This window comes from Chrysemys picta, chromosome 1 (genome assembly GCF_011386835.1).
Source record: "Chrysemys picta bellii isolate R12L10 chromosome 1, ASM1138683v2, whole genome shotgun sequence".
NCBI lineage: Eukaryota > Metazoa > Chordata > Testudines > Emydidae > Chrysemys > Chrysemys picta.
Window position 1 is genome coordinate 88,600,361 of NC_088791.1, and position 122,582 is coordinate 88,722,942.

The following is a 122,582-nucleotide window of genomic DNA, read 5'->3' on the forward strand; positions in this document are numbered from 1 at the left end:
TGTAGTCTTGTCTGTTAAATGGGAGAATCTAAAGTAGAATCCCCTGAGCCAGATGGCCTAACTGGGTCCTCAAGACAAAGCATTAGTGAAGGTGGGAGTTTAACCCCTTCTCCCCCCCTTCCCTGCCAGTGTCTGGATTATTAGATTATGCTTTAAAAGGTTTTTAAATGTGTCCATTTCTGTCCTTGCATACCAGTCCTGTTCAAGCACATTGGTCAGTGCCAGTGCACAATTCTTCCAGGGAGATGGGTGTTTCATGTACCCACAGACTGGTTCCACTGTGAGAGCACCAGTCACTCACTGCATGAACTGAACACTCTTTACAGTGGGGAAAATGGCTCAAGTTTGGAATTTCTTCCATATCACTCCTGGTGTGCTCTCAAACGGGGAGCTGAGCAGAACCACCCCGGGAAGGAATCCTGCTTGCCCTAAATGGTCCATACTTGTGACGTGCACATTGTATTCTGACCAGAGGCTTGTCTGACGTCCCTGACAGGAACTGGAATATACTTAACTCCTCTTGGTGGAAAGATTTAAGTGCAGGACACCAGGGCTTAGTCTATCTCATTTTTTACCCTGTGGAAGTGAGAGATTCCTCTTCCTAGCATGGGACACAGCAGCCTTTACAGGGAGGGGAAGGAATTAGGCATTATCCTATAGGAAACACCCTGCCAATACACTTGATGTGGTGCTAGCTGGGGTTTGAGGTCCCTTCTCATCTCAACACCTGACAGAGAGAGGGATGCTAGTGGGTGAATGGAGGTGCACAGAGAGCTTTCTAGTGTGATTGGCTCCCTGTGCAGTGGGGGGCCCAAAAACTGGCAAAGGATCACTGGAGTGGGAGTGACTGTGGTGATGTGTTTCCCCATGGAAACCTTGAATGTAATTTGAATAATAAAGGTGCTGCCTGGTTAAAACTCATACACATGTCCTTGTTTTCTTCCCTGTGGGAAGCACACCAAATGAATGAATTGGGGAGAGGGGGGAACCAAAACCAACCAACAAACAAAACCAACACCTCCCCAAGATGGAAACAAAGGAAAAAGAAAAGTAAAACAGTGCTGTATTTAATGACTGACTGTGAGAAAACCTTCATCACTTGTGATTTGCAGAGATCAGCAAACCAAAGACAACCTGCTACTATGTAGTCCTTTAATTACCGTGTGTACCTGGGCAAATATACATAGATTGCATAATTTTCCATAGATTTGGGTATTTTTCCCTGTACGTTGGTATAAGTAAGTAAAACCCAAGCTCCTACTAAATCACACACATACACCCTTTGTGCCCACTTTATAAGTTAAAAGAAATGCTACCGATCTTTCCACACACTCCCGCAACTCCTTTTGTGAAACAGATTAATAGATTTCATAGACTCATAGGACAGGAAGGTACCTCGAGCGGTCATCTACTCCAGTCCCCTGCACTCAGGAGAGGAGTCGGGTTTTCTGAGTGCCCTTTCTGTAACCATTCATATAAGTAGTCACACCGTGGCAGCGACATCATTCACATTAGGTGAGGAAACAGAATAAAGAACGAACATACGTGCCCAGCCTCGTCACTTTTGATTAGATCTGAATGTAGCAGTTTTTAAACCCTCCTCTGTTCAAGCTTTGGAAAATGGCGACAGATGTCGGGGAGGCGGAGAGGGAGGCATCTGTCAGGGAACCCGATTGGTCATATTTTGCCGCAGATTCCTACTTGAAATGGGGGAGCGGGGGGGGGGGGGGGGGAGAGCGTTACAAAGCCACAAGATAGCAGCAACCCCCACGGGAAGCCGCGTTATCGAATGATTTTATCAGAAGGGAAAATATTCAAAAGAAAAGCAGAAAAGATATTGTAAAGAGGGTCCTAATTTAACCTGCAGCACGCTGAGAGGCCCAGCAGTGTCAGGAAACGTGGGCTTCTAGAGCAATTATAATGATTAGTGCTAACCCTTAGCTCTGAGTCTTCTAATCCTAAAGCTGTTTTTCATGCACTGGTCTCCTTTAGTAAACAGGCTAAAAAGAATGATGCTAGAATGCTTTGCCTGCCTAGTGCTGTCCCATCCCAACCGCCGCATGCATAGACAGCGAAGAGCGTGGGAGGAAGGAAGGTGCAAATAACCCGCCCTTTTTCCTCTGCAGTTCTCAATCAGGTCGTACACCAGGCAATATACGGAGGCGTTCACCCACTCTCGGTACACAGTTCTGTCTATAACTCTAGCCAATATGTCTGGTCGTGGTAAGGGCGGCAAGGGTCTCGGAAAAGGGGGCGCTAAGCGCCATAGGAAGGTGTTGAGGGACAACATCCAGGGCATTACAAAACCCGCTATTCGCCGTTTAGCTCGTCGTGGGGGCGTGAAGCGCATTTCGGGTCTCATTTACGAGGAGACTCGCGGGGTGTTGAAGGTCTTTTTGGAGAATGTGATCAGAGATGCCGTTACTTACACCGAGCATGCGAAGCGGAAGACTGTGACTGCCATGGACGTTGTTTATGCGTTGAAGCGCCAGGGCCGTACTCTCTACGGATTTGGAGGCTAACCTGTGCCAGTAATTGTCTCAGAAAACATCTATAACCCAAAGGCTCTTTTCAGAGCCACCCACACTTTCATGAAAAGAGCTGTTGTGCTTGCATGTTCCTTTTTCGGTAGAGAAACCTGCTAGAGCGATATTCGTGCAAGAAATATATAATCGTGTGGATTATATATTTAATCAAACCAATAAATCTGTTATTCTCGGTGAAAGTGAAGTTTTGTAGAACTGCACTACTTTTCTCTGTAAATAAAATGTAAGCTAGTCCTTTCACTTTCTACCTGCGAAAGTAATTAAATCACATACACCTAGACCAGATGTCCTGATTTTTATAGAGAGGAGCAAATTTATATATATATATATATAAGTAAATAAAAAAAATGGAACTATTATCTCCTCCCCCCCTCCCAAATAAATCTCCTGTCCCGATTTTTCATACTTGCTGTCTGGTCACCCACTAAACACCACACCAGCACCAAACCTCAGTGAAAGTAAGGGACTTTTCAATCTGGCCAGTAACGTAGGAAGCTATGTTAGCTTGTAGGAGCTCTAATGAGGAGGAACTAACCCCACCCACGAACTGCAGGGAAAGGGGGTTTCCTGATAAGAATATAAGACTATTCGTGCATTAAGCTTACCCCCGAATATCCTAGACCAACAGCAGGCTGTTTTATCTTCAACGATAACTAATAGTATGTACCTTTCCAAGCCAGTTAAAAGAGAGAGACAGCTCTTTTCCGTGTAAACGTGGTGGCTCTTAAAAGAGCCTTTGGGTTTTTAGGGGGTTGCAAGAGGGGTTTTAAGCTCTTTCCCCACGGATGCGCCGAGCCAACTGGATGTCTTTTGGCATAATAGTGACTCTCTTGGCATGAATAGCACACAGGTTGGTATCCTCGAAGAGACCAACCAGATATGCTTCGCTGGCCTCCTGTAGAGCCATAACGGCCGAGCTCTGGAAGCGCAAGTCAGTCTTGAAATCCTGGGCGATTTCACGGACCAGGCGCTGGAAGGGCAGCTTGCGGATGAGCAGCTCAGTAGATTTCTGGTAGCGGCGGATCTCTCGCAGGGCTACGGTGCCGGGACGATAACGATGAGGCTTTTTCACTCCCCCAGTGGCAGGCGCACTTTTCCGGGCAGCCTTAGTAGCCAATTGTTTGCGAGGGGCTTTGCCACCAGTAGATTTACGGGCAGTTTGCTTGGTCCTGGCCATTCTGTATAGCTACTTCTCCTAAGTCGAAAAACAAGAGCCAAATGAATGAGTCTGAGTGCACTGACTGCTCTTTATAGACAAACTCTGTATTATGATTGGATGAGGAGGAGACGACAACTCTCATTGGACTATTCAAAAAACATTTGAAAAGCCCGCGTTATTTACAGAAAGCTCCGATTCCAGCACGCTAGTAGTACTCCCGGAACTGTTGTGGATGGGGTGGTTGTAGGGAGGTATTTCTTAAGTGACTGATCGATTATAATTCTAATATAATTAATGGATCTCATAAACTCGTGGCCACTTTTTTCTGACCGCCTCCTCAATGAACATTTGGAAGGAGAGAGGAGTAAAACGTATTTTGAATAGTCCAATGAGAGTTGCCGTCTCCTTCTCATCCAATCATGATACAGAGTTTGTCTATAAAGAGCGGTCAGCGCACTCGCTTTTATTCATTTGTTTCTTATTTCTAGCCTTAGAACTAACCATACAGAATGGCCAGGACCAAGCAGACTGCCCGTAAATCTACTGGTGGCAAAGCCCCTCGCAAACAATTGGCTACTAAAGCTGCCAGGAAGAGCGCGCCTGCCACTGGGGGAGTGAAGAAGCCTCATCGTTATCGGCCCGGCACTGTTGCCTTGCGAGAGATCCGCCGCTACCAGAAATCTACTGAGCTGCTCATCCGCAAGCTGCCCTTCCAGCGCCTGGTCCGTGAAATCGCCCAGGATTTCAAGACTGACTTGCGCTTCCAGAGCTCGGCCGTTATGGCTCTACAGGAGGCCAGCGAAGCATATCTGGTTGGTCTCTTCGAGGATACCAACCTGTGTGCTATTCATGCCAAGAGAGTCACTATTATGCCAAAAGACATCCAGTTGGCTCGGCGCATCCGTGGGGAAAGAGCTTAAAACCCCTCTTGCAACCCCCTAAAAATCCAAAGGCTCTTTTAAGAGCCACCACGTTCACACGGAAAAGAGCTGTATCTATGCTTTAATGTTTTAAGAGGCTTACAAAGATGCTATCCCTGAGGAAGATAAAACAGCTCGTTGTTAATCTAGGATTTTCGTGGTTTTTTTTTAAAAGCTTAATGTGTGTGGGGGGTGGTTCCTTATCTTTAGAGCTCCCGTAAAATAACATACATCGCTTCCCGCGTTACTGGCCAGATAGTAAATCCCTTGCGTTCAAAAGGCTCATGTAGGTGCGCACTCATTTTAAGCCGTGTGTGTGGCTTTCACTGAGTCTTGGTGTTTGTGTATGCCCAGTTAGAAAGTAAGGAACTAACATGTTTTATCGAGAGAGAAGCGTTGTACAGAAAACCCAATAATTTAAGCAGTTTCTCTAAAATTTAATTTCGTACCCTAGAGCTAAGTAGCTCCATTAAATAAAAACAGAAGCACTGATATCGCTCTAGCAGGTTTCTCTACCGAAAAAGGAACATGCAAGCACAACAGCTCTTTTCATGAAAGTGTGGGTGGCTCTGAAAAGAGCCTTTGGGTTATAGATGTTTTCTGAGACAATTACTGGCACAGGTTAGCCTCCAAATCCGTAGAGAGTACGGCCCTGGCGCTTCAACGCATAAACAACGTCCATGGCAGTCACAGTCTTCCGCTTCGCATGCTCGGTGTAAGTAACGGCATCTCTGATCACATTCTCCAAAAAGACCTTCAACACCCCGCGAGTCTCCTCGTAAATGAGACCCGAAATGCGCTTCACGCCCCCACGACGAGCTAAACGGCGAATAGCGGGTTTTGTAATGCCCTGGATGTTGTCCCTCAACACCTTCCTATGGCGCTTAGCGCCCCCTTTTCCGAGACCCTTGCCGCCCTTACCACGACCAGACATATTGGCTAGAGTTATAGACAGAACTGTGTACCGAGAGTGGGTGAACGCCTCCGTATATTGCCTGGTGTACGACCTGATTGAGAACTGCAGAGGAAAAAGGGCGGGTTATTTGCACCTTCCTTCCTCCCACGCTCTTCGCTGTCTATGCATGCGGCGGTTGGGATGGGACAGCACTAGGCAGGCAAAGCATTCTAGCATCATTCTTTTTAGCCTGTTTACTAAAGGAGACCAGTGCATGAAAAACAGCTTTAGGATTAGAAGACTCAGAGCTAAGGGTTAGCACTAATCATTATAATTGCTCTAGAAGCCCACGTTTCCTGACACTGCTGGGCCTCTCAGCGTGCTGCAGGTTAAATTAGGACCCTCTTTACAATATCTTTTCTGCTTTTCTTTTGAATATTTTCCCTTCTGATAAAATCATTCGATAACGCGGCTTCCCGTGGGGGTTGCTGCTATCTTGTGGCTTTGTAACGCTCTCCCCCCCCCCCCCCCCGCTCCCCCATTTCAAGTAGGAATCTGCGGCAAAATATGACCAATCGGGTTCCCTGACAGATGCCTCCCTCTCCGCCTCCCCGACATCTGTCGCCATTTTCCAAAGCTTGAACAGAGGAGGGTTTAAAAACTGCTACATTCAGATCTAATCAAAAGTGACGAGGCTGGGCACGTATGTTCGTTCTTTATTCTGTTTCCTCACCTAATGTGAATGATGTCGCTGCCACGGTGTGACTACTTATATGAATGGTTACAGAAAGGGCACGCAAAAAATCAGTCTTTTCTCCTATTTCACAAAGGGAAAGCTGGGAGTCGGGTGGCTGGAAGAGACCCTTATCCTTGCTTTAATGTATAAAGTCGAAACAAAGGTTTCATGTTTGTGATTGTGAAAGGACTAGATTTTGAATTACTCGGTCGAATGTATGGGGGGAAACCACACATATACTGTGTGTATATATCTTATATTTGTTCAACTAATTGGAAAGCTAGCCCATATATATATATTGCCCAGGCCCCAAGACAAAACAGTGCAAGTTCTACACAATAATGGGTTACCTTAGCTTTGTTGATCTCTGCAAATCATAGTTGGTAATGATTAAATGTTTAATCAGTCATATAATATAGCACCTTTTCCTCCCAGTTACGCACACACTGCTGTGTAGTCTCTAATATTTTATATAAGCTATCCAACACTTCCAGCTTCCAGGTAAAATCAATAAATATAGGAGTGAACTTGAAGGCCTCTGGCTTTTCTCCCTTATTGACTCTGCTTGGAGTAAGTTTTGTTTCTGGTTGGTTCATATTTGGCAGGTGTTTTGTTGGGGGTTTTTTGGTGCTGTGAAAAACACCAAAAACTGTGACCCTACTTACCGATTGTTTGGTCTTGTAATTATACATGAAATACAGTAGCAGTTTTCCCATCCTCATCTTTTGTTTCTATTTTCATGGATGTTTCAATTTGTTCTTTCAGAGCTGCAGAGATTACAATATGAAATTAAACTGCACAGGAGAAATTGAGATGCATGTAGCTACACCTGATGGTTGTGTTGTTTGTGTATTGTTTCCTGTTTGCCTTTTAAAATATAATATAGAAGATTAACTTTTATTTTATTTTATTTTATATATTAAATTACTTATTTATAAAATATCAATATTAATATTACAACCTTATTCTGATAACAGAATAATGATTTTTAAGAACAAGGTCTTTTCTCACAACTATCAGGATTTGCTAAAATAAACAAATACAATTCAACCAGCCATAAAATGAAAATAAAATAGAAATTTAAACGACTAACTATAAATGCCTTTCCTTTCCATTTTCTCAAGTCATTCTCTTGGCCAGGCAAATTGAATGTATACATATATTTTTTCTCTCAAAACTGTACATTAATAATTATTAATTCATTAATGTAATGCCTAAAAACTTAAGTAATGTAGAGTTAAGGTTGCCAAGCATTACCTTCTGCTTTTCCAGAATTTGGAGTGTGGACAACCTGAAACCTCTGAAAATCAGAAAATGATAAATTAAAGTTTATATTGCTCCCCTAATGCATCCCTAAAGCTTGAATTAGCCACTGGAAATGGTTCAATAATGATGATGCCTTAAAAAGTAAACACGAAAAATGAATACGAGAATATGCTCGTGTTTATGTTTGGTCTTCTTATCCTGGGGATTGTTAGCAGTCTGGTGGCATACATAACTGTGATCTCCAGGACTTAGTGGGGGTTAGGTGAAGATAATGGTCATAGGAATTTTTAGGGCAAGAAAGAAGGGGAGGTAACATTTTACAGGGTTGGGATGGCCCGTTTGGAGTAGGCTTTGAGTATTGGTCACATGTAGGTAACTCCTGTTGGCTATGCCTGAACTAAATCAAAGTTTTACCTCAGGCCTTGGCTACACTTGCGAGTTACAGCGCTGTAAAGGCTCCCCCAGTGCTGTAACTCATTCCCTGTCCACACTGGCAAGGCATTTGCAGCGCTGTATTTCCGTGGTTGCAGCGTTGCATGTACTCCACCTCCTCGAGAGGAATAGCGAGTATTGCGCTGCCGCTGCAGTGCTGCAGCACCAGTGTGGCCGCCCAATGCGCTGTGAATGGCCTCCAGAATTATTCGGCAGTATCCCACAATGCCTGTTCTAGCCACTCTGGTCATCGGTTCAAACTCTACTGCCCTGGCCTCAGGTAACTAACCATGTGACCCACCCTTTACATTCCCCAGGAATTTTAAAAATCCCCTTCCTATTTGCTCAGCCCGGTGTGGCGTGGAGTGCTATCAGCGAATCTTTCCAGGTGACCATGCCTCCACGCGCCAAGCGAGCCCCAGCATGGAGCAATGGCGAGTTGCTGGACCTCATCACTGTTTGGGGGGAGGAAGCTGTACCGTCCCAGCTGCGCTCCAGCCGTAGGAATTACGATACCTTCGGGAAGGTATCAAAGGACATGATGGAAAGGGGCCATGACCGGGATGCCCTGCAGTGCAGGATTAAAGTGAAGGAGCTGCGGAGTGCCTACCGCAAAGCCCGTGACACAAACGGCCGCTCGGGTGCTCCCCCCACGACCTACCGATTCTACAAAGAGCTGGATGCGATACTTGGGGTTAACCCCACCTCCACTCCAAGCACCACCATGGACACTTCATATCCGGTGTGTGGGGGGGAGGAGGAAGTGGAGGAGGAGGAAAACGGGAGGGTGGTGGGCCGGATGGAGATACCCTGGAATCCCTGGAGCCATGCAGCCAGGAGCTCTTCTCGAGCCAGGAGGAATGTAGCCAGTCACAGCGGCCAGTACTTGGTGGAGGACAAACAGAAGAGCAGGTTCCCGGTAAGCGTTTTTTATTTTCGGGAAGGAATTTTTTCGGTGCGGGCTCTTTGGGAGAGGAGGGTTAGGCATGCATGCCTAGATGCGGAATAGTGCATTGATGTGGTTTATCACATCGCAGTAATTGGCCTCGGTAATCTCCTCGAATGTCTCATGCAGAACGTGTGCAATGCGCTTGCGCAGGTTTATTGGGAGAGCCACCGTGGTCCTTGTCCCAGCCAGGCTAACGTGTCCGCGTCACTGTGCCACGAGGGGTGGGGGACCGTTGCTGCACACAGGCAAGCTGCATATGGGCCAGTGCGGAAGCCGCATTGCAGTAGAAGACCCTCCCTTGCTTCCCAGGTCACCCTCAGCAGCAGAATATTGTCCAGGATGAACTCCTGTGGAAAATGTTGAGACAGTGTTCAGTGTAGATGCCCCCTGAAGCTGTTGGCTCTCCCTAAGGCACAGAAACCCAGAGGACAGTGCAGCCCTGAAACAATCAGTCCCCCTTACTCACCATTTTGAGGCTCCTGTGGGATATGTGTGCTCTGTTTCGGACGGGAAAATTATGCTATTGTGTAGACCCTGTATGTTTTCTACTCCTTAAGTGTGGGGGGAATCATTACTCTGTCTGGTATAAACAATGCTGCCTCTGTTAAATGTTGCATTTTGCCTATACAGCTGCATCAACCTTGAGACCTCAGCCGTCCCTCTTATCGTCTGCTCAGAGACTGCAAATCCTCAGGAAGAGACCGCGAAAAAGCAAAGAAGACATGCTGCAAGAAGTGATGCGGCAATCTATTAAAGAGAATGAGAAAGCACAGAACTGGAGGGAGAGAGAAAGCAGGATCCGCCAGGAAAACACAGCGCACCGGCGGCAAAGCACCGCGCACCGGCAGCAAAGCACTGATAGGCACATAAGCATCCTGGAGCGCCAAGCAGATGCTAACCAGGAGCTGGTAGCCATGCAGAAAGAGGAGCAGTACCGCAAACGCCACCCCCCCCCCAGCCCTTGTCCCAAAACTCTTTCCGTTGTGCCCCACTGTCACCTCCAACCCACTTTCCCCAACTTCCATGTTCTTCATGCCACCCGCTGCCTCCAACACCAGTATCTTCACCACCCAGTCCTGAAAACCACGACCCTTACCCTCTGCACTCAACCACCATTACCATGCAGTATAGCTATCCTGAAGTGCAGCACTCACTGCACAGCACACCAGACAGGACATATGCGAATCTGTGATTGTACTGTTCCCCACTCCAACCCCTTTTTTCTTTTCAATAAATGGATTCTTTGGCGTTGAAAACATTCTTTATTATTGCATAAAGTAAAAGACTCCTTAGCCCAGGAAATAAACAGGCACTGCAAGTCTGCTTGTCTGCTTAGCAGACACTGATTCCTAAAGATTGGAACTACTGCACTTCACTCCCGTGCAGGGCACCAGATATCACTGCTGGTTTTCAGCCTCAAATTGCTCCCTCAAGGCATCCCTAATCCTTGCAGCCCAGCACTGGGCCCTGTAATATCCCTGCTCTCTGGCTGTGCAAATTCAGCCTCCAGGTGTTGAACCTCGGAGGTCCATGCCTGAGTGAAGCTTTCACCCTTCCCTTCACAAATATTATGGAGGGCACAGCACGCGGATATAACCGCGGGAATGCTGTTTTCGGCCAAGTCCAGCTTCCCATACAGAGATCGCCAGCGGGCCTTTAAACGGCCAAAGGCACACTCCACAGTCGTTCAGCAACGGCTCAGCCTGTAGTTGAACCGTTCCTTGCTGCTGTCAAGGCTCCCTGTGTAGGGTTTCATGAGCCATGGCATTAACGGGTAAGCAGGATCTCCAAGGATCAAAATGGGCATTTCAACTTCCCCTACTGTGATCTTCCGCTCTGGGAAAAAAGTCCTGGCCTCCGTCTTCCTGAACAGCCAAGTGTTCCGAAAGATGCGTGCATCATGCACCTTTCCGGGCCAGCCTGTGTTAATGTCAATGAAACGCCCACGGTGATCCACAAGCACCTGGAGAACCATAGAGAAATACCCCTTCCGATTAACGTACTCAGATCCTAGGTGGGGTGGTGTCAGAATAGGAATGTGCGTCCCATCTATCGCCCCTCCACAGTTAGGGAACCCCATTTTTGCAAAGCCATCCACTATTTCCTGCACGTTACACAGAGTCACGGTTCTTCTGAGTAGGATGCGATTAATGGCCTTGCAAACTTGCATCGACACGATTCCGGCAGCCGACTTTCCCACTCCAAATTGGTTTGCGACCGACCGGTAGCTGTCTGGAGTTGCCAGCTTCCAGATTGTAATAGCCACCGGCTTCTCCACTGGCAGGGCAGCTCTCAATCTCGTGTCCTTGCGCCGCGCTCCTCACACAGTCCCATGAAAGTGGCTTTTCTCATCTGAAAGTTCTGCAGCCACTGCTTGTCATCCCAGACTTCCATGATGATGTGATCCCACCACTCGGTGCTTGTTTCCCGAGCCCAAAAGTGGCGTTCCATGGTGCTGAGCATGTCCGTGAATGCCACAAGCAATTTTGTGTCATACGCGTTACGTGGCTCGATAGCATCGTCGGACTCCTCGCCCTCACTCTCACTGTCACTTTGGAACTTAAGGAATAGTTCAACAGCCAAACGTGACGTGCTGGCGAGACTCGTCAGCATACGCCTCAGCAGTTTGGTGTCCATTTTCCGCAGACAGATCACGCTACACAGAAACCGTTGAAAGATGGCACCGAAGGTGGACGGAAAGAAAGGGATTTCTGGGATGCAAAGCGATGCATCACGGGGCATTGGGACAGGACCCAGAATCCCCCGCACCCACGCCCCCTTCCTACAACCCATGGCGCCAGAATGGGAAAAGGTGCTCTGTGGGATAGCTGCCCATAATGCACCGCTCCCAATAGCACTGCAATTGCCGCAAATGTGGTCACGACAGTGCGCTGGGCAGCTGTCAGTGTGGACAGACTGCAGCGCTTTCCCTACTCAGCTGCACTAAGTCAGGTTTAACTCACAGCACTGTACATCTGCAAGTGTAGCCAAGGCCTCAGTGAACAGAAGTTGTTAGACTTTGTCATATAGTGCTCATTTTGCTCTGTTCCCACCGTGTTCTGAAGCATATATGAGAGTAGAGTGCTAGTATGTTTGTTATTAGCATTTTGGGACATCAATCAAAGAGTACACAATAAAGATTGTGTTGTGTACCTTGACTTTTTAACTTCGGCTTTCAGAGGTTTAAGTTTACCAAACTTCCACAATGTGGAAGGGCACTAGGCAGTGCTGGGCAACCTGCATTAACAAAGTTTTTGGATAGTAAATTTCCTTGTTTTATTAAAACATAATTTCTCAGCATCCTCATACTTTACAGACTCTCCCTCCACTTCTTCCCGTTTCTTGGCAATAGTTACCCCAGCCAGAGACGGCACTGGTTGCACATTAATCCCTTCATTGTCTATGCATCATCTCAAGGACTTTTCACATGTCCAGCACAGCTCAGCCTTTCCTCCCCAGCATGCCTCCCTACATAGGAATAGGCTGAGCTGTTCAGAAGGAGATAGAGGAACAATGAAGGGGCTGACATGAAGTCAGTAGCAGCAATTTTTGAAGTGGGACAGAAATTGGGGGGGCATGTCTGTAGTATTTTGGAAAGGGCAGAGTTGAACCTCCCTGTGTCACCCACTTCACACCTCCGACTCTCTAGACTCTCTTTGTGCACACAATTGACTGTATTGCTCTGACTTCCCCTTCCCTCTAAGAGCAGCAGTATGGGGGGGCTGTAGGATTAACCCGGAGCCTCTTACTGCTGGAGACGGCATGGAGCAGGAGGGGAGTTTTGTGTTATTCCTGTGTTCGGAGACCAGTGGTGGGAGGGGGAGCCAGAAACCCCTCCCAGCTTGGTGAGGCAGCCACAGGCAGGACATCTAGATAGCCTTATAGGTAGTGCTGGGGATGAGCTGATGATCATGGTACATGTGGGTACCAATGATGTAAAGAAATGTAGGAGAAAAGTCCCAGAATTTTGTCTGCTAGGTAAGAGATTAAAGTCCAGGATGTACATGGTAGCATTCTCTGAAATGCTTCTAGTTCCACATGCAGGGCCAGTAAGACAGGCAGAACTGCAGGATGAGGCAGTGTGGATGAGGCAATGGTGTAGGGATGAGGGACGTAGGTTTATTAGAAACTGGGGAACCTTATGGGGAAGGAGTGGCCTATACAAGAGGAATGGCTTCCCCTTAACCAAAAGGCACCAGACAGCTGGCACAAACAGTTAAAAAGAAGTGCTGGAGAACACCAACAGGTGCAGAGGAGCACACGGTTTGAGTGGAGATGTGCCTTAGGGATGAATTTATTAAAGGGGAATACTGTATCCTAGTACAGAGGATAGGAAAGAAGTTGGTAAAGTACAGGTAGGCGGCAGTGAGGGACAGTCAAATGTAATAGAGGCCCGTTTAAATATAACACATGAAGGCAAGCAACTGAATACTGACAAAATGTACAAATGCTAGAAGTCTTAATACCATGGGTGAACTAGAGTACCTGGCATTGAATGAGAATATTAATATCATAGGCATCACTGAAACCTAGTGGATAAAGGATAATCAATGGGACATAGCAATACCAGGATATAAAATAGATAGGAATGACAACAGAGTAGGTTGCGCTGGTGGGGGAGTGGAATTATATGTTAAAGAAAGAGACGAGTCAAATAAGGTAAAAATCTTAAGTGATACAAACTGTACTATAGTATCTCTATGGATAGAAATTCCATGCTTGAATAAAAAGAGTAAAGCAGTAGGAATATACCACTGGCCAACTGTCCTGGATGGTCACAGTGATTGTAAAATGCAAAGGGAGGCTAGAGAGAGGTTACAAAAGCAGAACACACAATAATAATGAGTGAGTTCAACTATACTCATATTGACGGGGTAAATGTAACCTCAGACCATGATGCAGAGATAACATTTCTAGACACTATAAGTGACTGCATCTTGCAGCAGCTAGTTCTGGAACCCACTTGGGGAAAGGCAATTTTTGATGTAGTCCCAAGAGCAGAGGATGTGGTTCAAGAGGTAACGATAGCTGAACTGCTCAGTAACAGTGACCATAATGTAGTTACATTTAACATCCTTGTAGTGGGGATAATACCAAAAAACCTCAGCCACAGAAACATTTAACTTTAAAAAAGGAAACTACACAAAAATGAGGACACTTGTTAGACATAAATTAAATGGAGCAGTCACAAGTGTTAAATGCCTGAAAGCAGCATCGGGACTATTTAAATATACCATAACAGAGGCTCAGACTAAATGTGTACCCCAAGTCAGAAAAGACAAGAGGATCAAAAGAATGCCACGGTAGCTAAACAACAGAGCAATGGAGGCCATTAGAGGCAAAAAGGCATCCTTTAAAATTTGGAAGTCAAATCCGAGTGTGGATAATAGAAAAAAAGTTGCACAAACTCTGGTAGGTTAAGTGTGAAAGTATAATAAGATAGACCAGGAAAGAATTTGAGAAGCAACTTGCTAAAGATGCAAAAAATTAACAATGAGAACTTTTTTAAGTACATCAGAAGCAGGAAGCCTGCCAAACAGGCACTGGGGCCACTAGATGACAAAGGTGTAAAAGGAGCACAGAGGGTATGTCTACACAGAAATTAAACACCCACTGCTGGCCCATTCAGCTTATTCAGGCTCACGGGGGTCAGTCTATGTGGGGCTGTTTAATTGCAGTGTAGACATTTGGCTCAGGCTTGAACCTGGACTCTGGGATTCTCCCCTCTTGCTGGGTCTCTCTCGTCTCTCTAATATCCTAGGACTAACATGGCTACAACAACATTGCATGCAACAATGGAAGATATTGAATTTTGCCATTTGAAATGGAAATGCCATAACATGAAGCAAAAGGAAGAAAAACTTAACAGCAACATCTATTTCCCGAGTAAATTCAAGAAATAAAACATCATCCCCAGAGGTTTCATCATCTGTAACCCTCTGACCACTACGTAAAAGCTCCAAATATGCTGAACAGCTCGGCAGAAGGACTTCAGAAAAACAGAGGCCTTGTCTACACTGCCACTTTGCAGCGCTGCAACTTTCTTGCTCAGGGGTGTGAAAAAACACATCCCATTTACTGCACCTCACAGAATTAAACAAGAAATCATCACAGGCTCCCACGCACTGGAGAAAAAAACAATCTGGGAACCAACCTGGAAATCATGCAAAAATCCCAAAGCAACTATAAAAAGAAAAACAAAAATACCTGAAAACCAACACCAAAATGAAAAGTGGAACCAACTACAACAACTCCACAACCCACAGAACACCATCTCCTGGAGAAACCATGGCACCAGGACCCACCACATGGACATTATGTGACACTCCAACATCATCAATTTATCAAGACTATCCCTAACTGGAGCTGAATTATCTGTACTCTCCAAGGAACTGGACTTCTGCCCCACAACAGAAACTGTCACCATACTAATGTGGAGAACTAAAAGAATTCTTCTGCCAACTCCACCTCAAAGAATACTTTCACTACAATGATGACACCACCCACAATAATCACATTTCCACCAATAGTCATAAGAAAAAAGAATAATCTGACTGGACAGTGGACACCCCACGGTTGATAAATCCACACTATTGATCACTAATTGCTCAGAAAAAAAAAAAAGACTGTGAAATCACATACACCACAATCTCTACACCATTGACAGGACAGCTATACAGTCCCTGAAATCCAATCAGCAGATAGTGATTAAACCAGCAGACAAAGGGGGTGCCATCATAGTCTTCAACCATGATGACTATGTTAACCAGGTCAACTGACAACTCTCTGAACTACCACCTATTATAAAGAGCTCAAAGAAGACTACACCACACAGTTTACCCAGGAAATAAAAGATATCATCAAATACTTTCCCAAACAACTCCAAGAGACACTCTACAACCTCATCCCCCACAAACCCAACTCAGCAATCTTCTACATCAGTGGCTCTCAACCTTTTCAGACCACTATACCCCGTTCAGGAGTCCGACTTAACTTGTGTACCCCCAAGTTTCACTTCACTTAAAAACTATTTGCTTACAAAATTCAATCAATTGCATGCATACAAAATGGGAAATGATGTCCTAGGAAGGAGTACTGTGGAAAGGGATTTGGGGGTCATAGTGGAGCTTAAGCTAATATGAGTCATGGGTGTAACACTGTTGCAAAAAAAGCGAACATCATTCAGATGTATTAGCAGGAGTGTTGTAAGCAAGACATGAGAAATAATTCTTCCACTCTACTCCGCGCTGATTAGGCCTCAACTGGAGTATTGTGTCCAGTTCTGAGCGGTCCAGAAAAGATCAACAAAAATGATTAAAGGTTTAGAAAACATGACCTATGATGGAAGATTGAAAAAACTGAGTTTGTTTAATCTGGAAAAAAGAAGACTGAGAGGGGACATGATAACAGTTTTCAAGTACATAAAAGGTTGTTACAAGGAGGAGGGAGAAGAATTGTTCTTCTTAACCTCTGAGGCTAGGACAAGAAGCAATGAGCTTAAATTGCAGCAAGGAAGGTTTAGGTTAGACATTAGGAAAAACTTCTTAACTGTCAGGGTGGTTAAGCACTGGGATAAATTGCCTATGGAGGTTGTGGAATCTCTATTGTTGGAGATTTTTAAGAGCAGGTTAGACAAACACCTGTCAGGAATGGTCTAGATCAGGGGTTTCAAACACGCGGCCCGCGGAGCTATTTCCTTTGGCCTGCCAAGCAGGCCATGCGCCCCTCCAGCCTACCTCCAGGGTCATTTGAGTTTGAGACCCCAGGGGGACCACATGAGGACTAGTTCATTGGCCTGAGGGCTGCATCACTAACACCCCTCCCTTCGTTGCCCCCGGCCCTGCCACCACTCCACCCCTTCCATGAGGCCCCGGCCCTGCTCTGCCTCTTCCCACCCCTTCCCTGCCCCCATTCCAACCCCTTCCCTGAAGTCCCCATCCCAACTCCGCCCCCTCCCTGCTCCCAGGGTGAGGGGTGTGGCAGGGGGTCGGGGTGCAGCAGGGGGCTCAGGGCAGGGAGTTGGGGTGCAGGGTGCAGGGTGCAGCAGGGAGTGCGGGGTGTGGCAGAGGGTTGGGGTTCAGGCAGGGGGCTCAAGGCAGGCAGTTGGGGGGCGGGGTGCAGGAGGGCTTCGGGCTCCGGGGTGGCAGCAGTGCACACCAGGGCCATGGCAGGCTGCCTGCCTGCCCTTGCCCCGCGCTGCTCCACGAAGCAGCTGGAACTATGTCCCTGTGGCCCCTGGGGGAGGGGGGACGCAGGGCTCCGCACACTGCATGCCGCTCCTCCAGGTACCTCCCCCGAAGTTCCCATTGGCTGCGGTTCCCCATTCCCGGCCAATGGGAGCTGCGGGGGGGCGGTGCCTGGAAACCAGGGCAACACATGGAGTCCTCTGCTCTCCCACCCCTCCCCCCAGCCGCAGGGACGTGATGCCAGCCACTTCAGGGAGCGGTGCGGAGCTAGGGGGGGCAATCCCACGGGTGTAGTTTGCCCACCCCTGGCCTGTAGGTAGGCCGGGGGGATGCACGGGGCACGTGTTTGAGACCCCTGGTCTAGATAATACTTCGCCCTGCCATGAGTGCATGGGACTGTACCAGATGCCTCTCGAGGTCCCTTCCAGTCCTGTGATTCTATGATTCCAAAATCAGACATAAAAATACGAAAGTTTCACAGCACACTATTACTGAAAAATTGCTGATTTTCTCATTTTTACCATATAATTATAAAATAAATCAATTGGAATATAAATACTGTACTTAAATTTCAGTGTATAGTGTATAGAGCAGTATAAACAAGTCATTGTTTGTATGAAAATTGTATGAAACTAGGCAAATATCTAGATGAGTTGATGTACTTACTGGAAGACCTCTGCGTACCCCCAGGGGTACATGTATCCCTGGTTGAGAACCATTCTTCTACATGTTTCCCAAGATACACAAACAAAGGAACCCAGGCAGACCCATCATGTCTGGCCATGGCACTCATACTGAAGGCTCATTCACCTACACATCTACTAATGTTATATATGCCATCATGTGCCAGAAATGCCCCTCTGCCATGTACATTGGCCAAACCAGACAGTCCCTCCGCAAACGAATAAATGGACACAAATCGGACATCAGGAATGGTAACATACAAAAGCCAGTAAGTGAACATTTCAATCTCCCTGGTCATTCTATTACAGATTTAAAAGTCACTATCATTGAACAAAAAAACTTCAGAAACAGACTTCAAAGAGAAACAGCAGAACTAAAATTCATTTGCAAATTCAACACCATTAATCTGGGCTTGAATAGGGACTGGGAGTGGCTGGCTCATTACAGAAGCAGCTTTTCCTCTCCTGGAATTGACACCTCCTCATCTATTATTGGGAGTGGACTACATCCACTCTGATTGAATTGGCCCTGTCAACACTGGTTCTCCAATTGCGAAGTAACTCCCTTCTCTCCATGTGTCAGTATATAATGCCTGCATCTGTAACTTTCACTCTATGCATCTGAAGAAGTGAGGTTTTTACCCACGAAAGCTTATGCCCAAATAAATCTGTTAGTCTTTAAGGTGCCACCAGACTCCTTGTTGTTTTTGTAGATACAGACTAAGACGGCTACCCTCTGATACTTGAAGGAATATTGGGACTCATAGAAACCATCCTCAAAGCACTCACCCCACAAAAGGTTACCTTCATCCAGGACACAACCAACTTCTTCCAGAAACTCTGCAACATTAACAACCTACCTCAGAACACTATTCTTGCCACCATGGATGTCACCTCTATAAATTATAAATAAATTAATGGAGATATCCCATCTCCTAGAACTGGAAGGGACCTTGAAAGGTCATCGAGTCCAGCCCCCTGCCTTCACTAGCAGGACCAAGTACTGATTTTGCCCCAGATCCCCAAGTGGCCCCCTCAAGGATTGAACTCACAACCCTGGGTTTAGCAGGCCAATGCTCAAACCACTGAGCTATCCCTCCCCCCTCTGTTTACAGCAACATCCCTCACAAGGACCCCATGATTGACTGTCATAAATATCTACAACATAATGGATAACGCTCAGGTATCCACCCCAAACACATCTCCAAACTCACTCATTTCATCCTTACCCATAACAGTTTTACATTCAACACTTTGTCCAAATCATGGGAACAACCATGGGTTTTAGGATGGTTCCCCAATATGCAAACCTTCTCTAATGCACCACAAAACCAATGATATATTTGAGATATATCAATGTTATTTTCATCCTCCAGACAGATGCCTTAACTTTCTCATAAATTTCCACCACAACTTCAACAACTGTTCTCTCTCTATTTTAACTCTCTGTAGAACACTCCCACACTAGCATCAACTTCATGGACACCACAATTAGCTTCAACAATGGAATCCTACAAATAAACTATATACAAGAAACTCATGGATCACCACACTTACCATCACAGATTGATTAACCACACCAAACACACCAAGACATATGTTATCTACAGCCAGGCACTCAGATACCACAGAATATGCTCTGAGGAGAAAGTCCAGGATATATATCTTAACACCCATAAAACTGCCTTCACCAAACAAGGACCCTCTACTAGAGAAGTAGATTGCATCATGGAATGGGCCATCTGAATACCCCCAAGAGAAATTGCCTCAATATGGAAATAAAATCCCCTTCGACTGCACACCCCTGGTTGTCATTTACCACCCCACACTGGAACCCATATGGGGCATCATTAAACAGTTACAAACCATACTCAATGGGGACCACATCCTGAAAGAAATTTTTCCTGAACCCCCTCTTCTGGCCTTCAAACAACCCCTAACATCTCCATGGTCATCATCAGAAACAAGCTCTCCATAGACCAGGACATAGCAACGCAAAGTAGCACCAGACTCTGCCAGAACAACAGATGCAAAACCTGCAAACATATCTCCACTGTTACAATGATCAACACACCCCCCCCCCCCCCCCACACACATCTTTCCAGATCCTTGGGTCCTATGCATGCCTATCCACAACATGTAGTGTACCTTATCCTATGCACTAAATGCCCGAATAAGAACTGTGTGGGTGAAATCAAACTATCACTATGCTCTTGAATGAGCTCACACAGAAAAATGGTAAAAGACAAAAATACCATATTACCTGTGGGTGAACACTTTTCACAAAAACAACAAGGAATCTGGTGGCACCTTAAAGACTAACAGATTTATTTGGGCATAAGCTTTCGTGAGTTAAAACCTCACTTCTTCGGATGCATAGAGTGAAAGTTACAGATGCAGGCATTATATACTGACACATGGAGAGCAGGGAGTTACTTCACAAGTGGAGAACCAGTGTTGACAGGGCCAATTCAATCAGGGTGGATGTAGTCCACTCCCAATAATAGATGAGGAGGTGTCAATTCCAGGAGAGGAAAAGCTGCTTCTGTAGTGAGCCAGCCACTCCCAGTCCCTATTCAAGCCCAGATTAATGGTGTTGAATTTGCAAATGAATTTTAGTTCTGCTGTTTCTCTTTGAAGTCTGTTTCTGAAGTTTTTTTGTTCAATGATAGTGACTTTTAAATCTGTAATAGAATGACCAGGGAGATTGAAGTGTTCACTTACTGGCTTGTGTATGTTACCATTCCTGATGTCTGATTTGTGTCCATTTATTCTTTTGCGGAGGGACTGTCCGGTTTGGCCAATGTACATGGCAGAGGGGCATTGCTGGCACATGATGGCATATATGACATTAGTGGATGTGCAGGTGAATGAGCCCCTGATGGTGTGGCTGATGTGGTTGGGTCCTCTGATGCTGTTGCCAGAGTGGATATGGGGACAGAGTAGGCAGCGAGGTTTGCTACAGGGATAGGTTCCTGGGTTGGTATTTCTGTGGTGTGGTGTGTAGTTGCTGGTGAGTATTTGCTTCAGGTTGGGGGGTTGTCTGTAAGCGAGGACTGGCCTGCCTCCCAAGGTCTGTGAGAGTGAGGGATCATTTTCCAGGATAGGTTGTAGATCGTGGATAATGCGCTGGAGAGGTTTTAGCTGGGGGCTGTATGTGATGGCCAGTGGTGTTCTGGTGGTGTTTCCACTCCATACGGCTAAATTTAGTGCCTTGCATGGTGTCAAGTATCAGGGGGTAGCCGTGTTAGTCTGTATCTACAAAAACAACAAGGAGTCTGGTGGCACCTTAAAGACTAACAGATTTATTTGGGCATAAGCTTTTGTGAGTTAAAACCTCACTTCTTCGGATGCATAGAGTGATACAGTATCCCTGATGAGGCCACAGCAAGCCTGGTGGCTGAGCTTTGTGACTTTGTCCTCACCCACAACCACTTCAGATTTGGGACAACTTATACCTTCAAGTCAGTGGCACTGCTATGGGTACCCGCATGGCCCCACAGTATGCCAACATTTTTATGGCTGACTTAGAACAACGCTTCCTCAGCTCTCGTCCCCTAGTGCCCCTCCTCTACTTGCGCTACATTGATGACATCTTCATCATATGGACCCACGGAAAGGAGGCCCTTGAAGAATTCCACCTGGACTTCAACAATTTCCACCCCACCATCAACCTCAGCCTGGACCAGTCCACACAAGAGATCCACTTCCTGGACACTACGGTACAAATAAGTGATGGTCACATAAACACCACCCTATACCGGAAACCTACTGACCGCTATACGTACCTACATGCCTCCAGCTTCCATCCAAGACACATCACACGATCCATTGTCTACAGCCAAGCCCTAAGATACAACCGAATTTGCTCCAACCCCTCAGACAGAGACAAACACCTACAAGATCTTTATCAAGCATTCGTAAAACTACAATACCCACCTGGGGAAGTGAGGAAACAGATTGACAGAGCAAGACAGGTACCCAGAAATCACCTACTACAGGACAGGCCCAACAAGGACAATAACAGAACACCACTGGCCATCACATACAGCCCCCAGCTAAAACCTCTCCAGCGCATTATCCACGATCTACAACCTATCCTGGAAAATGATCCCTCACTCTCACAGACCTTGGGAGGCAGGCAGTCCTCGCTTACAGACAACCCCCCAACCTGAAGCAAATACTCACCAGCAACTACACACCACACCACAGAAACACCAACCCAGGAACCTATCCCTTGTAGCAAACCTCGCTGCCTACTCTGTCCCCATATCCACTCTGGCAACAGCATCAGAGGACCCAACCACATCAGCCACACCATCAGGGGCTCATTCACCTCGCACATCCACTAATGTCATATATGCCATCATGTGCCAGCAATGCCCCTCTGCCATGTACATTGGCCAAACCGGACAGTCCCTCCGCAAAAGAATAAATGGACACAAATCAGACATCAGGAATGGTAACATACACAAGCCAGTAAGTGAACACTTCAATCTCCCTGGTCATTCTATTACAGATTTAAAAGTCACTATCATTGAACAAAAAAACTTCAGAAACAGACTTCAAAGAGAAACAGCAGAACTAAAATTCATTTGCAAATTCAACACCATTAATCTGGGCTTGAATAGGGGACTGGGAGTGGCTGGCTCACTACAGAAGCAGCTTTTCCTCTCCTGGAATTGACACCTCCTCATCTATTATTGGGAGTGGACTACATCCACCCTGATTGAATTGGCCCTGTCAACACTGGTTCTCCACTTGTGAAGTAACTCCCTGCTCTCCATGTGTCAGTATATAATGCCTGCATCTGTAACTTTCACTCTATGCATCCGAAGAAGTGAGGTTTTAACTCACGAAAGCTTATGCCCAAATAAATCTGTTAGTCTTTAAGGTGCCACCAGACTCCTTGTTGTTTTTGTAGATACAGACTAACACGGCTACCCCCTGATACTTTTCACAAAGAGATCACTCTATATCTGACCTCTCAGTCCCCATCCTCAAAAGAAATCTGCACAACACTTTCAAAAGATGAGCCTGGGAGCCTACATTCATAATTTTTCTAGATACTTTTCAATTTTTCAATCATGGATTGAATAGAGACACTGGATTTATGGCTTATTATAATAATCTATAACCCACTACTCCTCTCTGCTCATCTTCCCCCCCCCCCCTCGTTCCCCCCCCCCCCCCATGACTGGAAAGGCGTTAACTGGCCACTTCACCTTGAATGGTCCCTTGAAATATCTGTTAACTGCTTATGCTAAACAATCTGTTCTATCTTGTATTTAGCTGTGACATTTCCCAGACCTGAAGAAGATCACTGTGGCTCGAAAGCTTGTCTCTCTCACCAGCAGTAGTTGATCCAATAAAATATATTATTAATAAGAGTTGTCATGTAAGGCGGTGCTGGCCCCTCAGAGCTCAGAAGCTGTGCCAGCCACACCACAGATCTAAAGGGCAAAGATTGGGAAAGGGGCAGTGCTCCTACCCTGAACTCTTGCAACCCCCTCACCTTCTGCAACACTCCTCTCCCACTTTTATCTACCTGGTCTCCGATCCATGTACTTCCCCACCACTGCTCCAATTTATTCCCTCTTTTATTCCCTTTGTTCCACATTTCTCTGACCTCCTCCACATGCTTGTTGCTCTGAGCCCCTACACTCCCGCCCTCAAACTCAGCCACCAATTCCACCCTCCTTGACACTCCATGCCCCTGGTAAACCTGGAGGGGCTATGGGAAGAGGAAGGGTGGTGGACCTCTGAGAAGTGCATGTAACAGCTGAAGGCAGGAGAGTGTAGACTCAGGCATGGTCTACACTTGAAATATAGGTCAATGTAGGTACAACTCCCAGGGCTGTGAAAAATCCAAACTGCTCAGTGTTCTAGCTATACTGACTTAACCCCTGGTCTAGATGTAGCTAGGTTGTAGAAGAATGCTTCCGTCATAAGTTCCTGAACTTAAGGTGGTGGCTTGGGGGGCGGCGGGGGCGAAAGAGGGAGAGGACAAGGGGAGGAAGGGTTAAAGATCTTCCTAGATAGGTGAGTCTGGGTTCATTATTATGAGGTGTTGCTATTACCTACTACACAAATGGAAATTGAAAGACAGACCAATATGTGAATGTGAAGAAGACATCCAAACCATGGAACTGCTAATGAACCACTGCCCTCTAAGATCCTTCTTCAGAGGAACAACCTTGATTCATTCCATCTCTGTAGAAGCCATAGAGTGGATGACAAACTTGGATGTTGAAAGTATCAGAGGGGTAGCCGTGTTAGTCTGAATCTGTAAAAAGCAACAGAGGATCCTGTGGCACCTTTGAGACTAACAGAAGTATTGGGAGCATAAGCTTTCGTGGGTAAGAACCTCACTTCTTCAGATGCAAGAGGTTCTTACCCACGAAAGCTTCTGCTCCCAATACTTCTGTTAGTCTCAAAGGTGCCACAGGACCCTCTGTTGCTTTTTGGATGTTGAACTTTCATGTTGCTTTTCAAATTGCCATATGAAAGAAGAAGATTCCTAGTGATTATTGCCAGCTTCAAGAAGATAAAGTCAAGGTTACAAGGTGGGGCTTGTGTGGCCCTTAACTCTGAATAGACTGGTTTTCAGATGTTTAATTTGTGTTACATTTATGTTACATTGTGTTAAATCTTTATTTACTGGTTTTCAGAGGTTTAAGTGTCAGTGCATTTGACATTCTAGAAGGGTATAAAACACTGCTGGTCAATCTTAGTTTGTATTAACAATGTTTTGGGGTAGTAAATTTCCTTGTGTCTTTTGGGGAATTGGTGATAGTGAGGGTGCATGACTGAGGGGCACCTGTGATGGAGGAGGGGAATGAGGTTGTGCTTGGGAATACTTCACTGCCATTCATCTATCAGTTTTGGCCTCCATTTGGTCCCTCATTCCCCTTACAGAGTTGGAGAGAGAAAGGAGAGGAGGGATGGTGGTAGCCAATAATAAGGAGAGGAGACCCAGACTTCTTTCTGCACTTTGGGGCACTTTTATAATGAGCTATTTTGGGGGGGGGAGGGGGGGAGATGGGCTGTATCTCAGAAAGCCCTGGGCCAAGTGATTTTGAATTTGTGACACAAACACTACCGGGATTTCCGTTGCACACCTGGGCACGACTTTCCATTCCTCAGCTACCAGGTTGCACCTTCTTCTGTTCCCTCAATGTCCCTAGTAAGCTTCAAGGGGCCATGAGTAGGAGGGAAGGTGGTGTTGGTGGTGGGGTGAGAAATGCATGTACTAACTGGAGGCAGGATGTGGGAGTAGGCTGGAGGTCCAAAATCCCTACCTTAAAATCTGGGTGTAATGCTTGGGGAAGGGGCTCTATAACCATTCTGCATCATAGAACATTCAGAGGTATGTGAAGAAGTCCATTTATCTCAATGGGATTTTTCTCTGAGGAATGGGAGCACCTCATGATTATGAATGAAGCCTGAAGCAGTAGCTTTGAGATATGTGAGCTGTTCTATCCATCTCAGTGGTTCCTCTCTGCACTGGAAGTTAAAACCACTAGAAAATGTTAGCAGCTCTTTTTTTTTTTTTAAATGAGGAAGAGCACCCTTCGAAGTAACCCCTAATTTACCCCATTATCTCTATCCCTGGTTGTCATGAGGCACAGTGATTTTCAAAACAACCTAAGCATGCAAGTGGAATTTAGAACACTTGGAATTTTGGTTCTTCTTCGAGTGCTTGCTCATATCCATTCCATTAGGTGTGTGCGCGCCGCGTGCACGATCGTCGGAAGATTTTCTACCCTAGCAACACCGGCGGGTCGGCTGTGGAGCCCCCTAGAGTGGCGCCTTCATGGCGCTGAATATATACCCCAGCCGACCCGGCGCCCCCTCAGTTCCTTCTTACCGCCCCTGACGGTCGTTGGAACTGTGGAGCGCTGCTTAGCTGTTCTCCACTCTCCCTAGCTTAGTTAGTCATTCGCAGTTATAGTTATAGTTGTAGTTCTAGTGTTTATAGTTAAATAGTTAAATAGTTTAAAGTTGTTTTGGTTGTTATTGTAGTTCAGGGGATTAGGGGGGTCGTCTCCCCCCTTTCTCCCCCGACCGCGGGGCCGGGCTCATGCCCAACGCTCCCGGCTTCAAGCAGTGCGCCTCCTGCGCTAAGCCTATGCCCACGAGCGACCCGCACGACTCCTGTCTGAAGTGCCTGGGAGAGTCCCATCAAACAGATAAGTGCAAGATCTGTAAGGCCTTCAGACCAAGGACCAAGAAGGAGCGGGACTTTCGGCTCCGGCAACTCCTGATGGAGGCGGCACTTAGTCCGGACGCTCCATCTACAAGTCAGGCCCCGGCACCTAGCGCCTCGGTGCGCAGTGCCCCGGCGGCACCGGCTATGACGACCACGCGAGTGGCGTCGGACAAGCCTCCCCGGCACCGAACCTCGTCGGCACCGCAAGTACAGCAAGTGCCTCGGCGCCGGTCATTATCCCTGGGGCATAAAAAAGCCCATAAGACGGGGACCTCCGTGCCGAAGACGCCGGCTCCCCCAGTAACCGGGGGTAGAGCCGCGTCCACCGGTGGAGCACCGGAAACAGGTGCCTCCAGCACCGTCGACTCCGGCGCCGAGGCCGTTGAGTCCGGTGCAGATAGCGTCTCCACCGAGGCCGGCGGTGATACAGTGCCTCCCGTCGACTCCAGAGACCTTCGCGGCGGCGAGAGACTTAATAGCTCTCACGGAGCCGGCACCGCCCCAACCACCGGCACCGACGGCACCGTTGACTCGCCCGGTCCAGTCGAGGGGGAAACCTGCCTTGATGCGCCCTCCATCGCAAGGGCTGGAACCTCGGCACCGATCCAGGTCCCGAAGCAGGTCCCCACGCCGCTCGCAGTCCCGGCACCGAATATCGCCTCGGCACCGGTTGTACTCGCGGCCAAGATCTTCTTCGCGGCACCGCTCTACGTCTCGGCACCGCTATGATCGTCGGCACCGATCAACGTCGAGACGTAGTTCTCGGCACCGCTACGGTCGACGCTTGACGTCGAGAGGCCGCTCCCGGCACCGGGCATACTCCAGGTCCTCGTCGAGGTCCAGATCCGACTCCCGGCACCGACGAGGTCATCGGCACCGGTCGCGGTCCCGGCACCGATCGCCGGCACCGCGTAGAGATAGATCATCTCCGGACCGGCACCGTGCGGCACCGCAGCCCACAGGAATCGCCTCGACGCTCTCGGCACCGCCGTGGCCATCGAGATCGGTGTCCCGCTCCTCGGAGGACCTCTCGAGATCGGCATACCCCCCTCAGGGGCAAGCCGAGGAACAGGACTTGGGACATTGGCAGGACACGACAGAGGACCATTCTCATGGCCCATCTCACTGGTCGTTTTGGACCCCGTGGGCGTACCATCAGGCGCAAGGGGCTCCAATTGCTTCGACCTCTCGCTCCGGTCACTCCGTCAGAAGGGCCCCGGAGTCCACCATTTCTCGGCCTCCGCCAGGGGGCATGGAGGCTTCTGTGTCCGCACCACCTGACGCCCTGGACCCAGGCGCAGGTGATGCTCCAGCCCAGGAACAGGGAGAACAGGACCAGCCCTTGGATCCTGTTCCACCGGAGGCATCTTCCTCTTCTTCTCCGGATGAGGCAGTGGCGGGCACATCGTGCACAGGCCCACCTCCAATAGATCTTCGGGCTCACCAGGATCTTCTGCGCAGGATGGCCCGTAACATGGACCTGCAGGCGGAGGAGATAGTGGAGGTGCACGACCCGATCGTGAATATCCTCGGAGCGGATGCCCCATCGAGGGTGGCGTTACCCCTGATCCGCACGATACAGGCCAATGCTTCTACGATATGGCAGACTCCTGCCTCTATCCCGCCCACAGCGAGAGGGGTGGAAAGGAAATACTTTGTCCCGTCTAAAGACTACGGGTACTTGTATACCCACCCCCAACCGTGTTCACTGGTGGTGGCATCAGTGAACGCAAGGGAGCGCCACGGTCAGCAGGCCGCAGCGCCCAAATCAAAGGAGGCTAAGCGCCTCGATTTATTCGGCCGTAAAGTTTACTCAGCCGGAGGGCTGCAACTCAGAGCGGCTAACCAGCAGGCGCTCTTGAGCCGCTATAGCTTTAACTCCTGGAACTCTATGGGGAAGTTTAAGGAGTTGGTTCCCCAAGAGTCCAGAGAGGAGTTTGGAGCCCTGGTAGAGGAGGGTAAGAAGGTGGCTCGGACCTCCTTACAGGCCTCCTTAGACATAGCGGACTCTGCTGCGAGAACCCTGGCCTCAGGTATCGCTATGCGGAGGATCTCCTGGCTCCAGGTTTCGGGTCTGCCTCAGGAACTGCAGCAAACCCTGCAGGATCTACCCTTCGAAGGTCAAGGGTTGTTTTCTGAAAAGACGGACTCTCGCCTGCAGAGCCTCAAGGACTCCAGGACGATCATGCGTTCCTTGGGGATGCATGTTGTGGGCCCTCAGCGCAGGCCATTTAGACCGCAGCCTCAGCGCTTCTACCCCCCCCCCCCCGCCTCGTCAGAGACAGGACTCAGCCCGGAGGCGAGGGCGAGGTGGTAGAAGAAGGTGGACCGGCCCTCAACCTGGTCAGAACCAGGGGCCACCTAGACCACCTTCAGGCCCCAGGCAGAACTTTTGAAGGTGCGGTCGAGGACGGCGCCCCAGTCATCCCCCAGGATCCAGCCCCCTCCTTTCGGGATCGCCTCTCCCACTTCCACCGTGTTTGGTGCCTTATAACTTCGGACCGTTGGGTCCTTCGCACGGTGGAGAGGGGATACGCTATCCAGTTTTCTTCAATCCCCCCCTCCCACCCCCCTTCCCCGTCCCTCTTCAGGGACCCTTCTCACGAGCAACTTCTTATACAGGAAGTTTCTACGCTCCTCGCTATGGGGGCCATAGAGGAGGTTCCAGTGGAGTTAAGGGGCAGGGGATTCTATTCCCGTTACTTCCTCATTCCCAAGTCCAAAGGAGGTCTGCGACCCATCTTGGACTTGCGCGGACTCAACAAATTCGTAGTAAAGTTGAAGTTCCGCATGGTCTCTCTGGGGGCCATTATCCCTTCCCTCGATCCTGGAGACTGGTTCGCCGCCCTCGACATGAAAGACGCATACTTTCACATTGCTATTTACCCGCCTCACAGACGCTTCCTGCGATTCGTGGTAAACAGGGTGCACTACCAATTTGCAGTCCTTCCCTTCGGCCTATCCTCGGCCCCACGGGTGTTCACGAAATGTATGGCTGTCGTGGCAGCGTACCTTCGTCGGCAAGGGATACAGGTGTTCCCGTACCTAGACGACTGGCTGGTGCGCGGTCGCACCAAAGAACAAGTTCGAGATCACGTCCACATAATAGTGCACACATTCAACAAGTTGGGTATCCTACTCAACAAGGACAAATCCACTCTAGAACCTACCCAGAGAATAGAATTCATCGGCGCGGTTCTAGACTCCAGACGCGCACAAGCCATCCTGCCAGACAATCGCTTTTGCACCATCACGAGCCTCATTCAAGGACTCAAGGCCTTCCCAACTACCACGGTGAGGTCGTGCCTTACCCTGCTGGGTCACATGGCTTTCTGCACGTACGTAACCAGGCATGCCAGACTTCGGCTTCGCCCACTCCAGACCTGGGTGTCATCAATATACCGCCCACATCGGGACAGCCTGAACATGGTGGTCACAGTCCCGAACTCGGTCCTGACCTCCCTCACATGGTGGCTAGATCACAATGTGGTTTGCGAAGGGATGCCGTTTCACGCCCCACAACCCTCTCTGCATCTGGTCACAGACGCTTCATCTCTGGGTTGGGGCGCCCATCTCAACGAGCACCATACCCAGGGCGTGTGGACTGCACCCCAGCTAGCCCTGCACATCAATGTTCGGGAACTGATGGCGGTGCGCCTGGCGTGCCAGGCATTTCTCAATCTCCTACGTGGCCGCTGTGTGTTAGTTCTCATCGACAACACCACGGCCATGTTTTACATCAACAAGCAAGGAGGAGCACGTTCGTCAATTCTATGCCAAGAGGCCATTCGCCTGTGGGACTTCTGCATCGCCCACTCAATCCTTCTCACGGCATCGTTCCTCCCTGGAGTCCAGAACACTTTAGCGGACCGACTCAGCAGGTCCTTTCAAACACACGAGTGGTCTATCCGTCCGGACATCATACATTCCGTTTTCCAGAAGTGGGGGTTTCCCCAGATAGACCTGTTTGCATCTCGAGACAACAGGAAGTGCCACGTGTTCTGCTCCCTGCAAGGTCGAGCTCCGGGCTCCCTCTCGGATGCGTTTCTCCTTCCCTGGAAAGACCACCTGTTTTATGCCTTCCCTCCGTTTCCTCTGGTCCACAAGGTACTGCTCAAATTGCGCAGAGACCAGGCACAGGTGATTCTGATCGCCCCAGCGTGGCCGAGACAACATTGGTACACCACACTGTTGGAACTCTCGGTTCAGACACCGATCCCGCTTCCATTATGTCCAGATCTCATCTCTCAGGACCACGGCCGGCTGCGTCACCCCGACCTGCAATCGCTCCACCTCACGGCGTGGTTGCTCCATGGTTCACCCAGGCAGAGCAACAATGCTCGCACTCGGTCCAACAGATTCTGCTGAGCAGTAGGAAGCCTTCAACACGGACCACATACTTGGCCAAGTGGAAGCGGTTCTCCTGTTGGTGCGAACAACGAGCCACGTCCCCGTTACAGGCACCTATTCCTCTCATATTGGAATATCTCCTCTCCCTAAAACAGCAAGGGTTGGCGATATCTTCAATTAGAGTTCACCTGGCCGCTATATCAGCCTTTCACCCAGGAGAACTCGCGTCCTCGGTATTCTCTAACCCGATGGTCGTTAGATTCCTCAAGGGCTTAGACCGGATGTACCCACAACAACGTCAGCCCGTTCCGACGTGGGACCTCAACCTGGTTCTCTCCAAGCTCACAGGTCCTCCATTCGAGCCACTGGCCACCTGTTCACTTTTGTACCTATCCTGGAAGACAGCCTTCCTCGTAGCCATCACCTCAGCAAGGCGCGTTTCTGAACTCAGGGCGCTTACATCCGAGCCCCCTTACACAGTTTTCCATAAGGATAAAGTGCAGCTTCGTCCACATCCTGCCTTTCTCCCTAAGGTGGTTTCCCCTTTTCATATCAACCAGGATATATTTCTCCCGGTCTTTCATCCTAAACCACATGCCACTCGCCAGGATCAACGTTTGCATTCTCTGGACGTACGCAGGGCCCTGGCCTTCTATATTGACCGCACAAGGCACTTTAGAAAGACGACGCAACTCTTCGTTGCAGTGGCCGACCGAATGAAAGGCTCACCGGTCTCCTCACAACGCCTATCCTCCTGGATTACGTCTTGCATCCGGACTTGCTATGACCTGGCAGGTGTCTCAGCACCGCACCTCACCGCTCACTCCACGAGGGCCCAAGCTTCCTCGACGGCTTTCCTGGCGCAAGTTCCGATCCAGGACATTTGTAGAGCTGCGGTTTGGTCATCAGTCCACACGTTTACAGAGCACTATGCACTAGTGCAGCAGTCCAGGGACGATGCTGCCTTCGGATCAGCGGTTTTGCACACAGCAATGTCTCACTCCGACCCCACCACCTAAGTTGGGCTTGGGAGTCACCTAATGGAATGGATATGAGCAAGCACTCGAAGAAGAAAAGACGGTTACTCACCGTTGTAACTGTTGTTCTTCGAGATGTGTTGCTCATATCCATTCCAAACCCGCCCCCCGTCCCCACTGTCGGAGTAGCCGGCAAGAAGGAACTGAGGGGGCGCCGGGTCGGCTGAGGTATATATTCAGCGCCATGAAGGCGCCACTCTAGGGGGCTCCACAGCCGACCCGCCGGTGTTGCTAGGGTAGAAAATCTTCCGACGATCGTGCACGTGGCGCGCACACACCTAATGGAATGGATATGAGCAACACATCTCGAAGAACAACAGTTACAACGGTGAGTAACCGTCTTTTCTTAAATAAAATAAAAGGTTTGCAGAACTGATGAATGGGGAAGACAACCTTTCTCTACCTTTCTGGAGAGGTGGCTTTAACACTAGGGCTTCAGATCACCAAGATGACAATTCTGCTAATTATGCAAAAGACATTGCTGATTATCCTGTGGAAGCTGCATACCCTGAATAAAAATAATGAGGAGTCCCTGTGGCACCTTAGAGACTAACAAATTTATTTGGGCATAAGCTTTCATAAATTTGTTAGTCTCTAAGGTGCCACAAGGACTCCTCATTGTTTTTGCTGATACAGACTAATACGGCTACCACTGAATAGTTCCCAGTTAGTTGGGGGGCAATTTGTCAGTTAGTCCAGGGCACATGTACTTGTATTGGAAGGCAATATGTCAGTGGTTGCAGGGGCTCATAATCAAGGTGTGAAATGTGCTCAAGATCATGTGAGTGATTTGAATTGTTGGGTCTCTTGAACTGTGTAGGAGCTATATATTGAACAGGTATGTCCATTCTGTACCCTCCCAACTGCTGAATTAATTAATAGAAAATACTAACACTCAGTAATGAACCAAGCATGAGTGGATCATAGTGACTGTTTCCTGGGTATTGGGGGCATGCAAAGTGTATATAAACTTTAGGACTTTTCAGGTGTAGGAAGGAAGGAACTTTCAATGGCACAGAATTATTAATAGGTACCCATAATCATGATTCTCTGAGACACTGCATACCCCTTGTTTCCCTAAGGCATGAAACCATATCTTAACTACACAGACTCTGACTAGCAGCAGTTGAATTATACACTCAGAAGACACAGGAAGGCAGAGCATGCACTGAAGCTTAAAGTAAAGTGGGGTTTCTGGAACACTACAATGATGGAAATTCAGAAATTAGGGCATCAGGGAGGTTTCCCTTTAATGTTTTACCCAGCAATTGTGAAAGCAAGGGTGAGGTGTTTAACAGACTATGGATTGATGTGGTGTTTGGATTCTCATTGCAAAATATACACAGCTGGATAGACAAGAAATGTCACTGGATATTGTGAAGTCTGTCAGCACCAGGCAAGCAAACCTAATCAGAGATAATTTCACACCAATCTTGCTAGGTCCAGTGATATAAGAGATGAATGAAACTGAGCTTTGAAATACTGTAGGTGTTTCTGATGTTGGTTTGATTCATGCAAAGACTTTCTTTTTATCATCTTGAATGTAATATTATGAATTGATATGCTTTTGGGTGAGAGAAATTATGGAACAATGATAATGCAAAGAGAGAAATACAGTACTGCAAGCAAACACCTTTATTTGACTCAAAACAACTGATCAGCTGCAATAAAACAAAAATCCATATATAAAACATTATTTAGGGACAATTAACTGGAAATGCGTGTCCTGTGGCTTTCCATTCTTTTTTTCCTGGTAACTGGCAGGGTGGAATTGAAACAGAATTGAGACAAAAACAAACAAAAAACGTAGAATCATCTGATTTTGATATGATAGGACATACATGATGTTGCTCTTCAAAGTCACGGTCAGCATTCTGACTGATAATTTCATGCTGTTTTTTTCCGGATTTTAATGTAATCAACGGATCGTCTCACCCTTTCCCACATCAGCTGCAGCAGGGATAGTTGTTTAGCTTGTATATGGAGGCCAGGCAGGGGGCGGGAGGAAAGGAGAGGAGAAACAAAGCCCTTGTTTTTTTAGCAGGCAGTCACTCTGCAGCCACTTAAAATCAGCACTGAAAATGTATTGTTAATACAGAAAAAATACCAGGCATTCAGAATCTGACTATTTTTGAGCGGATGAAAACAATATAGCCTTCTGGAACACGTGAATGCTCCTGCTCTTTTAAATACATGTGTATTACATTAATTCTCCATGTTGCAGCTTTAGAAAATGGCGGCGAACGCTGGCGAGAAAACAGGGGTAGAATATTATGTGGCAGAAGCTGATTGGTCGGAATTTGCTGCAGACTCAAAAGAGCTGAATAAGGCTGCTACAATTATGTAAATCAGATCACCAGCAATATTCGCTTCAGGAGAAATGCTGCCTTCGCGCTGTACCCTGTATTGGTCCATTTAAACTATGTGGAAACGTCAGCAGGGTCAACAAAATGTTTTAGAGAGAAGGGGCGAGAAAGTGTTCGCTTTCAATTGGTCGGCTTGTAAACAGCTTCATCAGTCCACCAGAAAACGAGAGACGAGGGAGAAACAACAATAATACAAACTGTTTGAAATCAGTTCTTGTGTTAATGTAGCTACCGAGACATCCAGTATTGTCGGGAATGGGTTTCCATTGCAGTTATAATTATAATAATCATAGGTTTCAATATCCTAAATTGGACATTATTTTCTCTGAAACTATTCTAGAAATGTGAACTGCGAGTTTATTGCACGTTGGGGGAGTCTAAACTGACCCAGAGACAACGGAATGTTGGAGGGTGGGGGAGAAGCAAAGGGAACAGTGCCAATAACCTGCCTGTTTACTTTAGTTTTTAATGAGGTCTGAATTCCAGGAATATAAAGAGAGGCATTGCAGGCCTATACGCATTAAGAGTTTTTCTGTGTATTTTGATAGTTATAATTTGTACAAAACTGACTTTGTATTTTGATTCACAGTTTGGTCGTGGTGGGGTAGTTCGGGAGTAGGGAAAGGAGCTGCTAAATGCCTCAGAAAGGTGCTGAGAGCAGCTACGCGAATGATCTATGAAGAGACCCCTGCGGTGCTCAAGGTTTTCATTCAGGATGCAGTCAGTCGCCTATATTCAGTATGCCAAGCAAAAAAACGGTGACGGCCGTGCACGTGGTCTATGGCTGCCTTAAAGCGCCAGGGACACACACTATGGATTTGAAGGTTAAAATCATTTTGGTAACAACATTTACAAACACAAAGGCTTTTTTGTGTTGTAGGGCCTATATATATATATAGTTTAGTTATAGTTATACATAAATGCTCAGATATAAAATCTAGTTCTATTTAAGAATTATGGAAAGGCTATCCAGAGAGATTAATTTTAACCAAAAGTTGTATATCTGAATTTAAAAGTCAAAATGTTTTAAAGAAAATGGGTAAAAATTCTAATCTTACCAATACCACAAATTTAAACTGTCTGTAGTTACATTTTTATTTTGCATTATAGTTAAGTTAGGCATGTTTTAACATTTAAAGTTTAGAAAATATGCCAGGGAGTGAGTGAGAGATTCAAGAAGCTCAATCTATTTAGTTTAACAAAGAGGAAGTTAAGGGGTGGCTTGATTATGGTCTATAAGTACCTACCTGGGAAAAATATTTAATAATGGACTCTTCAGTCTATCAGAGAAGGGTGTAACACAATCCAATGACTGGAAGTTGAAGCTAGATAAATTCAGTCTGGAAATAAGGGTTACATTTTAAACCATGAGTGTAATTAATCATTAGAACAATTTAGCAAGAGTAATGGTGGATTCTCCATCAGTGACAAATTTAAAATCAAGATTGTATTTCCCCCCCGCCCAAACATATGTTCTAGGGATTATTTTGGGGAAGTTCAATGGCCTGTGTTCTACAGGAAGTGAATTAGATTACCACAATGTTCCCTTCAGGTCTTAGAACCTATGAATCTATGAAATAACACAGATTTCTTATTGTAAATAAAATGTATAAATATAAAAAGGCCTGTTCAGTAGTCAGTACATTTTCTCTTACTGACAAACCAGATGAAAACGTCATTTTAATCCAAAGAATGAGCAAGCAACTAATCATTATGAAAATAAATGATCAATTTGAATAGTGGCTGTAAAACATTCCAGTCACTTATTTCTGCTTAGTACTGAAGGGATTCATTATTCAGTGCTGGTTAATCTGACCATTGGAATCAATATAAAGAAATAAATGGAAAATCAACTATAAAAATGATCCTCCCGGTTAAAGACAAAGGGAACCTGTCGACTGTTAAAAGTCTTTCTGAAAGAAAAGGAACCTTTTTTGTATATAGCGTTTAGCTCACTGGAAACAAGTATTATTGTTACTGAATGATCTAATCTGAAAACTGTAATGTAAATTGTGCTGGATAAAATCAGGTTTTTGTCTATAAGTATTCCATTTATTATTTGGGGGAAAAAAGAAAATATGTTGAATAAATTTAATTAAAAACAGATGAGTGGCTTTGAAAATATGTTAAGTACATTTAATCCGTTAGTAAGAGAAGATTCACCAAGTGATGGTGAACTCAGTGAAGAACTGAGTGTGAAAATCAGAGATGTATGTAGATTTACAGATCTCAAAAGGGGTACCGGCAGTACTTCTGTCGGTGGGGGAAAAGAGTCTGACCATGTGACCCAAATCCGGAATTCTAGACCCTCCATTTCAAAGCGCGGGCTTTTCAAACTGCCCAATCAGAATTAAGAGTTCAAACTCAACGCTGTCTCAGATCAGCCCAATACCTTTGAAATCACCAAGAAATCTTAAGAACCATCCACTATTAACAAGGTCGAGGAAAAACAAACAAACCAACACAAAAAATAACGAACCAATCCTCCCCCTCCCCACCAATCAAACCGAAAAAAACGAAGTGCTCCTTAAATTATGTCGAAAGAGAGAGAAATTAAATTTCCAATCAAGGCTTTAAATAGAATTCATATAAGTGTTGTTTCTCATGAATTCTGAATTAAGTCACTGAGGCTAATTAGGTTGTAACGTCGTTTCAACCCTGGCATTTCATGTCAGCTCGGGCTCGTGCTAATCAGGTTACGGTTACCTTTTATTATTTAAAAGTGCAGCTCCGGTGTTGTCACGAAATCATAATTTAAATGATAAAAACGACAATAATAAATAATTCTTTAAGTTTCGAAGTATACGCATTGTTCAACCGACCTCCAGTTTATTCTGTGGGAGGGTGTGCTACCTCTTTCTGTTTGAAATAGGTTTATAATGAACTCATTGATACAAATCACTCGCTTTCTTTCCTAATTAGAAGAAGACCGTCAAAGGAATAGCATTACATTATTTCTCTGATCTTTTTGACAAAGGGACATTTTTAATTTACAAAGAAAAACAAAATGTTCTCTCTCTCGAGGTCCATCCAGCTTCAGTACTCAGAATTTATAATCTTTTCTTTAATGCAATTTCATTATTTTCTGAAGGAAACACTAATGGATGAAAATACCCTGTTTCAAATTCATTTGGCTGAGAAAAGGGATAATTTGGTGGCAAATATTGTGCAAAAAAATACACTTTATTGACTCCGAAGAAACACAAAATGAGAGAGGAGAGACGAGCCCTTTCAGGTTTGCAGCTGGGCGGGCTCTTTAACGCACCAATCAGAGAGTGACCCCTCCCTATAAATAACAGGCATCAGACTAGTTCACTTCAGTTTATGTTTTTTTCCGATTTTGTTACGTGTCTGTGATCATGTCTGAAACTGCGCCTGTAGTTGCAGCAGCAGCTGCCCCTGCTCCAGCCTCTAAGGCTCCAGCTAAAAAGGCAAAGAAGGCAGCCGGGGGTTCGAAACTCCGGAAGCCCTCGGGCCCCAGCGTAACCGAGCTGATCACTAAGGCAGTATCAGCCTCTAAGGAGCGCAAAGGGCTCTCTTTGGCTGCTCTTAAGAAAGTTTTGGCAGCTGGCGGGTACGATGTAGAAAAGAACAATAGCCGTATTAAGCTGGGGCTGAAGAGTCTGGTGAGCAAAGGCATTTTGGTGCAGACTAAAGGTACTGGTGCCTCTGGTTCCTTCAAACTCAACAAGAAGCCTGGCGAAATCAAGGAAAAGGCACCCAAGAAAAAGCCAGCGGCAAAGCCTAAGAAACCAGCTGCCAAGAAACCCGCCAGCACCGCTAAGAAGCCTAAGAAAGCTGCGGCGGTGAAAAAGAGCCCGAAGAAAGCCAAGAAACCAGCGGCTTCCGCGGCTAAGAAAGCGGCCAAGAGCCCGAAAAAGGCCAAGCCCGCCAAGCCCAAAAAGGCAGCTAAGAGCCCGGCTAAGGCCAAGGCGGTGAAGCCCAAGGCTGCCAAGCCTAAACCAACCAAACCTAAAGCAGGAAAGGCTAAGAAGGCAGCGCCCAAGAAGAAGTGAAGCTGTTTGAAGAGAAAAATCGAATCTCGTGCAAACAAACCCAACGGCTCTTTTAAGAGCCACCCACCCCTTCTCCAAGGAGCTGAAACACCTAGTGTACCTATGCATCAAAGGTTGCTTTGGTAGAGGGCCTGGTTTTTTTACCTTTACAACATTCCAAAAACTCTATATAGTGTAAGAAACCACTGTAATACCTCCGAGCCAAAAACAATTTAGAAAAATCTAATGTTGGTTGGGTGAGGTTTTTTTTTTTTTTTTAATCCATGCTAACACGGATTCTAGCCATTATTTAGACTTTTTTGTTAGAGCTCGTCCCGCTAGCAATTTAGAACTCCCTTCTCTCGGTCTATTTTGCCTAGCTGTTGGGAGTATATCACCGGTTAAGCAGTATGAATAGTTGTTTTGCGGGGATTGGGGAAAATTTGAAAAGTCCGCGCTTTTGAGCAATTGGATAATTTGAAAAAACCGCGTTTTACAACGATTCGTCCATGACGCGCCTCTTTCCCTTCCACCCTTGGGTTTGTTTGAATTCAGTGAATCCACTCCATTTACCCGTACAAATTAAATATTCTGGTGTGTTTAAAATTTACAGCAATTTTTCTAAATTTAATTCTCGCTTTTTAGTTAGATTATAACTAAACCATAGTTAGATTATAGGCGGAAATGTAGTACTCATGAAAATACATAAATCAGAATAGGAACACGGTAGAAAGAACAGAAGTATTAAGTTTTTAATAAACTAAAGAGGCAGTGATTAAAGCTTTAGCCCTAATCGGTCTACAAAAAATTTCACTTAATGAAAAGTAAACTAGAGTTTACAACACTCAGAACGTGTTTTTTTAAAAGCATGTAATAGATTCGTGTATTAGGAACTCAACTCTTTTTCTGTTACTGTGGGTGGCTCTGAAAAGAGCCTTTGGGTTGATCTAGTATATGGTCACTTTTACTTGCTCTTCGCCTTATGGCTCTCAGTTTTCTTGGGCAGCAGCACAGCCTGGATATTGGGCAAAACACCCCCTTGAGCAATGGTGACTTTCCCCAACAGTTTGTTGAGCTCCTCGTCGTTTCGGATGGCGAGCTGTAGGTGACGGGGAATGATTCTGGTTTTCTTGTTGTCTCGCGCAGCGTTGCCAGCTAGCTCCAGAATTTCAGCGGTCAGATACTCCAATACCGCGGCCATATAGACCGGGGCGCCAGCACCCACCCGCTCAGCATAGTTACCTTTGCGGAGAAGACGGTGCACACGACCTACAGGGAACTGTAGCCCAGCTCTCGAAGAACGAGACTTGGCCTTCGCCCTCACTTTACCGCCCTGCTTTCCTCGGCCCGACATTGACTCGCTAGTTCACAAAATCAAAACACTTTTTAAAAGACAAAACCTGGAATTAATAGCGCCCCGCCCGAATCCTGCCTTTTTATCCCTTCCTTGTGGTACAGACACTGATTCATGATTGGTTGAAATTTTTCATTGTATTTCCAACCAATGGTGATGAGGATTTTATTTTGACCAATTGGATGTAGGGTTTATCGTGTGTGACGTGACTTTTAGCTGGGCCCAATAAAAAATGAAAGATTACAAGCGTCTCATTTGCATAAGGTCCCTATAAATAAGAGGGGTGGCCGCCATTATATTTACGTTGTTTCTGTCTTTTAGAGAAAGCAACAAATCTCAATATGCCTGAACCAGCGAAATCCGCTCCAGCGCCTAAGAAAGGGTCTAAGAAAGCTGTCACTAAGACTCAGAAGAAGGGCGACAAGAAGCGTAGAAAGACTAGGAAGGAAAGTTACTCTATCTACGTGTATAAAGTGCTGAAGCAAGTTCACCCAGACACTGGTATTTCTTCTAAGGCCATGGGCATCATGAACTCCTTTGTGAACGACATCTTCGAGCGTATCGCAGGGGAGGCGTCTCGTCTGGCGCATTACAACAAGCGCTCGACTATCACTTCCCGGGAGATTCAGACCGCTGTAAGACTGCTGCTGCCGGGCGAGTTAGCCAAACACGCGGTGTCTGAGGGCACTAAGGCTGTTACCAAGTACACCAGCTCTAAGTAGATTCTATCAAAGAACATAAAACCCAAAGGCTCTTTTAAGAGCCACCCAAATTTTCAATAACCGAGCTCAAAACACTGCTTTGTTTTCCCTGATTGGGGTAAGTGTGATTGTTCTAAAAATGTTACCTCACAGAAAATACATGTTTTAAAAATCTAATTATATCTTAACTGTTCCTAGGAAATGTACACTAAACATTTAAATCTCAATTCTTTGCGATGTCTAAAAGCTTTATCGTTCGATCAAAGGTTCTCGCCTCAACTCTTACATACATGCTTGGAGGCATTCGAATAAAACATGAATGTGCCAGTTTGCATGCTTAGTAGTCAAAGCACCTTGCTAGGTTTTTACTTAGCCAATCCCTTGTTGAGATGCATACATCTTGGTTTTCCGGAAAGTAAAACACTAACAGGACAGTAACTATTACTATATATTAAAGATTTCAATTATTTCTATTAAATCCTTAATTAAAAAAATATGTCGCTTATTTTGTGGGCGTTGGGAGGAAGGGATTGTAGGTTGTCACCCTTTAGATAACCCCAAAGTGCAATATAAAATGGTATCGAATTCCCCACCAAACTTTCGGCATATGCTGTATAATTTTTCTTCGCTGTCGCAGTCTGGTGAGGTGGGAATGTTGTAAGGAGGATGGAGGTATTCAGAATCACATATCACAAATCTGTCGCTTTCAAGCGGTGGGTGAGGGATTTAAAGAAAAATCAGCAGGCATTAAAATAGGATTTTATTAAATTACTATGAGGACGTAATCGAGGCTATGTGGGCTAGAGGGAGCGCGTGTTCTGTGGAATCAGATGATGGAGGGCGCGGGCGCCGGAGGCGGTATAGGCATTACCAGAGGACAGAAAGAAGGCGGGAAGGGTCAATTCTTTCCCTCCCGGCAGAGCGCGGGCTTTTCAAATATTTAAAATTGTCCAATGCAGTTTGCCTTTTTCCGCCAGCCAATCAGGGGGGAGACTTTGGTTATATATTCCGGGGTTTGCTACAGCGCGTCTTGTTTGCCTTTGTCTGAAAGCAGGTTTTCATAGTTAGTGAGAATGGCGAGAACAAAGCAAACAGCTCGCAAGTCTACTGGGGGTAAAGCTCCCCGTAAACAGCTGGCTACTAAAGCTGCCCGTAAAAGTGCTCCTGCGACGGGAGGAGTGAAAAAACCTCATCGCTACCGGCCCGGCACCGTGGCTCTGCGGGAGATTCGCCGTTACCAGAAATCTACTGAGCTGCTCATCCGCAAGTTGCCCTTCCAGCGCCTGGTCCGTGAAATCGCCCAGGACTTCAAGACCGATTTGCGCTTCCAGAGCTCGGCCGTTATGGCTCTACAGGAGGCTAGTGAGGCTTACTTGGTTGGGCTTTTTGAGGACACCAACCTGTGTGCTATTCACGCCAAGAGAGTCACCATCATGCCCAAGGACATCCAGTTAGCCCGGCGTATCCGCGGAGAGAGAGCTTAACATTTCTAATAGAGGGCGTTCATGCAACCAACTAAAAAACCCAAAGGCTCTTTTAAGAGCCACCACGTTTACACTGAAAGGAGCTGTATTTCTGCTTTAATATTTGAATGGATTATACAAAATAAGAGTACCAAAAAGATTGCGGTCTACGAAGAAGTAGACGCATGTTTCGTTTATTGAAAAAAGTGCCTAGTACTAAACGACTTTTTTTTATTCATGTTTAATTTGGTTTAAGTTGCACCAGAAAGACACAACACTTTTTTACATGATATAAGGAACAATCAGTTAAAACTTGCAGGTTACTTTGGCCACTCACATTTTCAGTGGAAGAACTCTGTTGGTAAGTGTAATAATCATAAAAACAAACACCCACAGCATTTTTTTTTTACTTTCCACATTTCAGTTAGCTAGTTCAGCCCCACAAAGCCAAGAGTTAGCACAAAATGACGGTACTAATGACTTGCTGCTTGCAGTATCTATCCCTCTTCAGACCCCCTCTTGAAATCATGATTAATTTTCAAAGCGTGAATTTTTCACTTTATCCGTTTCCCATACGCACGCTGACCCGCAATGAAGAAAATATTTTTCACCCAGAGCAAAAATTACTGTTATGTCTTAGAACCCACCTTAAAAATGTTAATACTTTTTGGTTACTGGTTTTCTACCTGACCAGTTCTATATCTACAGAATATAATTAATGATGTGAGATTACAGTCTTTTCCAGCTTTTTATCTCTTTCGAATTTAGCACTTACAAAAAGTTGCTACACTTTGTTTTTAAGACCATATGTGTATATTTTATAAGAAATACATCACTGGCCCTGTCCTCATGAAAAGTATATGAATTGTTAAATGTAACGGGTATTTCATATTCTATTAAAACCAAACAAAAACATGGCTTATTTTTTTTTATCTGAAACCATGCTGTGTGAATGAGACAAAAATAAAATCTAAATCTTTTGCCTAATATTTTAGTTATTGGCAGCTTTTTTATTTTGGGCGATTCCCTCTAAATTTCAGTATACTCTGTGGCTTTTGCAAAATAGTATAGGTTAAAAATAGAGAATCGGCCCTTCTGGTGGATGTTTGAGTGATTCCGGAAAGAGCATTTGTGTTGCAAATATGTTATTCGTAATGTGGATTTAACCACCGAATCCGTATGAAATGTCCTCCGTTCCTGCCCTGTCAGAGCACAGCCCAAATCCATGTCTATCAGTCTTTTGCTGGGCGAGTTCAGCTTCAGTGTAGGTCCAAGAAAACCATCACGGATCTCTTCCTAGATCAGTCACGAGATACGCTTCATGCCCCCAAGGTGAGCCAGGATGTTATCCCTCAGTCTGCACTCTGCTGTGGTGCTTTGCCGGGTCTTTTCCCAAACTCTTTACCTACGACCACCAGACGTGAAAATACAAAATAATCATGGTCGCGCTTCATGACGCTACCCCTATCCCCGAAGTCTGACCCGAGGTAAAGATGGTAATTTTTGGCGCAATTCCCTCCCGCGCTTCCATTCTGTACGCAACTGGGTTGAGATTTCCCAAGGCATGCAATAAACTCAAAAATAGATTTCAGAGAAAACAATGCCCCATTTAGGATTCGAAAATCAATATCAAGTCCAGCGTTATAATTTCAATGGAAACTCACATATCCCCTTAGTCTTGGAGATTGCGTTAAATATATGACTCATAACAAGAACGGATTTCAAGATGCATTTTCTGTTACCCCCACCATACCCCTCCCCCATTTCCGGTTGATCATCTAAGAACACAATTTTACAAGGTGGTGACTTGAAATTCCCAGCATATTTTCGTGCTTCCTCTAGTAGAACAATTAGCTATATTCTGTAAAATACACTTTTAAAAAATGAGGCCTATTTTATTCGTGTTGCTATTTGAGATTATGACCCGCTCTAGCTTTAGCGAAGGACTTATCTTAACTGCACATACCCTGTGCTCAAATCGATTGATAAAGTGCCGTGGAAGATTTCTAGGAGTAAATATATATACACGCACAAAAGGGGGATCAATTTCTACTAGCGTAACAATCTTTGGTGACCTTTCTTCACACTAGCTGTTGCTACTTTTTTGTTTTTGTTTTAATGCACCTTTGTTTCAGGAATTAGAACTCTGCAGCAAAATCGGACCAATCAGATTTCCTGACACACCATCTTCCTTTCACTGCATTCTGTGTTTTACCGTCGCCATTTCTAAAGTTTAATCAGAGCGGACTAATCTGAAAAATAAAAATAAAATAATCCAAATCAAAAGTGCTTGCCTGGTGTTCCATTGTCTTGACAGTTTGTCCTGTCACTTCTGAATATATGAATAACGTGTTCCCACTCGCTCTTCCCCCTCCCCCCACGTCGCTGTTGAATATCTGCTGGTCTAGGAGATTTGATTGTTTTCATCTGAGTGAGAGATATTCTTGTAAATGACACATTCACAGTGGGAAAATATATTTAGAAAAAAACATTAGCAGGCTTTTGGGCACTGTGACACTTCAGGGGTTAACCGAAATGTACAGGATGAATCACTACCACCCAGTTACAGTGTGAGAGAGCCTTGTCTGTGCTCAACAGGGGAAAATCCTCCCAACTCTGCTATCTCAATGGGGAGATGGCAGCATAAGCACTCCACTCCCTGGGCTCTGTGTATGAACCCTACTCTTTTCCTCTGCAGGCTAGCAATTAGCACATCCCACCTTGTTACACTTCAGTGCCCAATCCCTTTTCCTCCTGGCACCCACAATGTACACCGATCTGCTGTCTCTGTGTGTCCCAGCTCACCACTCTCTCTTCAGTTCAACACTCTCTTTAGTGCAAGGCACTTGGACGTGTCTATAGTAAAGCTAAATATAAGTTTATTTAATTCAGTTTAAGAAAATTATCCAAAATAGATGTAAGTAAAATGATTGGAAACACCAAGCTACAAATAAAAGAAAAAATATAAAATACAATCTAGAGCCTGCTTATTAAATTCATGTCCAATGTAATAAGGTATTTCTCTCGTAATGGTCAATCCTTTCAGTGCTTGTCCAGTCTAGATAGTTGGGATCCACTTTTCAGTAGACACTCCTGATGGCAGAATGCCACATGCATAATGGATAACATCTTGCACCCTTTCTCCTTCTCCTATATAGTCCCAGACTATGGCTACGGCCATTACAATGAGATGTAGCTCATGGCTACACGTCTCGGGACTCCCAGCGGAGGTCCAGAATACAATACAGGAGCTTCCATTTGACAATGCGGGGCTGTTCGCTGACAAGATGGACTCAAGACTGCACAGTGTGAAGGACTCACAAGCAACCCTCAAGCCTCTGGGAATTCACACGCCAGCACCCCAGAAAAAGCCCTTCAAGCCCCATCCCCCCTCATGCTTCTATTCAGGGCCCCTTAGGCAGGACTATAATCGACGGGGGGCAGAAACAACAGGAGGGGTCCTCCACAGTCTTTCTCTGGAGTTCAGGAACCAGATTGCGCCTTCGCCCCCTCCAGGCTTGGTTGGCGAAGGTATACAGACCCAGCTAGGGCCCTCTGGACAGATTGGTTACCCTCCTGCCCCCGATTCTTGAGTCCCTCAGCTGGTGGCTACAACCTCAGATGGTCTGTGTGCGGGAGTGCCCTTTGCCAAACCTCAGCCCTCACTGTTGCTGGTCATGGACACATCAGAGATGGGCTGGGGAGCGCACCCGGGCAGTATCAGAACTCAAGGCCTGTGGTCACAACCAGAACTATCGCTGCATATCAATGTCAGAAAGCTGAGAGCTGTTTGCCTGGCTTTCCAGACGTTCCAGGCCCATCTTCAGGGCAAATGTGTCTCAGTGATGACGGACAACACCACAGCGATGTTCTATATGAACAAACAGGGTGGTGCTCGCTCTTCTCCCCTGTGCTAGGAAGCTCTCCGACTGTGGGATTTCTGCATCGCACACTCCATCCAGCTGCAGGCCTCATATCTGCCGGGAGCACAAAACGAACTAGTGGACCACCTCAGCTGCTTGTTCAACACTCACGAGTGCTCACTCAGAGCGGACATTACCCTTTCCATCCTCCAGAGGTGGGGCTATCCCCACATGGACCTGTTTGCGACGCAGAGCAACAGAAAGTGTCAGCTGTTCTGCTCCTTTCAGAACCACAGCCACGTCTCCATAGCAGACGCTTTTCACCTCCCGTGGATGGGTCACTTGCTATATGCATTCCCGCCCTTCCCTCTCATACACAAGATCCTCCTCAAGGTCCAGCTGCTCAGGGCTTTGGTGATACTCATAGCACCAGCGTGGCACCGCCAGCTCTGGTTCACCTTGTTGCTGAACCTATCAGTGGCTAGGCCAATAGCCCTTCCTATGCTCGCGGACCTCATCACGCAGGACCACGGTCAACTACAGCACCCCAACCTGGCGTCCCTCCACCTCATGGCGTGGAAACTCCATGGCTGAACCCGCTTGAACTACAGTATTCGCTTTAACGTTTAACGCTTGAACTACAGTATTCAGACCCTGTTAGGAAAGTCCTATTGGGGAGCAGGAAGCTCTCCACTTGCACAACGTACCTGGTGAAGTGGAAGCGTTTCTCCATTTGGTCCCTACAGAAAGGTACCTCCCTGCAGAAAGCCTCTATTCTCCTTCTGCTAGACTACCTTCTGTATCTGAAGCAACAGAGGTTGGAGATATCATCTATTAAGGTGCACCTGGCTGCCATCTTGGCCTTCCACTCAGGTGTAGCAGGTAGGTGTGACAATGCGGTTCTGGCGGAACCCAACTGAGAGTGCCAACTCAGGACAAATTGCTCAAACAGGGCAGTTACAGCCCAAGGCTGGGGTTTTTTCCACCTCTAAGGCAAACCAAACCAGCCAGACTAAGAGGACTCCAGTCTCACCCCACTGGCTAACTGCAAGTCTCACAAGCAATCTCCTTAGACACTCCAGTTTCCCAGTATTACCACCAGTACCACTCGTTATGGGGACAAATGGTTATGAAAACCAATACCCCAGTAAAAGAAAAAGGTTCTCCTGATCCCAAAGGACCAAGCCCCAGACCCAGGTCAATATACAAGTCAGATCTTACCCACAAATCACGCTGTTGCCAATCCTTTAGAATCTAAAATCTAAAGGTTTATTCATAAAAGGAAAAAGATAGAGATGAGAGTTAGAATTGGTTAAATGGAATCAATTACATACAGTAATGGCAAAGTTCTTGGTTCAGGCTTGCAGCAGCGATGGAATAAACTGCAGGTTCAAATCAAGTCTCTGGAATACATCCCCAGCTGGGATGGGTCCTCAGTCCTTTGTTCAAAGCTTCAGCTTGTAGCGAAGTTCCTCCAGAGGTATGAAGCAGGATTGAAGACCAGGTGGAGATCAGGCATCAGCCTTATATAGTCTTTCCCAGGTGTTCTTACTGTGGAAAATTACAGCAACATGGAGTCTGGAGTCACATGGGCCAGTCCCTGCATACTTTGCTGAGGTACAAGGCGTATCTGCCTTCTCTCAATGGGTCCATTGTATAGCTGATGGTCCTTAATGGGCCATCAAGCAGGCTAGGCAGAGCTAATCTCAGCTTGTCTGGGATGTCACCCAGAAGCATAGCATAAGTTTGCCATACAGACAGTATAGAGCCAATATTCATAACTTCAACTACAACACTGATACACACATATAGACAGCATAATCATAACCAGTAAACCATAACCTTGTCCTAGACACCCCATTTGACCCCCTTTATACAAGATTTGGGTGCCACTACAGGACCTTGGTTGCAACAATGATCTATATGGTCCCAGTTTATGTCAATAACGTCACACCCCCAACGCAAAATTGATGCAGGAAGGGATGACACAAACATCACTGACTGCATCCCAAGAGCTCCCCATCCTGGGTTCTGTCTCACTACAGCTAGTATTGGGTTAGAAGCCATACCAGTGTATAACAGAAACGGTTTATCAAAATCATGTTCAACCACATGATTGAACCTCTTTACAAACTCAAGGTAACACTTAGTTAGAACAATAGTGGATTGGATCTGCTCTGGCAGCATGGTTCCTGTATGTGCCATGTGATCTTGCCAAGAGCTAAAGAAAACTGCTACTTTATCCATACAAGCTCGGGCCAATGTTTGGAACCCAATTAACATCGAATAAATGCAGATATTAATGTTCTTCATAGTCCAGGAATCTTGGCATTTAGCCATGAAAGCAATATGGTAGTGTGCCTCAGTCTTCCTTTTCATATAGCACATTAGGTCTGGAATGTTCTTTCCCCTGTGAAAAGTTCCCATATTGTTTATATGCATTGCCTGTGAAACCCCAGTGTAACAAGGCCTTTTAACATAATGTGTGTTTTCATGTATTCCTTTTAACATGTCCAAGGGATTCTCCAAAAGATTAGGCACATTGTATATTTTTACAGTTTGTGGCAATAGCAACACATTAATTACAAAATTTAGCAATAACAACAAGTTCATTGCAAGTGTCCATCTACAGTCATGCTTGTCATGCCACCCCTTTGGCTCAATACCATTGGAGTTTGGGCATTTTAGGGTTAACCTGTGGCTTCCCTTTGCAAAATTCAGTTTTCTCTTTCCTCCTTGTCCTGCAGGATCAAACCCTGATTTCTCTTGCTTAACAGAATTCACTGGCTGATGGGGTGGGCCCTCTTCGCTAACAGCTATTAGCAAGTTCTTCCTTTCCCAGCCAGTCAAGTAATTTGCACTACCCCAGACCAGAGCCAATCCACCAGTTTTCATATTCGCAACTGCTATCATCTCCAAGGCTGGACTCTGTCTTAAAGAGATACCACACAAATTCAAAGAGTCTGCGGGTGAGAGTTTGCTTGCTCTCCCCCGCATCCTCAAGCATTCAGCCATAAAACTGCTCTGCTCTGACACATCAGTAACCAAATCTGTCCTCAAACCCTGAAGCACAAACTGCTCATTTAAAGAATCAGAAAGGAGACATTCCTGTTCCAACACCATTGTCTCCCCAACAAGTTGGCCCCACACAGCCACTTGGTTATAGGGATGCCTCAATTCCTTAACAACTTTTACTTCCTCTGAGACCTTCTCAAAGCTACCCACACTGGATCTTTTACAAGGAAAGTTAGTGGATCCCTTCACAACAGACAATTTTTGGCTGCTAGGAACTGAAACTTCCTTGATTAAATCACTCTCACACCCTTCAGTTGCAGGGAACTGCTTGCACCGAGTACCATGAGGATTCCTTTCTCCAGGAGCTTTTCTAAGCAGCAATTCACCCCTCACAGAAATTCTGCCCTTACCCTCTTCACCTAGGGCTTGCTCTAAAGGCACACTTTCCTGAGCAACAACAGACTCTGTCTGGGTCTTACTTACATTCAGGATCACCTTTGGCCCATCAGGCAGATTTCTATACAATCCCCTTTCAGGCGAACCCATAGACTTCCTAGATAAAAGGTTAGAAATACTTCCCTTCTCTTTGCCACACACAAGCTTAGGAATTTTTTCCTTTTTGCTACAAGTTGTTAAACTGTCCGTAGGTAACACAACCAAATTACCTTTCGGCTCTCCTTGTGCCCTGGCTAGGGTATCACCCTGATCAGACAGAGTTGTTACACCCTTCTCCAACCACACATGAGCAACAGGCAAAATACAAGCACCAGAATTGTTTGGTCTCTGGGATTTTGCTAAGCCGCTAACTGGATGCAACCTAGTTACGGGGCCATTCTCCCCAGCAGATGCAAACTTAGGACCATTCCCTTCCTGGGCTTTAGTTGAATCCAGAACCAACTCTGAGACAACTAAATGACTCTCAACCATCACAGGCCGAAAGGCACCTTCTGTCTGCTCCACAGACAAAAAAGAGTTGGAGACGCATTTTCCTTTACTAGACATACTGTTTGGGATTTCATTTCCCTTGTCCCAGCACACCGGGCTGTTCACAGACAACTGCTTGGAGACTGGGGTAGCTTCCTCCATAGGCAAGTCAATACCCCTGACAGACACAGGCACATTTCCTTCACTGTCACTATTCTTCGCACAGGAAACAGATAAGGTATAGGGACACTCATCTTCCACCCTCCTTGCCTTCCCAAACTGCTGACTAGATAAAGCCATCAGCTCACAAGACTGCCTAGGCTCATCCAAAATCTCCTTGTTCTCCTCTCCCTTCACTTGATCTAATTCCAGATTTACTTCTGAGACATTAGATAGACATTCAGAAACTTCATTCACAGCCAAACAGCTACTTTCCAAAGACAAAATTTTGGAGAAACCCTCCATAGGCACAACCTTAGGATCAATCCTCTCTTGTGCCTGGTTTGTATTAACTTGACTGACCATAGCTTTAATATCATTTCCAATCATAATATCCTTAGGGATTATGTCTTTTACTCCCACAACCATGGTGCCCTCAAATCCCTTCCATTTCAGGTGGATTTTAGCCAAAGGCACCCTGACAAAATACTTAGATAAGGCTACAACAGTTACATCTTCACCTGGCAAATAATCTTCCTTCCTGACAAGACTTGCTTTAACCAGAGTAATATCTGCTGCGGTGTCCCTCCATGCCATACACCTCACTCCATTCACTTCTGCACTGCTAATAAACTCTGCATTATTTCCCCCATATTTAGCTTTAATGTGAGTTTTAAGGTTAAATCCTTCAGAGACAACAGAAACAGCATTTGCACACAGGGCACCAATGCTGGGCTCTGTGTGGCTTGCCTGTGAGTTTACAACAATAGGGTTAGCATTGGCCGTGGCATTTGGGGTTGCTGGTTTTGGGCTGCCCTTCAGTGTCGGGCAGTCTGGTCTCATGTGGCCCAGCATACCACAGCGATAGCATGTAACCTGCTGGGGATGTGAGTTCCTACCCTCCGGGCCCCCTTGAACTCCTTTAGAAGAGTCAGGTTTATTTTTAAATCCTTCCCTCCTCTTGAACTGGGGAGAATGGTGATCAGTTTTCCCCGGGGTTTTACACCCTTCTCGAGCCCTGTTTTGGGTATGGGCATCCGCAATCTCTGCCGCCCGTAGGACTGACTCAGGGTCCCTGTCACACACAGCTGCTCTCACATTGTCAGGCACAATGTCTAAGAACTGTTCCAAAGTTATTAAATCCAGCAGTTTTTCAAAACTCCCATGAACCTTGGCTCCCATAACCCACTTTTTAACAAAACCCATCAGCTTATGAGCACATTCTACAAAAGTACAATCCTTAGACATTTTAAACTCTCTAAACTTAACTCTGTAAGATTCAGGAGTAACCTTGAATCGCCTTAACACAGAATCCTTAAACCGCTCATAATTTAAGGCTTCTTGTTCCCCCAAGTCATTAAATACCTCCCTGGCTTTTCCAGTCAGTCTGGTCAGCAGGACAGGCATTCGCTGACCCTCAGGGATCTGGTACAGATTGCAGAGGCGTTCAAAGGTAGACAAAAACTCCTCTATATCCTCAGTATCATTGTAAATGGGACACATCCTTTCCCAGTTTTTCTCATGGCGGGGGGGAAGTGGAGTACCAGGTGGGGATGACTTTCTCCGCTCTTCCATTACTTGGAGCTGAAGTCTGGCCGTCTCCTGTTCCATCTTGTGAGTCTCCTGTTCCATCCTGTGAGTCTCCTGTTCCGCAGCGAGCAGCTCTAGACGCCCCTTACGAGCTCTCTCTTCTAACTCTGCTATTTTGTGCTTCTCCAGCAATCGAAGATCTGCTAGCTTCTGTTCATGCTCAAATTGCAGTTTACTTGTCACCCTTTGCATCCTAATTTTTTCTGCATCTTCTGCAGCCTCAGGTAAGGGCTGTGCTCTTGCCCCCTGATCACTGGCTATTAGCAGATTTCTCAATTCTTCCTTTGTAGCTTTCTTTCTAAAGCTTATCCTCTTTTCTGAACACAAATTTTCCAGGGCTTTTTTCCCAAGTCCCTCATATGCTCTTTGCTCAGCCATTGCAGCAGCTCTTTAACCAACAAAACTCTCAATCCCAAAATTCAAATTTGGATAGCGTGGGGTTCTGACCCAAAGCTTAATTGACCTGGTTCTGTGGATCCTGCCGACTACGCCACTGTGACAATGCGGTTCTGGCGGAACCCAACTGAGAGTGCCAACTCAGGACAAATTGCTCAAATAGGGCAGTTACAGCCCAAGGCTGGGGTTTTTTCCACCTCTAAGGCAAACCAAACCAGCCAGACTAAGAGGACTCCAGTCTCACCCCACTGGCTAACTGCAAGTCTCACAAGCAATCTCCTTAGACACTCCAGTTTCCCAGTATTACCACCAGTACCACTCGTTATGGGGACAAATGGTTATGAAAACCAATACCCCAGTAAAAGAAAAAGGTTCTCCTGATCCCAAAGGACCAAGCCCCAGACCCAGGTCAATATACAAGTCAGATCTTACCCACAAATCACGCTGTTGCCAATCCTTTAGAATCTAAAATCTAAAGGTTTATTCATAAAAGGAAAAAGATAGAGATGAGAGTTAGAATTGGTTAAATGGAATCAATTACATACAGTAATGGCAAAGTTCTTGGTTCAGGCTTGCAGCAGCGATGGAATAAACTGCAGGTTCAAATCAAGTCTCTGGAATACATCCCCAGCTGGGATGGGTCCTCAGTCCTTTGTTCAAAGCTTCAGCTTGTAGCGAAGTTCCTCCAGAGGTATGAAGCAGGATTGAAGACCAGGTGGAGATCAGGCATCAGCCTTATATAGTCTTTCCCAGGTGTTCTTACTGTGGAAAATTACAGCAACATGGAGTCTGGAGTCACATGGGCCAGTCCCTGCATACTTTGCTGAGGTACAAGGCGTATCTGCCTTCTCTCAATGGGTCCATTGTATAGCTGATGGTCCTTAATGGGCCATCAAGCAGGCTAGGCAGAGCTAATCTCAGCTTGTCTGGGATGTCACCCAGAAGCATAGCATAAGTTTGCCATACAGACAGTATAGAGCCAATATTCATAACTTCAACTACAACACTGATACACACATATAGACAGCATAATCATAACCAGTAAACCATAACCTTGTCCTAGACACCCCATTTGACCCCCTTTATACAAGATTTGGGTGCCACTACAGGACCTTGGTTGCAACAATGATCTATATGGTCCCAGTTTATGTCAATAACGTCACAGTAGGTCAGTCTTTGGAAATCCCATGGTTGGTCGGTTTTTCAAGGGCTTGGACAGGCTTTATCCGCAGATGTGGCAGCCCATTCCCCAGTGGGATCTCAACCTAGTTCTCTCCAGACTTATGGGCCCCCCCTTTGAGCCTTAGCAACCTACTCTCTATCCTACCTGTCCTGGAAGGTGGCTTTTCTGGTGGCCATAGCTTTAGGGTTCAGACAGAAGAGTCTCTGAACTCAGAGTGCTGACTTCCAAGCTTCCTCCCCAAGGGTTTTTATAAATACAAGGTGCAACTATGCCCTCACCCAGCATTCCTACCCAAGGTAGTCTCACACTTTCATGTAAACTAGGACATATTTCTACCAGTATTCTTTCCTAAACCTCATGCCAGCAACAGAGAGCGAGTACTCCATTCTCTGGATGTCAGGCATGCCCTAGCCTTCTACACTGAATGCACAAAGCCGTTTTGTAAGTCACCACAACTCTTTATTGCAATCGCCGAAAGGATAAAAGGGCTTCCCATCTCATCTCAGTGCATTTCGGCGTGGATCACGTCCTGCATCAGAACATGCTACGACCTGCCTAAGATTCCAACCCCAGCATTGATGGCGCTCTCCACAATAGCGCAGGCTTCTTCTGCCGCATTCCTCGCACAAGTCCCTATTCAGGACATATGCAAGGCAGCAACATGGTCTTCCATCCACATCTTCATGTCGCACTATGCCATCACTCAACAGGCGAGAGACAATGCGGCCTTCGGCAGGGCAGTACTTCAGTCAGCAACTCAGTGAACTCCGATCCCTCCTCCGTTGAAACGGCTTGGGAGTCACCTATTGGAATGGACATGAGCAAGTACTTGAAGAAGAAATAACGGTTACTTACCATCTCATAATTGTTGTTCTTCAAAATAAGTTGCTCATGTCCATTCCAAATCCTGCCTGCCTCCTCTCTGTCGGAGAAGAAGGAACTGAGCAGGTGGTGGATTGGCAGGGGCCTATATACACTGCCATGAAGGTGCCACTCCAGGGATAAAACCTAGGGTAAAATCTTCTGACGATTGTGCATGCGGCACATGTGCACACACCTATTGGAATGGACATGAGCAACACATCTTGAAGAACAACAGTAACAAGATGGTAAGTAGCTGTTTTTTTATTTATTCATATGTTTAAAATCACAGGAAAAATTATTTATATTAGAAACAAGAGGAAGATGAAGGGAAGTATAGGTTTTCTGCTTAGCAGGGAAGGAGCGCTAATAACTGATGACATAAAGAAGGCTGAGATATTTAATGTCTATTTTGCATCTGTCATCTCTAAAAAAGGTTAATGGTGACCAGACACTCAACACAATTAATATTAACAACAAGGGGGCAAGAACACAAGCCAAAATAGGGAAAGAGCAGGTTAAAGAATATTTAGATAAGGTAGATGTATTCAAGTTGGCAGGGCCTGCTGAAATTCACTTTGGGTATTTAAGGAATGAGCTGAAGCAATCTCGGAACTGTAAGCAATTAGAAAACTTATGGAGGATGGTTAAGAAGACTGGAGAAGGGCAAACAGTTCCTGTCTTTAAAAAGTGGAACAAAGAAGACTCAAGGAATTATATACTACTCAGCCTGACTTCAATTCCTGAAAAGATACTGTAACAAATTGTTAAGCAATGAATTTGTAAGTCCCAGGAGGAGTATAGGGTTATAAGGAATAGCCAGGGTGGATTTGAAAGACAGGGCTATAATTCAAAATGACCTTGACAAATTGGAGAATTGGCCTGAAATCAATAAGATGACATTAAATAAAGATAAGTGCAATGTACTACACTTTGGAAATCAAAATCAAAATCACAGCTACAATGCAGCAATGGATCAGCATTCACTTTGCATTCCTTGTCAGCACCCAGCCCAGGCCTGGGAAGCGAATGATACAACCAGCAGACCAAATTCAGCGACAAATCCTGGTCACATGCCATCTGACTGAGACACAAGGCCGTCCTTAGGCATACGCAGCAACCGCAGCTGCGCAGGGCACCATGAAATTTGGGACATTACATTGTACCAAATCTCATGGTGCCCTAGGCAGCTGTGTGATGCATACGTGGCAGCATCAGCCTTGGCGACCAGCCCTATCCCTCGGCTGCCCCCCCCCCCCCCGCAAGGGGCAGGGCCGTCTCGGGGGGGCGGACAACTCCCTCCGCCCTGCCTCTTACCCTTCCCCCTGCTCCGCCCCCGGACTGCCCCCATTCCACCTCTACCCCCAGTGACCCCGCACTCACCAGCAGCGGCGGGAAACGGAGCAATCTGGCCCCAGCCCGCCCTACTCCACCAGCTCCCAGCCGCGACACTCTGCTTCCTGGGGCCAGTGAGTGCGGGGAAAGGATCGGCCCCCGCACTCACCCGGCAGCGGGAAGCGGAGAGACACGGCCCCAGCCCGGTCCACTTCCCTTGCCCCGGCCCCAGCCATGTTGCTTGGGTTGGGGAAAGGACCGCCCCCGGCTCTCACTGGCGGCGGGAAGCGGAGCGCTGTGGCTGGGAGCTGGCGGAGTAGAGCGGGCTGGGGCCGGGCTGCTCCGCTTCCCGCCGCTGCCAGTGAGTGGGGGGGAGGGGATCCCTTCTCCCAAGCCCCCTCCCCCGAGCGATACGGCTAGGGCCGGGGCGAGGGAAGTGGACCGGGCTGCTCCTGGCCCTCCGCTAATACCCTGTGCCTCTCTGGGCCTGTGGGGCCCCCAAAAGTGGCTCCCCACAGTTCCTGCCTCCCAGACCCTGGGGGGGGGGAGAGAGGGGAGAGGCCTGGGGCCCCATCCAGCCCCCCCCCCCCCATGGGAGGGCTGCGTAGGGCATCCAAATGGCTAGGGACAGCCCTGCTGAGACAGGACTGGCGTTTGATATGGGCGAACAGGGCAAAGGCTCCGGGTGCCGTTATAAGCAGGGCACCTCTGGAGCAGGAGTGCCCCTCCCCCCACTGCTCTGCCGCAGTCTGCAGCCATGACTGCTCCTGCCCCCTGCCTCGGAGTCACCCCTGACCAGTTGCTCCCCCTGCAAGATGGAAGAATCACTATACACAGATACGGCAGACTCTCACTGGAGGATGCTGCTCATGACATTCAGTAGAGCTACTGATGCCCCCTATGTAGATCAGCACTTCTGGAGCAGGGGCACAAGCACAGACTGATCCGACCGACAGCAGGTCCAGAACTTTTGCATGAAGAAAGCAACTTTGTGAGCAGCTTGTCCAGACCTTCCAGCATCAAGGGATATGCCTGAGAGTGGCCATACTGGCCCAGTAGCACATGCTATAACCATCTGGAAGCTGGCTATCCAAACTGCTACAGGTCCATTGCCAACCAGCTCGGTGTTGGAAAGTTACCTCTGAGTAAAGTGGTGGTGGAGGTTTCTGAGGTAATCAGGCGGGTGATTTACCACAAAGTGATGGACATAAAATATATTCTTTAAGTAGCTGCCCGCTTTGAGAGTATGGGGTTTCCAGACTGCGTTGAGGCCACTTATGGGACTCGTGTGCGAATAGTTTGCCCTCCTTAAGGAGCACATGAGTGCATAAACAGCAAAGGGTGCTATTCTTTTGTTATGCAGGCGCTTGTGGACCACAGAGGTCAATTTATGAGTGACATCAGCTGCATTGAAAAGTTCATGATGCTTGGGTTTTCCACCTGGACAGGCTGAGACACCATTCCCACCAAATGGCATTGTCATAAATGGAATTACTGTTCCACTTGGGGGTCTTTTGTACCCCCTTTTGTCTTGGCTTGAGAAACTGTATCCTGATCTGAGAGGCCCTGGAAAAATAAGGTTGAATTACACTTTCAGTGGCTGTAGAATGGTGTTCGAATGTGCATTTGATAGATTAAAGTCCTGCTGATGCTTTCTACAGATCAGTTTGAATTCCAGCGTCATCAACGCTGTCCGTCATCAACACTCTTCAGCTGGTACCAGCTCTCCTGATGTTCTGGTTCGGAGGCTGAAAGATAGAAGCTTTCAAACAAATTAGCACAGTGCTCTCACCGCGACAGATCCTGCTCATTTGAGTTGTCCGCGGTGTACCCATTTTCCCTCCAGGGTATTATCTATACCACCCACGGTTTTGCTAACTATCGCTTGCGCGGGAGTCAACTCGGTCTCTGCCACAATGTGTCTGGTACTTGGAGCTGCCCCATCCCCTGTGGGTGCAGGCCCATAGTTTCAGACCACCCTCTGGACCACCACAACACAGTGTCTGGGGTCTGGCCATCCGCAGTCCGGATCCGGGGGATCTGGACCATACCAGATATCCCCGTCCCAGTCATCATATGGTCCCGCACTCCCCTGGGCTTTCACCCCAACGGTGGTGACCTGGGCTGAATAAGTCCCCCAGACCCTGTTCTCCCGGGCGGACCCCTCTGGGGCTAGATCCTTCAGGCAGGTAACTGCCTGACTCAGAGCGGCATTCTCTACTTCCGCAGTCAGAACCTGTGCCTTCCACATATCCCGTTCCTTCTCCAACTCATGAATTGTACTCCCAGGTGGAACTGCCCTTGGCATCCAGGGGTCTGTCCCTTTCTTTTGGAGCCATTCTAACAACAGCCCGGGCGGTGGCGCTGCTCCCCAAGGGGGGGGGGTGTCTTCTCGCTCAGGCTGCTTCACCTTTTCCTTCCCCTTGCCCCACAGTGGCATACTTAGCAGTGGCGTCCTTTTCTCCCTGTGGTGGGTTGCTAGCCTACCACCTTTTACACTTAGGCTCGAGCCGGATCCGCTCAAGAGACTACCGGGGGGCACCACGGGACCCCTACTCTTGGGTCAAACCCTCCACTAAGCTCCCTGCATCCTCCACCAGTAATGTTACCCGAAATTGGGCCAGCTAGTGAGCTTAGGGAGGACTAATGACCCACCAGAGTTTGGCAGAAACCAGCATGTTTATTATACTGATACCTAAGCTCAAAAGAAGGGAAGGAGTCACACTCACAGTTGCATACTCATTCTCCCAAGACAGGCACAGCACTGGAGATGTCAGGATCCTTCAAGCTAAGTGTCCCACAGCACAGTGACGGATGGTGCGATGAAGGTAAGTCTTCCCAAGGCACGATGGAATGCAATGCGGTGAACCACTGGCCAGGCGGTCCGGGCGAAGGGCCTTCACGGGAGGTACAAGCATGTGAGTGCACTCCTGAGCACATGTCTCCTTCCCCTTTTAAGGACCTGCTCCTCATGGCCTGCGACTAGAGATGACTTGGCCACGTCTGGTTGGTCACACTCCACCTCGAGCACTGCCCATGCAGTGTCCATGCATTGGGTGTGTGAGCACTGCCTAATTAGAGTCCCAGACACCTGGGTCTACCTGGGAGCTTTTCTGATAGCATACAGATCACTGGTGCTCCTACAACACAAGACACTGAAGGTTAATACCTCAAATGTCTCAGTGCCTGAGCACAGAACAATTTCTGAGCACAGAACAATTCTTCGATATATGGTTAGAGGGACTCTTCAGACCACAGAATCTCCCTGGACAGAGCCAGGTTAATTGCAGTGAAAGAGGCAGACAGAAAATGGTAAGTCAAAAATCAAAACCACTTTTTCCTAAAAATTGCAAGCCAGTTTGGGTTTTGGGGGAGGGTGGTTGCCATGGTGTTCTGCATAAGCCTCCTCTATCAACTCCAGCATTCCACATTTTGAAGGACATAACAGTTCTTGAAGTTCTTTGCTTCCAAGGAGCAAAGAGAGGTTTTATTCCAAGCTGCCGGTGGGAAACAAGCCATGTACGCTACCGAAGTACTCAGACTTATGATGAGGAAACTGCACATATATGAGTGGAGTGGGCTGGTCAGCAACTCTTACCCCGACCACAGCCCAGTCATGGTAAGAGCCATGCGGGCTGCTGTGGGGAGCCGTGGCGCGGACCCTCCACTTGGCCTGGGCAAAAGGCCAGGGGGGGCGGGGACACTCTCAGGACCCCCACCCAGGGCAGTTGGAGGTCCGCCACGGCTCCCCACAGCTGCCCGTGCGCTTCTTATCATGGCCAGGCTGCGGCTCCGAGCCCTTGCCCCTTGGCTGGAGCTGGGTCAGGATAAGAGCCGCCACGTGGGCAGGTGTAGGGAACCGGCATGGAGTCATGGACCCTCCATCTTCACCTGCCCTGGGCTGGGTGGAGGGCCCAGGGGGCGGGGACATGGGTAGGGAGCTGCTTTTGGCCACCCCACCCCCAACCCCAGGTGCGGTGGGTGTGGGCAGTGTTCCGTGTGGTTCCACAACTGTCCAGGCTCCCCTTCCGGGCTCCACCAGCTGCTGACCTGGCCAGGGGATGGGACCTTGGGGGGAAGAGGAGAGGAAGGGTGCAGAGCCACCCTGACGAAAAGTGGATGGGCCAGGCCTATCCGCTTTCAAAAAGTGGGAGGACCTTGGCCCCTTGGTACCCTCTGTTCCAGCGCCACTGGGCGGGAGGCGCTGGGGGGGTGGGAGGAACTGATTGATGGGGTCCACTGAACAGCTGATCGGCAGTTGGCTGGTGGGTGCTGAGCACACACTATTTCTGTTCTGTGGGTACTCCATCCCCAGAGCACCCACAGAGTTGGCACCTATGGAGCCTGAAGAGCTCTGCACTGTTGTCATGAATATTGTAAATACAGGAAGCACAATCCTTCGGTATTTGTAGGGCCAGAGCAAGAACTGCAGTAACGGGGGACATGATGATTTCTTTGAGGACAGATTGCTATGAGACATAATGAAAACCATTTCAAGGTTGTTGGTGGCATTCATGTAGCAGCTGCAGATTGCTGAGTACCGCTTCTGGGCCTGAGAAATGAGCACTGATGGCTAGGATCACATCATAATGCAGATTTAGAATGACAAGTAGTGGCTATAGAACTTGCAGATGCGAAAGGCCATATTCCTGGATCAGTCTGCCGAGCTCACCACAACCCTCCAGTGCAGGAAAACCAGAATGAGAGCTGCACTTTCAGTGGAGTGCTAATGGTCATGGATGGAGGGTGAAGTTTCCCTGGGGGAGGCTAGCTTCCTGTCTCCCTCCTCTTCTGCCCAGAGCCCCAACCACACTCTACCGCTGCTCCACCACAGGCCCTGCCCCACTCTGCCCCGGGCCCCTCCCTGCTAGGTCCCCTCCTTGCTTGAACCCCCCGCCCCCCGCTGCCGCTCGCCACATCCCTCCCCTCCTCCACTCCCCACAGGGAGGGGTGAGGAGGGACACCTGGCCTATTATAACTGCCGCCCATGCGAATGGTGAGCACACTCTGGAAGCTTGAAATGCAGGATTGCTACTGATCAGTGGGAAATCATTTTGGAGTTGCAAAATTCACAGGGGGAGTGGTTGTCACACAAGCATGTAAGGTAAGCTTGCCAGGTGTCCGGTTTTCGACCAGAGCACCCAGTTGAAAAGGGACCCCGGTGGCTCCGGTCGGCACTGCTGACCGGGCCATTAAAAGTCTGGTTGGCGCGGGGCTGGCAGGCTCCGCGTGACTCCCTAGAAGTGGCAACTTGTCCCTTGGCTCCTAGGAAAAGGAACTGCCACGGGGGCTCCAGGCACTGCCTCCGCCCTGCTTTGGCCAGGAACTGCGGCCAATGGGAGCTGCAGGAGCGGCACCTGTGGGCAGAGGCAGTGCGCAGAGCTGCCTGGCCACGCCTCTGCCTAAGAGCCAAGGGACATGTCACTGCTTCTGGGGAGCCACCTGAGGTAAGCACTGCCCGGAGCCTGCACTTCGCACCCCCTCCCATGCCCCAGCCCCCAGCCCTGAGCCCCCTCCTGCACCCAAACTCCCTCCCAAAGCCTGCACCCTGAACCCCCTCCTGTGCCCCAATTCCCTGCCCCAGCCCAGATTCCCCTCCCGCATATTGAACCCCTCATTTATGGCCCCACCCTAGATCCTTCACCCCCCCACCCCAGCCAGAGGCCATACCCAATCCCCTGCCTCATCCCAGAGCCCTCTCCCATACTCTGAACCCCTCTGCCCCACCCCCCAGACTGAAGCCCCCTCCTGCATCCCAAACCCCTGCTCCAGCCTGGTGAAAATAAGTGAGTGAGGGTGGGAGAGAGCAAGTGACAGACAGAGGGGGGATGGAGTGAGTGGGGGTGGAGCCTTGGAGAAGGGGTGAGGCAGTGGGTGGGGCTCATTAAAGGATGGGAAAGGGGTGGGGCAAGGGTGTTCAGCTTTGTGGTGGGGTGATCCTGTTGGGATCCGGGAAGTGAGTGGGTGGGAAGGACCTCCCCCAGCCTAAGGGGAGGATCCACAAGGTCCGGGATCTCAATTAAGTACAGGGGACAACTAAAGATATAACAGGAATGGGAGTGAGGTCACAGGGCTAAACGAAGGGAACCTGATGGGGACACCGAGCAGAGAACCCTGGACAGCACCCACTGCTCCTTGAAGGTGTCAAGGGAGCCAGCGGACGCCGCCCAGAGGAACTCTGCTCGGATGCATGAGCAGACGGAGGATCGGAAATAGACTCTACAGTCGCAGAAAACCCCATTGGCCAACCTCCTCTCCCTGGTTTTGTAGATGGCCATTTTGGCCAATGCTAGGAGGAGGTTGACAAGGAGGTCCCATGATTTGGTGGGGCCATGGATAGGTAATGCATAGGTAAGGAGGTAAGGGGAAAAGTGCAGCCAAAAACGTAACAGGATATCTAAGAGGAGCCGGAATAGGAGCTGCAACCTGGCACACTCCAGATACACGTGCGCCAGGGTCTCCCTCAGACTGCAGAAGGGGCAGGTGTCCAGGACAGGGGTGAACCATGCCAAGAACATGCCCGTGCTCACGGCTCTGTGAAGGAGCCGTCAACTAATATCCCCAGAGGGTTTTGGGACCAGGGTGGAATATAGGCTGGCCCACTAGGGTTCCTCACCCTCCAGAGGTGGTAGGAGGTCCCACCACTTCGTGTCAGGGCGGGAGGCGAGGGTGAGGACGTGAAGGGGGTGGAGCATGAGTGTGTACAGATGTCTCCTTGGCGTGGTCCGGATGTACGGCACATACATTCCTATTTTGGCAGCAACCCATCTCGCCACAGAGTACATCAATAGAAAGGGCTACTTTTTATGGTTATGCAAATGTTGGTGGATCACTAGGGACATTTCATTGACATCAGTGTGGGTTGGTCAGGAAAGATGCATGATGCTTACATCTTCAGGCAAGCAGGACAGTTCAGAAAGCTAAACGCTGAAACATTCTTTCCTGACAGGCAGATTATTGTCACTGGTAACATTGCCCTGCCAGTAGTGATCCTGGAGGCTTCACCATACCCCTTGCTCCCCTGCCTCATGAAGCCATACACCGGCCATCTCACTAGCACCAAGGAAAGCTTCAACTACCAGCTCAGCAGATGCAGAATGACAGGCGAACGTGCTTTTGGAAGTCTGAAAGGATGCTGGCAGTGTTTACACAGAAGAATGGAATGCAGTGAGAAAAAATATCACAGTGATTATAACTGCCTGTTGTGTCCTTCATGATATCTATGAGGCAGAGGGGGAAGGGTTGCCTTCAGGGTGGAGGTGAAGAGGCTGTCTGCTGACTTGGAACAGGCAGATACAAGGGCCAGTACAAGAGCTCAACATGGAGCTATGTGGCTGAGGGAGGCCTTGAAAGAGCACTTTAATGGTCAGCCACATTAATGTGCTATGGCAGCTGGCCCTGAGGTTTGGGGGACTGTTAGGAATTGTATAGTGCTTGCTGTACATTTATAATTATTATACTGCATGTTGCACTGAACCTATGAGTTCTGTGGTCCTGTAAGATTACAAGTAATAGGTGCATGGAGTAGTGCTAAGCATTCTGCAGCATATGTTGTGACATAATAAAGTTGAATTTATTAAATAAATAAATACATAAATAAAGTAAATGTATTGCATACCAAAAACAATGCAAAGAAAAAGTGCAATTAAAAACAAAACAATACAATACCAACTTCTACAACAAATTAATGGAATAGAACTTTAAAATTAGAAAGGTGGAAACACTCCTGTCTATTTCAGTCCATTTTGGCTACACATACATCAGCTGTAGGTCTCACAAGTCAGTGTATGAGAAGCTGTGGTTGTTCTGTCTGTCTCTTAGCATAGGGTGGTAGGAGTAGGAATGCAGCCCATGATGCCACGTGGAATGTTGAGGGGTATCGGGACCTGTTAAACTGGCATACTCCAGTGACTGCAGAGGGTGGCGAGGCTGTGGTTGTTGGGCCTGTAGGTCAACAAGAATCTGCAGCATTTTGTGTTCGCTGTCTGAGAAGTTCCATTATGTCTTGGTGAATCGCCCTCTCCTCTTCCTGCTGGGATTCCTGGGCCTTTCTCCTGTCCACTCTTTCCTTCTGCATTCTGTCTTCCATATTCACCCTCCAGGCCCTCTGTTCACCCTCTGATGCACTTCTTTCTCCCTCTCATCAGGGCCAGGCATTCCACAAGAGGGGGTTCCCATCAAGGACGCAAAGGCAGCAGCAACAGATAAAACAGACAGCTCTATTGTCACAATGAAAACAGAAAATCAAGTTTCAGACTTATTCCAATAAAAGTTTTAAATAAGACATGCTGATTGATTGACACTTCAACTTTGGTGTGCTTCTGCACAGCACCATTCTCCCCATCCATGGTCAGAACGGCCCATAAAGGGGAAGGAGCAAAGGGGAAAAAGATGAGGACAGAATTTTTCTGTCACATGGAACAATAAAATGTCAACCCCTATTTCCATGGGTATGAGTACAGGGCAATGGCACCAAGTATTGGCACTATTTTCCACAGGTGGTAGTGATTTTGAGCTGATATTTCACTCTTGAGGGTAACAAAGGCACAGAGACCACAGCTGCTGCTGGAGTTCTGAAGTAGCCCAGGTCTCTATGCCACTAGCCTATTTACTTCAATGGTGCCTGCCAAAGTCATTGCAGAATGATGTGGGAAAGTGTCTGATCATGGAGGAAGAAATAAGGCAGCCATCTCTAGAAAAGCTTCAGGAGAGGATTGCAAAGTACGTCCATGGAAGTTCCATTGAGATCTTGCAGGAGGATACAAGGGATAGGTATGTAAACTGCCATGCATGCCCCCGCCCTCAACCTAGCCCTACAGGGGAATGAAAAGCAGATAACAACACTACCTCTGTTTGTTGTACCTCTATCTCTTCTCATACAAGTAAAACAATGAAAAGTGTTTTACAGGGATCCTCTAAGTCAGATATAAGCATAATAATTCACTGAAGGGTGACATGTGAGTTCTCTGTTGAGAGCCAGTAGCCCACTGGTCATCATAATCACTGCAAAATATACATATGCATACTACTTAAAATTATGTTCTTAAGGCAGGTAACCAATATGTGACATATCTCAAACAGGTTCCTTTCAAGCAGGAGGTAACAGATGCTTTTATCTATGTCTGGTCATGGGTGTATTGGCATTACATGTCTCACAATGGATGATAGTTTGCATACTGTGCCACATGCTAATCAAGAGATTGCAAAATCTTCAAGAGAAGACATTTACAGAAAGAAATAAACAACAGAAGGAGATACTGTTTATGAATAAAGACAATGCATTGTTGGGATATATGTAGTGGTGTAGAGCTACAGCTTGGATCCTTACCCCAGGATGCAAGCTAACAATGTGCCTTTCTTATGAACAGAGGGCCACAGCCAAGCCTGGACGTAAAATGCTGGAAGGACTTAGTCTATAAGACATGAAAACATCAAGTTAAGTTAATCATGGTTCTAGAATGTGTCTTATTATTTTACTTTATATGTAATCATTTGTTTCCACTTGAATCTCTGTACATTGTTAAATAAACTTTTAGTTGTTTTTGCCATAAGCATATCTAAGTGCGGTAATCTGAAGGGAACTGGGCAAGCTGGGATTTACTGTCTCTTTGGAAGCAGCAAATCTATGAATACTGCGAGTGTCCAGTGGAACATGGACTAGACACTCCCGGAAAGTTATTCAGAGGGCTTGGGGGTTGGCGAGTGCCTATTGCCACCCTGTTGTGAGAAAGCACGGCCTGCATAGACCTAGGGGGCAGTGCTTGTTTGCCCGTTGCTGGTGGAGTTGGGAAGATGATCTATGGCAGGCACAGACAAGGCTTTCTCATGCTAAGGGCAGGGGGTAGTGAGGTGCCTCAGAACTCTGGGTACCCGTGGGGAGCATCGCAGCCACCACAACCTGAAATAATGTAAGCCACATTCTACCAGTGTTTTGTTTTGCTACCTTTCCCCCCATCCCACCCCTACGCCCTAAAAGCCCTTGCCAGATTAATTGTGTTATATAAGGTACAGGAGTCACTTGCCATTGTCTTGCTCAGAAACAGGAAACCTGGCACACAGCAGCCAGCAAACAGAAAAGCATAAGGATGAAATGGAATGGCAGATAGTAGTTCCAGTTTCTGCTTCACTGTAACTCAGAGTGAAGGGGTAGACGCTTGTTTCTTGGAACAAAATCCACAAATAAATAAAAATAAAATAAAATATCATTGCCTTTCTTTCCATGTCGGTCAAACAGGGAAGGACAGTCTTTCTCTGAGGAAGCCCCTCATGGTGAGACAAAGGCTGCTGAAGCTTTGCAACAGCAGAAAAAGAGCCAGAATGAACTGCTGCAGGATGTGCAAAAGGAATTTGGCAGCTGGTTAAAGCAGTGTCCGAGTCCTAAATTCCAGAACATGGGGCAGTGGGAGGCCCTGAAAAAGAAGTACTGGAAAGCAGGGCAGTGGGAAGCCCTGGGAGGGAGCAAAAGAGAGCAGGCAGTGACTCCCTGCAGAGTCCCTCCCATCCTCACTTCCCCCTATCTGTTCCTTGTTCCTGCTCCCATGAAGATCCATTGTTTGGGTGGCTCCATTACCTGGTTCCTGACATCACTAGGCTCCGGCTCCAGCTCCGCCTATGTTCTCAGTGACTCTAGTCCCCGTGCTCCTCTGCCCAGTCCTAGCTGCAGTATCCCTGGCACCCTCTGTGCTCTCCTGCTACCGAGGGCCTGGGCCTGGCATCAGAAACTGCTGGCTCAGAGGCTGCTCTGCAGCCAGGGACGGAAAGGACACACATGGCCCAGGACCAGAAGTACTGGAATACTCTGAGTCTGCAAAAAAGTGCCAGAATGGCATTCCAGAGCATTCCAGCACAACTTGAGCACTGGGTTAAACAAGCGTTTTGAACTGGATCTGAAAAAACAGGATGCAAAAGAGAAGATGCTGGAGTGGAAGGGGAAAAATGGTGGCAGATTCTCTACAGCATTATTGGGAGATGTGGTGAAAAGACTGGGAAATGAAAGAAAGAATCAGTAAACAACAGAAGGGCATGTCTGGGAGACTCTTTGGTATGCTTGTCTCAAATCCTGGATTCCTCTGAACCCAGGGCCAGTCACAGCAACTCCAGTCATGTTGGCACCACACTGCCATGTGCTGCAACTGATGAAGAACTTGGGGCGGGTGGAGGGGGTTGAGCCATTTCATGTATAATGGAGGTGCATGTGATCAATTGTGCCGTGCCTTCACCAGGGAAAGAGAACAGACATGTGACAACATGTAATTCCATTACATTTGACATTACACTTTAATTTCCTAGTTTTTGCACTTTTGTTTCCATTTGTGTTTTTGAGGTTTGTTGAGTGTTGGTTATTTTGTTTAGGGTTAGCAGGCTTTGGAATTGCATCTGTCAGGTGGAAGGTTCCCAAGGTTGGGAAGAGGGATCCCAGCCATACACCTCTGCAGAAATACCAACCCTTGAACTCACAACCCTGGGTTTAGCAGGCCAATGCTCAAACCACTGAGCTATCCCTCCCCCCCAAGACGACATGCTTTCCAAGAGGACATGCTGAACCCCTTCCGGGCACGTCCTCTCCCAGCCTAACCACTGAGCAGCCACGCCGTGAGGTGAAGTGCTGCTAGGTTGGGATGGAGGAGGTGGCCCTGGTCCTGGGAGAGCAGGTCCGGGTGGGACGGCAATGGCCATGGCGGGGCTACTGCCAGGCCCAGGAGGGTCCCATACCAATGCTGCCTGGACCATGCCAGGGTGATCAGTAGGATCCGGGCCCTGTCTGTTTTTATCTTTTCCAGAATCTTGCCTATCAGTGAGAATGGGGGGAAAGTATAGAGAAACTGGCCGACCAGGACAGGAGAAAGGCATTGAAGATAGCGCCCCTGCCCCAGCCTCCCACCCGGCGCTGAACCAGGGACAGCGACGGTTCTGCTGAGTCGCAAACAGGTCCACCTGGGGTGTTCCCCACTCTTGGAAAAGTCTGTACACCACCTCTGGGTGAAGAGACCACTCGTGTTGAGAGGAGAAGTCCCTACTAAAGTGATCCGCCCACGAGTTCCGGGTGCCCGGTAGGTGGTAGGCCTGTAGGCAAATGTTGTGGGCTATACAGAAGTCCCACAGCCTGAGGGCTTCCTGGCAGAGGGCTGAGGATTGGGCCCCGCCATGCCTGTTGATGTAAAACATTGAGGCCGTGTTGTCAGTGAGAACCCTGGCCACCCAGCCCTCCAGGTGTGAGCGGAAGGCCATGCACGCCAGCCGCACCGCCCTGAGATCCTTGACATTTATGTGGAGGGCCAGGTCCTGCGCAGACCACAGACCTTGGGTCTGAACGTCCCCCACATGGGCTCCCCAACCCAGGTCCGATGCATCAGACACCAGTTCCATCGACCGGGGCCTGCCTCTGAATGGGACCCCATGGAGCATGTTTCCCGGGGAGGACCACCATCATAGGGAGGCAATCACCGGTTTGGGCACAGTGAGGATTTTGTCCATCCTGTCTCTGGCCTGGGAGAATGCCAAGGCCAACCAGAGCTGGCGGGCCTCATCCTGAGTCTGGCGTGGCAGATCACATACGTGCACGCTGACATGTGACCCAAGAGCTGGAGGCACGCTCTGGCTGTTGTCACTGGAAACCTTGTGACCGTGTTGATAAGCCCTTTCAGGGTCTTGAAACTGTCCTGAGGGAGGGAGGCTCTGGCCGATGTGGCGTCCAGGACCGCCCCTATAAACTCTATGCGTTGTACTGGGACTAACGTGCAAGGATACCAGGCTCTATTTAGTTGTCAATCAACATGTTTTAATGGTTATATCAGCCAATGAAAATGCTCCTTTTCTTTTAGCCAATAACTGAAGTATAAATGGAAAAGTTGATTAAAATTGATGACTTAAATCAAGCCTTTGCCCTTGATGATTTAAATCACCTTGATTTAAATCAATCCATCATGGGCAAAAGACGATAAATGATAGATAAGATTAAAGTTATTTTTAGGCTGAATAGTCTTACGATTCATTAGGCCAATGAGGACTGAGATGGATTTTCTTATCCTTAACCTCTGTGGTGGTGACAGGACCAGGCCTCAGGATAGCAGAGTTTTATTTCTGGCTCGACTGGTGGCTTTCTGGGCAATTCATTTTGGGCTTGATCCACAAAGGGACTTTGATGTCTGACTGGAAGTTTAGACTCCTAAATCCAACATTTAGGTGCCACTGAGTTCTTCAAGATTTCTCTTCAGCTGCTGTCTAACCCAGGAGGTGCTAAAATTTCCACTGGTAAAGGCTCCATGCTGATTGTTTTTTCTCAGTGAGCATGCACAAAGCCACCTAAATCCTGATGCCACTGAGCTGCTTATACCTAAATCCCAGCAGGATTCACAAATTAGGCATTCCTCCACCTGGTTTGCTTGTGTGGCCAATCCAGTAGACCTGCTCTGAATTTAACCAATCTGCACAAAGGACAGCCAGGATGTGGTGCTGCTCTCCACCGATAGGCCAGTGGTTATAGCATTCACCTGGGATATGGGAGACCGAGGTGCTAATCCCTGATCCAAATCTTGCAGAGTGGGAATTCCAATCTGCATTTCCCACATCCCAGGTGAATGCTCCAACCACTGGCCTGCTGGTGGTGAAGAGCACCATCCTCTCCTCCTCAGTTTTTTACAAGAAAAGGCTGATGTGGTTTAGGTGCCTAACTCCAGGAAAGGGGTCATGACTGTGAATTTCAAGTGGAGAGGAACCTCCCTACAGCCTGGAGTGGTAGACTAACTCTCTGAAAGAAGCAGGGTTTAGGCCACACCCTTCTCCTATGCATTTCCTATTGGCTAGTTTAGGGAGTTCCCAACTCAACAAGCTGGCTTCTGTGAATCCCATTAACCATCAGGATACCTAAAAGTTAGGTTTTGCAATGCTGGTAATTGTAATGGTAATGGTAAGAGCACTCACTGGAGGGATAGCTCAGTGGTTTGAGCATTGGCCTGCTAAACCCAGGGTTGTGAGTTCAATCCTTGAGGGGGTCACTTGGGGATCTGGGACAAAATCAGTACTTGGTCCTGCTAGTGAAGGCAGGGGGCTGGACTCGATGACCTTTCAAGGTCCCTTCCAGTTCTAGGAGATGGGATATCTCCATTAATTATTATTATTGTCAAGTGTCTCACAGATTCATAGCCTTTAAAGCCAAAAGTGACCATTGTGACTGTCTAGTCTGACCTCCTGTATGCTACATGCCATAGAACTCCCCTGTAATAATTTATGTTTCAATAGCTGTTCTTGAACTACAGCATATAGTTTAGGAAAATCTATCAATCAGTCAATCTTGATTTAAAATTTTCCAGTAATGGAGAATCCACTGAAACCCTTGGCAAGTTGTTCCAATGATTAATTGCCTTTGCTGTTACAGATGTACACCTTATTTCTAGTTTGAATTTGTCTAGTTTCATCAACTTCCCAATTGAAGCACTCTCTATTATCACATTTCTGACCCCCATTTAGGTATCAATAGACTGTGATCAAGTGACCTCTTAACCTTATCTTTGATAGGCTAAATAGTCTTTCAACTATAAGACATGTTTTCCAATCCTTTAATCATTCTTGTGGTTCTTCTCTGAACCCTCTCCAATTTATCAACATCCATTTTGAAGGGATCATTCAAGGTAGAATGGCCCGTTAAACACCTCTGCAGTCATAGGACAAAAATAGGGGGGTAGTGGGTTACAGATTGTTGTAATAAGCCATAAATTCAGTGTCTCTGTTCAGTCCTTGAGATTTTTAGTGTCTAGCAGAATTATGAATTTAAGCTCCCAGGCCCGTCTTTTGAAAGTGTTGTCCAGGTTTCCTTGTCTGCCTATAGGTGGACTGTGGGGTAATGACCATAGTGCCTTTGGCAGGATGTCTTCTGCTGGTTGAGCTCCCATAATCTTATGGGCCTTGGTGCTACTGGATGACTTGCACCATTGTAGCTACACCAGTAACTGAACACAGTATTCCAATAGTGGTCACACCAGTGCCAAATACAGAGGTAATATAACCTCAGCTCCTACTTGACATTCCTGGTTTTATATCCAAGGATTGTATTAGCCCCTTTGGCCATGGCATCACACTAGTAGCAAGGGCTTAAATTCCCTTACAATATTTCCTGGAAGTCTCCCCACCCCCCTCAGCTGCCCCATTTGGAGCTCCGGGTTTTAGCCCCTGCAGAGCAGGCAGTCTCAGGGCTTTAGGCTCACAGGGGCATGCCAGGGCTCAGGGCTTCAGCCCTGTAGGAGGCACAGTGGTTCGGGGCGTCTGCCCTGCAGGTTTGAAATATTTACTGGAGTGCCACTCCAGATAGCTCCAGCTACATTTAAGCCCTGCTAGGAGCTCATTTTCAGCTGACTATCCACCATGACCCCCAAATCTTTTTCACAGTCATTGATTCCCAGAATAGATGTATGACTTTATATTTGAACATATTGAAATACATATTGTTTGCCTGTGTCGAGTTTACCAAGAGATCAAGATTGTTCTGTATGAGTGGCCTGTTCTTTTAATTATTTACCATTCCCCCAATCTTTTCGCCATCTGAAACCTTTATCATTAATGTTTTTATTCCAGGTTACTGATAAAAATGTTAAATGGTGTATGGCCAAGAACTAATCCCTGCAAGATGTCACTGGAAGCCACTCAACAACGATTCTCCATTTATAATTATATTTTGAGGCCTATTTGTTAACAAATTTTTAATTCAGTGAATGTCACCATCTTGATTTTATACTGTTCTAAGTTTATAAATTAAGATATCATGTGGTACAGAAGTCTAGATATATAACAATAACACTGTTATTGAATAGCATGATCAAAGAGGCACACTGAATGTTGAAGCTGTAGTTCCATAGAACAATGTTTGATCTGGAAACATAATCTAAAAATCACAAATAAATCATTATCTACCTTAATTCTACCTTAATTTCCTCCTTTGTAAAAAAACCTGTACATTGTATTCTAAAAGTAATTTAATACCTTAATCATTTATGCCCAAAGCAGGTGTGTGTGTGTGTGTGTGTGTGTGTGTGTGTATATATATATATATAGCAATTTTTTTCTCAGTTTAGAATTCCTGAAATAGCTTTTGTTCTGATCCTAGTGTGCATATATTTCAATAGGCTTTTACTGTATTGTTACCCCTTTTGAACTAAGTAGTTAGCCAAATTTGGGGTATGGTGGGTTGTTCCAGTTGTGAGGAGAGATTGATGATATAGCCATTTTCTTTGATGCAATCTTCTTTATTTACAAAATTATACATAAAGTCCTGTTTCCCCAATCACAGGAGGAAATCAAATCGCAAGAGAGAGTTTGCTGACTTTTCCAAACCTGACTTTTCAGCCAGCACTCTGCTTAAACAGCTTTCTCTCTTAGCTTTGTCTCAGGGCTACATTACCAACATTTCTGTCTAACAGCAACACTAACTGCCTTTCTGCCTGCTTCTGACTCTGTGTCCTGAATGCATCTCACTCCTCCTCTCCCCCCAAACACACATACACAGTTATCCAAACAATGCTCAGCTAAAGTCCTCCTCATCATGATTAAAAATCCTGGGTGGACTGGGTGATTGGGTGGTGGTGGTGAGCTGCTTAACTATCTCTCACCACTATCTTAAAAGAAGGGTGGTAACTCACATCCATAACAAGGTTAAACCCAACCTACAACAACTCATCCCTCCTAAGCTTTGTCCATCCTCCCAAAGAGGCTGAAAATGAAGATACAACAACGAATCCCAACCAGAAAAAAATGAAATAGTCCAACAAATTATATTAATTATCTACTATGAACTATTTAGAGTGTCAGGGTGTTTTCACAAAAACAAAAAGGAGTGCAGTGGCACCTTAAAGACTAACAGACAAAGACTTCACAGAACTAAGCCAAATTAATTTTCTCACCCATATCTTTTTGGATTTTCCCCCCCTTTCAATCAATGTAAAGAGGCCTTTTTTCAATGAGCCCCTGAGGAACCCCTATTGTTTCTGTGGAATTTGCTGAGTGATATATACTGTGCTCATTTTGTTCTAATTGGGAATTCATTTATGTTACAGTATTATCACATAACAAGTGAAGAGACATAATTTTGAGTCTATGACATTATACAGTACAATAAAACAAATAAATTGAAATAAATAAAGTTCATTCTCTATTGTTGCCCAATTAGACTGTATACATAAAGACAATATGTATATGTTTTACAAGCCAAAGCTAGTTTGCTCCTATATTGACCTATGAATCAAACTTTTTGTTGCTCTTCTGTGATCAGAAATTTAAAGAAAATATTTTCATTTATTTTTGAGATTAAGTTAAAGTTGAAAGTATTAATCTTCTATAAAATGTTATAAAATATTTAAGAATATATTTTCTTCATCAGTTTTATTGTCTATGGCCTTAATATTTTAAACAGCCTTGTAGTCCCTAGTAGTAAGCAACTATGATCATGTATTAATCATAAGAAAATTAAGAAACTTTTTAGTTGTTAAAAGGTTAGTGAACATGAGAATACTTTATGGGAAAGATGACATTTTTTCTACTAAAGAATATGTTGACCAAATGTCTTGATAACCTTGCACAAAGTATGAAAAATGAACATTCTTATGGCACCAAATTAAATTCTGTTTTGGAATAGACAGAAAAAAATAGTCTCACTAGTTCTATTCCTGATCTGAAAGTGATTCCTTCTCCTTTGGCCTTGAATTAAAAACTCCCTTCTCTTATTTCAGTTTCCCCTCTGTTAAGTGGGACAGTCCTGTTTGTCTACTGATCTCACAGCCATTTTGCCAAAATGAATTAGTAAAAGTTTGCAACCGTCTAAAAAGTACTGTATATGTGTGAAATGTTGTTAATATGGTTATGCACTATCATACTTCTGTGCATTATATGAATCTAAGGTGACCCACCTAATATGTACCTAACAGTGAAATATTATCTCTGTCCAGCAGACCTATGAACAGATGTTTAGATTGAAAGTTTCTGTGTTGAGCCAGGGAACGACTTGTGAATAATGGTCTAAATTTCATTGTTGCCAATACCAAGGGATTACAAAATACACACTCCTGTTTCACTTGGTAAGTGTGCAGTCAAGAGCTAACTCTGGAACTATCCTTTTGATTATTGTTATTATTATTATTAATTCTAGTAACGTGAGTCTTGAGCCAGCATGCAGAGACTTCCTTTTTCACTCCTCCACTCATCTCCCCCCAGCACCTCCCCCAGCACTGACACTCACCATTTCTTCAAAGCACCTAGCACGTTCTCTGGGTCTGCCTCCTGTGAAATCAAAAACTTGTTTATCCAGGCATCTGAAGAAGTGGGGTTTTTTCCCCAGGAAAGCTTATGCCCAAATAAATCTGTTAGTCCTTAAGGTGCCACCAGACTTCTTGTTTTTGTGGATACAGACTAACACAGGTACCCCTCTGATACTTTGTCCCTGATAGAAAATGATAATATTCTGAATGATGGTAGAAATAATGGTGTCCTGTAGTCTTGTCAATAAGTATCATAGACACTCAACCTTTACTACCGTAACATTGTTTCAGGTTTCAGAGTAGCAGCCATGTTAGTCTGTATCCGCAAAAAGAACAGGAGTTGTTTCAGCTTATCAATTAAAAAAACAAAACAAACAAAAAAATCTGGGGCACAGCTGGGAACCACTGAAAGACTTGCCAGAAAGAGACAGGAGTGGAGGAGCTTCACAGCTACCCTGAGTAATGGGTACCAAGTAACATCTCTCTCGCGTCTCCTGCTTTATGGGGAGGGATGTTCACGCCTGAGAAACAAATTTGTGGTTTCCCGAGAGATCGCGTTTGCAGCGATTCACAGCCATGCTGACAATGTCACAAATAAACAACCAAAGCAGAAACGGCAATCAGAGTGAAATGAAGGAAAGAAGAGCACAGCCCCGCGCCCCGCTACCTCTACCGCCCGTGGCCTCTTTGCCGCATTGTCTGGCTCGCAGAGTAGCTCCCCCCTCCCTCCCCGACTCAAGCTGTGGAAAATGGCGGTGAACGGTAGAGACGGGCCAAGGAGAGAAGGGATGTGTCAGGAAATCTGATTGGTCATATTTTGCCGCAGCCCCCAAATCCTTGAAACCCAGAGAGGAGCATTTTTCAACCCAAAACAGCCGCAGACGCGCGGCCCTCGCTCGGCAGACGCACCAGAAGGGCACCGAGACGAGCCGCATCGGAGTTTGAAAGCGGCTGTTGTTTTAAGCAAGGGACACGGGGGACTCCACTAGAATTCCCGGAGGTAGCGCTTGATACTGAGTCTCCGCATCCTAACTGTGTGCGCGGCAGCGTCATAGGAAGCCGGGGGGAGGCTCCGTATTTATTTGACTAGAAAGCCTTGGGGAGTGTAACTCTTGCAGGGACAGACACCGGCGGCCGGGGCTGGGGGAGGGGTGGGAGAGGCGGGCTAAGAGCCCACCCTTTTTCTTTTCAGTTCTCAATCAGGTCGCCACGCAGACAATATACCGAGACTTCATGCTTCGTCTTGGGAGTTGGTCGGTTGCGTGTGATTTGATTTCACCATGTCTGGTCGCGGTAAGGGTGGTAAAGGCTTGGGGAAGGGAGGTGCCAAGCGCCATCGCAAAGTGCTTCGGGATAACATCCAAGGCATTACCAAGCCAGCTATTCGTCGCTTGGCTCGACGCGGGGGGGTGAAGCGTATTTCGGGCTTGATCTATGAAGAGACTCGCGGAGTGCTGAAGGTGTTCTTGGAGAACGTGATCCGCGATGCTGTCACTTACACTGAACATGCCAAGCGAAAGACGGTAACGGCTATGGATGTGGTTTATGCCCTGAAGCGCCAGGGTCGCACTCTCTATGGTTTTGGCGGCTAAACGGGTCACTAAAGTCAGCAGGATAACACAAAGGCTCTTTTAAGAGCCACCCACACTTTCACAATAAGAGTTGTGATTCTTGTGTTCTCATGCTGTGATGTGAAAACTTAGCATAGAAAACGATTGAATTTACACATTTACACTAAATATGTTTAGATGTAAGGAACAATTAGCGCTTTGGTTAAAGTAGCATATGTGTTTTTCAGCCGTAAAATGGGTGGTGGCTTCCTTGAATGAGAGTATTTGTTAGAGGAAAAAAATAAACGATAGAACTTTTACTGAAAACGAGTGGCTGCCTTTCGGTTGTAGATATTAATTTTTGCATTAAGAGCATTTACTTGGAGCTAGTATACCTGATGACAGCTTCTGTGCCTCCAGATACAGCGTCTTTGTCCATTTCCCCTGGCGATGCGTCTCCGGCAATGTACTCAGAAATGTCATTTACAAAAGAGTTCATGATTCACATGGCCTTGGAAAAGATACCCGTGTCATAGAATCATAGAATATCAGGGTTAGAAGGGACCTCAGGAGGTCATCTAGCCCAACCCCTGCCCAAAACAGGACCTAATCCCCAACTAAATCATCCCCGTCAGGGCTTTAAAAACCTCTTAAGGAAAGAGTGTCAGGGTGAACTTGGTTCAGCACTTTGTAAACATAGATTGAATAACTTTCCTTCTTGGTCTTCATACGTTTTTTTGTCACTAAATCTATCACTATTAGAAGCTCAAATTAAATTAAATCAAATTTAATTTCTTAGAAAATTATTTGTATCCGTAACCAAAAGCTCTTTTCAGACCTACTTTGCTTTTCATAAGAGTTGTATGTACTTTTCAATTGATTTTTTAAAAACAAATTGCAAAAAAGTAACAAAATGTAGCGGGTTATTGGGCTTAAAAACCCAAATTTCGCTAATATTGTCCTTTGCAATCTGTTACATATTGACAGCAATTTATAAGATTTTTTAAAAAATATTTGAACGTACAAGCATTTTTACACTGGATATTTTAAATTCCTAGTTTATCTGTACTGTAGAGATCTTCGCATTTAAAACAGGAATAGTAGGTATAAGAGCCTTAAAACATAAAAAAAAAAGAAAACCTTAAGGTCACAAGTTAATTTTAAGAGATGTCTCCTACATTATGAAAATAATTCAACTCTCATTGTGAAAGTGTGGGTGGCTCTTAAAAGAGCCTTTGTGTTATCCTGCTGACTTTAGTGACCCGTTTAGCCGCCAAAACCATAGAGAGTGCGACCCTGGCGCTTCAGGGCATAAACCACATCCATAGCCGTTACCGTCTTTCGCTTGGCATGTTCAGTGTAAGTGACAGCATCGCGGATCACGTTCTCCAAGAACACCTTCAGCACTCCGCGAGTCTCTTCATAGATCAAGCCCGAAATACGCTTCACCCCCCCGCGTCGAGCCAAGCGACGAATAGCTGGCTTGGTAATGCCTTGGATGTTATCCCGAAGCACTTTACGATGGCGCTTAGCACCTCCCTTCCCCAAGCCTTTACCACCCTTACCGCGACCAGACATGGTGAAATCAAATCACACGCAACCGACCAACTCCCAAGACGAAGCATGAAGTCTCGGTATATTGTCTGCGTGGCGACCTGATTGAGAACTGAAAAGAAAAAGGGTGGGCTCTTAGCCCGCCTCTCCCACCCCTCCCCCAGCCCCGGCCGCCGGTGTCTGTCCCTGCAAGAGTTACACTCCCCAAGGCTTTCTAGTCAAATAAATACGGAGCCTCCCCCCGGCTTCCTATGACGCTGCCGCGCACACAGTTAGGATGCGGAGACTCAGTATCAAGCGCTACCTCCGGGAATTCTAGTGGAGTCCCCCGTGTCCCTTGCTTAAAACAACAGCCGCTTTCAAACTCCGATGCGGCTCGTCTCGGTGCCCTTCGGGTGCGTCTGCCGAGCGAGGGCCGCGCGTCTGCGGCTGTTTTGGGTTGAAAATGCTCCTCTCTGGGTTTCAAGGATTTGGGGGCTGCGGCAAAATCTGACCAATCAGGTTTCCTGACACATCCCTTCTCTCCTTGGCCCGTCTCTACCGTTCACCGCCATTTTCCACAGCTTGAGTCGTGGGGGGGGGGGGGGGGCTACTCTGCGAGCCAGACAATGCGGCAAAGAGGCCACGGGCGGTAGAGGTAGCGGGGCACGGGGCTGTGCTCTTCTTTCCTTCATTTCACTCTGATTGCCGTTTCTGCTTTGGTTGTTTATTTGTAAATAAATACAGATTTTTGCATAATTATGAGATGATGAGCGTTGCTATGATTGATCACTCGGAAATGCGATTATTCGGAGACCTAAACTCCATCTCCATAGCAGCGAGGATGAGAAACCGAAGCTGTAAATTGAAATGGAAACAATTTTCCTCCTCCTGGTTGGAAGGGGCAATCAGTCCAGGTTCTGATATGATATGAAAATTATGTATATAGTCATCTTCATGGTTACAGTATAAGAATTATTTACAAACCTTTAGACTATTGAGAAACTTGGGTAAAAAATAATTGAATTGTGAAATAAAGAGCTAAGGAATATATCAGGCATTTCCAGTTTGGCCTCTGCTGCCATCTACTGGCTGTTTCAATTAATTAGTTTAAATCTTGGAGATTTTTAAAGAGTCATCTTTCTGTTCTGATATTTTATCGTTGTCAATAGTAGGATTACCTATGTGTTGTATACTGGATTGTTTTTCCCATCGAGAAAAAGAGAAAAGAAGGGTATAGAAACTCAATGTATGATTTGTTTGAAATATATTAAATATAAAAATATGGCTATACACATTATTCCCTTATTTGAAATGTGTATACATTTTGATATATGTTCAACATACTCACCAATTTACTGCAACAAAACAGTGTCAATATATTTTGTGCTAGACCTTATTTGTTAAAGGAATAAAGGTTGTGTGGAAGAGGTGGGGGAAAAAGATTTAAAATGCTAGTTTCCCTTAATTTCTCAAATAAAAAAAATATAGATGTGGCACATGACATGAAATTTCATAGTATTAGCATGTCATGTACTTGAAATGCACCCATCAAAAATGTTCATCTCTTAGTTTGCATCCACATTTTCCGTTTCTCATTTAATTACACTATTTTTGGTATTCCTATTTCTGATAAATCTCTCAAAAAACATTCTCGCCCTCCAGTGTGATTTTCATACAAATTTCCAGTGAGATGATTTACCACTTAAATTTTAATGCAAGGCTTTATATTGCTTAATTTTAAATGAATGGTATGCCTTCCATTTACTTAAATGGATGAAGAATTAGGATCTCTGAATATTGTTCTCCTTTCTTAACTTTTTCTATTATGTTAATTTTCATCTAGGAAACGTATTCATCTCCGATATACCAAAATAAGGAAATATATAACAGCTTTCAGTATAAGGTGGGTACACAACTGGATGCAAGTTACCAATAGTTCTCCATCAACTTGGGATGATGCACTAGAGAGTTCCCACATGGGTCAGTCCTGCATCTGTTCCTATTCAATATTTTCATTAATGACTTGAATAATGGAGTGGAGAGTGTGCTAATAAAATGTGCAAATGACACCAAGCTGGGAGGGGTTGCAAGCACTTTAGAAGAGAGGATTAGACTTCAAAATGATCTTGACAAACTAAAGAATTGGTCTGAGATTAAATCCAATAAAAAGAAGTGCAAAGCACTTCACTTTCAAAGGTAAAATCTAATTCAGAGCTACAAATTGGGGAAAACTGGCTAGGTGGTGGTACTGCTAAAAATGATCTGAGTGTTATAGTAGATCACAAATAGAATGTAAGTCAATGGTGGCTGGTGAGATGAAGGCAGCTGGGAGATGAAGGGAGTTAGCCAGTTGAATTTGCCTGCAGAGGGAGGTAGGGTTGTGGTTTTTGTTTTTGTTTTTTGTTTCCTTAAATTGCAGGTACTCTCCAAAGAAGAACCCGCCATGGGAGGAAAACTGTGTCACCAACACCATTTCTAGCTCTTCCCCTGCCTCCACTTGTGTGGGGGGGGGGGGAGCTCTGCCAGATAGGCATCCTGATCTTCAAGGCTTCCACCCAGGCCCTGGTGTGTACTTATTGGGAATGCATCCTGTGTTGCCATGGCAATGAAAGCCAGGCAGGGGGGAACCAACAGGTGTAAGAGGTGTCTGTTAGTGGAGTCCCTCAGGAATCAGAAAAGAAAGCTGCAGGAGTAGATGGCTCATTTACATGTCATCCAGGAGCATGAGGACTTCTTTGTCAGGATGCACATGGGGACACCTGGGATGGTGGATGCTAGCTGACTACAGCTAACTGCAGCAGCACGAGAGGAGGAAGGAGAACTGGCTGTTCTGTGAGGAGGAGACAGGTTGCTGAACACCTTGAGTAGTAGACAGTTCTCCACCCACCACTCCCGTCCCCCATCCATTGAGCTAAAGAATCAGTCTGCTGTACTGGCAACAGGAGCAGACCTCGATGACTGAGGAGGAGGAGCAATTTGTCCCCAATCCTGGGAGGCTCATGGCTAAGGCTACGATTTAGTCATGGGTGTTTTTAGTAAAAGTCATGGACACGTCATGGGCAATAAACAAATATTCATGCCCGTGATCTGTCCATGACTTGTACTATAAATACCCCTGACTAAATCTTAAGTGATCTGGGGGGCTCCAGGATGCTGCAGGTACTCGGGGGTGGGGGCTTCCAGCATGCTACCACTGCTGCTCCAGGGGGGCGGGGAGAGAGAGGCCCAGGGCCCTGACGCTGCTGCTCTGGGGAAGGGGGGTGGCCAGGGGCGCTGCTGTTGCTCCCAGACTGCTGCTCCCTGGCAGTGCCCAGGACCAGATGCTGGGGGCCACCTGAGCAGTGGCTGGTGCAACTGTCCCCGGGGCCACCCCAGCTGCTCGGGCAGCCCTGGGGTCAGCTTTGCCAGCTGCTGCAGAAGTCATGGAAGTCCCGGGAAGTCAAAGAATTGGTGACTTCCATGAACTCCATGAAAGACTCGTAGCCTTACTCATAGTCACTACACCCAAGAGGAGGAGTCAGAGTTCTGGTGGCTGGGGAATCCCTTCTGAGGGGAATGGAGGCATCTATCTGCTGACCTGACATGATGTCCCAGGAAATGTGCTGCCTGCCTGGAGCTGGCATCCAAGACATCATGGAAAGGTTGCTGAGGCTCATCTATCCCTCTGATCACTACCCCATGCTGTTCATCAACATGGGCACTAATGATTACTTCCTGGTGTGATCCTGAGCAGATCAGCAGTGACTATAGGGCTCTGGGAGCTAAGGTGAAGGAGTCAGGGGTGCAGATGGTGTTCTCATTTATCCTCTCAGTTGTGGATAAGGCCCATAAATCTGGAGATGAATACATGGCTGCACAGATGGTGTCAACAAGAGGGCTTTAGCTTCCTTGACCATGTGGTGTGGTTCCAGGCAGAAGGTTGGCTGGAAGAGATGGGGTCCACCTGACCAAGAAGGAGAAGAGCATCTTCACACACTGATTTGCCAATTTAGTAAGAAGAGCTAAAAACTAGGTTCAAAGGGTGCAGGTGACAAAAGCCCACAGGTAGGCATAAAGAAAAGTTAATATAGCAGAGGGTTAGATGTTGGTGGGAATATGGAAAATTACAATAGGGTCTAAAAGCAACAAGAGGGAAACCAGTGGGGGAATCTGCTCAACATCTTACATGTCTATACACAAATGCAAGGACTATGGGGGATAAACAGGAAGAACTGGAAGTGTTAGTATATGAAGTAAATTATGACATTATTGACATCACAGAGACTTGGTGGGATAAGTTAAGATTTGATATTGGTAAAGAAGGGTATAGTTTGTTCAAGAAGGAAAGGCAGGGTAAAAGGGAGGAGATGTTGCATTATACATCAAAAATATATACACTTGTTCTGAAGCACAGAAGGAAGTGGGAGGCAGACCAGCTGAAAGTCTCTCTGTAAATATAAAAGGGGTAAAAAAGGAGTGACATCATAGTAGGGATCTACTATAGACCACCAAATCAGGAAAAGGAGATGGATGAGGCATTTCTAGAACAAATAATAGAAATATCCAAAACACAAGACCTGGGGAATTTAACTACCCAGACATTTGCTGGGAAAGTAATATGACAAAACAGAAAATGTCCAACAAGTTCTTGGAAGTATTGGGGTCAACCTTTTCTTTCAGAAAGTGGAGGAAGTAACCAGGGGGACTGCCATTTTAGACTTGATTCTGACAAACAGGAAATAATTGGTAGCAAATCTGAAGGTGGAAGGCAGTTTGATAGATTTAATGATTCTAAGGAAAGGAAGGAGTGAGAGCAGCAGAATAAGGCCAATACAATTAAAAAAAGTAGACTTTAACAAACAGAGAGAACTGGTAGGCAAGCTACCATAGAAAGCAAATCCTAGGGGAAAAGGGAGTTCAGGAGAGCTGGCAGTTTCTCAAGGCGACAATATAAAAAAAGGTACAACTGTAAACTATTTCAATGTGAAGTAAAAATGGACAAAATAGTAAGGTGCCAATATGTCTCCATCGGGAGCACTTTAATAACCTGAAAATCAAAAAGGAATCCTAGCAAAAGTGGACACATGGACAAATTACTCAGGAGGAATACAAAAGAATAACACAAGCAAGTAGGAGAAAAATCAAAACAGCTAAGGCACAAATTGAATTAGACCTAGCCAGGGCGATAAAAGGCAACAAGAAGAGGTTATTTAAATACACCAGCAGCAAGAGAAAGATGCAGGACAGTGTAGTCTTTTACTCAGCAGGTCAGGAGAGCTAATAAGTGGTTACATCAAGAAAGCTGAGATGTTTAATGTCCATTTTCCTTCAGTCTTCACTAAAAAAATTAATGCTGACCATATATTCAACACAATTAATATTCACAACAGGGGGGAAGTGATGCAAGACAAAATAGGGAAAGAACAGATTAAAGAATATTTAGATAAATCAGATGTATTCAAGTCATCAGGGCCACATGAAATTCATCCTAGGGTACTGCACCAACTAACTGAAGCAATTTCAGAACGATTAGCAATTATATTCAAAAGTTCATGAAGGATGGGTTCGGTTTCAGAAAACCATAGAAGGGCAAACATAGTACCTGTCTTTAAAAAGGGGAACAGAGTACCCAGGTAATTATAGATGAGTCAGCCTATCTTTGATACCTGGAAAGATAGTGGAACAAATTATTAAACGATCAATTTATAAGCACCTGGAGGAGAATAGTCTTATAAGGAACAGCCAGCATGTATTTGTCCAGAATACATTTCACTATAACAGGGATAAAAAAAGAACAAGATAAATTCATGGAGGATAGGTCCATCAATGGCTATTTGTCAGGATGGACAGGGGTGGCGTCCCTACCCTCTGTTTGTGGGAATGGGTGACTGGGGATGGATCACTTGATGATTACCTGTTCTGTTCATTACCTCTGGGGCACCTGGCATTGGCCACTGTCAGAACACAGGATGCTGGGCTAGATGGACCTTTGGTCTGATCCAGTATGGCCCTTCTTATGTTCTAACAAATTATGCCAAACCAACCTAATTTCATTCTTTGACAGGAATGCCATCCTAATGGATAGAGGGCAAGTGGTAGATGTGATCTAACTTGATTTTAATAAGGCTTTTGACACAGTTCCACATGACATTCTCATAAGCAAATTAGGGAAATGCGGGCTGGATGAACTTACTATAAGGTGGGTTTACAACTGGTTGAATGAACATACTCAAAGAGTAGATATCAATGATTCACTTTTAAACTGTGAGAGTGTATCTAGTGGGGTCCCACAGGGGTTAATACTGGGTCTGGTACTGTTCAGTGTTTTCATGAATGACTTGGATAATAGAGTGGAGAATATGTTTATGCAATTTGCAGATGACACTAAGCTTGAAAGGGTTGCAAGCACTTTGGAGGGCAGGATTAGAAAGAATTCAACATGACATTGACAAATTGGAGAATTGGTCTGAAGTCAACAACATGAAATTCAATAAAGATAATTGCAAATACTATACTCAGGAATGAAAAATCAAACACACAACTATAAATTAGGGAATAATTGACTGTATGGCAGTACTTCTGAAAAGAATTTGGGAGTTATGGTGGATCACAAATTGAATTTGAGTCAACAATGCAATGTAGTTTGTACAAAGGTTAATATCCTTATAGGTTGCATTAAGAGGAGTGTTTTATGGCAAAATAATAAAGTACTTCTTGTCACATCTAATATTTTATATGTCCAAAATCTGAGGAAAAATGTATTTATACTTGTCTTAATATATTGTGTACAACAGATTTTCTAAATAAATAAATGAAATTTGTGCTATGTTTTGCATCTGGTTCATAGTTCTGTCTAGTACCCCTCCCCCCTCCCTTTTTCCCCCTTCTAAATCTAGATTGTTATTCAAATAAATTAAAATGAAGCAAAAAGTAACTGCCGCTGACAATTTACAAATGCATACATCTTGGGCATTTCAAAATGGTCTGTGTCTTCATTAGAGAATTGAACTATTGGTAATTGGATACATTGGACTACACTAGTTTAAGTACCAATAGTGCAGTTTGTCCACAATAGACATGCTGTTTTGGGAGCAGTTTGCCACCATTAATACTACTACTGTACTGTAATAGATGCCCTCTACTCTTGGTACCTCTCTGTCCCACAATTCCTGGAACAGTTTACCGAAGCAGTTGGTTGTTGGAGATTTCAAAAAGCCTTCTGGGAATCTGAGGCCTACCTGGAGGAGATAACATCATATGCCTGAAATCCTTGGGAACCAATGCTATTTCCAGATCACTTTCCCTAAAGATAAGACAGGGTGAATATTTATGCAGTTTTCTCAGTGAGCAAAATTTCTGCTGGAGATTTTGTAAAGCAATTGAGAGGCATCTTCAGACCTCAGGGAGGGTATTCCAGTGGTAATTGTGGTGCGCTAGATATTGAGACTAGCAGTTCACTGATTTATTGTTTCAAACAGGGTCGGCTACAGTGTTTTGGCCACCCCAAGCAGCCAACCCCCCCCCCCCCCCCCCCAAAAAAAGCCGCGATCGCGATCTGCGGCTGCAATTCAGCGGGAGGTCCTTCGCTCCGAGCAGGAGTGAGGGACCGTCCGCCGAATTGCCGCCGAACAGCTGGACGTGCCGCCCCTCTCCGAAGTGGCCGCCCCAAGCACCTGCTTGCTAAGCTTGTCCCTGGAGCCGGCCCTGGTTGCAAACTCCTTACTCCTACTTCTGAAGCAACTGGCTCTGTGCAGTACTTGACCAGTATGTTCACTAGAGGGACACCTGTCTTGTGTCCTGACCACTACTATAGGCTGGTGACACTGAGTTTTTCTCAAAACCTGGGACAAGTAGCTGTGAATGAATAATGTCAGAATGACACATTAAACATTTGTATACCCCTGTGCTGAGCTACCCTTATATTTTATAGCCTATGTTGATGAGGGCACTGTTCACTCATCCAACTTTCACTCTAATGCAAAACTTTGACAGTGACCTCATATGCTATTGTATCAATTATATCAACACATCTGATTGCCACACAGTGAAAGCATTTTGGAAGTTATTCTGCCTTAACACTGCTGATGTCACTGTTAATATTTTTGTGATAAAGTGGGAATTTTCTGTAGTATTTATATGATGTGTATATATGCCTCAGTTTATCCTATATGCTGCATTGTTACCTAGTGGGTGGAAAAGGTCTGTTTGCTCTTGGGGCAGACTAAGACACAGGTGTGAATGGCACCTAGCTGTCTGGGTCAAGTGGGCTTCAATCCCCACATCAGTGGAACAGCTGAGAAGACAATGGCAAATCCAGTCACCAGGACATTGATACCTAGAAATCAATGACCCAGAGGGATATGGACTTCCTCACCTCTCCTTAGGGAATATGAACAACAATGCCCTCCCAGCTTGAGATCTAAGGACAGGAGAGGTGTGAAACAGGTAAGGGTGGACTGCAGGAAGCAGTCAGGACACACACCTGGGAGTCTGATGTAGGAGGCCAGATGGACAAAAAGACAGAGCTTGAACAAAAGGGTTCACTACAGCGTGGTTGGGCTCCAGCTACCTAGAAAAAAATATGTTTTAACCTTCATTTTTCTATGCTAACCTAAGGACTTCCTATGCTGTGTTCCAGATGGCTAATTAACCCTTCTGTTTTGACAACATTGCATGAATGTCACTGCAAATGCTTGCTGAGGTGTATTGATCCCTGGAGAATGTACAAGTTTCATGTCTGAGTGGGACTAGCTGAACAGAGCTCACCATGTGAAGCAGGAGTACTGAAGGTCCAGAGGTCCAGTCTAAGGAGGCAGTGAAGCCACAGGGGGTCTGCCCAATGGAAGAGGTTCATCCTAGAGAATGTTCCAAAGCAGGGGCCATAGTCCCTATCCTGTGGATCCATGACAGTTTTACATTAGACTGCAAGTTTAATGAAGTTGGTGTGTGTATTGGGTTTTTTTTTTTTTGCAATGTGGTGGCAATGGAAGTGAAAAAAAGGCATGGAGTACATCTTTGATGGCATTGCAGGCAGTGTGAAGGTGAAAGGAAGCCACAAGTCTGTCACTTTAACTTTTTATTGCCATTTAAAAAAAGTTTTGGGTGGATAAAATGTATCATGCCATATCCTGTATTGCCACTAAATATAGTATTTTTTTTCTAATTTACTAGATTTTTTTATATAGCTTTGGTGTACCTCAGTGGATAGGACCACAGAATCTGGGAAAAGGGAGATGCACCTGCCTGGGATTCAGAGGGGAACAGTGAGACGCAGAAGCCACTTCTGATTATGCTGACCCTCCCGAGGAGTGTGAGCTGCTGCGATATGCCTCAGTAAATAATTTGTCTATAGCATTTTATCCCTGCTAACGAGTTACTGAATATAAGTACTATTCTCCATGTGTAACAGTGATGACATAACCTGTCAGCTGGAGGAAACCTCTATGAAGGAGCTTTGGTCATCACTCATATCACCATACACGCCATAGCCTCTCATGGAATTCTGGAACCTGAATACAGCATTTGCTTGCATTACACTGCCCTTTCATCTCGGTCCCTTCTCCCTGCCAGTATGAACATACCTCTCAACCTTCCAACATGTCAGTGTGGGAAAAGTGTAACACTCACTGCCTTGGCTGATGGTGGGGAGTGAACTGATGACCTCAGGAGCTAAAAGCATATGCTTTTACATTTTGTGTTACAGAGTCCAACTTTTGAGTAGGCAACTGTCACAGACATGGCTGGGGACCCAAAGGGGATGCACCACACACATGCTGAATAATGGATTATACAGGAAAAATGTATGACGACTGAAATGTAAAATTATGTGTATGTCAGCGGTTTACAGCATAATTTACAGAGTATCATAGTTTTAAAGTACACAATCTGTTTTAAGGATGTCTTCTCATAGTGTGCATCACTACCCTTACTTCATATAGACCACCAGCAGGTTTAAATCCCTTGCTTAAACTCTTACTACCTGAGGTACAAGATTAATTGCTAGCCCCATTGTATACTAGCCACTGGAGGGGCTTTAACACACACTTTATCAGTGGGTTACACAGATATTTATTAGTCATCAGTAGAACATTGGTGACCAAGAATCCTGAATTCTATCCTAGGCTCTGGGAGAGGAGTGTACTTTGTAGTGATTAGAAACAGGATAACCAAAACTGCTTTATGTTACCCTTAAAGGTAATGGATAACACAAGGGCCTTGTCTACACTAGAAAATTAGGTTGTTTTTCCTACATTGGTCAGGGTGTGAAAAATCCACACCCCTGAGCAGCAAAGTTAAACTGACCTAAGTCCCTATGTAGACAGCTCTAGGTCAATAGAAGAATTCTTCTGTCAACCTATCACCTCTTGGGGAGGTGGATTACCTATGCCAATGGGAAAATCCCTCCGGTCGCAGTAGGTAGTGGCTACACTGAAGTGCTGCAGCAGCACCACTATGCTGCTGTAGTATTTTAAGTGTAGACAAGCCAAGGGTTTGTTATGTTAGAGACCTGGCCTGCAGTGACCTCATGTGCTTGTTTGGGTTCATGACCTTAGTCAATAATAAGGGTAATGAAGTGCATGGGAATTTAAGGAACAGTTAGAAAAGGTAAAATTGTAACTGCTAATCTCCTATATCTTTGATCTGGGAATTTTCTCCTAGGCTGCAATGGTATTTGAGCTCAGAGGTTCTTGTGTGTTTTTGTCCCCAAAAGTGAGCAATAGCATTCATACCACTGAAGATTTGTTATCAAATTCAGTGGGTTCTCCTTGATGCACATATTTATCATTATGGCTATAACATTATATAATTATCTATAGACAAATACAACCTATGTATAACAGATACTCTAGGATTCAGTCCATAAGGAGCAACAATGTGGAGAAAGGTCAGGCCCTAGAAAAGTGAGACAACCCAGTGAAAAATTGCCCCCAAAGATTAATTTTACACTCTTATTCTTCTCTCTGTATTAGATTCTTAGACTTAGACCTGGTCTACACTACGAGTTTAGGTTGAATTTAGCAGTGTTGGATCGATTTAACCCTGCACCCATCCACACAACGAAGGCATTTCTGTCAACTTAAAGGGCTCTTAAAATCGATTTCGGTACTTCTCCCCGATGAGGGGATTAGCGCTGAAATCAACCTTGCTGGGTCGAATTTGGGGTAGTGTGGACGCAATTTGACGATATTGTTCTCCGGGAGCTATCCCAGAGTGCTTCATTGTGACCACTCTGGACAGCACTCTCAACTCTGATGCACTGGCCAGGTAGACAGGAAAAGCCCCACGAACTTTTGAATTTCATTTCCTGTTTGGCCAGCATGGCGAGCTGATCAGCACAGGAGACCATGCAGAGCTCATCAGCACAGGTGACCATGCTGTCCCAGAATTTCAAAAGAGCTCCAGCATGGACCAAACGGGAGGTACTGGATCTGATTGCTGTTTGAGGAGATGAATCCGTGCTATCCGAACTCCATTCCAAAAGACGAAATGCCCAAATATTTGAAAAAATCTCCAAGGGCATGAAGGACAGAGGCTATAACAGGGACCTGCAGCAGTGCCACCTGAAACTTAAGGAGCTCAGACAAGCCTACCAAAGAACCAGAGAGGCAAACGGCCGCTCCGGGTCAGAGCCCCAGACATGCCGCTTCTATGATGAGCTGCATGCATTCTAGGGGGTGCCCCTACAACTACCCCACCCCTGTGCGTGGACTCCATCAATGGATTCTCACACAACAGGGATGCGGATTTTGGGGACAAGGAAGATGATGATGAGGGGGACATTGAAGATAGAGCATAGCATGCAAGGGGAGAAAACTTTTTCCCCTGACAGCCGGGAACTCTTTATCACCCTAGACCCAGTACCCTCCCAACCCACCCAAGGCAGGCTCACGGACCTTGAAGGCGGAGAAGGGACCTCTGGTGAGTGTACCTCTGTAAATATTGTACATGGTTTAAAAGCAAGCATGTTTAATGATTAATTTGCCCTGAAAACTTGGGTTGCATTCGCGGCCAGTACAGCTACTGGAAAAGTCTGTTAACGTGTATGGGGATGGAGCATAAATCCTCCAGGGACATCTCAATGAAGCTCTCCTGGATGTACTCCCAAAGCTTTTGCAAAAGGTTTCTGGAGAGGGCAGCCTTATTCCGTCCTCCATGGTAGCACACTTTATCACGCCAGGCCAGTAGCACGTAGTCTGGAATCATTGCATATCAAAGCATGGCAGTGTATGGTCCCAGTGTTTGCTGGCATTCCAGCAACATCCGTTCTTTATCTCTCTGTGTTATCCTAAGGAGAGTGATATCATTCACGGTCACCTGGTTGAAATAGGGGAATTTTATTAAGGGGACATTCAGAGCTGGCTGTTCCTGCTGGGCTGTTTGCCTGTGGCTGAACAGAAATCATCCCCGCTGTGCGCCACGCAGTGGGGGGAGGGGTGAAGCGATCATCCCAGATAATAGGGTGTGTGTATGTGGGGGAAGAGGGGCTTAGTTGGGTTTGTGCTGCACTTTAACCCGAAAACCGCAGCCCCTCCTTTTAAATGGCCAACCCATTTTAAATGGCCAACCCAACAGGTGCTTGGTATGGGAAATGAGGGTGCTGCTGTTTGAAACCATGTAATGTTAACAGCTTGGTTCACCGTGAAAGAGTCTACCCATTGTTCTCTAAAATGTGTCTTTTTAAATACTACTCTCCCTTTTTTTCCTCCCGCAGCTGCAAATGTTTCAACGCTCTCTATATCATCTGTGTCCCAGAGGCTAGCGAAGATTAGAAGGTTAAAAAAATGCACTTGTGATGAAATGTTCTCTGAGCTTATGCAGTCCTCCCACACTGAAAGAGCCCAGCAGAATGCATGGAGGCAGACACTTTCAGAGTGCAGGAAATCACTAAATGAACGCGAGGACATGTGGCGGGATCAAGATGATAGGTGGCGTCAGTGTGATGAGAGGAGGCAGGATGCAATGCTGAGGCTACTAGAAGATCAAACTGATATTCTCCAGCATATTGTTGAGGTGCAGAAAAGGAAGCAGGAGCACAGACCGCCACTGCAGCCCCTGTGTAACGAACTGCCCTCCTCCCCAAGTTCCATAGCCTCCTCACCCAGATGCCCAAGAACGCGGTGGGGGAGCCTCCGGGCACCCAACCACTCCACCCTAAAGGACTCTCCAAGCAACAAAAGGCTGGCATTCAATAAGTTTTGAAGTGCAGTGTAACCTTGTCCTTCCCTCCTCCACCACCCCACCTGGTGCTGTCCTCTTCCGCCACCCCTCCTGGGCTACCTTGGCAGTTATCCCCCCATTTGTGTGATGAAATAATAAAGAATGCATGAATTTAAAATAACAATGATTTTATAGCCTCTGCAAGCAGTGATCAAAGGGGGGAGGGGAGGGTAGTTGACTTACAGGGAAGTAGGGTGAACCAAGGGGACAGGTTTTCATCAAGGATAAACAAACAGAACTTTCACACCGTAGCCTGGCCAGTCATGAAACTGGTTTTCAAAGCTTCTCCGATGTGCAGCGCGCCCTGCTGTGCTCTTCTAACTGCCCTGGTGTCTGGCTGCACTTAATCAGCGGCCAGGCAATTTGCCTCAACCTCCCACCCTGCCATAAACGTCTCCCCCTTACTCACACAGATATTGTGGAGCACACAGCAAGCAGTAATAACAATGGGAACATTGGTTTCGCTGAGGTCTAATCGAGTCAGTAAACTGCGCCAGCACTAGGGTTACCATACGTCCGGATTTTCCCGGACATGTCCGGCTTTTGGGGGCTCAAATCCCCGTCCGGGGGGAAATCCCCCAAAGCCGGGCATGTCCGGGAAAATCGGGAGGCTCGGCCGGGGCCTCTTTGTGCGGGGCCGGGGTCGCGGGGCCGGGGGCATGGTGCCGGGCCGGGCGCCAGGCCGGGCCAGTCCCGCGGGGCCGGGGGCGCGGGGCCGGTCCGGGCCCGCGGGGCCGGGGAGCCGGTCCGGGCCCGCGGGGCTGGGAGCCGGGCCCGCGGGGCTGGGAGCCGGGCCGGGGTTGGGGAGCCGGGCCCGCGGGGCTGGGAGCCGGGCCGGGGTCAGGGAGCCGGGCCGGGGTCGGGGAGCCGGGCTCGGGGAGCCGGGCCCGCGGGGCTGGGAGCCGGGCCCGCGGGGCTGGGAGCCGGGAGCCGGGGGTGGTCGGCCGGGGCCGCGCCTCCTCCCCCCCACAACCCCCCCCCCCTTACCTGCTTCAGGCTTCCCGCGAATTAAATGTTCGCGGGAAGCAGGGGAGAGGGCGGAGACTTTGAGAGGGGCGGAGTTGGGGCGGGGGCGGGGCCCCCGGGAGTGTCCTCCATTAGGAGGCACAAAATATGGTAACCCTAGCCAGCACACTTTATAGGTTCAAAGGCAAATTCTACCACCATTCTGCACTTGGTCAGCCTACAGTTGAACAGATCCTGACTACTGTCCAGGGTGCCTGTGTATAGCTTCATGAGCCATGGCATTAAGGGGTAGGCTGGTCCCCAAGGATAACTATAGGCATTTCAACATCCCCAACAGTTATTTTCCAGTCTGGAAAGTAAGTCCCTTGCTGCAGCTGTTTACACAGACCAGAGTTCCTAAAGATGTGAGTGTTATGTACCTTTCCTGGCAATCCCATGTTGATATTGGTGAAACGTCCCGTGTGATCCACCAGTGCTTGCAGCACCATTGAAAAGTACCCCTTTTGGTTTATGTACTGGCTGCCTTGGTGCTCTAGTCCCAAGATAGGGATATGCGTTCCATCTATCGCCCCACCACAGTTAGAGAATCCCATTGCAGCAAAGCCATCCACTATGACCTGCACATTTCCCAGAGTCACTACCCTTGACAGCAGCAGGTCAGTGATCGCCTTGGCTACTTGGATCACAGCAGCCCCCACAATAGATTTGCCCACTCCAAATTGATTTCCGACTGACCGGTAGCTGTCTGGCATTGCAAGCTTCCAGAGGGCTATCGCCACTTGCTTGTGAACTGTGAGGGCTGCTCTCATCTTGACATTCTTGCGCTTCAGGGCAGGGGAAAGCAAGTCACAAAGTTCCATGAAAGTGCCCTTACGCATGCGAAAGTTTTGTAGCCACTGGGAATCATCCCAGACCTGCAACACTATGCAGTCCCACCAGCCTGTGCTTGTTTCCCAGGCCCAGAATCAGTGTTCCACGGCATGAACCTGCCCCATTACCACCATGATGTCCAAATTGCCAGGGCCCATGCTTTGCGAGAAGTCTGTGTCCATGTCCTCATCACTCTCGTCACCGTGCTGCCATCGACTCCTCACCTGCTTTTGCAGGTTCTGGTGCTGCATACACTGCAGGATAATGCGTGTAGTGTTTACTGTGCTCATAACTGCCGCGGTGATCTGACCGGGCTCCATACTTGCCGTGGTATGGTGTCTACACAGAAAAAAGGCGCGAAATGATTCTCAGCTGTTGCTTTCACTGAGAGAGGGGGGCCTGATGACATGTACCCAGAACCACCCGCAATAATGTTTTTGCCCCATCAGGCATTGGGAGCTCAACCCAGAATTCCAATGGGCGGTGGACTGTGGGAACTGTGGGATAGCTACCACAGTGCAATGCTCCGAAAGTAGACGCTAGCCTCGGTACTGTGGACGCACTGCGTCGACTTAATGCGCTTAGTGGGGACGCACACAATCGATTGTATCAAATCGATTTCTAAAAAAACGACTTCTATTAAATTGACCTAATTTCGTAGTGTAGGTCCCTTCTTGACTTAAAGGGTATGTCATCATCATGATCATCTAGTCAGACCTTCTGCACATTGCAGGCCACAGAACCTCATCCACCTGCTCTTGCAATAGGCCCATAACCTGTATCTGAGTTACTTAAGTCCTCAAATATTGATTTAAAGACTTCAAAGTTGCAAAGAATCCACCATTTAATCTAATTCAAACCAGCAACTGACCCTTGCCCAACACTGCAGAGGAAGACAAAAAATCCCCAGCATCTCTGCTAATCTGACCTTGAGGAAAATTCCTTCCTGACCCCAAATATGGTGATCAGTTAGACCCTGAGCATGTGGGTCAGACCCACCAACCAGACTCCTGGGAAAGAATTCTCTGTAGTAACTCAGAGCTTTCCCCATCTAGTGTCCCATCTCCAACCATTGGAGATATTTGCTAATAGAAATTGTGGCTGGGCCATATGCCACAGTAGGCTGGTTCAGAACTTCACTCCTCTGACGGTTAGAAATCTTTGTCTAATTTCAAGTGTAAACTTGTTGATGGCATGTGTATATCCATATCTTCTTGTGCACCTTTAATCCTTAATTTAAAGAACTCCTCTCCCTCCTTGGTGTTTATCCCTCTGATGTATGTATGGACAGCAATCATATCTTCCTTCAGCCTTCATTTTGTTAGGTTAAACAAGCCCAGCTCCTTAAGTCTCTCTGGTAAGGCAAGTTCTCCATTCCTCTGATCATTCCAGTATAATTTTTCAGTACCTATTCCAGAATGATTTAATCGTTCTTAAATATGGAAGAATAGACTTGAACACAGTATTCCAGTTGAGGTCTCACTAGTCCCTTGTACAATGGTAATAACACTTACCTATCTCTATAGAAAAAACCTTGCCTGATTCATCCTAGGATTGCATTAGCCTTGTTCATGGCCACTTCATATTGGCAACTCATGGTCATCCTGTGTTATTTATCAAATCACCATAAAAAAAATCAAAGATCCTCAGTGTTTATAGTCTATGTTTTTATTTTTGCCTTTTCAATGCAATTGTTACAAAGATCCTGTTTAAAGCTCTTATTAAACTGAACTTTGTAATACAAACTTAACCGTGGTACAACTATACCATAATTGAAAAGGCTACCCCTCTAAGGTAATAAAGGTGTTAGTGGGTCACTGCCATTTCTTAACACATACAGAGGGCAGCTAGACACAATTATGACAAAACTTTATTTGTATTTAAAAATAAATAAATGCCCCCTTTCCGCCTACACACACCTTTACACACACACACACACACACACACACACACACACACACACGCACGCACTGAGCAGACAATGAAGGACACTCTTCTCACCCTACTACCTTACCATTAAGGCTGACTCTATACCAACAGTGATTCTGGGTGACCTAACATACCTAACTTTGCCACAGATCATGAAACTATAACCCAGTTTCACAGACTTAGACACTGCTTCAACTACAATCTCCTTGTCATCCATATACACCTTTGCACAGTTGTCTGGTTTCCTACCTTCATGATCTTAACAGAAGCAAAGGTGTACATGAATGGGAAAGAAGTTGATCAGATAGAAGAGTCTTGGCTACCAGGGGATGTGATGATATTTGAAGGTGGCTGCCATAAAGATATTCATACAAGATTAGAAAAAGTAAATACCACCTTTGGAAGGATGAACAACATCTGGGCAAACAGAGGTCTCCATACCAAACTAAAGATCAGACTATACTATGTGGTTGTACTGAACACAGTATTGTGAAGAGCAAAGATTTGGAAGATGACAGTGACTAACAAAAAGAGATTAGAAGCTGCCAATTACAGATGGTTGAGGAAGACACTACACAATTAATGAATGTCCCTAATCAGTGGAAGAACTGGATTGCCTGATGTGTCAGTGGCTCAGGAGGAACTAAGGAAAGGTTACTGAAATAGAAAAATGAGAGGTTGATACACATAAGGCTGCTAAAAGCCTTCCTTCTATCTAAACAATGAAGGCACCTCCCAAAAACACACCACTCAGAAGTCCACCAAGTTGCGCATGTTAAGATTTCTGCTGAGATAAGAGAATTGTTAACATAACAGAGCAAAATGTTCTTATGATGACAATAAATATGCACATACAGATAATTGTTTTTATTGAGAAAACATTGCCATGGTTTTTTTGGACACTAGTTTTCTGGGAGTACTTGTCAACTTGGTTATGTGTGGCAGTGGGTATTACTAGCATCACCATCACATTATATATTTTAATAAACCTAAGTGCAAGGTTATACACCTAGGGACAAAGAATGTAGGACACACTTACAGGCTGGTTGACTCTGTCCTGGAAAACAGTGACTCTGAAAAAGGTAGGTAGCCAATTAAACAGGAGCTCTGAGTGCAATGCTGTTGCTAAGAGTTCTAACACAAACCTTAGATGTATAATTAGGGTGGTATTACTTCTTTATGTGGCTTTGGTGATACCATTATAGTAATTCTTTGTCTAGTTCTAGTGTCCATGCTCCAAAAAGGATGTTGAAAAATTTGGACAGGTTTCAGAAAACTCCAAGAATGAATTGAAGCCTGGAACATCTACCTTACAAAGACACTTCAGAAATTCATTCTGTTTAGCTTATACAAGAGAAGAGTAAGGGTGTTCTGTTCACAGTCTCCAAGCACTGACCTGGAGAGTTTTTGTTTGTTTTGTTTTAGTTTAGTTTATAGTAGAGGGCTCTTAAATCTAGCAGGCAAAGGTATAACAAGAGCCAATGACTCAAAGCCTATATAAGGTGTCATCTTGGAACCAAGAGGGTAATTGGACCAGTGACAGTGAAATAATGTCTGCCTCCTACCTCTAGTCTCACCCACCTCCCAAAAAGAGTCCATTTCAGCCAACCAGAAAAAATGTAGCTCTGCAACACTTCATTGTAACTAAACCGAAAGCATCAGAGAGAAAAAGATGCATTTTCCTATATTCTGCTCTTCTTTTCTATGTGTTTGGGATGTTTGGTCTTAAAATAGACAACCTTCAAAAATAAAGCCAGAATTGTTCCCTTTAAAAAAACTATAAATATACAATTAACACATGTAGTTAAAATATTTTTAACACACACAAAAGAAGATAGGTTGCTTACAAAAGTGTGGTGTAAAAGTAAAACTAAGTTCTTGGAAACAATACCCCAAACACAAGTTACTGTTACTGTGTCAAAACAAGAGAAATAAAGGTTATTTAAATAAATCACAGAAATCCTATCTAATCCACAACACACCTACCCAACCTATTGCCAAAGGTTCTCTTTGTGACTGTAGAGGTCCAATTGGTAAATCTGAGTGTAATAAACTGATGGCCTAGCACTGAATAAGGAGCATTCTAATTGTAATGGGACTCAAAGGAAAGATGCTTTACCTCAGCCTGGAGAGAGAGCTGTTGCATGGCAGCAGGAAGTTTGTATTTCACATCAAGGCTACATTTTGGGAGGATGAACACATTTATTTGGAGCTTGAGATATAAAAGTGGGAGGCTTTGAAACGAGGAGGTATGAATAGCACTCCCCACCCACAATATCACTGCTACAAGCTACCTGCACAACCCCAGAGTTCCAAGCTCTCTCCTATCAACGTTGCTTACCCCCCTGGAGCATAGATAAGCTAGTTATCCTTCATCCCTGCTCTGCAGGGAGTCGATGCAGTAAAGTGCATTAAACATGCTGGAGATAAATTATAAAATGGATTGTGGGGGAGATGGCTAGAGATGGAGTTATAGGCACTTGAGCAGTTCCCCCATAGCTGGTGCTTTGGCTCACTTGGGCTGAGGGAGGAACTTTGATCCTTCGGGATTGCAGCCATGGTATAGGCGGGGAATCGATGCAGAAAATACCGATGTATTGGCTCATTATGGGACTCTGTGCTCCCCATAAAACGAGGATCCCCACCACCACCTGTCGCCCTCATGGCAACTTCGGCACTCTACGACACCGAAACAGCAGCGCTCAGTACATGTGAGCTGGGAATCTACTAAAACTCTGATAACCTCTTAACTCAGTTCTGCAGGGCGTACTCTTTGGAGCGCCTCAATCTCTTCAGTACAGAAGGTGAAAGGAGAGAATGAGGAAAATGGGAAGCGCCGCTGGTGATTGGGAGGAACGAGGGAGAAGAGAGAGAAGAAAAAATACAAAACGCAGCTGAGTAGCAACGAAATGAAAACGGCTGGAGGGTTTGAAAAGCCCGCCCAGTGCAGCAATTGATCAGTGCGGCCCGTGGCCACTCATTTCTTCTAGGGGTTTTCCTCTAAATTCAACGCTTCATTGCCCAGTCCCGGTAATTTGAGAAGCTAGTTTGGTTTAACACACCGCACCTCTAGATTTCATTAGTTCATTTCCAAACCAATCTAAATTAAATCGCAGGAAAGCTTTATTCCCTTAAATCAGAGCACACACATAAAGAGAAGGAGATCTATGAATGCTGTTCAGTTTTCATGTAATACATGTATCTTGATACTTTTCGTCCTTTTTATTGTACATCCACCTCTTCTTGTGCTTGTGTTTCAGCCAATCCTCTAAATTCATTCACGTCTCTAAGGATCCTTTGTCAGAGTGACCTTCAAGCTGATACATTTGTTTTAAGACAGGCAGAACGACCAGACCACAATAAAAGGACTGGGGAGATGGGTTAAATACGGAACATAAATCGTAAAACCTCATTTCGGCTATTTTTAGTTTCCATATATTGCATCTTGAACTACGAACGAAGCATACACTAAATTACAAAATTATATCAACAACACCTAGAAATTCATTGCAATACAGTTACTGGTAACTCGAAAGGTTGATTAAGGCAGAACGTGGGGAACCCTAGGAGAAAAACTACTGCGAAATGAATGATTTTAAAACACAAAGCGTACTCACTTTGTTAAATCCGTAAGACAATAATTTAGCTCTTTTCTGATCCTGTGGGTGGCTCTGAAAAGAGCCTTTGGGTTATTTTTTTTTCTTTAATTTTAAGCAGAGTCGGATCTCTCGTTTTTCCTAGATTAGTTTTACTTGCTCTTGGCTTTATGACTTTCGGTTTTCTTGGGCAGCAGCACAGCCTGGATGTTGGGCAGAACACCCCCTTGAGCAATCGTGACTTTCCCTAGTAGTTTGTTGAGCTCCTCGTCGTTACGGATGGCGAGCTGCAAATGGCGAGGAATGATCCTGGTTTTTTTGTTATCGCGAGCAGCGTTACCAGCCAACTCGAGAATCTCAGCAGTCAGATATTCTAAGACAGCAGCCATATATACAGGGGCTCCAGCGCCAACTCGCTCAGCATAATTACCCTTCCGGAGAAGCCGATGCACACGGCCCACCGGGAACTGCAAGCCAGCCCGAGATGACCGAGACTTTGCCTTAGCTCTCACTTTGCCTCCTTGTTTTCCTCGGCCCGACATTGCAATTCTTCACCACAGACACCACCGTTCACAGAAACACAGATAGGAAAAACATAATGACGCAACGACTCTTGCCCTTTTATCCCCTCTCCTGGACTGATTAGTGAATCATGATTGGTTGAAAAATGTCACTGTCTGAGCAACCAATGAAGACGAGGATCTCACGTTGACCAATTGCAGCATAAAACGCGTTGCCCTATGTTTAATCTAACTGCCAATAGAAAACGAGAAAACATAGGCTGCTCATTTGCATAGCAAACCTATAAATAGAGGGAGGAAAGCCTTTCTTTGAGTTCGTTGTAGTTGTGGTTGTGAGAGAGAGTACAGTTAGCTATTAAAATGCCTGAGCCGGCGAAATCTGCTCCGGCTCCCAAGAAGGGTTCTAAGAAGGCCGTGACCAAGACCCAGAAGAAGGGGGATAAGAAACGTAGAAAAACAAGGAAGGAAAGTTATTCAATTTACGTGTACAAAGTATTGAAGCAAGTTCATCCGGACACCGGCATTTCTTCTAAAGCCATGGGGATTATGAACTCCTTTGTAAATGACATTTTTGAACGTATTGCTGGGGAAGCGTCTCGTCTGGCGCATTACAACAAGCGCTCGACCATCACTTCTCGGGAGATCCAGACCGCTGTGCGCCTTCTGCTCCCCGGGGAGTTAGCCAAACACGCGGTGTCTGAGGGTACAAAGGCTGTTACCAAGTACACCAGTTCTAAGTAAAGATCTATGGAACTAATGCTAACATCTGTAACCCAAAGGCTCTTTTCAGAGCCGCCCACCTATTCTGTAAAAGAGCTTTAACACTAAACCATGCATGGTGTTGTTTTGACACACGTACTCTATTCTGTATTTTTAGTATGGGTGTTAGTTATTGATTGATGCTGGAAATGTATTTGCCCTATTGAGGAACCAAAAGCCACATAAATACAAGAAGTAAAATTGAAGTTTACTGTATACGAATACTCAAATGATGAAAGTAAAAGTGTTATATATATATATCCTTTGTCACTGTTTTCTCTTATCTTCCAGTTGAGTGTGTGCATTCAGTATCCATATAAATGCTCCTTACTACTTTTCTGTCGGTTTTGCGTTGATTAACTCAATGTTTGCCTGACCAAGGACTTCCCATAAATGAAAATTAACTCAAAACTTTTGATGAACTATTGCGTGGCACTTGAAATAGTTTTTAGCTGGCAAGGTTTGCGTCAATATCAAAGAAATTATGTAATCCCAAACAGTAAACCTAGGATACATTTGTATTGTGAAATAAGAAAAATACGAGGAAACAGTTTATGGAAGTATTGTAAATGAATCCAGGTACATTCTCCATCTGTCCTTAATCTACACGTTAAATATAACGAGAAGAATTGGTGGGTTCTGGATTACATACCCAATCAATCCGAGGGGAAAGGAGTTTTTAGCTCACTCTCCCCTTTAAATCATTCCGAATTAATACAAGAATGGAAATATGAATACATAAAAAAAAACTGGTCTACCTCCATGCCTGTTCTCTGGGACTAGTGTTCAGAAGTCATAAATGGGTCAGTCTGAACATGAAACAGTGAGACAAGTACAATATTTATATACTGTGTGAGAGAAAAGAGAAAAATAGATTTCAGTAATCGGGCAATAACTATGTAGTTGGGATAGGAAATGCAGTTTTGTAGCCGTGTCTGTCCCAGGATATTAGCGACAAGGTGGGTCAGACATCTTATGTTGTATCAAGTTCTACTGGTGAGAGAGACAAGCTTAAAAGATATTCTCACCCACCTTGTCTCTAGTAGTTGGTGGAAAGTATTTGAAAGACGGATGCTTTAGGGGGATGGGGTTGGAAATAGGAAAATCAGGATCATTCAGGGAGCGAGCATTTAAAGGATCGGGGGTCATTGGTGACGAGTTTTTGTGATCAATCAAATCAGAGAAAGGGAAGGGCGCTCTTCTCTGAGCGCGCGGGGTTTTCAAAAATTTGGATGTATCCAATAAGATTTAGCCATATATGAACTATCAGCCAATAAGGAGGAGATAGCCAAACAGGACGGAGAAAGTTCGTAGTTTTCGGTTTCTTATTTTGTCAGTATTGGTCGAAATGGTTAGAACGAAACACTAGTCTAGAAATCTACAGGGAGCCAAGGACCCCGCCCCTAACCAGCTGACTCATAGGTACCTAGAACAGCGCCACCGTAAGGGGGTTTTATCGATAGCTGCCCGGCGCTACAACCGTCTTCTCTGTCTATAATCTTTTTTAATTAAAACTGCCCAGGAAGCCATCCCCAAGGGTACACCAGAAAGCGCGAGCATTAAATACACTCCCTGTACCCAACTTATGTAACAAAGCGAGTACTCAGGATACTTTCCAACCACCTATGAAATTTCCGAGTGTCAGCGATTTTGCTCTTTTTCTGAAACTTGGGGGTGGCTCTTAAAAGAGCCGTTGGGTCAGAAATTTCCTTTTCAAATTTACACTTTATTTTTTGGGCGCTGCCCTCTTCGCCTTCGCTGTTTTGGCCTTTGTTGGCTTGGGCTTGGCGGCTTTTGGTTTCACCGCCTTAGCCGGGCTCTTAGCTGCTTTCTTGGGCTTGGCGGCTTTCACTTTTTTCGGGCTCTTGGCCGCTTTCTTGACTGCGGAAGCTGCTGGTTTCTTGACTTTTTTTGGGCTCTTTTTCGCCACCGCAGCCTTTTTGGGTTTCTTGGCGGCACTGGCGGGCTTCTTGGCAGCTGGTTTCTTAGGCTTTGCTGCTGGCTTTTTCTTCGGTGCTTTCTCCTTAATCTCACCAGGCTTCTTGTTGAGTTTGAAAGAACCAGAAGCACCGGTACCTTTTGTCTGCACCAAAATGCCTTTGCTCACCAGGCTCTTTAATCCTACCTTGATGCGGCTGTTGTTTTTCTCCACATCGTACCCTCCGGCGGCCAGAACCTTCTTCAGAGCGGCTAAGGAGAGCCCTTTGCGCTCTTTGGAAGCGGACACAGCCTTGGTGATCAGCTCGGTCACGCTGGGACCTGGAGGCTTGCGGGCTTTAGCACTAGCTGCTGTCTTCTTCGGCTTTTTAGCGGAGGTTTTTGCCCCAGGAGCGGAGACAGCAGGAGCTGCAACAGGCGCAGTTTCCGACATGCTGACAAACGTTTTCAGCAAATCAAAAGTAATCGGGCTGGAGAGAGTAGGTCAGATGCCTGAATTTATAGAGAAGAGCTGATCTGTGATTGGTACGTTAAAGAGCCCGCCCAGCTGCAAGCCAAAAAGAGCTCTTTTCTCCTCTCTGTTTGTGTTTCTTCGGAGTTAAAAAAGTGTATTTTTTGCAACATATCTATCATCAAATTACCTTATTTCTTAGCTGGGTGAAGGTGAAAGAGGGTATTTTCATTCAGTAGAGTTTCTTGTCCGAGAGAATAAAGATGAGGTAAAGAAGAACCAATAAACCCTGATACTTAGAGCTGGAGAGACCTCTGAAGAGGGAAACTTTTGTTTTTCGCTGTAAATTAAAACTTTACCGTTGGTAATAAAACCACAACTACAATGAAATGTTGTTCTTTAGAGGGTTTTCTCCAATTCAGGGTATAAAGCCAGTTGTTTGAATGTATGTTGTCAATATAAATTGATTTTGAAAAGAAGGAAGTAACACAATCTCATTCCTGAACTGGGAGTATGGATTAAGAACTGCCTCCCTTATCCAAATCCTTTATCTCCTAAAAATACTAAATTCTGCTGAAATAGACCCCCATGCAGTACCACAGGGATCTGATTAAAGACTTGTAGAATGATGTTAAATTTCCAGACATGTATATGGAAGTAATTGTCTCACTGTATCTGGCTAGGTGTTCAAATGGAGCAGAAAGGTCATTTTGATGCTCTCTGAAGTAATTGTTCCTAATAAAATAAAATAACTTCTTTTCGTTAAACACTTTAGCAAAATTGACAACTAATGAAATTTATGCATTGTTTTAGTCTGAAAGAAAAGATAGATGTATGCTTTTATATCAGCATTCATTAAGATTTATAGCAAGACAGAAACAATTTTATAGCAATACTAATAATTAATAAGAAAAAAGTCCATTTTTCTATGTAAATTTACTACAGTACTATGCAAAACTAGCTTTTATAAATTGAATAATTCATTTTTCAAGTTATCTACTTTTATCTGTATTATATTTTGTCTTCATGTTATATGCCACCCTTTTCAGGAGAAAAAAAATGCTTGAGAGAACTTTAATCTTTTCTGTGGCAGTAATTAAAAGTGATTTAGTTTTGTGTTTGTTTGGTCATTCATTTTTCTCAAGATGTAACAGAACCTCTACTCTTGGCAGAGTAAATTAAAAATTAAAAAAAACAATGGCTGAATTATCACTATCCTATGATACAGGCACAACAAAATGTGAGGAATTGCAACCTCTCTTACTTTCCGGTAACAGTAGCCAGAAGTTGCTTTTGATTATCTTGATTTTAATCAGTGAGAACTAGGCCACAATCAGCTCCTAAAGTACTGGGCAACAACCATCTTGAAAATGTGGTAATACGATAAACAAACTTAAAGATACAGAATAATATTTGACCAGGTTGTAACTGGTGACAAGCAAATGTCTACTATGCAGAATGTCCATTGATTGTTTTAGAAAAGTAAGGTTCACCTCACCACATTCACATTATATTATGGATAGGGCTCTAAAACAGTTAGAAATAATAGATGTACCCTAAAGAAATGCCAATTTAAAGTGAGAAAAGTAATTTCTCTCTTTTAATCACTTCCTAAAACAACACCTTTGTTATTTTAAAAAAATGTATAAGCAAGAAAATCATTTTACTATAAAGAGGATATTGATAGAAAGAGTAAATGGAAGCTGTAAAGATAAATAGTGAAACCTTCACCTTCTTTGTTTCATATGTAATCCTGATTTTATTTTGCTCTATTTGAATGTAAAAATTTAGGGCTGTCAAGTGATTAAAAAAAGTAATCGTGATTAATCACACAATTAAAAAAAATTAATAGCGATTAATTGCCCTGTTAAACAATAATAGGATACCATTTATTTAAATATTTGTGGATGTTTTCTACATTTTCAAATATATTGATTTCAATACAACACAGAATACAAAGTGTTAAGTGCTCACTTTATATTTATTTTATTTAGAAATATTTGCATTGTAAAAAACAAAAGAAATAGTATTTTTCAGTTCACCTAATACAAGTACTATAGTACAATCTCTTTATCATGAAAGTTTAACTTACAAATGTAGAATTATGTACAAAAAATAACTGCACTCAAAAATAAAACAATGTAAAACTTTACAGACTACAAGTCCACTCAGTCCTACTTAAGCCAATCGCTCAGACAAACAAGTTTGTTTGCATTTGCAGGAGATATTGCTGCCGGCTTCTTGTTTACAATATCACCTGAAAGTGAGAACAGGTGTTCTCATGGCACTGTTGTAGCCAGCGTCTCAAGATATTTACGTGCCAGATGTGCTAAAGAGTCACATGTCCCTTCATGCTTCAATCACCATTTCAGAGAATATGTGTCCATGCTGATGATGGGTTCTGCTCGATAACGATGACGCATGTTCATTTTCATCATCTGAGTCAGATGCCACCAGCAGAAGGTTGATTTTTTTTGGTGGTTTGGGTTCTGTAGTTTCTACATCTGAGTGTTGCTCTTTTAAAACTTCTGAAAGCATGCTCCACACTTTGTCCCTCTCAGATTTTGGACCGCACTTCAGATTCTTAAACCTTGGGTCTAGTGCTGTAGCTATTTTTAGAAATCTCACATTGGTAACTTCTTTGCATTTTGTCAAAACTGCTATGGAAGTGTTCTTAAAACGAACATGTGCTGGGTCATCATCTGAGACTGCTATAATATGAAATATATGGCAGAATGTGGGTAAAACAGATCAGGAGACATACAATTCTCCCCCAAAGAGTTCAGTCACAAATTTAATTCATGCATTATTTTTTTTAACGAGCATCATCAGCATGGAAGCGTGTCCTCTGGAATGGTGGCCGAAGCATGAATGGGCATACAAATGTTTAGTATATCTGTCACGTAAATACCTTGCAATGCCGGCTACAAAAGTGCCATGAGAATGCCTGTTCTCAATTTCAGGTGACATTGTAAATAAGAAGCAGGTAGCAGTATCTCCCATAAATGAAAACAAACTTGTTTGTCTTAGCGATTGGCTGAATAAGAAGTAGGACTGAGTGGACTTGTAGGCTTTAAAGTTTTACATTGTTTTGTTTTTGAGTGCAGTTGTGTAACAAAAACAAATCTACATTTGTAAGTTAAACTTTCACGAAAAAGAGATTGCACTACAGTACTTGTATGAGATGAATTGAAAAATACTATTTCTTTTGTTTATCATTTTTACATTGCAAATATTTGTAATAAAAATAATAATATAAAGTGAGCACTGTACACTTTGTATTCTGTATTGTAATAGAAATCGAAATATTTGAAAATGTAGAAAAACATTCAAAAATATTTAATACATTTAAATTTGTATTCTACTGTTTAACAGTATTGCAATTAATTGTTTTGAGTTAATCGTGTGAGTTAACTGTGATTAATTGACAGCCCTAAAAAAAATTGATCAGTGACTGGGATAAATGTAAGCTCTGTAATGCATGATCAAGGCAAATATCACCCAGAAAAGAGCCTGTAAGGATGTGTTTTAGAAGATTGGTTGTAAAACTGAAGCAAAACATGTGAGATATGGATGAAGGAGATAAATGGGGAAGATGGATGTTGAAGGCAAATATGTTAAAATTATTAATCAAGAAAAATATATATAATCCATTTCCCATGCCAGTTATTTGTGCTCCGAATTCTGGGGACAAAGGTCTCCAATAATTTGATTTAGGTCTGTCTGAAGTAAGCTGAAGAAATCTGGAACAGATGATTTGAATGGAACTAGCTCTTAAGGCCCCCTGAGGTATAGCAATGGAGCTTTGTTAGTAGTGCAAGCCTCCAGAGGGAACAGCTAGCAAAACCGACCAATTCTTGCCCTGCATGGGTCTGTCAAATTTGCTTACATTACACCTTTAAGTTTGTTTCCAGCAGACTATTGGAAAAGATTACAAAAAAAAAACAAAACAACAACAACAATAACAACAAAACCTAATGATGAATAAACAAAAATAAACAAACAAAACAAAAATAAACAAGGGGGAAAAGTGATTTTTCATTCACTTTCTTCCCTAATTTGTGTATTGCCACTGAAAAGCATGGCGGGAGAAGGGCCACCCCTTCATCCGAGCTTCAATTTTGTCACTCTTGCACCCCAGACAGCAACAAGTGGTTTCTTTGATGCTTGGGTATAGACACAGGCTATTGTTTACTCCCATTGACATTAATTTCCTTTTATTTGCTTGGGAGTTGGAACATATGTGGAAAGATTAACAGCTCTCATATTCTGAACTGACTGGACTACACTATGGCTATTTTTTGTTTGTGTTTTTTTTTCTTTTTCAATATCAGGTGTTTGTGATGTAGGAAGATATGATGGAAATATTGTAGGAGTAGAGGATATAGGTTCTGTTAGGACAAGGGTTGATTACTCTATGTGTATAGGATCTCCATAAAGGAGTCAGAATGTGATAGGAGAACGGAAGGTTGGTATCGGATATTTTGACGCCTGACCAGCAAGGGTTAAACATCCTGCAGGATGAATGACTCAAATTCAACCCTTAAAGACATATGGGGAGACTATATTTATGTTTTTTATGTATTCACATATATATGGTGACAGCTTTCAGAGTGGTAGCCGTGTTAATCTGTTTCAGCAAAAACAATGAGGAGTCCTTGTGGCACCTTAGGGTATGTCTACATTATGAAATTAGGTTGATTTTATAGAAGTCAATTTTTAGAAATAGATTTTATACAGTTGATTGCATATGTCCATACTAAGGGCACTAAGTCAGTGGAGTGCCTTCTCACTACCGTGGCTAGCATCGACCTACGGAGCGTTGCGCTGTGGGTAGCTATCCCACAGTTCCCGCAGTCTCCGCTGCCCATTGGAATTCTGGGTTAAGCTCCCAATGCCCGATGGGGCAAAAACATTGTCCCGGGTGGTTTTGGGTACATATCGTCAGTCGCCCCTCCCTCCGTGAAAGCAACGGCAGACAATCGTTTCGCGCCAGACACCAGGGCGATTAGAAGAGTACCGCAAGGCGCGCTGCGCATCAGAGAGGCTTTGAAAACCAGTTTCATGACTGGCCAGGCTGCGATGTGACAGTTGTGTGTGTTTCTCCTTGATGAAAACCCACCCCCTTTGTTGATTTTAATTCCCTGTAAGCCAACCACCCTCCCCCCTTCGAAATAAGGTAACTATTGTTTTGAAACCGTGCATTCTTTCTTTATTAATTAAAAAAAAGAGAGAGATAACGGACAAGGTAGCCCGGGTGGGGTGGGGGAGGAGGGAAGGGACAAGGCCACATTGCTTATTGTAGCCACACTAAAAATCAAACTGTTTGAATGACAGCCTTCTGTTGTTTGGGCCATCCTGTGCAGTGGAGTGGCTGGGTGCCCGGAACCTTCCCGCCCCTTCCTCCCCCCAAACCCCGCATTCTTGGTCATCTGGGTGAGGAGGCTATGGAACATGGGGAGGAAGGTAAGCGGTTATACAGTGGATGCAGTGGGGGTCTGTGCTCTTGTTGGCTTTCCTGCAGCTCCAACAGATGCTTCATCATGTGCTTTTCCTCCCCCATTAGCCTCACATCCTGCCTCCGCTCTTCGCGCTCACTTAATTCTTTCCTGGCCTCTGCCACTGAATGTCTCCATGCATTAAGCTGTGCCCTATCAGTGCGGAAGGACTGCATGAGCTCAGAAATCATGTCATTGCGAGTGCATTTTTTTTGCCTTCTAATCTGCAATAACCTCAGGGACGGAAACGGTGTTGGTTGTGATGGACGCATTCATTTTTAAATAGACCTAACTCGGCTAAATTTGACCTAACCCTGTAGTGTAGACTAGGCCTTAGAGACTAACAAATTTATTTGGGCATAAGCTTTGGTGGGCTAGAGCCCACTTCACCAGATGCATGAAGTGAAAAATACAGGAGCAGGTATAAATACATGAAAGGATGGGGGTTGCTTTACCAAGTGTGAGGTCAGTATAGCGAGATAAATCAATTAACAGCAGGATACCAAGGGAGGAAAAATAACCTTTGAAGTGGTAAGAGAGTGGCCCATTACAGACAGTTGACAAGAAGGTGTGAGTAACAGTAGGGAGAAATTAGTAATGGGGAAATTAAGTTTATGTTTTGTAATGACCCAACCACTCCCAGTCTTTATTCAGGCCTAATCTGATGGTATCCAGGTTGCAAATTAATTCCAGTTCTGTGGTTTCACGTTGAAGTCTGTTGTTGAAGTTTTTTTGTTGAAGAATTGCCACTTTGAGGTCTGTTATTGAGTGACCAGAGAGATTGAAGGGTTCTCCTACTGGTTTTTGAATGTTATGATTCCTGATGTCAGATTTGTGTCCGTTATTCTTTTGCGTAGAGACTGTCTGGTTTGGCCAATGTACATGGCAGAGGGGCATTGCTGGCACATGATGGCATATATCACATTGGTAGATGTGCAGGTGAACGAACCCCAGATGGTGTGGCTGATGTGGTTAGGCCCTATGATGGTGTCCCTTGAATAGATATGTGGACAGAGTTGGCACTGGGGTTTGTAGCAGGGTTTGGTTCCTGGGTTGGTGTTTTTGTTGTGTGGTGTGTAGTTGCTGGTGAGTATTTGTTTCAGGTTGGGGTGCTGTCTGTAGGTGAGGACTGGCCTGTCTCCCAAGGTCTGTGAGAGTGAGGGATTGTCCTTCAGGAGAGGTTGTAGATCCTTGATGATGTGCTGTAGAGGTTTTAGTTGGGGGCTGTAGGTGACTGCTAGTGGCGTTCTGTTACTTTCTTTGTTGGGCCTGTCTTGTAGTAGGTGACTTCTCAGTACCCTTTTGGCTCTGTCAATCTGTTTCTTTACTTCATCAGGTGGATATTGACAAATCCATACTGGCTATTCCTTATAAGACTATTCTCCTCCAGGTGCTTACAAACTGATCGTTTGCTCCGATCCCTCAGACAGAGACAAACACCTGCAGAATCTCTATCAAGCGTTCTTAAAACTGCAATACCCATGCACAGAACGCCACTAGCCATCACCTACAGCTCCCAACTAAAACCTCTCCAGCGCATCATTAAGGATCTACAATATATCCTGAAGGAAATTTTGAGTTGCAAAATTGAGGTCCCAGTTCAGCTGGAAGCACCCTGAATATAATATTGGACATTGGACTATAACCTATGGACTAAATTCTAAAAGAACTCTTTGCAATTACAAAGCTCACCATCTCTGCTATGTATCTGAACCTCAAGAATTGAACTCATGTCTGTATGTATATTGATCTTTTAACCATACTCTCTCTTTTTTCTTTTTAAATAAATTTTGGTTTTGTTAATAATTGGCTGTAAGAGTGTATTTGGGTAAGATCTGGTCTGGAATATTCCTTAACCTGGGAGGCAATGTGTCCAATCTTGGGATTGGTAGAACCTTTTATTTTATATGATGAAATAAGATTTTCATTAGTCCTCATCATATCTGACTCGGGTAACTAGGTGGAGGCCTGAGGCTGGGTTATTTTAAGGGAACTGTGTTGTTGGCTTCTGGGCAACCAGTGAGGTAATAAAGAAGCTGTTTTGTGCTGGCTTGGTAAATCTAAGTATTGAAAATATCCACCAGCTTTGGGGATTGTCTGCCCCATTCTTTGCAGTTCACCCTAATTGAGTGACCTCAGATGGTCCCCCTGGGACTCCGGTTACAGTAGGTAACTGGAAAAAAAAATAGTTTCTCTAACTCTATTCTGTCATGTTTCCTCTCTCCCTCCCCTCTTCCCCCTCAAATCCTCTCCCCATTACATTCTGTTTCTGTTTAAAATAAGATCCTGCCACCTTCCAGCCTTCTGGAAAATGTTAAGATTTCAGTCAATGAAAAGGTTCAGCAGAACCTAGTGGATCTAAAATACTGCAGTGTTTGCCAGTGACCTGGTATTACCAGTCTGGTTCACTCAGCTTCCCTATAAAGATAAAATTCTGCAAGGCATCCAACTCTAGGCCGAGATTGACCAAAATATTGAGTATTTAAAAAGCATAACATGTTGACTTGTATTTCAATGTTTGTCCTCGCCTTTTTTGCTCTGGGAAAAAATACCAAAAGAATATATGCAGAGATCCAATTGATCCTGGGAAGCACTATTTATGCTTTACTTAACACATGTAAACTTCATGCTGCTCGTTGCTATGGGTATGAGAGCCCGCATGCATACTGTTAAACTACTTTGCCCTGCGGCATCTCCCTCTATGTTTAAATCCCCCATGTGATACAACTCTTTACCGAGCCAAATGACCCTGCCACCTGCCAGAGTCCCAAACACCACCCTCCCACACATTCCATATAACACAGTTTCCTTGGGCAGCATCCTGACACACAGGTCCACACCCTTTTGCCCAAATCCAGACACCTCCGTGCTCCCAAATGCTCCGCTCCATCTGATCTTTATCTCTGCACCCACCACTACCCCTTATATATCACAACCTGTCCAGGGACACAACAGAGGTGGGAGGGCCAGGGGGCTCATCCACCCTCTTCCCCCCCAACACTTGTCGATCTCAGAGCAGAGACCCAGCAGCCACAGCCTATTGTTTCATCCATGCCTGGTACAGCAACGTGGTGTGGCTCTGCAGCAGTGGTGGACCTACTGCCTGTACAGGAGGTAACAGACGGGCGCCCCCACATCCCTTCCCTGCCAGAGTCGTGGAGCTGCAATCTGGGAGGGGAGGTCCCAGCACTTCCCTGAACCCCATGAGCTGGGCTAGCGGTCAACATGTGCCAGCGTTTCCTTCTTTGCCTGAAGCCCTGCAAACCTGCCTGTGGCTGTCTGTGCCCTCTGTGAGCCTTGCTCAGAGCCATATATCTGGCGCACTCTGCACCCTTACCTTCTTCTCCATCCCATTACAGGCACCCTACTAGAGAGGGGTCTCTACCTGGGTCTTCCTTAGAAAAGTTCTGGTTGCTTCCTGGACTTTCCTTCCTGGGCATACACCTTGTTCAACTGGTGTCTCTGGTCACTAGTGTAGCCCTGGTACCCCTTTGTAGGGGAAAATCTTTGGTGCTTAACATCATAGGTGCACCATCTTGAAATGCCTAAACAATGACTGGGAATCCATCTTGGTTGCCCTTCTTCCCCCTCTTCAGGTGTAGTTTCCTGCCCTTTCTACCAAAAGGCAGGAAGATTCTTTTAAATAGTCAGCAGTGAACTGAATATCTATTCTATTTGGCAAGTTTACTTCCCAATTGTTATGTTTGCCCTACTTGCATATATGAATTTATCCAGTTACTGTGACTGACTAACTTTCGTATTTGGTTTCTTTCTTCTAACCTAAGCTTATACTTTATTAACTTTTGGGAATATCAGTTCTCACCAAATGGATGACTGTGAAGTGCTCCAGCAGGGGAGTTAAGGGAACCCCTCATCCCAAACTGATCTCATAAGGGTGAAATGATTGTGAAAAAAATTATTTAAACTTGTGTATTAGCCATATTAAGTGCCTTTGCTCCTGTATTTGTGTTGGGGAATTAATGAAACATTTGGCAACATGCCTAATTGGCTAGATCAATGTGAACCATCTGTTTGATTATGCAAGGTCTACGTGTTTAGCTCTGAACAGATGTACACCAAAGAGATCACCAGGGGGCTGTGCAGCTCCATGTTGCTCATTAGGAACATGAAGGCCCCAATTCCAATTTTTAAAACTGATGCCAATGGACGGGAGACCCGTCTGTGTCACCATGTCTTTCCACTGGGGGTCCTCATAGCCTGATACAGTATCCTGACATTCCAAGTGCTGGAAATGCAAGAGATGTCCCTTCTCCCTGAAAGATGTTGTAGAAAGGTGCACAGGAGCTAACGGATGTAGTTGTACCCCCAGTGGGCCAATGGAGCAGAGGAGAGGACCAACATGGGATGCTAAGTTACATGGACCAGTGATTTCTACACTTCCTATGATCTTCTTATTCCTCCCTCCCTCCCACCCTGATCCTGTATGTCCCTTCCCCACTTCTCCCGCCTTCCTCTTACCCCCATGTTCTCCGTCCACTCCCACTCCCTTTACTCCCTCCTCTACTTCCCCACCCTCTTTCCCCCTGTTGCCCTGACTCCCTCCTCTTGAGTCCCCCCACCCCGCCCCAACTTCTTCAGTCCCTTTCCTGCCCCTAACACCCAGTATAAGCTCAGACCCTGAATATATATATATATATATATATATATATATATATATATATATATATATATGGAGTATGAAATATACAGAAGAGTCACTAACTGAATTGGATTGTTTGTTATGTTGTTTGGTACAGAACTTTACAATCTGTGAAAGAAGTTAGAATTCTCTCCTGTCAGTAATATATTCAATTAACATGGGGAGGGAAACTGAACATTTGGATGTAAATCAAAGGGAGCGTGGCATGCAGCTCAGGGAAAATAATCCCCACAACATTCAATGTCTCACGCAGTTCATCAAGCTGTATTATCAGTACTCTGGTGTTCAGTTTGGCAAACTGAAAAGATTACAATTAGGGGTAAACACAAAGCATATCCTTGTCAGACCCGGTTAAAAAATATCATGTTTGTGGAGTGTGTGCTACCTTTCACCTCCTTATGATGTTGTTACTACTTTGTGATCTGGGAATTATAGGCTTCTTGTTAAAAACATAATTTAAATAATGGGCATTGGTGAAGCTCCCAGCCTGGATGGTGGGTCTTCCTGGTTCATCTCCTCTGCAATTTACAGCTGGTTTAGTTTTGTCTATAGAATTATAGTTTTGTTTATAGAATCATAGGAAGGGAACTTGAGAAGTCATCAAGTCCAGCCCCTGGCAATGAGGCGGGACCAAGTAAACCTAAACCATCCTTGACAGGTGTTTGTCCAACCTACTTCTTAAAAACCTCCACTGATGTTGTAGATAAATCTCTGATAATTGTCATATGACTTTACATTGTGCCTCTTCATATAACCTTGTGGTGGGTCTACCCACGTGTGACCTCTGTTTTCATGGGACTTTGTATCAAAGCCTCATTTAGAAACTTTGCATTGCCCTTGGTATAATATTATAGTCCCTAAGGATAGAATAAGATAGAAGAAAAATTTCTTTTTGCTAGCAGTAGAACAAGAGCTCTCCCCCCCTCACTCTTAATCAATTGCCCTGTTGAATGAATGAGGTGTGGATGAGCAAGGCATGGAAGGCAGCACCTCCAGACAGCCTCAACTGTTGGAGAGGGGCTGGGAGCCAGACCCAAGGACAATAAAACGTGTCAAGTGGGCTCATTAAAGACAACCAGACATACCGATGGCCTCGGGGTTAGAAGCAAGCACCTTCTTTTGGAAACACCCTCTTTGCAGCATTGGGACAACACTCAAAAGAAAGCAGCACAAAGGACCAATGGACACAGACACAGAGTTTGAATCTGGTATAGATTTGCATAAGAGGAAAGCTGCTATAAAAGTGAGGTGTCTTGCAGAGGACCCCGGGTCTTGTCTTGTCAACATGGGAGCATCGATCCAGATCGGCAGAAGCCCGGCTCCACCCCCTCCCCCATCTAACTCACCTGGCCAGTGAAGTTAAGGGGAGCAACTAATTGGTAACAACAAGACGGAGTGTGTTTGTGTGTGTGTGTGAGTGTAAGTGTAATATATTATATGCATATGATACAGTGTTAATGAATACATGTATTACTAATAAATGTGGCGTTTTGTCTTATTCCCCCTGAAAAGATCCTGTGCAGTACTTTAAGTACAACAATGTGTGATGCTTTCTTGGCATGCCCAGAACTATGGGTCACCTTGTTACCTAGACTTGCTTGGGTTAAACTGTGTATCGGTTCTCTAACACTCACAATCACTTAGCCACCCAAACAATCTCCTCCAAAGCTCTGTTAGCCTTTATTTTGTCTTGCAGGTAACACTTGGCATACCTCAGTTCCAAAGCCCCCTGGAAGAGGGCTCCCCTGGAGTATCCACCCCATGTTACTGGACACTCACAGAAATAATTACTGGTAAGTTCACGATCTCCAAAGAGACCATATACACACCAGCTTGTTTGATTAAACTAAGAATTCACACCTTGCTTAATATTACATTAAAGAGATCTACTTGATAAAACAAAAAGAAGTTCATTAACAAAGATAGAGAATTGTTACTGAGTAAGGATATTGGAAACAGATATGGCTACAAAGAAAGCAAAAGTATAACAAATTTCTAAGAGACTAAACATAATTTTTGCTGGCTAAAATCTTTGTTTAAATTAAGCTTCTCACCAAAAGCAACCTCTCAGTGTCACCAGCCCCCAGCCCCAGGATCCAGCTTTAATGGATGCAGAAAGCACTCTCCTTTTTTCTTCCACAGTAATGGATACCAAAAATATCTTTTTGCCTCCTTCTTATGGTCAAGTGAAGTGAACCTTTAAAATGTGTCCTGCTGTTTGTTCTCTAGCATGCTGGTGCCATGTTGCTTTTCTCATCCACTTATTAATTTGCTTTTCCCATTGACTTCAGATGCAAATGAACTCCCATTGTGTTTGTCTTATCCTGTTTACTCTGCATCACAGATCTAGGTAGACAGTTAAATCAATATTCCTTTGACTGGGGGGGAAATTGTTTATCAACTTTGCCTGGTTACATAATATAAACATATTTTTAGTACGTGCATACAACTTCTTGACTGATGTCTACACATACCTCTCTCAGTGATTATAAGATTTTATTTGATATATTACACAACATTAGCAATGCGATAAGTGTAGTGCGTTTGTGAGTCCTGATAGAAGTTGTTGTTACATGACAGTGAACTATTTGCCAGTTGGCACCGATGCCCATAACCATCCTTAGAAAGCTATTCCAGGGTTTAATTACCCTTATAATTGTAAAGTTTTCCCTAATATCTAATCTAAATTTCCCTTGCTGCAGATTAAGCCCATTACTTCTTGTTCTATGTCCAGTGGCACTGGACAACAATTGATCACAATTCTCTGTATAACAGCCCTTAATATATTTGAAGACTGTGATCAGATCACCTATCAGTCTCCTTTTCGCAAAAAGAAATATGCCAGCTTTTTTTGTTTGTTTGTGTAAGGGGACTGTTGCCCCCTTACTAACATTCAGTGGGGTGTTTTGGTTGCTAGCTCCTAGCACTAAAAGGGGAAAGGTCGATGGCAAATCAGGACCCTGAGACTGACAGTCCCCAGGAACAATGGGGAGAGGCCAATGCTCCAGATCAGCCTGATTGACAGGGCGGGCAGGCTAATCAGGGAGTCAGGAGGCCGGGGGGGGTCCCGTCCTCCGTGTGAACTGGAATTGCCTGGCTCAGACAGAGTGGGGCCGAGCTAAGGAGAGAGCAGGGGCCCGAGCTAAGTTGCTGGAAGCAGAGCTGCAGCCCCAAAGCCAGAGCACGGCCCAGAGAGAGCAGAGCTGCCCTGGGAGCAGAGCTGCAGCAACCGGAGCCAGAGGGGCCAGAGAAGCAGCCCAGGGAGCTGAAGGCAGAGCAGCAGCTGCAGCCGTGCTGAGGCCGAGTGGAGCTGGAGCTGGGGCTGGGGCTGGAGCAGTCCGGAGCTGGGTGCGGTGAGCAGCTGGGGAGAGCGAGGGGGACCCTGGGCAGCAGGGCCGGCTTTAGGAAGTGAGGGGCCCAATTTGAACATTTTCAGTGGGGCCCCGACAGGGATTACTTTAAAAAAAAGAAACACGTAAAAAACACCTTTCATTTCTTCCATGTATTATTTACTTTCCATAACTATATAAATAATAAAATTATATATTACATACATTGTGTAATGTATGTGGATGCATGCTAAGCCTACCTAAAGTTATTGACACACACCCCGGGACCCCAGCCCCATCCACCCCCCTTCCCTGTCCCCTACTGTCCCCTGCCACCCCATCCAACCCTTCCTCTCATTCCTGATGGCCCACTGGGACCCCTGCCCCATCCAACCACCCCTTCTCTCTGTCCCTGACTGCCCCTGGATCCCCTGCCCCTGACTGCCCCCCACCGCCCAACCCAACCCCTGCTCCTTCCTGACTGCCCCCCCCCCAGGACCCTTGCCCCCATTCAATCCCCCTGTTCCCTGCCCTCTGACCGCCCCAACCCCTATCCACCCCCCCACAACCCTCCGAACTCCCCTGTCCTCTTCCAACACCTGCTCCCTGCCCCCTAACCGCGCTGCCTGGAGCCGCTCGGCCGGGTCCGGGTCTGGGCCGGGTCTGCTCGGTCCGGGCTGGGTCCAGGGCCGGGTCCGCTCGGTCTGGGCCTGGGTCCGCTCGGTCTGGGCCTGGGCCGGAGCCGCTGGGCCAGGGCCAGGCCGGAGCCTCTCGGTCCGCTCTGGCGCCGGCGCCGCAGGGCCCGAGTTGAGCCGGGCCAGAGCCGCCCAGCCAGGTCCACGTCCGGGACGGGGCCGGGCCGGCGCGCCACTTGGCTGGGGCCGGCGCCGCAGGGCCCGAGCTGAGCCGGGCCAGAGCTGCTCGGCCGGGTCCACGTCCGGGCCGGGCCCGGGGCCGCGGGGCCGGGTCGGAGCCTCTCGGGCCGGGCCGGGGCCGCAGGGCCCGAGCTGAGCCGGATCAGAGCCACTTGGCCAGGTCCACGTCCGGGCCGGGCCCGGGGCCGCGGGGCCGGGCCGGAGCCTCTTGGGCTGGGCCGGCGCCACAGGGCCCGAACTGAGCCAGGCCGGAGCCTCTCGGGCCGGGCCGGTGCCACTTGGCCGGGACCGGGCTGGGGGTGTTCGGCCGGGGCCAGACCGGAGGGAGCCGCGCGCTCGACCTGGGCCGCACTGAGCCCCCCTGGAACTCTCCTCCACCCCCCTGCTTACCTCCTGCGAACATCTGATTCGCGGGGAGGAGAAGGTGGGTGGAGAGTTCAGGGGAGGAGGGGTAAGTGGGCTGTGGGCCGGATGGACAGCTGCGCGGGGCCCTCTAGGCGCGGGGCCCCATTCAGGGGAATCGGCATAAAGCCGGCCCTGCTGGGCAGTGGGCCCAGTGCAGGGAGACACCTCAGCCAAGAGGCTCTGCAGGTCATACTTGGAGGGGGATCTTAACCCTGTCAGGGCGGGGGCAACGCTGGGAAAAAGGGTCCTGCCACCTAGAGCCTGAGAGCGTGTGGCCACTGCCAGAGGAAGTGTCCAACCTGCAGCCTCTCTGCAGCACAGCCAGGGCCTGAGAAGGAGCCTGGGACCTACAAGGAACAGACTGTGAACTGCCCTGACGTTCCAGAGACACTGTTTGTGATGTTCCCTGCCACAGAGCAGGGTGATGTGTTTCCTTTAACCTTTCCCATTTTTCCTTATTCTTTTTTAAAATTAATTGTTAATTAAGCAACTTGTATTTGCTTTAAATTGTATGAAATGATCAGTGGGTCAGGGAGGTGCCCAGTGCAGAGAGAGTACCTCGGAGTGGAGACACCCTAGCCCCTGTCCTGGGTGACCACAGCAGGGTTGGGGGTCGAGCCCCCCAGGAATCCTGGGCCCAGCCTTGTCGGGGTTTACAAGGACTCTGCCAGACAGGAGAGTGGAAGGGGAGTCCTCAAGGGCAGGGAGGCCTCTGGGTAAAGGAAGTCGGAGCGAGGACTCAGATCCTTTCGCTAGCCCACTTCACTGGGGTAGTGCAGAAGCCAGGAAAGTTCCCCACAATAGCGGGACCATTCCCCCACTTACATTTGTTTTTAACCTTTCCTTATAGGTCAAGATTCCTAAACCCTTTTTTCTCCCCCACCCCCACCCCCCAGAATCTCTCCAATTTGTTCACATCAGTCCTAATGAGTGGTGCCCAGAATTGGACACAGTACTTCAGATGGGGCCTCATCGGTGCAAAGAGGAGCAGGACAATTACCTCCCATGCCTTATATAAGACACTCCTCTTAATACCACCCAGAAGGATATTAGCATTTGTATCAACTACATCACATTGTTGACTCATATTCAATTTGTGATCCACTATAACCCCCAGATCATTTTCAGCAGGACTACCACCTAGCCATTTATTCTCCATTTTGTAGCTGTGCATTTGATTTTTCCTTACTAAATATAGTATTTTGCAATTATTTTTATTGAATTTCATCTTGTTGACTTCAGACCAATTCTCCAGTTTCTCAAAGTGATTTGGAATTCTAATCCTGTTCTCCAAAGCACTTGCAACCCCTTCAAACTTAGTGTCATCTGCAAATTGTATACACATATTTTCTATTCTATTATCCAAGTCATTAATGAAAACACTGAATATTACCAGACTCCGTATTAACGCCTGTGGGACTGCACATGACACACCCTCACAGTTTAACACTGAACCATTGATAATTACTCTTCGATTACGGTCTTTCAACCAGTTGTGTACCCACCTTATAGAAAATTCATCCAGCTCACATTTGCCTAGTTTGCTTATGAGAATGTCATGTGGAACTGTGTCAGAAGCTTTACTAACATCAAGATAGATCACATTTACTGCTTGCCCTCTATACATTAGGCCATCATTCCTGTCAAACAAGGAAACTGAGTTGCTTTGGCATGATTTGTTCTTGACAAATCCATACTGGCTATTCCTTATAAGATTTTCTCCTCCAGTTGCTTACAAACTGATTGTTTAATAATGTGTTCCACTATCTTTCCTGGTATCAAAGTTTGGATGACTTGTCTATAATTCCTTGGGTATTCTTTGTTCCCCTTTTTAAAGACAGGTACAGTAAAAGCTTTGTTATTGGGCATGTTGGGGGAATAGGGAGTGCCGGTTAGTCAAAAAATCCGGTTAACTAAGAGTTATATGGAGGGAGGGAATTTGGATGTGGGAGGGGGCTCAGGGATGGAGGTTGGGATGCGGAAGGGGGTGCAGGGTGCAGGCTCTGGGGGGGAGTTTGGGTGTGGGAGGGGGCTTGGGGCAGGGGTGGGTCATAAGAGGGGTTTCGGGGTACTGGATCTGGGCGGTGCTCAACTCAGGGGCTCCCCAGAAGCGGCAACATGTCCCTGCTGCTCCTCGGTGGAAGCATGACTAGGCAGCTCCGCACCCTGCCTCCGCCTGCAGGAACCGTCCCCGCAGCTCCCTTTGGCCACAGTTCCCGGCCAATGGGAGCTGTGGAGCCAGTGCTCAGGGTAGGGTGGGAGCAGCGCATGGAGCCCCCACAGTTGTTTCTCCACCTAGGAGCAGCAGGGACATATCACTGCTTCTCAGGAGCCACACGGACTCAACCAGACTTTTAATGGGTATCAGAAATGCCGGTTTCTAGAGCTTTCCAGTTGGTAAAGTGCCGGATAACACAGCTTTTACTGTACTAAGTTTGCCCTTCTACAGTCTTTTGAAACCGCATCCATCCTCCATGAGCTTTTGAATATAATTACTAAATGTTCTGAGATTGCTTCAGCTAATTGATGAAGTACTCTAGGATGAATTTCATGAGGCCCTGATGACTTGAATACATTTAACTTATCTAAGGGTATGTCTACACTATGAAATTAGATCAATTTTATAGAAGTCAATTTTTAGGAATCGATTTTATACAGTCGAATGTGTACATCCCCGCTAAGCGCATTAAGTCAGTGGAGTGCGTCCTCACTACCGTGGCTAGCATCGACTCATGGAGCAGTGCACTGTGGGAAGCTATCCCACAGTTTCTGCAGTCTCTGCTGTCCATTGGAATTATGGGTTAAGCTCCCAATGCCTGATGGGGCAAAAACATTGTCACGGGTGGGTTTGGTACATGTCGTCACTCTCCCCTCCCTCCCTCTGTCCCTCCGTGAAAGCAACTGCAGACAATCATTTCGCGCCTTTTTGCCTGGGTTACCAGTGCAGATGCCATAGTACGGCAAGCATGGAGCCCGCTCAGCTCACCGCTGCTGTTGCGAGCATTGTAAACACCTTTCGCATTATACTGCAGTATGTGCAGAACGTGGCTAAGACATGGCAGCACGAGGACGATTGTGATGAGGAGATGGACACAGACGTTCCTGAAAGCATGGGCTGTGGCAATTGGGACATTGTGGCGGCAGTGGGGCTGGTTGATACAGTGGAACACCGATTCTGGGCCCGGCAAACAAGCACAGACTGGTGGGACTGCATAGTATTGCAGGTATGGGATGATCCCCCGTGGCTGCAAAACTTTTGCATGCATACGGTCACTTTCCTGGAACTCTGTGAGTTGCTTTCCCCCACTCTGAAGCACAGGAATACCAAGATGAGAGCTGCCCTGACAGTTGAGAAGCGAGTGGTGATAGCCCTGTGGAAGTTTGTAACACCTGACTGCTACCGGTCAGTCAGAAATCAATTTGGAGTGGGCAAATCTACTGTGGGGGCTGCTGTGATCCAAGTAGCCAATGCAATTGTTGACGTTCTGTTATCAAGGCTAGTGACTCTGGGAAATGTGCAGGTCATAGTGGATGGCTTTGCTGCAATGGGATTCCCTAACTGGGGTGGGGCGATAGACGGAACACATATCCCTATCTTGGCACCGGACCACCTTGCTAACCAGTACATAAACCGCAAGGGGTACTTCTCAATGGTGCTGCAAGCATTGGAGGATCACAAGAGACATTTCACCGACATCAACGTGGGATGGCTGGGAAAGGTGCATGATGCTCGCATCTTTAGGAACTCTGGGCTGTTTGAGCAGTTGCAGGAAGGGACTTACTTCCCAGACCAGAAAATTACCATTGGGGATGTTGAAATGCCAATAGTTATCCTTGGAAACCCAGCCTACTCCTTGCTCCCATGGCTCATGAAGCCATACACAGGCAAACTGCACAGTAGTAAGGAACAGTTCAACTATAGGCTGAGCAAGTGCAGAATGGTGGTAGAATGTGCCTTTGGACATTTAAAAGCTCGCTGGCACTGTTTGCTGACTAGGTTAGACCTCAGCACAACCAGTGTTGTTACTGCTTGCTGTGTGCTTCATAATATCTGTGAGAGTAAGAGGGAGACATTTATGTCGGGGTGGGAGGTTGAGGCAAATCGCCTGGCTGCCAATTTTGAACAGCCAGACACCAGGGTGATTAGAAGAGCACAGGTTGCCAAGCTGTGCATCAGAGAGGCTTTGAAAACCAGTTTCTTGATGGCCAGGCTACGGTGTGACAGTTGTGCGTGTTTCTCCTTGATGCAAACCCGCCCCCTTTGTTGATTTTAACTCCCTGTAAGCCAACCACCATCCCCCCTTCAATCACAGCTGGCAAAGGAAATAAAGTCACTATTGTTTTGAAACCATGCATTCTTTCTTTATTCATTAAAAAAAAAGGGAGATAACTGATAAGGTATCCCGCGTGGGGTAGGGTAGGAGGGAAGGACAAGGCCACATTGCTTATTGTAGCCACACTACAAATCAAAACTGTTTGAATGACAGCCTTCTGTTGCTTGGACCATCCTCTGCAGTGCAGTGTCTGGGTGCCCGGAGCCCCACCGCCCCCACATTCTTGGGTGTCTGGGTGAGGAGAATATGGAACTTGGGGAGGAGGGTAGGCAGTTGTACAGTGGATGTAGTGGATGTAGTGGCGACCTGTGCTCTTGTTGGCTTTCCTGCAGCTCCACCAACACCTGAGCATGTCCGTTTGCTCCCCCATTAGCCTCAGCATTGCATCCTGCCTCTTCTCATCGTACTCACTTAATGCTTTCCTGGCCTCTGCCACTGAATGCCTCCATACATTAAGCTGTGCCCTATCCGTGCGGGAAGACTGCATGAGCTCTGAAAACATGTCATCGCAAGTGTGGTTTTTTTCGCCTTCTAATCTGCGATAACCTCAGGGATGGAGATGATAAGGGGAGCATAGAAACATTTGCACCTGGGGGGGGGGGGGATAAAAAGGGAGAGTAAAATTTAAGATGATACATTTCTGAGAACAAAAGGGAGACTCTTTCACAGTGAATCAAGCAATTCACAGCAGACAGCACATGTGCTTTAGATACAAAGTCACATTTTGCCTTTTATATTGAGCGCCTGCCGGTATGGTGACTCATCACATACGGCTGGGCAACAGAATTCGGTTTCCAAGCAGCCATGGTAAGCCAAAAGGTATGCAGGTTTGGCTTCTAATGCCTTGATAACATGTGGAAATGTTTTCAAACTGCAGCATCCTCCTTTCCCATAGCAAGCAATGCCGGCTGGGTTTCACATTTACAAGGAGGGGCTGCAGTTTTTGGGTGGATGTGCAGCACACACCTTCCCCCACCCCTCTGCGTGGCTATTCTCAGGGATGATCCCTTTTAGCCAAGCGCAAACAGCCCAGCATGAACGGCGTCCTTTTATTGTTCCCTTACAAAAATTCCCCTATTTTAACCTGGTGACCATGAATGATATCACTCTCCTGAGGCTAACGCAGAAAGATATAGACCGAATGTTGCTTGAATGTGACCAAAACCCAGGACCATTCACTGCCATGCTTTGTGCTGCAATGATTCCAGACAACTGGCTTGGCGTGGTAAAATGTCCTACCATGGAGGACGAAATAAGGCAGCCTTCCCTAGAAACCTTCTGCAAAGGCTTTCAGAGTACCTCTAGGAGAGCTTCATGGAGATGTCCCTGGAGGATTCCCACTCCATCCCCAGATACGTTAACAGACTTTTCCAGTAGCTGTACTGGCCACGAATGCATCCCAAGTCTTCAGGGCAAATAAAACATTAAACACTATTGCTTTTAAACCCTATACTGTAGTTACAAATGTGCACTCACCAGAGGGGCCTTCTCTGCCTTCAGGGTCAGGGATCCCGATTTGGGAGGGTATTGGCTCCAAGGTGATGAAAAGGTCCTGGCTGCCAGGGAGAATGGATTTACCACTTGTCTGCTGCGCATTCTCCTTCTCCTCCTCTTCCTCATTTACAAAATCCTCCTCTGTGTTGCGTGAGACTCCCCCCTTGCAGGTGTCCATGGACAGTGGTGGGGTAGTGGTAGGATCCCCCCCTAGAATGCCATGCAGCTGTGTCACGGAGTATTGGGGAACTCAGGGCCCTGCACCCCCGGCTTCCTGCGATTCACCATGACTCTCAGCCAGCCAGTAAAGCAGAAGGTTTATTTGGATGACAGGAATACAGTCCAAGACAGGTCTTGCAGGCACAGACAACAGGGCCCCCCTCAGTTAGGTCCAGCTTGGGGTCCCAGGGCATGCCAGCCCACCCCCCTTGGGGGGTCAGAGCCATCTCTGCCTCCCAGCCATCTCTCCAGCCTGCTTCCAGCCTGCTTCCAGCACTCTCCTTCCGCGACCCCTCCCACCGCCTTTGTTCAGTTTCCCGGGCCCCGGAGTCATCTGACCTCCAACCCCCTCCTGGGTTCTCATGTTACAAGCTCAGGTATGTTCCCTTGGGCCGGCTCCCATCCCCCGATGCAGACCATCCTAGTCACACTCCCCTGTCAGCATTCACACACCCCAGCAAGAACAGTCCCGGTTCGTCACATCTCTCCCCCCTTCGAGACCGAACTGAGCAGGGTCACTTTAGCCAGTGACCCGGGGAAGTTCGAACCTACCCCCGTTCCCATGGATGCCCCCGCATCCCTCCAGTTCCTTGGTGAGAATTACACCAGGCCCCTTCCGTTCCACGCCCCCCCTTAGGTCGGGGGTGCTTGATGGCACTCGCAGTTCGCATGTGGGAAGGTTTATGCGGCCTGTGCCCTTTTCCCACCCCCATACCTCTGGGGTTCCAACTGGGCTGTGGTCTTCTCCCAGCGCTCCAGTCTGGAGGTCTGTGCTTTGGGCTCTCTTGGTTTAGAGCCGCCCTTTTAACCTTGGCCACCCTCTGGAAAGGATCCTTTATGCTGGGCAAGGGTCCTAAAGCTGTTTTCCCCTTGTCCCAGGCCTTCCTCCCCCTCTGACAGGGGTCACAGGATCCGCAGTACTGTCGGACAGTAACAAAGACCCCAGGCCAGTAAAAGCTCCGTAGCAGCCTCTGCTGGGTACGCCAGGTTCCCTGGTGCCCTGAGAGGGGAATGTCATGGGCCCGGCACAGCAGCTGGCGGCGATACTTCTGGGGTACCACCAGCTGCCTCCTGATCCCCCCTGACTCCATTTTCCCTGGGGGAGCCCATTCTCGGTACAGGAACCCCTTCTCCCACAGGAACCTTTTCCGGCCACCTCGTTCCATGGTCTGTACCGCATTGAGGTCGGCCAGGTCCCTTATCTTCCGCAAGGAGGGGTCTCTCTGTAACTCGGCCTGGAACTCAGCAGCTGGGACAGGGATGGCCACCTGCTCTTTCTCGCCCGCTGGGTCCGAAGCTGCAGCCTCCCTGAGCCGCGTCCCTGGGCGTTCCCTCCCCACCAGGTTAGGGTCCTGCGCCTCAGGCAAGGCACCCCCCCCAAGGCCAGGGCGCAGGGCCCCTCGCCGGCTCTGACTGCGGGTCACAACCAGTGCCTTTTGGGGGTTGCTTGGCCAGTTCTCCAGGTCCCCCCCCATCAATACCTCAGTGGGCAAATACGGGTGTACCCCCACATCCTTGGGGCCCTCCTTGGCCCCCCACTTCAGGTGTACCCTTGCCACGGGCACTTTGACTGGTGTTCCGCCCACCCCCGTCAGGGTCAGGTAGGAGTTGGGCACCACCTGATCTGGGGCCACCACCTC

General features: G+C 46.2%; 14 protein-coding genes and 4 long non-coding RNA genes across 20 annotated transcripts; 9 read left to right on the forward strand and 9 right to left on the reverse strand.

Annotated features, from left to right (window-relative positions):
- The first annotated feature begins 2,210 nt into the window (after positions 1-2,210).
- On the forward strand, positions 2,211-2,584 carry LOC101942916 (histone H4). The gene has a single exon (XM_008178260.4). The coding sequence runs from the start codon at positions 2,211-2,213 to the stop codon at positions 2,520-2,522; it is 312 nt and encodes a 103-aa protein (XP_008176482.1). The 3' UTR covers positions 2,523-2,584.
- On the reverse strand, positions 2,409-3,775 carry LOC135974350 (histone H3). Its single transcript, XM_065561905.1, has one exon. The coding sequence runs from the start codon at positions 3,721-3,723 to the stop codon at positions 3,313-3,315; it is 411 nt and encodes a 136-aa protein (XP_065417977.1). The 5' UTR covers positions 3,724-3,775; the 3' UTR covers positions 2,409-3,312.
- Positions 3,776-4,156: 381 nt separating this feature from the next.
- Positions 4,157-5,361, forward strand: LOC101935326 (histone H3). Its single transcript, XM_005308932.4, has one exon. The coding sequence runs from the start codon at positions 4,215-4,217 to the stop codon at positions 4,623-4,625; it is 411 nt and encodes a 136-aa protein (XP_005308989.1). The 5' UTR covers positions 4,157-4,214; the 3' UTR covers positions 4,626-5,361.
- LOC135974385 (histone H4) lies at positions 5,186-5,559 on the reverse strand. Its single transcript, XM_065562061.1, has one exon. The coding sequence runs from the start codon at positions 5,557-5,559 to the stop codon at positions 5,248-5,250; it is 312 nt and encodes a 103-aa protein (XP_065418133.1). The 3' UTR covers positions 5,186-5,247.
- Positions 5,560-5,738: 179 nt separating this feature from the next.
- Positions 5,739-15,597, forward strand: LOC135974347 (zinc finger and SCAN domain-containing protein 20-like). 2 transcript variants are annotated; one of them, XM_065561897.1, is made up of 3 exons: positions 5,739-6,223; positions 8,272-8,873; positions 9,534-15,597. In XM_065561897.1, the coding sequence occupies exons 2-3, from the start codon at positions 8,349-8,351 to the stop codon at positions 9,546-9,548; spliced, it is 540 nt and encodes a 179-aa protein (XP_065417969.1). In that variant the 5' UTR covers positions 5,739-6,223; positions 8,272-8,348; the 3' UTR covers positions 9,549-15,597. The 2 variants fall into 2 exon arrangements, with proteins under 2 accessions (XP_065417969.1, XP_065417972.1); XM_065561900.1 differs by having other exon boundaries at positions 8,304-8,873.
- Positions 15,598-36,916: 21,319 nt separating this feature from the next.
- On the forward strand, positions 36,917-37,819 carry LOC101935600 (histone H1-like). The gene has a single exon (XM_005308933.4). The coding sequence runs from the start codon at positions 37,097-37,099 to the stop codon at positions 37,751-37,753; it is 657 nt and encodes a 218-aa protein (XP_005308990.1). The 5' UTR covers positions 36,917-37,096; the 3' UTR covers positions 37,754-37,819.
- An 828-nt stretch (positions 37,820-38,647) lies between these two features.
- LOC101935872 (histone H2A.J) lies at positions 38,648-39,151 on the reverse strand. The gene has a single exon (XM_005308934.5). The coding sequence runs from the start codon at positions 39,084-39,086 to the stop codon at positions 38,697-38,699; it is 390 nt and encodes a 129-aa protein (XP_005308991.1). The 5' UTR covers positions 39,087-39,151; the 3' UTR covers positions 38,648-38,696.
- A 214-nt stretch (positions 39,152-39,365) lies between these two features.
- Positions 39,366-39,858, forward strand: LOC101936139 (histone H2B 8). Its single transcript, XM_005308935.4, has one exon. It carries the CDS (start codon positions 39,428-39,430, stop codon positions 39,806-39,808), a length of 381 nt encoding a protein of 126 aa, XP_005308992.1. The 5' UTR covers positions 39,366-39,427; the 3' UTR covers positions 39,809-39,858.
- Positions 39,768-41,336, forward strand: LOC135974353 (histone H3). The gene is made up of 2 exons (XM_065561912.1): positions 39,768-39,905; positions 40,842-41,336. The coding sequence occupies exon 2, from the start codon at positions 40,861-40,863 to the stop codon at positions 41,269-41,271; it is 411 nt and encodes a 136-aa protein (XP_065417984.1). The 5' UTR covers positions 39,768-39,905; positions 40,842-40,860; the 3' UTR covers positions 41,272-41,336.
- A 1,182-nt stretch (positions 41,337-42,518) lies between these two features.
- Positions 42,519-45,960, reverse strand: LOC135974392 (uncharacterized). Of its 2 annotated transcripts, none has more exons than XR_010591647.1 (3): positions 45,821-45,960; positions 43,375-43,502; positions 42,519-42,655 (listed from the first exon to the last, which is right to left on the reverse strand). It is a non-coding gene; the product is annotated as an uncharacterized LOC135974392 (long non-coding RNA). The 2 variants fall into 2 exon arrangements; XR_010591648.1 differs by lacking the exon at positions 45,821-45,960 and adding an exon at positions 43,971-44,304.
- A 399-nt stretch (positions 45,961-46,359) lies between these two features.
- Positions 46,360-54,845, reverse strand: LOC135974391 (uncharacterized). Its single transcript, XR_010591645.1, has 2 exons — positions 54,625-54,845; positions 46,360-53,183 (listed from the first exon to the last, which is right to left on the reverse strand). It is a non-coding gene; the product is annotated as an uncharacterized LOC135974391 (long non-coding RNA).
- Positions 54,846-54,919: 74 nt separating this feature from the next.
- On the forward strand, positions 54,920-62,036 carry LOC135974393 (uncharacterized). Its single transcript, XR_010591649.1, has 3 exons — positions 54,920-55,747; positions 57,333-57,888; positions 61,526-62,036. It is a non-coding gene; the product is annotated as an uncharacterized LOC135974393 (long non-coding RNA).
- Positions 62,037-62,127: 91 nt separating this feature from the next.
- On the reverse strand, positions 62,128-63,893 carry LOC103306560 (uncharacterized). The gene is made up of 2 exons (XR_010591650.1): positions 63,424-63,893; positions 62,128-62,795 (listed from the first exon to the last, which is right to left on the reverse strand). It is a non-coding gene; the product is annotated as an uncharacterized LOC103306560 (long non-coding RNA).
- Positions 63,894-73,979: 10,086 nt separating this feature from the next.
- Positions 73,980-74,460, forward strand: LOC101943429 (histone H4). Its single transcript, XM_008174194.4, has one exon. The coding sequence runs from the start codon at positions 74,096-74,098 to the stop codon at positions 74,405-74,407; it is 312 nt and encodes a 103-aa protein (XP_008172416.1). The 5' UTR covers positions 73,980-74,095; the 3' UTR covers positions 74,408-74,460.
- Positions 74,461-75,578: 1,118 nt separating this feature from the next.
- LOC135974380 (histone H4) lies at positions 75,579-76,055 on the reverse strand. Its single transcript, XM_065562029.1, has one exon. It carries the CDS (start codon positions 75,941-75,943, stop codon positions 75,632-75,634), a length of 312 nt encoding a protein of 103 aa, XP_065418101.1. The 5' UTR covers positions 75,944-76,055; the 3' UTR covers positions 75,579-75,631.
- Positions 76,056-96,525: 20,470 nt separating this feature from the next.
- Positions 96,526-97,065, reverse strand: LOC101936573 (histone H2A.J). The gene has a single exon (XM_005308936.3). The coding sequence runs from the start codon at positions 96,999-97,001 to the stop codon at positions 96,612-96,614; it is 390 nt and encodes a 129-aa protein (XP_005308993.1). The 5' UTR covers positions 97,002-97,065; the 3' UTR covers positions 96,526-96,611.
- LOC101937130 (histone H1-like) lies at positions 96,526-100,155 on the reverse strand. The gene has a single exon (XM_065561875.1). The coding sequence runs from the start codon at positions 100,108-100,110 to the stop codon at positions 99,466-99,468; it is 645 nt and encodes a 214-aa protein (XP_065417947.1). The 5' UTR covers positions 100,111-100,155; the 3' UTR covers positions 96,526-99,465.
- Positions 97,341-97,779, forward strand: LOC101936844 (histone H2B 8). The gene has a single exon (XM_005308937.4). It carries the CDS (start codon positions 97,341-97,343, stop codon positions 97,719-97,721), a length of 381 nt encoding a protein of 126 aa, XP_005308994.1. The 3' UTR covers positions 97,722-97,779.
- Positions 100,156-122,582: the final 22,427 nt, after the last annotated feature.

What these genes read in the sequence shown, in the direction of transcription:
- LOC101936139 (XM_005308935.4), top strand. Translation starts at nt 39,428, where the DNA reads ATGCCTGAACCAGCGAAATCCGCTCCAGCGCCTAAGAAAGGGTCTAAG.
- LOC135974385 (XM_065562061.1), bottom strand. Translation starts at nt 5,559, where the DNA reads ATGTCTGGTCGTGGTAAGGGCGGCAAGGGTCTCGGAAAAGGGGGCGCT.
- LOC101936573 (XM_005308936.3), bottom strand. Translation starts at nt 97,001, where the DNA reads ATGTCGGGCCGAGGAAAACAAGGAGGCAAAGTGAGAGCTAAGGCAAAG.
- LOC135974347 (XM_065561897.1), top strand. Translation starts at nt 8,349, where the DNA reads ATGCCTCCACGCGCCAAGCGAGCCCCAGCATGGAGCAATGGCGAGTTG.
- LOC135974380 (XM_065562029.1), bottom strand. Translation starts at nt 75,943, where the DNA reads ATGTCTGGTCGCGGTAAGGGTGGTAAAGGCTTGGGGAAGGGAGGTGCT.
- LOC101935872 (XM_005308934.5), bottom strand. Translation starts at nt 39,086, where the DNA reads ATGTCGGGCCGAGGAAAGCAGGGCGGTAAAGTGAGGGCGAAGGCCAAG.
- LOC101935326 (XM_005308932.4), top strand. Translation starts at nt 4,215, where the DNA reads ATGGCCAGGACCAAGCAGACTGCCCGTAAATCTACTGGTGGCAAAGCC.
- LOC135974350 (XM_065561905.1), bottom strand. Translation starts at nt 3,723, where the DNA reads ATGGCCAGGACCAAGCAAACTGCCCGTAAATCTACTGGTGGCAAAGCC.
- LOC135974353 (XM_065561912.1), top strand. Translation starts at nt 40,861, where the DNA reads ATGGCGAGAACAAAGCAAACAGCTCGCAAGTCTACTGGGGGTAAAGCT.
- LOC101936844 (XM_005308937.4), top strand. Translation starts at nt 97,341, where the DNA reads ATGCCTGAGCCGGCGAAATCTGCTCCGGCTCCCAAGAAGGGTTCTAAG.
- LOC101935600 (XM_005308933.4), top strand. Translation starts at nt 37,097, where the DNA reads ATGTCTGAAACTGCGCCTGTAGTTGCAGCAGCAGCTGCCCCTGCTCCA.
- LOC101937130 (XM_065561875.1), bottom strand. Translation starts at nt 100,110, where the DNA reads ATGTCGGAAACTGCGCCTGTTGCAGCTCCTGCTGTCTCCGCTCCTGGG.
- LOC101942916 (XM_008178260.4), top strand. Translation starts at nt 2,211, where the DNA reads ATGTCTGGTCGTGGTAAGGGCGGCAAGGGTCTCGGAAAAGGGGGCGCT.
- LOC101943429 (XM_008174194.4), top strand. Translation starts at nt 74,096, where the DNA reads ATGTCTGGTCGCGGTAAGGGTGGTAAAGGCTTGGGGAAGGGAGGTGCC.